The 143,833-nt window shown below is 45.7% G+C and overlaps 1 protein-coding gene across 1 annotated transcript; it reads left to right on the top strand.

Moving 5' to 3' along the window:
• Nucleotides 1-22,905: 22,905 nt before the first annotated feature.
• TSPAN7 (tetraspanin 7) lies at nt 22,906-127,104 on the top strand. Its single transcript, XM_075774418.1, has 8 exons — nt 22,906-23,174; nt 107,655-107,843; nt 110,033-110,107; nt 111,566-111,661; nt 113,507-113,662; nt 118,198-118,281; nt 125,586-125,658; nt 125,986-127,104. Exons 1-7 carry the CDS (start codon nt 23,094-23,096, stop codon nt 125,652-125,654), a joined length of 750 nt encoding a protein of 249 aa, XP_075630533.1. The 5' UTR covers nt 22,906-23,093; the 3' UTR covers nt 125,655-125,658; nt 125,986-127,104.
• The last annotated feature ends 16,729 nt before the right edge of the window (nt 127,105-143,833 follow it).

Below are 143,833 nucleotides of genomic sequence, written 5' to 3'. Positions count from 1 at the left end.
TAGGCCAGAAGAACCGGTTGATGGCTTCATAACTTACTACATTAGTGTTTTCTTCCTACTGCTCCTCTGGAAAAAGATGCTGCCTGAGGCAATGAAGGCTTTATAACATCCTGAATCATGCTTTAAATGAGGTAGGATGATCTCAAGGGCAACAGTTAGGTTAGGAGACAGTCTGAAAAGTCTCCTGGTGCTCTCTCCACTGCAGTATAAACATACTGGTCTCCTTTTCCCTAGGTTCATTTGCAGCAGAAGTTGGTCACTGACTCTTTTAGATTTTATCGGGTACTCCCTGAACAGTTACTGGCAGTGCACAGATTTGAGAATTTGAGAAACTGTGGGCATTTCTTGAGTTAGTCTCTGTAGACTCACCAAAACTGTCTGTAGAAGAGAAATATCCAGTAGAGAAACTTATTATAACCTTTTGTTGCCTGAACATTGATCCTATCTAGTCATAAAGATGAGCAGCTGAGCATGCAACTCCCATCCATTTCCTTAAATCCTCACTATGGCTTTTGGAGTATGAGTTTTTTTCTTTTAGCTGGCTACAAATATGAGGACCCTGTTCTCCCTGATTGCTGTAGACACGGGGAAGGAGGTCCTTCTGAATTCTCTACAGAGCAGGAGTCACTCTTCTCGAGAGTGTGAAAACAAGCCAGCATACATCAGACAGAAGAGGCATAATAATGACAATGATCTACTCAATGAGCAAATACAATTTCCTTAGTGGTGGTCCCCACAGACCCCATAGCACAGGCACTGCTTTTTCTCAGTGTTCCTGGGGGGGGACAGGTCAGCACCGAGTGAGTGAAGTGCAGCTCTCTGCCTGTTTCCACCAGCGCACACGCACATGCACACACACACACACACACGGTCCATGTCACGAGTCGGTGAAGACAGCCAGAGTCCAAGCAACATCCATTGAGCCGAACCATGACTGACTCATATCTGACGACACAGAAACTCTATCTATCTATCTGAGCCATGCACGCACAGTTCAGCCAAACCCTCAATGAGTCTCAGTCATAAATCATTACAAAAACAGAATTTATTTTCCTTAGTCTAAAACCTGAAAAGATATGAACAAATTAGCATGAGATCAGAAGACAGAAATGAAATGAGTTTTGAAAATAAGATTTGAGACAGATTAATCTTAAGACCAAACTGTTTCCAGATGGGCAGAACCTCCAGGTAGGTTTAATGTAGCAAGTGGTGGGAAAACCACACCATGCAATGCTAAGGAAAGAAGAGAGGTAACAGGGAAGAAAGAAGGTGCACCAGTGGGTACACAAGATGGTGCAAATATTTATCGGGTTTCTAGGCATCTAGAGAGTCTCATATTTCTGTAGCAGCCAGCTTCAAGACATATATACCTTTTGCCGTTAACAGAGCCTTCTGTAGAGTGAAAGAAATAGGTATGTTTTCTGTACAGACTAAGAAACAAGAGCTAAAAATAGCCCTTAGATTCAAATAATTCTGAATATTCAATAATTAAATTACACTTAGTACTTGCGCAATACATTAATTTCCAGGAACAGTAATTAATAGTCATCATAACAGTTGAAAGTGTGTATAAATATTATCCTTGGTATATAAATGTGAGAAAAAGGGGAGGGACAATAAATGAATGAGTTCTTAGGAGAGGCAAGATGAGAAAGTGGGTATCTGTTAACCTCGTCCTCCACTGGTCAGCAAAATGGGTTGTTCTTCACAGCACTGAAAGGTGATCGCAGACAATCACTGGTGGAGAATGGGGGAGCATTACACAGACGGCTGCAGGGGTGGTAGGCAGCGACACATCGGGTTCTTTGTCTCCTGGTCCCAGGTTCAGATAATAATGTCCCCATACATTGCCCTTCTGCAAAGGAAGTATGGTTCAGTTACCAGAAACTCAGGGCAGAACTGGAATCGGTTAACTCTACATTAAAACTGGAAAAAAAAAAATCCATGTTAAACATTAATACTGGGAAATATTTTAACTATTACACAACAGCAGAACACAGTAGGAAAGGACTTTATACACATGGGCAAGTTTGTGGACATTAAGTAAAATCCATGCCCCACTGAAGTCAGTAGGATCAAGATTTTACCTGCTTGGCTTTAATGAATTTAGCAATTTCCCCACAGGTTCTTGGTCTGAAGACTGTAGAGGACACCATACAGTTCACCACTCTCATTATTAAACAACAGGGAGAAAGAAAAGGATGGAGGACTTCCATTTCCTAGGATAGGTTAGTAATAATAAAATATTTCCGTCACCCTGCAAAGAAGTGACATGAGTGCTTCACTAGCCATCCCTGCTAATCCACATGTTTCTCCTTCCACGCTGTTCTCAGAACTGTTATGGCAATATTTATACTCTGCCAGAATCGCTTCTCTATAAGTAAAAAATGGTTATACAAGCGGACAGCACAGCAGCTAGATGTAACTGTGAGCTCCTCTCCTTCATGTGCACTCCCAACATTTTGTTTTCAGAGGCTGGCTGCGGGGCATCTCTGGCAGATTTCTGCTCTCATGTGAACACGCTGGTGGCTCCGACCACCAAAGCTGAGACCTGTGCAGACAGAGCCCGGCCATAATTAGGCTTTCTAATTTTACAGCCGCACTACATTACCACTAGTCGAATTCTGCAGGGCACTGAAATTGATCTCAGCAGTAAAACTGCGCCCACGGATGCTGCCTGTATGACCCTGTTTAAATTGGAGCACTGCAGAAAAGACAAACTATTGTGATTGCTTTTATTCCGGTCTCTACAGCAGATATTTTCCAGCCTGGTGTGTCGATAGGAGGGAGAAGAAGAAGAATCCTTGACTGTCTTAGCTGTGTCAGCAGAAGCCCCTGGTGCAGATCCAGCTATACTGGCAAGAGTTCATGTTTGCTGGGATAGTTCGGCTTGCTCATAAAATACAGCTTTGCTTTCTTTAGAAGCGCAAAGAACAGAAATGGTGATACAGCTACACACACCCAAGCATGAACCATTTTGTTCAAATCTGTGTACCTATATTACTATAAAGTCCTCCTAGGACCAGCGCAGCTTACGACTGCCACACATGAGCTTTGAGAAACTTGAGCTCCTGCTTTAATGCGTGACCAGCTCCAGCTGTCACTCGCTCCCAGTTGCACAGGTTATCACCCCCTTAGTAATGTGAGGAGAAGGAAATGTCACCCTTTCCTTGGTTGCTCCAAATTATGGTCCACAGCATTAGCTGAAGGTCTCAGTGCACGGGATTGTGAGTGGGAGCAGATGCAGTTGGGTGCACATCCCCTTCTGCTGACTCTTACAAGGTCATGACTTTGAACAGAGGGACAGAGCGGGCAGCTGGAGACAATAACATCTTAAACTGCTACAGCAAGGGTTACCATCTGGCAAAGCTGTTTGTAATGAAAAGGTATAAACTGAATTGAGAAATATAAACTAAAATATAAATATAAACTAAACTAATAAATATAAATATAAATAAGATATCAGCTGCTAAAGCCCCAAGAAATAGGGGGAATATGTGGGAAAACTCCTTTGTGTGCTAGCATTGTCCCAGGATTTCTGTCTGTGAAACCAGGATCCAACCCTGGTGCTTTCCCTTTTGACTCAGTCTCTAGCAAGAGAGGGGTGATGGCTTTCAAGCTTTCATGTGCTTGCTGGTAAGGAAAGCTGCAGACTGGAAGGTTTCTGGTGCCCACGCATGTGGGCAGGGTACAGTACACCCCTGGGACCTGTGCTGGTAGACACCTAAACATGCAAAGACCCTCACTGCTGACCCTGACCCCTCTCTGGGTGGAAGGTGAAGGTGATGGAGCCAGAAGCAGAAGAGGCAAGAGAAAAATGGCTCCAGTTAGCCTTCAAGAAGGTGCAGTTGGTGTCTTGTCCCAAAACACCCTGGATCCTACTCGGTGACCACTTGTATTATTACTGACGTATTGCAAGGAGCAGAGCCTCCTGCCATTTCCCAGATGGGACTCAGACTCCCTCTGGCTAGCTTTCCTGCTGAGCCCCATGCGGTTTTGGGAGCTAAGCCCCATTAATGATTGCAGAGGGGTCCCCTGTCAACAGGAGAGACAGAGGGTTCCTCACGCTCCCTCCCTGGCTCCCCTCCATGCTGAGGTTGGCATATTCTCATATCAGACAAAACCAGATCTTCTTAGGCTGAGGAAAGCACGGAGCCAAGGCTGCTCAAGGCACATTTTACACCCCCTAGTCCTATTACATGGTGAGATGGCAGGGAGAGATAGATGCAGAAAAAGATCTGCTACTGCCATTGCCTTTTCTTTAAAAAGCTGCTGATCCTCCTCAGAAAAGCAGTACCCCTGGTGGAATGAGTCATCCAGCATTTCCTACTCATTTCTTAAATGATCAATGGGGAGAGAGAGAGAGAGAGAGATGCTCAAAGATGCTGAATTTGTATCTGGAAGTTTCCAGGGGTATGTCTTTCCGTCTCTTAATGATACAGAGAATTTGCTTTAGGAAGGCTGGAATAAACATTTCTACACCATGGGCTAGAGGCCTAAAAAGTAAACTTGTGCTGACCTAAATTAAATATCTTTGGGTGCTTGTTTGTGCTTGGACAACACTAACTCAGGAGACACATCACAGGAGTACATCTATGGTACTCCAGCCACTGAAGGAACCTCAGGTCATGGGACAAGTGCAGAGCTGAACAAAATCCCTGAAATTCATGCAATAAGGATGATGGATCCTTGGTGTCAGGAGACCACCCCTCATTCTCCAAGGTCTGCCTCTGCTGCTCCTCCTCCTTGGCTGATGTGGACACAGCCTAAGTCAGCAGTGCTGCAGCTGCAGCAGCATTTATCAGGCAGCACGCTCCTTCCCTTGTGGCTCATCCTGCTGCTTTTCTCCCTCTTTTACCACTGTCCTCCTGCTCGCTCTTGTCTCTTGCTCCCACTCAGCAAGCGGCTTGTCTTCCAAGGATAGATTTGCCCTCCAGGTCAGAGCTGCTGCTAGTAACTACTTTATTTCTTATTAGTGTTTGAGGAGTTCCCTCCTTGCCTCCTAGGTCTGCCTGCAATGGCTGTAATGACAAATCTATAAAATATCTGCACCTCCAGTCTAATGACACAAACTAGATTTCAAGGCTATTGAACTAACAGGGTATCTTAGCAACAAATATTTATTTTAATAATAGTATTCCCAGCCATGTTAAACAAGCACCTACTGCAACAGTCAGAATGCCCTAGAGCATTTTATTTTGTCCCAGAACCCATTTTCTGTTAGCTTACCCTCACTTAAAAGAGTTACTGAAGTCAATGCCATCATCCCAGAGAGGTTATCTTCAGTGTCCTCCCAACTTTTTAGAACAATATCAGAAGAGAAGCAGACCACTGTGCTCCTGCTAGCCACCCACACAGACTTGCTGCGGGGCCTTTCCCTCACCACCTGTTAGAAATTTCTGGTTGTTGCTTGTGGGGATCTGCTCAGAGGAGTGACGTTGAACTGCTTTCTTGCATTGTGTGTTTACTGCATATCCAAAGATCGCAACGCGCCAGCTACTTCCCCAGCAATGACAGCCAGGCTCATGCCTGCTCTCTTCAGAGTCAATCCTTGACTGATATCCTCTTCCTGAAGTTGTCAGGAAGCAACAACTGACATATCAGCTAACTTCCCTGCTATCTATCGGTCATGCTGCTTACCCAACTCACCACGAGGTTCCCCATCCATTTCCTCTGGCCCTTATTAGAATTCTGGGAAGGATTTGTCTTTAAAAGAAATTTTCTTCTTGAAAATTAGATATAGTGGCAACATTCACACATCAGGAATAATTGCTAACATAACCACCTAGCTTTGCTTTTTTATTGTCGTTGTACATTTTGCAATTACCTTTTTCTCTCCCCTGCTAGCTAAACCATGAGACTGCCTGTGACATCAAGCCATAATTTGTATGGTCACCATTATACATTTTTGAAAGCAAGTAATAGTTTGTCTTATGGAATAAAATAACACAGCGTGAAATTATAGTAGCTTATCTTTATATTCCTTGGGCAGCACATTGTTGCTCTCTGATGGGTTGAAAGCTCTTTCTTTCAATAAAGCCCACTACTATCTGCCTTTGAACTCTCCTAGTGAGATATTTTAGTGAGAGAAATACCCAGAGACTTTTTTCTCAGCATATCTCTACGCAGGATAAATCCAGCCCTTCTTATCCCCAGCACTCACTGGGGTTCAGCTTTGTTTCAGGAAGGGAATACTACAGTCATCAGAGAGCACAGCCTCTCCCAGCACGTATTGTCCTGGGGATTGTCGAGCAGTACATTTTCCACCCCTCCTTATTTTTCCCCACATTGCCTCCCATTAATCTGCGTGTCAGCAGCAGTGGATCAAGTGGCGCCTGAGCAGCTCTGCTCCAGGGACTCAGCTTGGGCCAGCCCGGGCCAGCGGGCACTCGCCTGGCTCGCAGGCACAACCGCTGGCTCCTCGCTCAATCGCTCTTCTGTCAGGCTGACTTCAGTCTAATTATTTTCTCTCTTCCTCCCGCCACCACCCTCCTCCTCCACAAATGAGCATTTGTGTACAGCTCAGGGAGAAACACCTTTCACAGTTTCATAAAAATATATGTCAGCCTGCCACTGAGTTAGTCAGGAAGTTCTGATGAGGTCGAAAGCTGTTCAAAAGCTGCCATCATGCATTTATTTAGCAATCCCATCTGTGGTAGGCAGGTAGATCTGCTGTCCTACAAAGCGTGTGCATGGGTAGGGGAATTGATAATGACCAAAAAAGCCACAAGACTGTAAGAAATGTTATGTGAAGAGTTACTGTTTGCACCTGGATAGCTGCACATAACTTAGGTTGACAGAGGAGTATCACTCACCTCAGTCGTTCTTGCTTGGTAAGGGTCTAAGCCCAAACCAAACACGTGATGTGACCTGTGCTGCTCCCCAGCCAAGCGAAAGGAGTGTTTTGGGTCGGATGCCGGATACTTTCAATGTGAAAGCAAGCAACTCTTCCTCTGACTCACTCAGCACAACTTCATTAGTGACAAGGACTGAGAGGGAAAGTGACAGCCTCATCATTTGATTTGATTGCTTATTGTGTTAGTTTGGTACGGAAGCACTTTGAAGCTATTAATCTGTTGATTCATTCTTACTTGAGAACATAATTTGATTACTGTATTTTTTGCATTTTTATTAGTTTTGTAAATAAACTAAGTAGCATGCTCGCTTCAGTTTATGTTTATTCTATTATTCATTTTGATAAATTCTATAAAAAAGGCCGCTGAGCTGGTTTACTCCTTTAGACCACACCAAAGACCACCTGCCTAATACAGCAAAGGCAAGCCTAGCCATGTGGGTCTTCTACACCATCTATATACAGTATACGCAGCTGTACTCAGTGTCCAGCAGCACTACTCACTCCCCCAGAATACCCTACTCATAAAGCACAACTGGCTACTCCAAATGCATCACGGTCCTCCTTTTTTCTGATGTATGAGCCACATTTTTTTGCAGTTGCATTAACCAACCTTTGCCAGTGTCCCTCTAAGCCTGTAAGAGCCCCAAAAGACATGACAGTTTTTCTAGGCAGAGCTCTTCTTTCCATTCACCCAGAGTAACTGCGCATACATACGCACACGCACGTACATCCATATAAACTAGGGCAACCTGAATTCATAAAAGCAGGCAAGCTGTTGGTGGTTTTGTCTGTTTTTAGCACCGCTGCACAGCTGAAGCAGGAAAAATTGATGCAGGCTAGCCATTTAACTTCCTGCTCTCCAAACACAAAGCAGTTTTCACCATTGCCGAGATGTTCATTTCTACAAGAATCTGACACCCGTTGTAAGACAACACCTCTTGGTATAAACATGCTTTTTATGAGTCTCAAAAGAGGAGATGCCATGTAAGCTATAGTGTTGAGTGCTGCTTCATAAACTGGCCTAAATTTAAGTTTCTTTACAGCCGGAGCAGCAATGCACTTCAAAGCACTGGTCAGATTGTACCTAGGAAATGAAAGATGAAAGATCTGACCTTTAAAAATGTGACCTCTTTGTCTAATGAAAATACAGCCACCTCTTCCTCTCCTCCCTCCTACGAAGGCACACCTTCACCCTCCAGGCTTTGCAGCATTGGCACCTTCAGTTTCACCCAGGAGAACAAAACATTCTTCTCTCTGGAGACTGTTGGTATTCTTTGATCATAAATACTGACAGTGGGTGATCAATTAGGTAAGCACTTAAGTAAGCTGGAAATTAGCTGAGAAAATGATGGATAAAGGTCCCTTCAAGTATTTGTGCCTAAGCAGACAGATGATCCTGCTCAGCCAGTCGTGGATCCCTCTCCTTTGCTTTTCAGCAAACATTTGCATTGCTGCTGCTGCTTGTTCACAGGGATATTTGAAGAGGGACTATAGTGCATCAGAGCTTGTACATAGGCAAACAAAGGCTGTAGAAATTGGTACCAGTTAGGTTTAATCCTCGCCATGCAGGCAAGGGGGTGTTTGGGAGAACGTAAGGAAGCACGAGAAGACCAGGGACCAAAGCAGCCAACACTTTGAGCCCAGACCTACAGGACTGATGGCTGGCAGCAGTGAAGAAAAGGAGGAATTCTTGAAATGTGGTGATGTCCTTGACCAGAGATGAGGTGTTTGTGGTCCAGCCATGGTGCACAGAGTGAGGTGTCTGAGCAGGAGCTGGGCAGAAGGGTGCAGCTACAGACAAACTCCTCATGTGAACAGCCCTGCTCTAGCTCTGACCTTAAAGATAACTGAAATGGGCTTGTTTGGGTGGAAGAGGGAGAAACTGATAACTATTTAGTACATGGTTCAAAATCTGACTATTCACTGAGCGAAACGGACAGCGACCAGATCTGCTGTCCAGAGGTAAGCGAGGAAGGAGAATTGGGCATCTTGGCAAGATTTCTGCTGGAGCTGAATTCAAACTGCAGTCATTCACAACCTCTTCAATCCTTATTACCCTCTTTGCTATGTTGAATCAAGGTCTTCTGTCTTCCTGGAGTTCAGTTCTTTTAACTGAGACATTTTATCTGAAGAACATCTCTCCAAATTAGGGGCAGGTAATAAATTAATAAAATATTGGTATAAATCATCACTCGTGATTTGGAATAGCTCTGCAATCATTTGAGTCTGTAATGTAATGTTCTGCCATGAGATTTAATTTACCTTGTACAAGCCATTTAGTAATCTAAGCACAGATGTAGAGCCAACTAACATCTATTAAATCAGTATGTCCACATCCAATGGGGTGGATTTGTCTGTCGCTAGATATTATGGCAATACTATACAGATGATTTTGGATAGATAGCCTCAGCTCTAAACTCCATTTAATTACATTTGCTGTTCTCTTATTGTATTTGTTTTCTGTTGAGCCATGTGCACTGTGAACTCTCACGAGTTTTCTGTTTACAAACAACTAATTTACATTAAGTGGTTTTCTTAGTCATCTGTCTGTTTTGTTGTTATCTGGACAGAGTGCCACACCAAGGACTGGCCATTTTTCCATGGATTTGGACTGGGTAGTCATCACTCCAAGAGCTTATGACTGATCTATAAGAAAGGATACCACTGAGGTCCCAACAATCATAGTAGGATGCAGCCACAATTACCATATATTCAGTTATTTTAATTAAATTGTCCATGACATTTCCAACATACCTTCATGCACTGTCCTTTGTGTGTGTTAGAAATGATATTGCACTTCTCATAAGTTAATAGCAATTAGCAGTATCATGGTTGGCAGTTACTTGAGGCAGTATTATCTCTTAGGTAAGCTCTTCGTTCTCTTCTCAGCAGTCATCATGGTGGACTTGAATTACTGCGAATTACTTGAATTACTTCTCTCCTGGTTACATTGGTCTTTGACTACAAAACTGGTTAAAACTGGCTTGAGCCCGAAGTAACTTGCCATAAAAAAGTTCTTTCAGTCAAAAGCAATGGGAAAGCACCCACTGGTTAAAGAGAAGAATGGAAATGGAATTGAAAAGCGAACACTAAGAGGGGAGGGTATTCAGCCAAGACCTGACACCTCCTGCACCTGATCTGTGTTTTTCTTTGCCATCTTTCTCCATACAGATAGGAAAAAGTGATGTGCTTCTTGCTGTATCACCTGCATGTTACCCAGGGAGATAAAATTCTTCAGTAAAAAAAAAAAAAAGAAATGCAAGGCTGTATGCTTTCAGAACTAAGCCTCATTATTTAAATTCAAACTCCTCTCATCTTCAGGAAAAATAGCATGCAGTATTTCATCCACAGACTTATTCCCATGTTTTGAATTAATATTAAACATGAACAACTATATTCCTGGAATAAAAGAGTGAACACCAATGTTGCAGAAACAACTCCTGGATGTGTACATGTTCCAGAAGAGATCATCAGCATTTCCCTTCCTTGTTTTACCGTGCCTAACTAGAGGAAACTCCCAAATGCTCAGATAAGCCTGGCACTGTATGGCCCTAAACTTGCCTTGTCATCTACCTTCCAGATTTAATTCCTCTCTGCCCTCCCTCTACTGCACTTTAGAATAAAACAGAGCTAAATAACTTATTTTTAATAAGTGGTGATTACAAAATCACCTGCTCCCATCCTGCTTAGGTTGTGTGAATAGCCTACTGCTAGACTGTTCTGAACTTGACCCTCATTCCGCATCCAAATTCAATGATACAGCCATTCATCAGCTTGATTTTGGCAGTGTTATACATGCCCTCTGAAACATTATTTTTGGCAGGCTCTCAAAGCACGAGTGACTTTCAGCATACAAATCTCACTGACTTGCTGCACAGTCTCCTTCATGATCCTTGATCAGCACGAGCTCAAGACCTCGGCTGACTAGCCTAAAACCAAAAATAGTGTGTTTGACAATGCAAGTCCGAGTAGCAATTAATATGCAACCGCAGTGATAACCGTCGGTGTGTGCATCGGCTGCTCTGTGACCGCTTGTCTCAACCTCTGTTCAGCTGAGCTGGTCGGCAGGGAGAAGGTGCCCAAGAGGGACCTGCAGCTGATCCCTAAGTGAAGCAAATGTTGCTGTAAGTTGACTTGTCCCACCAAGAACAGTCTGGAGATGGTAACTGCAAAGAGCAGGCCCCTGAATCAGCGTCTTTTTGGTTAGAGAAGAACTAGTAATGACTCTGCATATTTCTGTAAGCTTTGGAAAATTTTAGAAGCATTTCTATTCTTTTTGGCTGCCTCTAGTTGAATGTTAGTTAGCCCTGGGCTACCAACAGGGAAATGGCAGCACAGAACAGGGCAGGGGCTGTCCCTGCCACTCAAATTTAGTACCTGAGGACCAGTTCCCAGTCTTTTTCTAAATTCACTGGATCTCATCTCTTTAAGTTTTCAAAGCCTCCGGAGAAAAGTACGAGGTGCCCTGGGATCCTGGTATGCAATGTGTGAGTGTCCCTGCAGCAGTTCTTTGGAAAAGCAGCAGGAAGTATTTGATTGCTGCAGTGCTTTATATAACCCAGCAGCTAAATTCCCATATGCAAAGGCACCTGACCCACCCATAACTGAAGAAGTGTTGTTGGGACCTGCTCAAGTCCACAAAGGCATAATTGACACCACTGCACCCCAACCACCCTTCTTCAGAAACCCCTGCAGGAAAAAAACTGGAGGAGCTACCTGGACCCTGGCACCATCCTCCACTCCCTCAGGGGGAAACCTCAGGACCAGAAGTGATTCAGCAGAAGATGATGCAGCACAGAACTGATTTGCTTGGCAGCCACCCCACTGCAGGTCCACTAACGCTGTTGTACAACACCTTTCACTGATAATGAGTAAAGCCAAACCCGTTGCCTTTCATGGAAGGGAGAAACTAAACGTGATGCAGTTTAGCGTTGTCTTCTGAGGATGACATCCTCACCTAGCAAGTAGGAGCCATCCTTCATAACAGCAACCCACACCTCCGTTCTTTCAGCCACACCAACCAGAGTCTTTGTATTTCTCATGGTCTGGGAGCTGGATCCATCCTTGGCCAGAGCAGGTCTTCCTGCCCCTTTAACCAAAGAGGAGACGTGCGCTCAGACTACAAGCCTGATCCTTCAGTCGGTTGTGCGTATTTCATGCCACTAAATAACTGCAGTGAAATCTGTGTTGTAAGCCAGATGTGATGATGAGGGATCAGGCTCTGTAAAATGTATTCAGAAATTAAACAAGTAAAACAGAGCAAACAGCTCTGGCCTATCAAGGTAATTTATATCCTGTTAACCAGAAAAAAAAAAGAAAAAAACAGGCACGAGAGACATCTGGAAGTGAAAATTAACTAAAACCAGACTAATGACATAAACAAGAGAGAAATACAGCCTCCAGATCTGTGTAGCTGAGCCTGATGGATATCACAAGCTAGATCGCTAGGGTTTTTTATTTTTAAAAGAACACAACAAATCAGGGAGGAAATTTTCCATTTAAGGCCATAACTATTCGATTCAGAGATTTGTGGGGGCATAAAAGACACAAGCACAGAGGAAAAAACTGGCTGCCAACAGCTCTAGATGCGTGTTGGGCCCAGAACTAATTGAATAACAACAACCATTATTTAAGAATCATTTTTGTTGCCAAAATTCATAACTAATATTATTTACAATCTGCTGTATGACCACCTGGAGATCTAACTGAATTAAAAAAACCCCACATACTCACATATACACACATAAAGAGTCACAAACAAGTATTTGAAAAAAATTAGCGTAGCATATGCATGTAAAAAAATGCCAGTTAAGCAAGCAAATTCTCCTCCTGTTGCAATACTGTCTTGTACCAAGGGCATTTGCTCCTGGTAGTGAAGGAATTTCTGGGTTGGTGCATTTCCTTTAAATGTGTGAGAAAGGCTGCACACGCCCCTAGCTGAAGAAAATCTGGCCACAGTTCTTACCTCATCACTGACCTTGAAACCACTTTCCTGTTCTCTTGCATACCTAGCTATGAAATCTTCATCCAAACTGCAGTGGGCTCTGCCATCTGTTTGATTCCCCTGCAGATCTGGGCAGAGTCATTTTATGATCTGCTTTCATGTCTATATAATAGACAGTATTTTTATAAGGGTGACAAATGCTGCTACTTAAAAAAAATGGGGGGAGTTGTTTTATTTTTTCTTTTCGATCTTGGCAACAATATCTTTATGAGCTTTTATTTGCTCATATTACCCCAAAAACCCACCAAAGTAATCATTTGCTAAAATAATGGTAAGCTAAGCAAAGCAGAAATGACCAGGTTTTGGATTATATACTGTTATATCTTATGCATCAACAAAACTGCTTGCCAAATTCAGAGTCCACAACATTTCTAAGCAGAAAAGTAATTTTCAAATCCCAGGCTAGGTTTGCAGTGCTGACAGATTAAAATACTCTCTTTCTTTACTTAGAAGTTGACCCAATTTGACAGAAAAATCTTCAGGAGAAAGTAAATGTAGAACTCTGTGCTTTATTTGATACTACTTTACCCACTACAGCAATGCTCTGAATGTCAGCGGTGTTATCCAGGCGCTAAAAGCCGAATCCAGCATCAAAACATGTCCCTGAAACGCGTACCCGGTTCTCTCATTCCTGTGTGGAAATGATGAAGTTCTTTCCCTGTGGTATCACCTCTGTGGTGCATCCACCGTGAATCTTTTTTGTCCTGCTCCTGCGCAGGAATAATACCCTGTCAGTGATTCATAAGTGTTAGAGAGGCCCTTGCTGTGCTTCTGAAGTCACCAAAACCTTGTAAAAAACCCAGTATATAATTTAGTTTGGCTTCATGTGACTTGTGCAGTCCATGTGGCTCCTTCACTCACGTACATTGTGCAACTGCCATGTGACAACCTCCCCAAAGGTGGCCTGTGGGAGACAAGATCCTGCGCATATCTGCAGGCTGGGCTGCCACTCGGAGAGGACTGTAAAATGCAAGCTGGAAGGAAAACAAGCAAATTGCCTCCCTGAAAAGGAAAAAGGGGAGAGACAGAGGGACCTACTTCATTTTCTAAAGCCTCTAGGTTCTCAGACACCAAAGTGATGAATAAAAGACTTGCTGAGTTCTTCTTCCCCACGGGGGACATTCACACGAGTGTCACTGGGATGCCTGCAGTGACTCCCATGGACTGATGGCACACTATGCTTCCCTCATCCATGAAGCCAGCATGATGGCAGGAAGACACGGGATGTTCTGGTGCTGATCTGCAACTCTTGCGCACCAGGTCAGAAGCCCCAGGAGAAGCTGGACAGCATAGGGAGGTCTTCAGGGATCGTTTCCACAGTGTGTTGTCATGCTGATGTTTATGCAGCCCCTTTTTTATGTTTCCTTTTGTCATGTGAGATTGAGTACTATAGAATCATAGAACAGTTTGGATTGGAAGGGACCTCAAAGCCCATCTAGTTCCAACCCCCCTGCCACGGGCAGGGACACCCTCCACTAGACCAGGTTGCCCAAAGCCCCATCCAACCTGGCCTTGAACACTTCCAGGGATGGGGCAAACACTTCCAGGGGAGGGACAGGGAGTCACTTATGTTGAATATAAGTAACTTTTACATCATTAAAAATTCTTTCAAATGAGTCAATAAACCCTTTATCTCAGTTCCTAACAGAGGTATATTTCTGTTGGTTGCCAGTAAAAAAAAACCTGAAACATTAACAAATATATACAATTCAGGACAAACATGGAAAAGAACCATACATGTCAAAGGCAATCAGCCGTTACAAAACATTGTCAGTCTCAGCTATACATGTTAAAAAAGGAAAGCCCTAGTTGATTCTGTGTTAATTAAAAATCTGCATATCTACAGTCTAAGTCTGGTTCCAGCAGACCCAGCGTGTCGGCCACCTTTGTGCCTCGTGCGTCAGTGACAGCGGCACCGGGGCTTGCCTGCCGTGCTCTGAGCTGGGGACAATGGCACACGTACAGGACCTGACCTCTTTGCCCCAGCGCTTGCTGCTGATACTGCTGTTGGTTTCAGCTGCACGGTGGGCTGAGCAGGCAGCTAACAGAGCAAGGGCTCAGGAGAGACTGTAAGGCAAAGACAGGCAGGGGTGACGGGGGCCAAAAGCGCTAAGAGAGAGGGGAAGATGCCTATAAGCAGTAGCCGCCCCGGGGGAGGATGTCAGAAAGTGCAGTGGAAGAGGCACCCCCTCGGAGCTGCAGGGAGAGGAGGTAGCTGTGCGTTACCCACCAGTGCCCCATAAGGAGGAATGGGGGAGCATGAAGCAAGATGTCCCAGTGACTTTCCTGTGCACCTCCCTTTCCCTTGAGCTCGTCCTTTTGCTCCTGCTGCTTGAGCATATGGTGCTTTGTTTCCAGTGCCAGGGAGACTTTGCAAACAGGCTGCGTGTGCTTCTTGCATTCCTTGACCTGAGCCCACCTACAGTGGGTGGCCAGCTTGGAGCACAGGCATGGGCATGGGCACGGCTGCCACATCGCTGCAGCGTAGCTTAGGCAGAGAGCACGGGTAGAGTGCCCAGCTTAGAAGCACCTCCTGAAAGAAGGGCAGCCATTCCCACCGAGGCTCCTCTGTTTGGAGGAACGGAGCTCCTCACACAATGGCTTAGGAAATTGTTGTCCGGTTGTGGAGGAAACGAGGCTGTGCACTGAAGGAACCTGAGAAGGATAAGCAAAGGGTGTCTCCAGGAAGCAGTGCTGAGATTGCTCTTCCAGAAGGAAGGGATGTGGGTGCAAAGCAAAGAGTCCTCCGCAAGGGAAGAAGAGCTGCTCTCATTCCCCTCTCAGCTCATCCAAGAAACAAGTAGTGTCTGAGTGAGCAGTTCACATCCGCTCCGTTCCCCAGCATCACAGGGAAGGAGCCTGCTCCAGAAACAACAGCTGGGCCTCTAAGCTGGAGCTGCATCTTTTGCACGTTCACGTAACAGACACCTGTACGCAACATGCTACAGCCTGTCCTTAAAAATCAAGATCTCTGCCGAGAAGGGCACAGAGGTGGGTGCAAGGTATGCTCTAGGTACCACTTTTGGTTCTTTCAAGATTTGTTGTCACTATACTTTATCTGTAATGAATTGGTTTTTAAATGTTATTGCTTTATACATCTTAATTCTATCTGCCAAAACATGCCGACGATTAATTTGTTGTATTTTTTCTCTATTTGTCACTAGATAAATGGCGACTTTAAAAATCAATCTTCTTGTTTTCTGAAGGCATGAAGAGGAGTCATTTTTTTAGAGGAGGAGAAGGAAACCTAGGCACCACACCAAGAGAAAACACATTGGCTCAAAATTCACGCAGCGTACCTCAAAGTTCCTTCCGCTGTGTGCGTGGTGCCATTTTGCCACCTCGAACGTGGCTATTTATGGAAGAGCTCTTGGGCTGACCATGGCCTCTGTGACTCTCTTCACACTGTCTCTTGTCCTCCTCCACACTGTATAAAGTAGGGATTCCTCTGGGTCTCCCAGGGTATCTTCTTTCCCACTGGCAATCAGGTTCTGCCAGTGGTTCCCTGAAGTTAACGACAGAATTAGCAGGTCCCTGATGTGACCCTCTTCCTACGGTGCTTCACCTCATCCTACGCTATTGTGTCACACTAACGTAACATCACTTTCCATTGCAGTAGAAGTTCCACATCCTGACCTCCTTTGGCAGCATCCATGTTGTCCATAGTCCATCAGCTGCCTCACACCTGAGCTTTCCCAATCCCTCTATCCATAAGCTGAGGGTATTCAGGATTCCCTTTCTGCTTAAAGAGCTGTGCAAGGCTTAGGTTATGGTTTCGCTTCCTCTGGAACTAGGCCTGAGGTGGACATAAGGAAAGGCAAGCCTCAGGGAAAACGAGGCTTTTCCAAAACTGGGGGATAAACACTGCAAATCCAAGCAGTTGTAACTGTTTGGAGTGGTCCCTGCCAAAAGCATGCAAACACTGTTGCTGCAGGGCTTTTACGGCTGGCACAAATAATCCACTATCTGCAGCTGGGGCAACAGACTAGGAGCCCCCCAGGCTAGCGTGTTGTTAGGGTCCCCCCCATACACCTCCCGGTGGCTGCTGTCACAGACAAGGGACGGGGATGGGCAGATCCTTGCAGGTGGCCAGGCTGACCGGTCTCTCACCCTGGTGTTTTGCCGGGCAGAAAATACCGCACGATATGCAGACACTGAGATGTCACCCCGGCGTCTCCACCTGTCACATAAGGGGACAGCTGCACCCACGTAACAGAAAAGCTGGGATTTGCTTGCTTCCCTCTACTTCTTATATGAACACTTACAAACCCACGATGACAAGAGGTAACTTCTGCCAGTGCTGGAGAATAGGCCAGATCCTCAGCGCTGCCTGCACTTGCTTCAGGGCAGACTTAGGAGAAATCTAGCGAAAACAAATCATGGCACAGTCAAGCAAGGAAAAGGAGGAAAATGGAGACAGTATTGAACACTGGGGCGTTCAAATTTTAAGGTGCAGCTCTACCACGCTTCTTGACAGAAGCTAAATAACTGAAAGCCATGGACAAGGAGGACCTCACAGATACTTGTTAACCTCTCACATTGATCTTTCCAGAAGAATAAATGATCTAATTCCTCCCAAGGTAATTGTAAATTACCTACTGACCTTAAGAAAATGTCCAGGTATTCCAGGGACACCAGGACAGAATTTGGTGCCGGTATTCAGAACTACAGAGAAAGAAAAAAATTTTAAAAAGAGAAACCACAGAGTGTGACAAACCAATCTGAGTGACTTGGCAAATGTGCAGGGTTAATTGTCACTTTATTGCTAAAGATGAAGATTATAAAATTGTATGGCTCCAATTTTCTTGCTGTGTGTCAAAACTCATATCATCTGAAGATGTAATAATGCTTCTCCTGAAATAATATAGATATGTTCTTTGTGTATTTTTCTGCTTTCTGACCTCTTTATCTTTTCCAAGTCCTCCACCCTGTCTCTGTAAATGCTGGTGATCTTCATTTATCCTGTTATGGTAGTTACACTTAGTCACAAACGTCTTTCTATTCCACTCCCTTCAGAGAGGGCTCTTTGCATAGCTTTGGAGTAATCAGGAAAGTCATCACAAACCATCAGAAGTGCCTGCCTACAAAACAGCTAGAAACTCCCCTTTTAAATCAAAGTATTTGCTGATAAATAGGAAAAATGATGAAAAGCATATTCGTATTGACGTTACTGATAAAAGCCAGATATGACATGCCTGGGAAGGGCATAAATGGGACAAAGGACATCCCTCCACCAGACACACTCTCCTGCCTCCACACAGTTGGCTGGCTTTTGGGACAAAGCTGCTCAAGCTTCAGAAGTAAAGCTGCAAAAAAATCAAGAATTTCATTGTCGCCGTAGCAAGGAACAATCTGGAGCCAAAGGAAGATCACAGCACTGCAGAGCCTTTACTTTATCATCTAATAATTATTATAAAACAACACTAAACCAAACATGTCAAGTGGATATATTTAGTTGTCAACTGGCTTCCAGGAGGACAAGAGTGTAACCTTTACCTCAGTTTTGTTAATCCCTGTACCAGTTTCGATCTTGTAACTGATTAGTTTGTGTTGTTAGAGGTATAAAATTCACTTCTTTTACCACTTTTCTCTCCTAAAACTACTTCTTTTGATTCTTATTCCCCTGACACCTCTTTTTGGCTTAACACAAGACAAAAGCCTTAATTTACTGGCCATAATTGATAAAGCGTGATGTGCATTCCTACAAAGCATCCTAAGACATTCTCAAAAGGTCTAAGAAAGTTTCTTAGTATTACTATTTCTTCCTCTGTAAACACGTACCACTTGCTCATCCGTTTGAGGTGGCACTATGTTCTCAATACTGCAGATCCATCCCACAAGCCTTTTTTACTGAATTGGAGCTGAACCTGCGTTTCATCCTAACTCATACTTGTTGCTAAACTACTAAAGCCGATGTCTGCATTTGCTCCCTTATGTCTGTGCTGCAGGAGACTGAATCTTCTTCACCCGTGGTTGTAAATGGGCAGACCTTAGTTGACATCGTCACCACCCCACGTGCCTCCTTACAGGGTCTTTTCTGACAAACCATTCTCTGAGATCGGCTGTGTACCCCCCATGGCTTCCCTGGGCACATATAAAGCCTGAGGCTTCCTTAGAAAACACATTTTGGGACTTGGGCCTGACAGCTTGGTCCCGTTGATGCACCTGCCAAAAGCACGCAGCTGCCAGCCATGCAAGGAATTGGCTGCCATGCAAGAGCTCTGCTTTCTTAGAGCCAAATTACCACGTGGAGGTGTTGGTGGGACCTGCACGGAGCCACCTGAACTCACCTGAGCGCAGCAAAACGATCAGATTTTCATTTTTCCTTCTGATTTCTGCCTTTTGCCAAAAAGATTGTCTTTGCTCTGGAAGAGACTGACGCAGGGTGCAGGTACTGCCAGCTGAGGACAGCCGCTGGCAGGCAACATGGAGAGAGAAGGAAGGAGAGGAGGCCAAAAACCCCTCAAACCTCTGCTCTCCAGCAAGGCTGAAGCGAGTGTGGATTATAAACCTGAACGCCCAGTAAAGGAGAGCAGAGGTTGCAGTCTTTACCTTCAACAGCACCACAGGGAATCTGGGGAAGGCCAGAACAGGCATGAAGAGAAGAAAGCACTGCGTTTCGTTACACCTGCTATAACTGCAGAAGAGTGCAAGCCTTATCACACTCGATACAATGGCTGTTTACATCTTTCCATCACTTTCCCCAGACAGTTTCTATTTAAGCACCAAATAACCAATGTCAGCTCCAGGCAAGGACAGAAGTGCTCGTTTTCACTTTCTACAGTGAGATGCTCTCCTGTTGTGGGATGATGGAGCTCCTTCTAGATCGATGTGCTGCAGGTAGACCTATTAAGAAAGAGGATATTCCCTGTGCATTTTAAAGAAAAAGGAGCTCATGGGCACCAATTGTCAGAAGAATGCCTGCAAAATGCTAGCGTTTTAAAGAAATATTTTTCAAATGACACAGCTAGGCAAAAATGTCCTGTTTTGAATAACTACAACAATGTTCTCTCTGCGGGGAGATGTGAAGAGCAATTATATTCTCAACTTTGCAAACTGAAAATGTATTTTGCTTTAGAAAGACTTGCTTTGATTTTGCTCAAGAAACACGTGAAAATCTGCACTCCCAAATCTGCAAAAATATGATAAAGTAATTTTGAAAGGTAAACGTGTTTCCAACACACATACGAAGGCTAGCTATTGTTTGGTAATTCCATTTAAGCCTAAAATGTTTGATGGCTTGGCGCTATGGTCATATTTTAATGGTATTTGCTGTAACCAGGCAGATTTATATCCAGATCCATTCAGACATTCTCATTTTTAATCCAAATTTTGCATCTACATCCAATAAAGTATATGCTACTTGACTGAATGTCAAAAAGCAACTCACTGTTCCTCCACATACAGTCTCGGCAGGAGGCTGTAGGTTCAGGTGGAGATAACATGGAGTCTCTGTTTCTTGTTTCTCAGCACCCTGTAGGGACTGACATTTGTAGAGGAAGGAACCATATTTCCTAATGTGGACTTCTCTTCTTGCACCTCTGTTTTCTCTCTGGTTCCCTGGTGCAAACCCCTTTGCATTTTAGTGAAATTGTAAAAGGAGGCTCTGTAGGCATTTATGGAGTTTAAATCCCCAACACATCCTTGTGAGAAGACTCAGCGGCTGTATCTCAAATTAGGTGCTACAAAATTCAATGACCTAAAATCACGTGCTATTGGCAAAAAAAATGTGTGAATCTTTGTCAAAATCAGCGTCTATCAAAATAGCCATACATGCTTTCTGTTGGCTGGATACTTAAATTATGGTTGATACTATATTTTGCCTCACAGTTTCTTAAAAACACGTGAAGGGGAGGGGAGGTACAACCACAGCTACTGAAATAAATGGGTACTGTCCCCTGGCCTGTGACAGCAGCATTTATCTTTTCTACAACCCATGTGTGAGGGGCAGGAAGGTAAATCTCTCCTGTTCTTGCTTAGCTATTTTCTGTCAAAAATCTTACTGTAATTTTTGTACAGTGAATATTTATAACTGTTGTTAGTGTCAACATAATTTTTTGCAGTTACTGCACTTATTTACATTTTAATGGCCAAGTCAATAAAGATTTATGCACCTGTCATTTGAATTTTCCACAAAAATAGTGAATGCTTCAAAAAAACCAGTCTCTCCTGCAGAATACTCCCCCTCCAAGCATCCTTTAAATGCCTTTATTGTTTTGGGAAACAGTAGGCTATCCATTAAAATAACCAACTCTTAAAGTCATAAGTCAAACCCAGCAAAATCTTGCTAGAGTCTTCATGGCAAAATTTCTGCATATTACAAAAGCGCTTGCTCAGGGACCATTTTTTCTCTCTCTGTTTTTAAACAGTGTCCTGTGAATGGCAAAGTCTGGTTTATCACTTTGATTATGTCTCAGCTGCACAAACTACATTGTTTTTGTAGCTTGAGGAGATACGCTGCTTAGCATTGACCTTGTATCAATTTTAATGCAGTAAAAGGTACAGCTTGGAGCACTGCTTTGGGGGGTGCGCAGGCACACCGCTTAGGAGGGGCATGTTGTGCATACCCTCCTCCAAAACATGAGCTACAGAAAGGAAAACTTGAAAGCGTTCCCTCCACACCTGCTCGTGGGCTTCGCGCAGCAGTTCAGGCTACCGAGGGACACGCGCACGCTCATTCTGCCGAGCTCTTCTTGAAGGCAGACACACCACAAGCCTCTTTTATCCCTACCCGGGGGAGGCTGGCAAGACCCACACCATTGCTCCGCTGCCAGGGCTCTGCAGGATCAGCTCCTTTTCCATTCCTGGACTAATATGGTTATTTCTCTGCTGTCCATCCCTTGCTGGATTTCGCGGTGGGCTGGTAGCTGCAGTGTCAATAGCAAGAAGCAGGCTCTCTCCAGGGCTCTGTTCTCTCCCCAGGGTGTGTTGCCGCTCGAGGCCCGTCCTAGCCCGGCAGAGATGAGCCAGGTCTGTTCCAGTTGAAGCTCAGGGTCTCAAAGACATACAGAAGTACAAGGTTTCTCACCAGTTTAGGCTGGGGTTCAATGTTCAGATTAGTTTTAGGAGAGAGTTAAAATACGAGGCTGAGGTGAAGCCAAGGTTAGGGACCAGGCTCCAGCAGCATCCCAGCTTCATGACCTGCTCTTGAAAGACAACACTGATAAACCCCGCTGCCTCAACGCAATCACGTGCACGAGAGCTGCCCACGAGAGGTAGGTCAGAGGCGCAGAGCTGGAGGAGCCCTGGCCCCTCAAACGGCTTCGGTGCGGAGCTCTTGCTCTTAGACACAGCCTGGCTCACCCCTATTATACGGCTGTAAGCAAAGTGCTGCTCGACCTGTGGTACTTGCTATGGTCTCCGGATCCTTGCGGCTCGAACATGAACATAAATTTTCAACATGACACTGAAAGACATTTTCTCCCACACGGTCAATTCCCTCTCCAGCTCCGACTTTCCAGCCCCACCTGCCCAAGGAACTGAGCAGGCCAAGTCATGCCTGTGAGCATCTTCACAAGGAAAGGGGGCTGCCGGGGGGGTTGGGGGGGGGGGGGGGGGGAGACGGGACGATGGGGAAATGTGTCTTTCACTTAATCTTTCAAAACCAGGCTCTTTCTCTCCCGGAGATATTCCAGCAAATTTCACCCTGGGGGCACAGCCCGGTGCCTTGCCGTCACCCCCCGGCAGATGAAGTTTCAGCCGTTACGCGGTGCTGACAACAGCTCGCAGCGGCAGCGCAGGTCCGTGTGCCCCCCCCGCCCCCGCCGGGTCCGTGTGCCCCCCCCCCCCCGGCCGGGTCCGTGTGCCCTCCCCCGCCGGGTCCGTGTGCCCTCCCCCCGCCCCCGCCGGGTCCGTGTGCCCCCCTCCCCCCCCGCCGGGTCCGTGTCCCCCCCCGCCCCCGCCGGGTCCGTGTGCCCCCCCCCGCCCCGCGGCCCTCAGAGCTCCCGCTCCCCTCGGCGGCGCCCCGCGGGCAGCGCCCCCTGGCGGCGGGGCGGGCGGCTCTGGGGCGTGCTCCCCGCGGCGGGGGCGGCCGGGGCGCTGCGGGCGGCGGCAGGCGGCGCGGTGAGCCGGGCCCAGGCGAGCGGCGCGGCGGGGTGAGCCCAGCGCTGAGCTCACCTCCCTCCGCCCGCCCCCCCCCCCCACCCCGCGCCAGCCCGCCTCCCTCCCTCCCTCCCTCCCTCCCTCCTCCTCCTCCTCCTCCCGCGCCCAGCCTGCAGCCGGGATCTCAGTATTATGGCATCGAGGAGAATGGAGACCAAACCCGTGATAACGTGTCTGAAAACCCTCCTCATCATCTACTCCTTCGTCTTCTGGGTGAGTGCGGCGCGGCGCGGACACCGACCGACCGACCGACCGACGGGTAGGGCCCGGCACCCCCGAGGCGATCGCGGCCCCCACCTGCCCGGGGCGGGCGGCGGGGTCGGTAGCGGCCGCCTGCGGGGGCTCCGCAGCGCCGCTCCGCCGGGATGTCACCCGTGTGCCGCGCGGGGACGTAGCTCTGTTGGTGCCGGGAATATATATGTGCATACTCATACATATACATATATATATATGCGCACGCACACACACACACATATATATTTGCACGCACACACACTATAATTTTTTTTTTTTTTTTTTTTTTTTGCCTCTCCTTGCGGCGAGCAAATACCCCCGAGCCCCCCGCGGGGGAAAGTTGCAGGGGTCTCCCCGGCTGCCGCGATGGCCGCCCCCCTCCCCGCCGCCTCCCCGGCCGGCTGCACCGGGGTGAGGGCTCTCCCCGCTGCCTGCCGCATCCCCGTCCCGCCGCGGGGCCCGGCGGGGTGCCCCCTCCCCGAACCCCCCTTGCCCGGTGCTCTGCCCGGCTCTTTACCTAGGGGCAGCGGGTGCTGACCTCCGCCGCCGCCCGGTATATCCGCCGCGTTGCGTTTCGTAACCCGACTCAGGCTCCCGTAAACCATTTTTATGACCCAGATACATTAATTGAGTTGCAGTGATTGAGTGACGGGGAGCCGGGTTTTTCAGGCGACCCCGGAGGCTGGAGGTTTCCGCAGCGTCCTGGCCTGTTACTCGGCAGATCCCTGGCATGAGCAGCGTACTGTGGCGGCAATCTTGCAGATGAAAGACCTTTTAATGGTACACGGTGACAACATATGATAATGGCCCCGCTGTGTACTGTTCGAGACCGTAATCTGCACATCATTGATACGATATGCTGAAGCGAATTTGTCACTCCCTAGCAAGGGAGGCTGATTGTGTGTTACCGTTTTAATAGCTTTATGCTGTGAAAAGTGTCTGTGAAACAAAGTAACTCAAATTTTCATCAGTCTGCTTAAAAATGCATTCTAAACAAAGAATTGCTTATTCATGGCAATAATGTTTTACATCTTTATAGTGAACGTAGGACTTTTCCTGTTCCAACTTTTAACTTTATAGGCTTTTTTAATTAAAAAAACCCACCCAAAACCCAAAACATAACCAAAAGTCATTTTGCTACTCCATACTTATGGCAGTACCTCTGTGTTATTGAACCCCCCACCCCCCAGCATTTAACATACACACACCCCCCCTTTCTTTTTTAACGATTTAACAATTTTGGCGGTAACCACAGCAGATGTGTCTGATGACCGGAATGGATAGGAAGCCGGAATCATCTGTTGTTTTTTTGTTGGCAAGTAGATCCTTCATGCTAGTCTCGAGGAGGTAGGTTGCTAAGTTTTTACACTTGCCACAATTTAAAGATTCATCCTTTCCACTGCTCTGTTCTCAATGGATCTGCAAGAAACCCCTCTTCCTGTGATTAATGAGCAACTGCAGGAGCTCTGGTGAATTCATGGTATCTATTCAAATTACCTCTTTTTAAAAGTGACCGCTGTATCTGCTGTAGCCTGAATAAACAGAGGACTTAAATCGGCATGCCCATCGAGCTAGCACATTTCATGAACGCTAATCTCATTAAAAAAGAGAGAACTGTACATTAAGCCAAGCAGCTGGCCAAGGGCATTTGCACTGTAGGCTGCCGTGATGCCAGGCCAGGTTGACAGCTGGGACCTCCCAGGGTAAATAACACAGCTGAGCTCTGGTTTGGGCTACAGCAATGCGTCTGTGCTGGTGCGATGCTCTAGTGCAAATTCTGTTCCTCCGAACTGTCTCTCAGGTTCCCCTGTGTCCCAGTCTTCACCAAGGCCATGGCCCTCTAATGTGGCTCTTCCAGTTACTTAACACCTGACAGCCGTCAGGGTGTTTGTTTGTCCTCTTCCTCGAGTCTGGTAAAGGAGGAAGAAAATAAATGGTTGGAGACAGAATCCTGCAACCATGAGCAGAAGAGAACGAATTTCTTTTCCATCATGCTTGCTGTTGCATCTGGTTTTCCGAGGCACCAACCTAGGGGAGTCTAGGCAGATCTCAATAGGAGAAGACAACAAAGGGCTTGGTAAAGGTCCAGAGTAGTTGACAGCAGACCCTAAGTCTTCATCAGTTGTCCTTCCTTTTAGCACAGAAGAACAAAAAACTAATTCACATTTTTGGCCCCTTCTGGGCTTTGAATCAACCCATTTAGTATAAATTGGAGCAATGCTGCACCTATTGCCATGAGTAGAGCAGAAACATGACATGCTCTGGCCATATCCTCATTTTCTTTTTACAGGCAAGTTTGAGAGCTGAGGGATGCACAGAGTTGTCTCAGCACCCCTCCATTATTTTCTGGGGTGCTCTTTGTAGTCTCACAAGCTGCTGGCTCCAGAGTCAGCATAATTCAAATTTGGTCCCTGTGAATCCTCAGAGCTGAAAATATGGGAAGGATTCAATAGGAGGAACTATTTTAAAAATTTATTTCTTGGACTGTCTAAATGCCAGAAGGAAAAACATGCCAGTGCCACAAATGGCTGGTTTGTAGAGTTTTATTCTGATGGCTTACCCACAGTTTTTTGAGAGGTTGTAAGCTAATTTCTAAAGGAGAAAGCCCTGCGTTGCTTAGCTGCAGTTTGTATGGGTTTTTTCTCACTGTGGGGATGGAGTTGCAGTATGACACATGGAGGAAAGTGGTCCTGTGACAGGGAGATATGTGGTGGAAATCCTTCGGATATCTGTCCAGGCAGTTATGGATTGTGGTGTGAGGGGATGGGGAGAGAAGATGCTTCTTTGAATCCAGTGAGCTCTTTTGAAACATCCAGAAGGACTTCTCTGTGTTTACGTTGTTTATAAAAGAAGAAAATCTCTGTACGCAGAATGTTCCTATCATGAGTGATTATTTGTCAGGGTTAAATATGAATTGCATTTGTATCAATGGGTGAGATGTATGTAGATGAAGGCTTTTAGTATAAGCATTAAATGAGGCTCCACTGACTACATGAGAGCTGCAGGGCGGTAATGAAGAGACATGGTTCGTTCAAATTTTGTACTGCGCAGCTTGTTCCTTTCCAAATAGGTTTTATTTAATGGTATTTGTTATTTTGCTAGGTTCTTCCCCTCCCCCTCCTCGTACTTCCCAACTTCTTTCCATAAATGTATCAACGTGCTAAAAAAAATCCATAAACAGAGATAACAAGCTTTTTATGTGCTCATATGTATTGTTATTCATAGTACACATTAAATGCCTAGGGTTACCGCTTTTGGTCCTTAAGGGACATAGTTATAAAAATTCAACAGCCATTTTTTTCCTAATCAGAATTCTGTACTGAATGCATGTGGTTTGGAACTAGTAGATTAAAAAAAGGCAGTAAAAGCAGTGCTTGGCTGTTAGCTATTTTTATTTTTTGTTCTTTTGGGTATCATAAATTGCTTGCATAGAATTCCGAGATATAACCTGTCTTGTTTTTAAGGGAAGATAAATTTTAGATTAGAATTCAAAATGAATTTTTTATAGAGGACTGAAACCTTTAAGCACCCCTCAGTACCTTATATTTATCTACTTCTTAAGTGTTCTTATGTCTTAAAATGTATGCATACTTAATATTTCATTGTAGGCTTTGAAATGTATTTTGTTATCAAATTAACAGCCTGCCTCAATGTGTTTTGGGAGGGAGCTTTAAGGGTGCCTGCACTGGTCCTTAAAGTTACAGGGCTGCACAAAATGGGTTTCATCTTCCCTGCAAAGCTTGTTGTTGCCCCAGCTAGGCACCGTAGCAAGGTGATTAGCTTCCGATTTTAGGCCCTGTGAGACACTTGGCACTCGAATGAGTGCTTTGTGTGTGCTGTCCTGCTGGTATGGGGGTTTCTTGCTGTTAATTAATGTAATAAAAGTGTGTAAGTGGAGTTTCCATTCAGGTACTTTTCCAAGGTGGGTCACTGATCTGAAGAGCATCTTCTGACCGAGATCGATGTTTTGGATACTAAATTAGGTTCTTAGAACTTGGCTTGTCTTTTGCCATGTAATGAAATCAGAATGAAGATACCTATTTGCAATAGTAGTAGTTTAGTTTTCCAAGTTTTTATCACTTGGAAAATGGACCTGTGCATCCTGGTACGACCCCTCAGAGGTTAGCAGGTGGCACCGGAGTGTGGCGGGACAGGTGAGTGTCTCTTGGCTGCGAAGCCACGGCCAGTGCTGTGATTTTAAAACAGCTTGAAATTGCATGTTTCCATATCGTTCATCTTCTTTTAGCCAGTTCTTCTGGCAGCCGCAGGAATGCAGTGTCATCGGCGTGGAGGGCTCAGGTGGTCAGAAGATGGCTCCGTGAAGGATGAGGAGCTTGGGCATGGGGGGGCATGGGGAGACCTGATGTCTGCTTCAGAGAAGTGGCCCCTCCATCTCCCTCTTCTCTCAAGCTTCCCTGAAAAGGAGGTCCGTGTTGGGGGGCTGGGAGCAGCTGCGGCATCAGGGCGGGCATCCCAGTCCTCACACCACAGTGGCGTGGCAGAGGTGGCACTCACCCACTGTTTCGGGAGCTCGCAAAGCTGTTTTCTGGGAAATGCCTGAGACAAAGAGCCAGCGGCGATGGCCTGCTCTGTAACACAAATTTATGGCTGAACTGCTGACCCATCTTCAGATGCAGCCGTTCAAGCTGTGCATTATAATACAGGATTAAATTTGCGTGCCCCTTTGAGTTACTGCTGGCATTAGTCATCTTTGCTATGAATGTCCAGCTGGGTTGCTGAAATTACTCGTTTTCACCCCAGAACTTCTTTCCAGTGCTTCTGCATTGGTTTTTGCATATGTCTGATGTTTTTAATATCTCTTACTTGCCATGCCTATGGTTTTTTTCTTTTAAATTTTGTTAGTATCTGTTAGAAGACAGTTTTAAAGGAAATACTTTGAGAAATGTTTCAGCTTTCCCATGTGGCTTAGATTGCTCTATCTTTTGATGCAGAAGTCTTTTTTTTTTTTTTTTTGACTGCAAAGTCATCATTGCTATAGTTTTGCAAAGAAATGTTATTGTTCGTACTTAAGCTACCTGAAATCCAGAAAAATTACACTCTCAAAAATGCACAATATCCCTGTCATGATGGATTCAATGTGCGCCATTGCCTGGGCAGAAACCTCTGCAGTTGCCTCCTTAAGTCAGTTGTTTCCCATTCTGTTCTCATAATGACAAACATGAAAGATTAAAGATAATGGTGTTTTCTTGTGAGTGTAGCCCAAGGTGAATTCTGTTGGCTAAATAAATAACCGAATTAAAAAAGAAAAAAAAAAGAAACTGGATGGTGTTTAAAAACATAGCTCCAGAGTCAGCTTTCTAAATTTTCTGTTGAGGTACTTCCCCAATTTGGCTTACTTTTGCAGGCCTTTTTTGTGATCTTTTTTTTTGTTTTTGTCACAGCTGTGGTATAAAACCCCCTTAATGACAGTCCTAATGGAGGAGAGCCATGCCAGCATGACAGCTCCAGAAAGTGGAAGTAAACAGAGAAGATAAAGCCATGACATCTGTGTGCGCTCCGTCGCGAGTGCTGGGGCTGTTTCTCGCAGGAGTGCTGGGAGGACGTGGGGGAGCGGTCCACACCTGTCCCTGGGGTCACCGGGGGGAAAGGTGCCATGGGGCATCGGTGTGCCTTCAGACATTGCGAGGATCTCACGCAGTTCTCCTCGTTGGCAGGGAATTGGTTTTACGAGTGTAGTCGACTTGCATATTTTGGAGCAGGGGAGTTGGCAAGTCGATGTAGTTTTTGCATTGCTGATGCCCATTGACGTTCTGAAAATTGTGTGCATGTGGTAGAAATTAGCATTGTACACATCGTTTAAGGGACTAATTGACTTTGCCGTTGGTTAAATGCACCTTCTTTTCTTGCTGTGTGTGTAACTATGCCTACATCTTGATGAGGTACCTGGTACACCTTGACCTTGGAGTTTGTATCTGGACAGTTCTCTAGTTTGGGGATGGCAACTTTTTCACATTAACAGGTCAGTTTGGAGTGGTGAAGGGGGATAGTGGGGGACTCGAGGTGTTTCAGTTGTATTTGGGAAGACATAGGATGCATTCATGAACAAGCAGTGGCAGACATCCTTGCCCTTTCACAGGTCATGGGACAGGGGTGTGTTGGAGTACTGGTGCGTGTGTAGCACCCAGTTTGGCTGTTTTGCATTCACTCCTGCTCTAAGCAACCTGCTGTGTGGCTTAAACAGAGTAAATACAAATTCTAGGGAAGGGTTCTGTGGAGCCCTTGTTAGCACTTTTCCGTCCAGAAGGCAGTAGAGTCTTTTTTCTTGGATGCTGGTTGATACTAGCCTTGCTCATCAAGGAAACGGAGGCAATTATTGTAGGTAAACCAAGGGAATTTAAAATGGATCCAAGAATCTGATCTTATCTCTGATTATGTGACTATTTATCAATTCTCTGTGCTGTCAGGGAGGTAAATTAGGTTACCTGGTACCATTAGTTGTCTCTATCTCTGGATTTTTATCATTGTTTCTTTGGTTTTTGCAACTGTCCTACAAATTTGTGTGCCAATGAGTTAATAGATGAATATCTAGAAAGACTCTGTGGGCATGTGAGCTTGCAGACACATCTCCTTTAATCTTTCATGTGCTTTTTAAGTCCAATGATTTTTGTTACGGAGATACTAGCTTTACTGTAGTACCGAGTCTGTTCTGCATCCACCAAATTTGTGGGTGAAAATTCTGTTGACCCCAGTGCCTTGCAAACCTAGATGTCTGAATCTTTAGAATAAAATACAAGACTCCAGAGGCGATTATAGGGAGCAGAAGACAGTTACTGTAAGGCCCTTTTTATTTGCATAATGCTATTTCTTTAGTCTCATCACTATTAATTAGCATTTAATCATCTCTCAGAGAATAGATCCTTCACATCAGTAGAGCAGGCCTCTTTCCACCTTAGCTCTATTTCACCATGCTGGGCAGATGGGTTATACGTTCTGTCTTTATAACAGTTGTGGGTTATGAGAAGGAAGCATTTAAATGTCTCTTGTACTAAAGGGACTCCGAAGCATGGCACGCTTGTGTCTTACTGGATTTTCGTTAGTTTGTAGCTGAGCTGGTTCTTTGAGCTCTGGGAATAAGCCACAGGATTTTTAGGAGCTGTAGTAAAAGAATGGAAGCGACGCTGTTAATATGAATTTTGCTGTAATTTCCATGTAGTGTTTTGCAAGATATTTTCCAGATGTTCTTTTTTTCATCTATATGATTCTGGGGACGGTGCTAAAATCCTTAAAAGAAGCAAGAAGCCCCCCTCCTCACTTTCCCCATCTCGCTGAACTGCCGAGCCACACTGAGGTGGTGGCTGGTCACCGCCCGGTGCCCGCCATCACCCCTTGTGCAGGCGGGGCTGGAGGCACCACCGGGCAGCAGCGGCCGGGCTGGGCAGGAGGCTGGAACTGCATCTTGTTGTCGTGTCCTTCTGGGAGTGATTCGCTGTGAGCTTTGAGAAAAGGTTGGGTTTGGTTTGTGTCCCAGTTTTGGCTAGGACAGAGTTAATTTTCTCCGTAGTAGCTGGTATGGGGCTGTGTTTTGGATTTGTGCAGAGAACAGTGTTGGTAGCACAGGGATGTTTTTGTTATCCCTGAGCAGTGCTCACACAGAGCCAAGGCCTTTGCTGCCTCTCACCCCACCCCACCAGCGAGCAGGCTGGGGGTGCACAAGGTGTTGGGAGGGGACACAGCCGGGACAGCTGACCCCAACTGACCCAAGGGATATTCCATACCATATGATGTCATGCTCAGCATGTAAAGCTGAGGGAATAAGGAGGAAGGGGGGGACGTTCAGAGTGATGGCATTTGTCTTCCCAAGTCTCCGTTAGGCGTGATGGGGCCCTGCTTTCCTGGGGATGGCTGAACACCTGCCTGCCCATGGGAAGTGGGGAATGAATTCCTTGCTTTGCTTTGCTGGTGTGCGCGGCTTTTGCTTTACCTATTAAACTGTCTGTATCTCAACCCATGAGTTCTCTCACTTTCACTCTTCTGATTCTCTCCTGCATCCACTGTGGGGGCAGTGAGCGAGTGGCTGTGTGGGGCTGAGCTGCTGGCTGGGGTAAAACCATGACAGTTTGGGTTGTATGTGGATTTAGATGGATCATGTTGAAATGTTCTTCCTTGTTTGTTTTTTTTTTTTTTTATATTCAAGCAGGTTTTTTAAGACTTTATTTGCTAGGAGAATGTGATGGTATGAATAATGAGGTGATGAACTTAATCTGCAAAAGTCTGTGGATCTTGGGAGCAGACGCAAGGAAAAGGTAGGAGTGCTTATATGGTGCAGCAGAGAAGAGAGGAGAGGAGAGGAGAGGAGAGGAGAGGAGAGGAGAGGAGAGGAGAGGAGAGGAGAGGAGAGGAGAGGAGAGGAGAGGAGAGGAGAGGAGAGGAGAGGATGGAACCCTGTGAGCATCATAGGAAGAGGAGCACTTACATTTCCCTAAAACGGGGAAGTGAAGGAAGCCCCTGCTGTATGACAATTATAACCAGTCAGTGCCGTAATGATTTTGAATAGAAATTAGCACCTCAGACCTCGTGATACCACAGGATTAAAGTTATCAGTGAAGTTAACAAGTTCTTCAGGATCTTTTTCCTGGCTAGATTACAGGTGCTGCTTCAGAGAATATAGTACATGGGAGCAGAAAATTGAGCTGAACGCCAACAGCAACGTATGTTTACAACTCACCCCCAGCACACGAGAAATTATTCTTATTGCAAGGACCTAAGTGCATTCCCTGCAACTGAAGTTTCAGCTAGACCATGCTGATTTAATCCTTTGGTAAGTTTTAAAACCATTTATCATTTGGACGGAGTTTCTGATGGGTTGGCCTCCATCTGGCAACAACTTCGAAGCGTTTAGAATATTCCTTTCAGCATTTTTTTGGCAACAGAATATGAAAAAGTGCTCATTTTCTGTGTTTCTAAAAATAAATGGGAAGTATATCAAAACCTGAAATTCTTGATGGAGGTAGTCCTAAAAAATCCTAAAAAATGCATTTTTCAAAGAAACAAGAATTTCCTGAATATGCCAGGTAATGTCAATGTTCTTTTTTTACAGCTGGACTTGCAACTTAGGCCAGTTTATGGTATCATAGGTTGTGTCATGACATACATCAAATCAGTCCAATTAGGCAAAACCAAGACTTGCCTTTTTCAAGATCTATTTGTTGGCTTCAAAGCCGTGTCTGGGGCTTGGGGCCCAACCAGAGTTGAAAGTCTGTGGCAGAGATGGGGAACCTAGTGTTTGCGGACCCACGCAGTCTGCAAGGGTGTACGCCTGGGTTGGGGTTTCTGTCCATGTTAGAAGGTAACACAAAAGTGCGTGACAGCATGCAGCTTGCCTGGGGCTGTCCAGATGTTTTACTCTGACCTCACCAAAGAAAATATGAAGGACATTGTATACAGTTTATGGAAACACGCGCAGATCAATTCCAAAAGCTATTTGAGGTGGAGGATTGCTGCATATTTTCTGTGGTGAAGGGGAGGGGGGGAAGATCCCATGATTTTCTGTTGTCTCCTGGCCAAAGCATTTTCATTATAACTTGCTGTTGCCACCACTGCATCAAAAGACAATCAAAACACCAGAAATCTGTCAGGAAAGTTGTGGCTTTTATTTTTGCAAGAATAGGTTAAGATAAAAGAGCGGACACTTTCCAGGTGTGTATTAACAGAAGAAAAGATGGAAACTCAATCCTCCTGTATGTGGTTCGCTTCAATAGTACTTAACATCTAACTCACTCTAATTAGGCTTGAAATGATAACAAAGAGGAAACAGAAATACAGATAGGTTATCCTCAGTACCTCAGCGCTCTCCCTGATGACAGCATCTCATCGCTGGGATCATTGTTACTGGTGCAGCTGCCCTGTGCTGGATGTAGGACTTAATGCTCTGTGGCGTGCACTGATTGTAGACAGAGCATGATTCAATTTACCTGTGAAATACTGTCTTGTAGGAAACCAGCAGCTGATATTACTGCATCTGTAGAGATATTTTTTTAACTTCCTCTTGGTTTACAGGTCATTGATATTATGTTACAGCTGCTTTTTTGTATAGTTCATGGAATCATAGAATGGTTTGGGTTGGAAGGGACCTTAAAGATTACCTAGTTCCAACCCCCCTGCCATGGGCAGGGACACCCTCCACTAGTTGCATCTCTGAGTCAGTTGAAGGAGACCCAGTTTGCAGTTGCTAGCTAATGTTGAGATCAGCTTGCGTAATATCTGGGAACGAGTTTCTCTTTCCAGTATACTTCAGGAAAATCTGCTGAGTTAAATTATGCTGGTCAAATGACCTACAGGCTTAAATTGATCTCTCTTGCCCCAGAACAACTTACAGACCATCTACGCATCACCTGCAGACTTTAGGGTTTTTTTCTCATGCAAGTGCAGTTTAAAAACTCCTGAAGAAAGAACCAGGACTTCAAGATGTCAGGGAGCTAGCTGTCAGGAGTATTTCTGTATTATTTCCTGGAACACACAAGCCAAGCCCCAGTGTATTCCTTGCTGCCTGTTCTCATAAAACAGGGGATGATGCAAAGGGATTGGATCAGGATTTACTAATGGAAGGTCACACCTTTCAAAAAGAAAAAAAAATGTAGTTCGTGGGGGTGGCATTATGGGTTTATTTTTGTCATGGCAGGTAAGAGTGGGGATGCATACAGCCTTTCTAGGAGGCAGCGAGACCTTGCTGTATTTACTGAGTATACGCAGGATCTTTGTGCAGCTTTCAGAGTGCTTGTGATGTGCGGAAAATCGGACTCCACAACTGGGAAAGTTGTAAAGTAGGTATGTTTATTCAGCGCTGGGCAGCACGGGGGGTCATCCCACCAAAATCGTGCGCACCTTGCGGCAATTCCCTTTGAATTTTATACAACAAAATGTTACATATTCAAAAAGCGCCTATACATATTCATGATCTTTCCGTGGAAAGGCGGTCTTATTACAATGAGTTCATTTCCATTGTCTCCGCCTTTAACTCCTCTCAGCTGCGCATGCGCAGTGCCTCTTGGTGGTCGTGGGCCGGGGTCTTAGGGATGAAGGCCGTATGTCTTCCTCACTGTGCACTTTTCACCTTCACCACAAAACTTACTCAGACCGGTTCCTAATTAGCAGAGAATCCTCCGTGTTCATTCCATTCTGATTTACTACCTCCTTATCTTGTGATTGGTTACAAAAATGCAAGCAGAATGAAGGGTCATCTTGACCCTTCCTTACGCTAGTTCTTGTTAAAACATCTTACGTAAGGGTTAAGATTACTAGATATGTGGCTTAAGCTAGTTAGTGGTCCTGCTATTTCCCTTAAGTGTTAGTTCCCTCTATCACTTGTGCAAAACTCTTGCTGGCAGGATGGGGCAACTGTTGTCTTTGCCCACGGCCTTATAGGCACATACGTCCTTATGGAAAAATACGCCTTTTTAAAATCCTTCCCCTTTGGTGTCCCTACTTCAAAGTGATGCTTTCACTGAGCATCCTCCCAGCATGGAAAGGGCAGCTCAGTGCCCTCCATCCCCCTGCGCGGTGCTGAGCTCACCCGCCCTCAGCCGTGTTTACCGGCACGCTCGCCAGAGAGGCGTGCAAGGCAGGACCACTGGTCCTTGCCCCATGCGAGGTGGTCCCTGCTGCAGCCGGGGATCAGCCAGCAGCCACCTGGCCGGAGCGAGAGCACGGCCGGGGTCTGCCCTGGGGCGGGCAGGCGTGGGGTGGGCTGTCCTGCTGTGCTTGCCGGCCTGTGAAATTACAAGCTGCAGGAGATGTGCTGGACCAACCAGCGTGGTAATAAACCAAGTATTTCATCCAGCAGTTGTGTTATTTTCAACTGAAACCAGCAACAAAAATAAAACCTCCCACTTCCAGGAGTTTTGTGTTTTGTAAGCAACAGCTCGTTGCTTTCTGACGTGAAAGATGGTTGTACTTAAAATAGGTACATCTGTGGGAGAGAGCATTTTCAGCTAGTGAAATTGTTCAAAGTGATATGGAAAAGTTGCCTCAGTTTCTGTGAGCTGGCATGATATGCATGTAATACTTATGCAGAGAAACGGGTGCTCTTTAACACAAAACAAACCCAGTCCCTGTCGTAGGGAAACCTGAGCATGCTGCATCATAGCTATTTTTTAACAGAAGTATCGGATTTAAAGTGTTCCCTCCCCCCTCCCTTGCTGACCTCAGATCACCAGGGGACGAGACAGGTTTAATCCCTGTACCCTGAAGAATATCCAGTATTAAAGCAAGGAACTGGGCTCTTTCCTAGAGCAGTGCAATCCTCAAATGATCAAGAATATAATCGAGTCACAACCACTTATTTGATTTATTCTTTTAATTTCATTAAGTGCTTGGCTTTGCAGTTTCATGCCAGGTGTTAGACCAAAATGACTTCCTATTTTTTCCAGCACCATCGCATATGTAAAATACATAAGATGGCAGACCTCTAAATCTGAAGGATATCGAGAAGAATTTCATGCTGAGTCTTTGCTCTTAGACAATCAATCAAGCTATTAACGATATAAAAATAAGAGCCACCTCATCAGTGAGAGAGAGACAGTTAGCCAGTTTTTCTTGTAGTACTATTCATCAGCTGATCAGTTGTGCACCCAAGCCCGAGTCTGTGTGGCAGTAACATTTGCCTTCTGAAAGTGTATTTGCTCTATATCATATGTTAGCGCAATACTGGTAAGCAAAAGGATATGATATAAAAAGACATTTTAAGAAGAATTAAATCAGCTGAGGTTGATGAGTACACATGGGTGGGCTGAGCTTTGTCCATTTGAAATGTATAAAATATCTTGCAAAGTCATCTTGTTCTGCTTAAAATCAGTGGGAACCATATATGACCAGACTGTCTTGTGCAGTCAGCTGATTGTTTTTGAAACTCACCCGTGCTTAATATTCAGGTTCAGTGAAACAGAAGGTTATTCTGGCTTGGATCCCACGGAACTCCCATAGAGTTGGGTTTGGGAGGGTTTATCACTCGTGCTAGATGTTTCAGCAGGATAAACCTTTTTTCCCTTCCCCTGACAAGACAGAAGACCTGTTAAGTTCTGCCTCCTGCCTTTAGACTTGCTTTGGTTGCCCTTCGATTTTGCAGCACAACATCATTTCACAAGAAGATGTGCGCTCCTCCAGCGCAGTGGTTCAACTGAAGCTTAGATGGACCCCAAAAGAGGTACAATTGTGTCTAAAATTTTGCAGCTTCTATAAAAACAAAGCCTAAACTAAAGAATGTGAGAGCAAAAGACTCGATCTGTAGATGTGTTGATGAGATAGTGTACTGTGATATCACATGTGAGTCAGCTGGTGGATAAATAAATGCTGAGTATTATGGCCAGCATCAGAGAGCATGGCAGAGTGCACGTTGTTTGGATTAAATTCAGAAAAAAATGGAGCCCGGCTACTCCCTGTATGTTGATAAGGTGGGGTTTTTTACAATATTGACAGTTGTGTGTTATGTTTTCCCTGTTCTTCAAATACTGTTGTTCTTAAGAACATTGTGTAATTATTTAGGACAAAACTAAATCTTTAGATTTAGTTACCAGTAGTAGTCCTTAAAAACTAATAGTTGGCATGCCCATTTTATAGATGGAGACACTGATGCAAGTCGAGCAATATATCTAAGGAACAGTTTGGTCAAATTTGGCACAGCTGTGATTTGGTTATTTTAAGTCCCTGACTATAATAATTATTACATTGTAGCACTCACTTTTACATCTTATTTCAGTTGCAGGAATAGCAAGCTGAAATAAAAATTGCATTCTACCTGCTGTTAAGGTAGCTTGTGGAGTATGGGAATATTTCTGAGAAGCCTCATGAATACTGCTGGTGGAAAGAGATTATTGGATGGAGCAGCTGGCTGTATCTGAACTATGAAATTGGTAGACCATAATGCTTTTTATTCTGAAGTTGCCTACACAATGCACTAGAAAAAGCATCTCAGTTTGCCCAATATCTTGGGAGAAGGACAGAGCTGTCGGTGCATGACAGCAGGCCCCCAAGTGAGTGGGCTTCCACAGCTGTGAATGATGCAGGCAACTTTCCTGACTTCATAGATCAGGCAAGCCCTTTTGTGGGGGAAAAAAAAAAAAAAATTCCCCTCATGCAGGGCATAGGGGGAATAGTTTTCCTTCAAGGAAATGAGTGCACATTTGTGTAGATGGGTGTCCACCTCTATTTTGAAAGATCATTTGGCTGGTGAGCAAGCATGTTGACACGCTTACCCCAAAGGAAGGAAACTCAGTGTGCCTGCTTAAGAATGTCCTCATCCTCTTTGTGCTAAGTGCCAGTGATCTCTTACCCCCATGGTATGTACCAAGTGTGGCAAGCAGGATCAAGTTTAAATGTTGACCTCCAGAAGAAGCTAGTTTGCTTGCTTTTATCCTGCTGTGGACATGAAGATACAGAGAAGGATTTTGCTAACATGGAGCTCTGGCTAATGACCAGTTTGCAGAATTTTGTGATTTGTGGATTCTGCCACAATTTCTGAGAGAGATTGTCAAGTGCTTCTAAAGAAGTGGACTGACTTCTTGGCTAAAGGATTTCTCTCTAATTTACTCATGTAGTGGATGCTATGGCAGCTGTGAAGTAATTTTCTTTGCTGAATTTTATTCTGACAGCTACAAAGTAGAGTCCGCCTGGGGATGGCAGCTCTCAGGAGTCCGTTTTAGTGCAGGAAAAGTGCACTAGCACCATTGGACTGAGGCTGCGTTGTGCTGGGAAGGACAGAGTGAGCTTCCCAAGCTGCCATTTAGGGCTAGAACAGGTTGGGAGGATAAGGGTTTCAGGTAACTTATTGCTCGGAGGAAGCATTTACTTCGAGTGCTTCTTCAAGAAGAGGAGAGCTTGTACGTGCTGAGAGCCTATTCTTAGCCTGCAGTGTAGGTCTCTGCGTTCTCCCACACGCCCAGTGAGGTGCTTCTGGAAGAAGTTAATGCTGGCTGCCCTTAGTTTTGTGTCAGGGTTAAATGAAGGGTCTTCACCAGCCGTAGGTTAAGGTGTATTTTGTTGTTTGGTGGGTGTAGGCAGGGACAGCTCATGGCAAGAAGCGACCATTCATCCTAGTGTGCATCTTGATGCTGGTTTGGGTGAGTGGCAGGCTGGTTTTCTTCTCGTGGTCCCTGTGCGGTTTTATCCTACTGTCTCTAGAAATGGCCATTGCTCAGCTGGTCAGGCTGAGAGCAGAGCAGAATAGTTTTGAGCAGCCGCTGTTTTCTTCTTATCCTCTTGTATGGTCTGGTGAACAGGAAGGAAAAGGGTTCAGCAGGGACTCAGCAAAAGGTCATTAATTTCTCTGGCATTCCTGGACCTTGCTACCTAAAAAAGGAGAATTTTCAGGTAAGCTAGAGCATGATTTCTGTTTCCTACTTCTTCATCAGTGGTATCATGTAGAGACAGAGATTGGCCTGTGGCTTAGTTCATGCTTCGGTATCTTTTATCACCTTATTTGGTGCAGTTTAAATTACAGTTTTCCAATGGTAAATTATGAGTTGGTTAGGAAAGACTTCTTAATGCCATTTTTCCTGGCCATTTATCTCATCTTTTTCATGTAAGTAGTACCAATCTAATATCTAGCGAGACTGCCTGCTAAGCAGTAACAGATGGCCCATGCTAGGCAGGACAGGAAGGATCATAGGGGTAGGAGCCAGTGTTATCTACATATTTGTTTTGGATATCAACACGAATGTTTCCCAGGAGGGAGTGCAGCTGGCACTAGAATTGTGGAAATTTGATTTTTGCTATTCTTTATTCCAAGTCTTGGCATACTTTAAAATTAACGTATGTGGTTCATGTTGGGCTATATCAATAACATTAGAATTATACCCTTCTTGGATAAAATCGCTGTGCTTGCTGTTTTTCTCCTTTTTTTTGATTTATGGCTTATCCTGTAACCAAAAGTACTGAATGAGAAAGTATAGAGAAGAGAGCAGCCAGTTCCATTATGTAACCTTGCTTCCATGTATGCTGTGCCACTGAGTGGCCTTAAAATGTAGTAACTAATGCAACGCTGAAGGAGGAAAAACCGGATCAGTCATAGACATTTCGGACCAGCTTTTCCCCTGCTAGCCTTGCTCCTGCACTAAAATGCTTCAGTACCATGATGGGCAAAAGGCCGAAGAAGAGATGGGGATGTGTCAGAAAGTGGCTGCCTTGCAGAGCTCCTCTTCTGGGGCTGTCTCTTCTTAATGCTGGGCTGGCAGCATCCTCCATGCTCCAGCTTGGCTTTCATCTGTAGTAGTAGGCACATCTCCCAAGGGGGCAGGGGAAAAACATGGATGAAGAAAGCTGTGGTGTTAAACACAGTGTTGAGGTGAATCTTTGATTCGGCTAAGGTGGCTAAGGCTTAGTCACAACCACTGAAATTACAGCTTGCTTTGTGTACTGTATGCTGTTGGATGTTTGTGAAGGGCTAGCAGGCAAAGGCCAAGAGATCCTAGACGTGGCCATGTGAGTGTGATTTGGTAGATCAGGCCTTTCAGAGTGCTCTTACAGTATGTGGTGGTATCTGTCTCCTCTTGACACTGAGAAAACACATATCTGGGAGGTGGAAAACTGTCCTTTTTCACACAAGGAAAAATGGCAGAAACTTCTTATTGAAGAATTCCCTGTCAGATATAGGAAAATCTTCACTTTGTGGGTTTTTTCTTCTTTTTTTTGTTGTCCTGGGAGTTTCCCATGCCATCCAGAGGGACCTTGGCAGGCTTAAGAGGCTGTGCAAACCTTACGTAGTTCAACAAGGCCAAGTGCAAGGCACATGGGTCGGCGCAATCCCAAGCACAAATACAGGCTGGAGAATGGATTGAGACCAGCCCTGAGGAGAAGGACTTGAGGGTGTTGGTGAATGAGAAGCTCAGCATGAGCCAGCAACGTGCACTGGCAGTCCACAAAGCCAACCGTGTCCTGGGCTGCATCAAAAGAAGCATGACCAGCAGGTCAAGGGAGATGATTCTCCCCCTCTACTCTGCTCTTGTGAGACCCCACCTGGAGTACTGTGTCCAGCTCTGGGGGCCCCACTACAAGACAGACATAGACCTGTTGGATTGAGTCCAGAGGAGGGTTACGAGGATGATCAGAGGGTTGGAGCACCTCTGCTATGAGGACAGGCTGCGATAGTTGGCGTTGTTCAGCCTGGAGAAGAGAAGGCTCCAGGGAGACCTTCTAGCAGCCTTCCAGTACCTGAAGGGGCCTACAGGAAAGCTGGAGAGGGACAAGGGCATGGAGTGATAGGACAAAGGGTAATGACATTAAGCTGAAGGAGGGTAGATTTAGATTCGATATTAGGAAGAAATTCTTCACTGTGAGGGTGGCGAGGCACTAGAACAGGTTGCCCAGAGAAGCTGTGGATGCCCCATCCCTGGAAGTGTTCAAGGCCAGGTTGGATGGGGCTTTGGGCAACGTGGTCTAGTGGAGGATGTCCCTGCCCATGGCAGGGGGGTTGGAACTAGATGGGCTTTGAGGTACCTTCCAACCCAAACCGTTCTATGATTCTATGAAATCCAATTTAGAAGATAACATTTAATTCAGTTCTTCCCCTGCCACAGTTCTGAATTTAAATCCTTTTCCTTCCCCCTGGCCAGACAGAGGCTAAGCATTCATTGCTTCATGTAATGTAACTAGAGCTTATGTCAACCATGGGATGATGTAACATTCTGACTTCTTTTCTCTACAGTAGGATGATAACCAATACTAGATAAAGCACATTAGAAGTGCCCAGAGAATGATGCTGAACATGACCTAAGGTGATCTTTTCAGGCTGTGACCTAATTTTTGGGCAGCTGAGCAAAGGGAAGTCACTTCGCCTCAGCCTGGCCTGGAAGCAGTTCTGTCTCACAACTTGGTTTATGAAAGTTGTACTTTCATAGTGCTGCATCACTGGGATGGCAACAGTTTTTGCTGTCTTGACGTCTGCCTTTTGAGCATAAGCAGAAAAGGTTGGCAATGTGTTAGGAAAAGACCCATAAGGTCCGCCTCTGAATTGTCCTGGGAGAGAAGGCCAAGGAAGACAGTGGAAACTCCTCCTCTCCCCCCACCCCATGTACACACACTTGCTTGAGTCTAGGGTAAAGCCAAATTCTGTGTGGGCTCACTTAGAAACTTTTCTGGTCTTTCAAGAAATAGAGAGATACAAGTGGTACATCTGGAGCCTCTTTCCAAATTAATGCAAGACTTCTTATTTTAGAAACTGCCTTCCCTCCATTTAAAGCATCTTTTGCTTCATTTGGTATTAAAGTAATCTCAAAGGCAATTAAAGCCGCCTTTGTGCCATTCTGTGTTTGTGAACTCATTTTCTTCCACAGAAGGTCATTTTCCTTGAGGCAGTTGCCTCACCTTATAAAAGTGAATAGCTTTCAGGACTCCAGTGACCCTATTACCTCCTGCTGAGTTTTCAAGGAAGGGCTGAGATATTTTAGAAATTTCTCTTCGAGGTGGTTACAGGATTCCACCACAAAGATCTGTCGTTCTGTCAGCTCTCTTCCCACAGCTGCCTGCTTGCATTAAGCAAGACTCTTCTCCACATATTTGGCATTAGAAAGTCAGGGGGGCTCTGCCCATGGTAGACTAAAAGCATTTCTTTGATATGACGTGAGTCTCCTTATAAACTGACCAGGTTAAGAACTCAGATGAGTTTGCCTCTCCTGAGAGAGCTGGGATTGCTGCAGGGTATTTTCAGAACAGTGGACATAAATGGTTGCCCCAGTCCCGTGCCCTGCTTTTTCACTGATGGTCTCCTTTGTGGAGATAGGACTGGAATTACACTGTTGGTCTTTCAGGGGAAGAAAAGATGAGTTTATCCCCACTTGCTCCAGGAGCCACAGAATACCTGATTGTGCAAAATGGTCCTATGCACTTACCCTTGGTGGAGGTGACAGCTGTTTTTTCTGGCTCTTTTACTCTCTGTTAGCTCTGTGATGGAGTGCCGTGGCATACCTTCTGGAGAACAGCAAAGGAGGGAGCACTTGCTTTTGTACCTAAGCTGCTGAAGGGGTCAAAGTATTTAATGCTACCTCTCCCTTGCACTTGCCTCCTTAAGCTCTCCTCTTGAGAAATAGCTCATTAATTTGTTAGCGGCCTGGTAGGGAAGGAAGGGGCAGAAGGCCACTAACAAATTAATTTGGTCCAGGTCCGGTCTCCCCATAGCAGTCAGGAGTCTGCTCTTTCCCTCCTGGTTCCGGCGGGAAGGCCAGGAGCTGGATGGCAAGGAAGGTGCTTCCCTGTTGTGCTGTACACTTGTTTGGTTGCTGCTCACATGCTAGCTGCTATATATAAAATGTATTCTTGATGGACATGAGAAGTTACATTAAAATTATGGTAAAGGCTGTATAGCTTACACAGATTCCTGATTTAACCACTACCTTTCCTCCCAAAACTGCACATCAGAGTTTAAATGTAGTACCTTTCTTTCCTTTTCAAATATTTCTGTGTATATCACAAGTCGACAGGCAAAAAGATCTTTGTAATAATACTTTGACCTCATAAGTCATTCTTGCAGCTAGATAGAAATTGGCAGGTTCCTTTTGTGTGGGCTTGGCAAGCACTGCTAGAGGAAAAGACAGCTCATTACCTGCTTAGGAGGGAGAGTATCAGTCCTAACACTATCCATTCCTCTCCTGTTCTCTGCCTCACTGGTGAGGTCTGTGACAATGAACCACGAACTTTTTACGTGACTGTGAAACCAGCAAGATAACCACAGATAACTGTTATGTGTAGAGATTTGCACTTGGTTCCCGTTTGTAGGAAGACATTGTGGATTTTCACATTTCTAATGCATATTTCAAATTCTCACTGAGTTTGGGCAGAGGAAGTGAGGATGCCTGTAAAGACAGAAGATTTTACTACGCTTTTTATTCCAGCAAACAATATATGAAAGATGATTTATCTAGGAAAATGGGAAGATTTTCGGTAACTTGATCTCTGATGACATAGAAGTTTGAAGGAAAAACTCTAGCATCACTTATTTTGAAACCGTCTATAACGCTTCATAGTGCTATAGTCACTACTGAAGTTTTAGATGTCTTCGTTCCTGACAAACCTGCTAGTGTTTCTACAGCACACCTGGGTTGCACCTTCAAGGCTGCCAGTTTCAGGAATGAAAAGACAAACGGTGAACAGTTTATCCTGAAACACCTGATAATAAAATAGTATTCTTATGTATATCTAACCTGGATAATAATAATAACAAAACCAGCATTAATATTGTACATCCTGGAAGTGATCTTGAAGTTCAAAATTCACTCTGCATCCGATACCTGTAGCTTACATTCTGGTGGAATAAAGCAGCAAGACATTTATCCTGTTCGTAATACTTTTCTTAGGCTAACCAGCAGGCTCCCTCTGTCCCATCAGGTGGTCCCTTCCCAGAGAGCTGCCGTGAAGCTTGCCCGGGACGCAGCCCTGGTGTCAGTGGGGCGTGAGTGATGGATGGACTGCAGCACTTGTCTTTTGATGTAAGGGTAGCCACAAAGGTTCATCAGCGGTCGCCAGACCACTGTTTCATGGCAGCAGCTTGCTTTGGGTCTTTCTGATGCCTCCTCTGGCAGGCATTATTTGCCCTGTACTTCCAGGTGGATATGTCTAAGCAATCTTCCCACATCCCTCAAATGTATCATGTTTAGGGCCGCTTGTTCTCTTTAATTTCATTTCAGAAAGGCTCCCATGCTTTGGGAGCATTCTTTTAGAGAAGGGCAGCGGATTTCTTTGGCTTTTGTGATGGCCACTGCTACCTGTGGTCATCATATTGCTAAGGCAGTGCTATTCCCCCACCAATATGATCCAGTTTCTCTTTCCTAGGTAATAATTAGCTTGTTTTTAAAGAATCCCCGTTACTATCTCCCTTTCATCAGATTCCTGATGTTGCTAGCATGTTGGCATCCTCATTTAAAACCAAACACTTTGGTCCCCCCTACCTTAGTCTGCGTCGTGTGTTTTAGACTTCTACCACATTGTGTACAAGTATATACGTTTGTCCTGGTTCCATATTTTCCCATGTCCTTTTTAAATGGGACAATTTATTCAGACTTCTCTTTTTTTTTTCCCCTCTGCATTTTGACAGCTCCTGTCCTGTCCCCAGCTTGAGGCTGCGCAGATTTTATGACCTGGTCCGCAGAGAATGCATCATTCTAAACACTGTGTGCTTTTGCACTTCCCTGTTGCCTTTGGTTTAAAAACTCCTGGTGACATCATCTCTCTCTCTTTTTATTTCAGTTTTTTCCCTGCTCAGTTTAAAGGTTTAACATCTGGTTTTGGTTTGGTCTAGATGAACCTGCCTTCCCCTCTGTGGGCTCCCTCTATCTGAAACTCTACCCACCTGGTCAGGAGTCCAAATGCTGCTGGGGCTTTTAGCCTGTGGTACAGTCTGTGGGTCCAGGTGCTCACTGTAGGCTGTTTTCCCTGTGATTTTACCCTTGTTCAGCTTTTTTTTGAGAGTTACGTGTTGCAGCAGATCTGCCTCTTGGGCGCTGCTAACACAGGGAGGGGACAGCTGCGCTGCGGTGGCAGGGGGTCCGGCCGCAGGGCAAGGGGGGGCTTTATGCCAATGCTGAATACCACAACCACGCTAAACCTGTCCTGTGCCAGCTGTGTCTTGGATTTGTAATGCTTTCCTAATGAGGCCACGGTTATTTACTGTGCACGCTCAGTACAGCCGCCTGCCCTGTCCTCCTCAGCACCTGGGGCTGGGGGGCAGCTGCCTGCCCGGCTGGGCACCCAGGCGGAGCTGCTCTGCCGTCGCTCCCCGGCGCCCTGGGCAGCATTGCTCGCCCTCCCACCCGAGTCCCCCCTCTGCCCTTGAGATGCATTAGTCTTTTTTTTTATTTTCCCTACATTCAGCAGCGTGCAGGGCGAAAAAAAAAAAAAGGCTGCATTGCATTAAAAAAAGGGAGGGGGAAGAGTGAGGAGAGGTGAAAAAATGGAAAATGAAAGTGCGAAGGGGAATGCAAAAGCATCAACTTTGGTGCAGTGCGTGCTGACGCAGGAAGGAATCAGACCGAGCGATGTCACGCACAGAGATGTCGGGAGTGCAAACTGGGCTGCACGCCCTAAAAAGCTTTCTCACCATTCCCAGGTAACCCCCTCGGACAGTGTGGTCTGTCTGTGAATAGATGAACCATCACTTGCTGCGTGAATGTCTGCAGCACCACCCAGGTATTCCCCAGAGGTGTTGCGGGCAGGCTGCCTGCGGTGGTACCTGTGAGCAAATGTCTCCCCCCGTGCCCAGGCAAGGCTAAGCTCGTTTTGAAAACAAGTCAAGCCCAGGGTTGCATCATGCTGTGCTCATGCATTATCCTCCAGCGGCAGGCAGCAGTGCTGCGGGTCTGGGGATGCCAGGCAGCTGTGGTGGGGCAGCAGCCCTTTGCTTACCCCTTGGTGTGGGGCAGGAGCCAGGAGACTGGCTGCATTGGGGGTCCCTGCCCTTCACCCCCTGAGGCCATTTTAGGACTTTCTTTAAGGCCATGATAACCTTTGGTGTGAGGGTTTGTCCTTTCTTTTCTTTGGACTTTTCTTCCTTCAGATGCCTTCACCTGCCAGGAGCGAGTGTGGGTGTTAGTGCTGTCGGCTGGCTGTTTCTAGCTGTCTGAAATGTGGACACCAACAACTGATGGAATTTGGTTGTGCAGGCAAAGATGTAAAAGCAGAAAGGCTAGGTAAATGGAAAGAGAGGAAGGGAACGTATGGAGGAAGAAGGTAAAAGTTAATGAAGAAGAGGAGGGCAAAGGGAAATAGATGCTTGAGGTGACCAACCAGTCATTTGATGGCCAGTAAAATAAATAAGTGGCTAGACAGAATAAATCAGGCAGATGGAAAAGGAGATGGGGCTGGCAGGGCATGCAGTTTCATTGCCCTGTGCCCTTGCTTTTTGGGACATTTCACTTTTCCTAAGGTTGCCTCCCTTAGTAGCGGCGTGCCTATATACATGCAATGCTGGGCAATGTATCGGTACTATGGGAGTACTGCTGTTCTGCGTGTGCGTGATACAGGGTAACTCTAAAATGCTGTAGCGCTCAGTATGTAGCCTTCGCTGTGGGGCCGATTCATGCCACTATCTACTTCCCCTTCAGTTCCCCGTCCCTTGGGGTGGGGAGCTGCTGCCCCGCTGACCCCACTCTTTGGAGGGGGGGACACAGGGGAAAGTGGGGTGGGAGCAGGCTGGTCTGTGGGATCAGCAGGTCTCAGAGGGGGTTGTGTTGGGATAGAAGAACCCCTGGGAATGGGTAGGGGAAGACATCTCTGTGCTGCCTTGCAACACGGCATCATGGTATAAAACCCCTATATCTGCAGGTCGGTCCCTGCTGCAGGATCGGAGGGGTTGACGGGAGGGAGGGCAGGCAGTGTGGTCATGAGAATGGGGAGGGAAACCTCTGGTTGGGTGGCTGCGAAACTCCTGTCAGCCCCTTTCCCAAACAGCTTCGTAATGTCATGGCTCTTGGTGGCATCAAGATTCACTGAAATATTGCATGGCACCGCGTGCTTCCACCGAAAAAGAAAGGTGCCAATGGCGTTGGCCGTTGGCACTGTAAATGTGCAGGCAGAGCCCGCTGCCAGGGCACCTGTGCCTTGAGTCAAGCCCCGCGCCTTTGGGTATGCCCGTGCGACTGTATTTGGAAGCTGCATTTTATATCCTGGCTGCGTAGGGAAGGGGAGTGCGTATCAAGGATACTTAGAAAACATCTCTGGCTGCAAGGACTTATGTCACCTTCTGGGGAACTTGTCACAAAGCCATCTACAGCGACATCTTTGTCCGTCAGTCATGTTGCTATTAGTAAGTGTAAACGCTGAAACCCCAAACATGCCCAGCAGCTCGCTAGCTGCATTGCACGTGGCTCTAACACGCTGCTGCTGAAGGTGTTTGTGCTGTGGGAGTGGGGCCGTTAGTGTAATCCTAAAGCCAAAGGACCCCACATGTCCAGTTAGCTGTACAGCTGAGCAGGCTCCAAGGGTCTCACTTTCACCCCATGCCCATTACAATGCCATTTCCTCCCACTTCATTGTCTTCTGTTGCATTACACTAAAAATCCTGGTTTTAAAAATAAGTTTCAGTAATTCATGAGCTGCCTGAGGGGGACAGAGCATCTCTTTTGGTTACAGGAGCAAATCATTAGATCTTTGCCAGACCGTGCCCGTTGCGAAGTAGCTTAAAGAGACCTTTCTGGTGACAGTAAGGGTCAGAATATGTTGAGATGCCCAATAATAGTGAAGCTGCGCTTATGGTGGGCAAGCCTGTGCTGACAGCAGAGGACTGTTTCAGAACATTTGTACTAATAAACTTTCTTTGTGCTCCGCTTGTTTATCTGCTTTGTTCCCTTAAATGATGGTGCATTTGTGGATAATTTCCTCCGCTGGTAAGCTACCCCCATCAAGTTGAAAGTTGTCTATTTTTAAAATGCCAGCTGCCTCTCACATAAAAAAGCCACTGCTTGATGTACCGTTGCTTGCGATGCATTATTCAAAGTCCTTTTTAGACTCTCTCAAATAAAGAGCTTCATTAATATTTCAGCACTCACTGTGATTCTCTCCAAGGGGACTCCGTTCCTTTTCTCACTTGACACCCCTATATTTTTGTGTGCAGCGAAGATGCTTGGACTTTGAGTTACCTTTGGTAGAGCGAGCTCATCATTTTCTGGAGGAAGCAGATCTTAAAAGAAACTTTGACCTTGAGATTGGTGCCAGGCAGACACCTGGTATACCCAGCGTCTTACCACAGCCTTCGGAAACAGGAGTGGTTTGGGGGTGGAGGGGCTGCTTTCGTAGACCAAACGCCGGCTGTTGTGCTCCATCACATGAGCTGGTCTTTCTAGCTGGCTTTGCTAGCTTAGAGGGGAAATAGGAAAAGGGATTGGAGAAGGAGAATCAGAACAGACTGGATTTCTTTACGTAAAGATTTACTTAGTAAGGTTTTCTTCTTTAAATATTAACTGCATTTGCACTGATTTCAAAACCGCACTGAGGGCTATTGTCTTCCTTCTCTACATTAGGTCCAAAACCTGTGGTAAGGCTGGGCTGTTGAGAATGAGCACAGTGATTTCCTCACCTGAGGTACTGGTGGAAAATCAGTACTGGGCAGGTCTGGAAAAAATGCTTTTGGCTTTAAAAAAGAAAGGTTGAGACATAAAGTACCAACCATTCAGAGCCACTGCGTGAGCCCGTTTTCTTGATCCATAGGAATCTTGCTTCTTTCCTTCTGATGCCATGATAAAAGATTCCTTTGGCTTGATTGTGCATGACGGGTTTTGATGCTGGGAGATAGAGGTCTGGTGATACAGAGCTGCATAATAGGTTTTAAAGGTAGTTTCTCAATACATCAAGCAATTAAGTGTTTGAAGGGAAGACAAGCGTTCAAAGCTGTTGCTCACCCATGAAACGAGAGCGGTAACGCTTGCTAAAAATCAGCACTGCAGTCCCCTGGGTACGTGAGAGCCACGGGCTGGAGTCTCCTCTGCAAATGGAGGCCGCGGGGGAACGGATGCTGGAGAGGTTGATCTAAGTAGGGTGGGGACTGTCAGTTAGCAGAGAAATAAAGCAACTGCAAGTGGCAAGGGGATTCAGAGAGCAGGTAGCCGGGCGCTGTATTGACTGCCTACAGTGTGCCGCAGTTGCACCTCAGGCAGTTCCTGCAGTGCAAGGCCTCCCGTCGGGACAGCGTGCAAGTGGAAGTCTGGGGCTTTGCTTGGCAAAGACTAGAAATGCTGTGAGCTGCAGTGGTTGAGCATCCAGAAACTTGAATGCTGGCTTGCTCTTGAAGAAAATGAGTCTTAACAGGCTTGTTGTGCATACCTTAATATTTCTCTCCCAAATCAGCAGTGAAATGAAATTACAGGCAAGAAATAAGTTTTGGGTTTGTTTTTTCTCTTTTTTCTGTTGATGCTGCTATCCTTTAAACTACAGTTCATGTTTAGTTACCTTATTCAGTGTGAAATTAAATTACACCTTTAGTTTCATGAGGTAAATAGTTTTAAAAAGTCCCAATCCTGCTCTCCCAAAATGTACAGAGGGGTTGTTTATTCCTTCAGGAGGGAAATAACAGCTGTTGCTCTCAGAAAATAAAGATTTTTTCTCCCACTTCACTGGAATCATTCATGACTTTTCTAGTGTAACTTGGTTAACATTTAAAAAAGGAGCTTGGCTTACAAGCTGTTCAGAAGGTACAGGAGAGCATATTGCGTGGTGCTGGGAAGATGGAGGGGGGTGCCAAAGCAACGCTGGTATATTTTGACTGAAATACCGTGTGTCTAGTTTCTACCGGTGGGGAAGGTGGGGGGGTTGGACAGCAGATGAGTCCAGCAGCCCGTGGAGGTCACGTGGACCCCGTGGGCTTGTGCTGTGTGGTCGAGCGGCTGAGCTGCAGGACTCCGGGTGGAGGTTGCAAGCTTCGGCATGGCCATGTTGTTCACGGGAGGTGAATGGTGGGGTACACCCCGGCCGGCAGCACCCGAGGAGCGACCTGAGCGCGCGGGAGCTGCGCGGGGGCTGGCTGGCAGGGCGGCTATCTGCGGGTGCGGAGCCGGGGAAGGATGTGTGCCGTGTCTCTGTCACAGCCCCTTTGGCACCGGCAGGAGATTATGGTGTCACGCGCTTACTGGCTGACCTTAATCTTCTAATACGGGATCGCCCTCCCTGAGAGGGACAATAAACAACCCAGATTTCCCCGCTGATGGCAATGCGGTGAGCAAATCCAAAGAGTGCCCTGGGGAAAAGAGAGGAGAGATGGGATTTCTTCCTACTCCTACTTTCCCTGCTGCGTGTCCATCAGGGCTTTTGGTATTAGCGTTGTTTGATGGGAAGTTCCTCCTTCTCAGGTTGCTTTTCCTGGCCAAGAAACCTTTTCCCCATTATACTAGGACTCCTCGAGGTGCTTTGGCTGCCCACCGCTTGCTCTTTCAAATGAGTGGAGACCTCAGCTTCTTGTTCCCTGTCCCGGGAGAAAGGGGAATCATCTCTTTCCTTTGTGTTCTGGCCCTGCTACTGCTGCCTTTCCTTCAGCAAACTGTTAATTACAATTAAATGTCTGTTACCGGTTCCTGCTGTAAGTGTATAATAGGTGGCTTGCTTCTGCAAGGGTTACAGAAGGGTCCTGGCCCAAGGGACCTGTCTGAATGGTGTTTGGAGCCGTTGCTCCCATCTGCTTGTTAAGCGCTTGACACTCATTATTTTACCGGAATGCTGGCTGCTGGAGAAATCGGGGCCATTGTGTCTGAGGACTGGCCGGTGTAAGAGCAGATGCTCAAAAAGAAAGATGGGTGCTCAGGTCCGCCTGAATTTGCAAATGGCTTAGCTTGGGAAACATGAGCCAAATTTGTTTGAAAAGCTCTTACAATTTGCTAACGGTAAATCTTTTTTCCGACATAGGAAGGAAGAGCTTTGTGCGGGAGGGAGGAAAAGACAGGGACCAAAAAGCAGAGCAGGAGTTCAAATCTTCCAGGCAGATATTTGATCCAGTGTCTTAATGGATCGGGTTAGCACATGAAGATGCCTTTTTGTAGCTTTAGCCACTTCTTTTCAAAGTTGTGTGTTTTCTGGAAATGGCCTTCGGCAGTCAGTATTGGCACTGGTTAACTTTTTCCCCCAAAATTTGGAAGGTTAAGATTTTTTGTAAAGGGACAAAGATGAGATACATGGATCTCTCTTATTCCTGTCCATTTTCCTTTCCTTCTTCCAAGTCAGTTCTGAAAAAGATCTCCAAGATTTTATTGCTGAGTGCCTCTCCCAGTGGGCAGAAGACTTTCTGCAAGCCTCCTGACTCTTATTTGCTCAGAAAGGGACCAGGAGATTCAGTTAGAAAAGCTGGTTTGCTTGGAGGACAACCAAGCAAACAGGCAGTCGCACAAATCGGTGCTACTGATAGAGTGAGACACTGCTAGAAGTGACTCAGAGGAATCGGCTAATAGGCCCTGCGGCTACAAAGAAGTGTACAGAGCAAAATGTTGTTGTCAGCAGAACATCTGATGATGCAGTAGGTAAACTTGTTTTTAATGGAAACTGGGAAGTGAGGCTTGGAAAAATGTCAGGCGTAGCCTTCTAGGTGGAAATCGAATGCTATATTCTTGGATGTTTGCAAGACTGTAATGCTTATTTAAGAGAGTAGAAAGTTAATTTGTTAATTAAATGTTCTGTCAGCTTGCTCCTTGGTGCCAGCCTGTCTGAGTCACCACTTATCAGCCCAGCCTTCCTTCACAAGCTTAAATTTTTACTGCAGCTTGATCTACATGTGCTGGAAACTGAACTCGCGTTTAAACCCGTGCAAATATAAATGTTGCCTGTAGCATACCCAGTGTGGTTAAAATTACCTCTTTTGTGGGAAACATGTCAGAATTGTTGAGCTGGCTCGGGTTTTCTTCTGGGAACAACCGTCATACTGCTGATGGTACTGCAGAAATGCTGTTGGGTTGTACCAATGGGCAGGTAGAAAAGGACAGTGTCGGCACGGTTTGGCATGGCTGTAGGATCACTAGAGAACTGAACTGCTGCTGTGCGAAGCAGAGAGATGGCACGTTGCAAGTCTCGGTAGTGCGGTGTCTACATTTCCTTCTGGTTTTTGCGTCCTTGCCCTGCAGTTGGGAGTTTTGCCGGACATCAGTGCAGTCCCGCGCAGCTGCAGCCATTCACAGCCAAGTTTTTTGGTGGGGGTCCCAGCAGGGGAGGCTTATCGGACACTTGAAAATATAACTTGGAGAAAAGAGAAAATCCACAAAGCACCTGTCGTGCTGCCATTTGCATGGACAAACACCTGGTTTTAGATCTCTTTAGGAGGGTGCCACTTCGTAGCTGACTTCTCCCATCTTCGAGGTATTTGGAGGAGGGAGCTCTGGCTCAAGGTGCTGCGATCGTTCCTTGCTGGCGCAGGGGACAAGAAGGGAGGCCCTTTGCTTCTGCGGCTGCCCAAGGCTAGAGGCTATTGCAGAAGGATGGTGAGGAAAGCTTCCCCTTCGGCTGGCCATCCTGGTGGGAGCTGGGTGGCTCGGTGCCATGCAGAGGTGTCAGTGCTGCTGTAGGCAGGACCTTGCTCCGCTCTTCTTGCCGGCTCGTGTCCTCTTGCAGAAGCAAAGCCCTGCTTTTTTGCCTTTGTGGTAGTAGGTGAGGTGTTAGGCAAGTATGTGCGCTACTGATTTACAGCCCTTACAAGAGCATCAGCAAAAGAGCACACGTAATTTCCCTAAGCTTGTGCGTAGCTACCTCAATAAAAGGTTCAACATCTGAAAGTTTCTTCAAAACAAGACAGTGAGGCCTTCCTGCAGGCTTTTCAGTAACGCCTTAAAGGGCATATTTCACCGGTACAACACGAAATGGCTCTTTCTGCCAAGTACAGTGACAGTGCTATTACTACATAGTAAATTAGGTCTTGGGCCTGAAATTGTGCTATTGGGGCTCTTTAACACTATTAATAGGAGAGATTCAAAGGCTCATTTCCCCTTTTCTTTTTCTGCTTTTTTTCCCCCTCACTTTCCCCTTCTTGCTTTTTTACATCTGAAATGATGTCAGATTGCCCCAGATGGACCTTCTGGGCAGAAATATCCAAAACTGCCTAAACCTGGGCAGCATAGATATTATCTCCTTGCACTTGTGCCCATTATTCTAATGGGAGCGAGGAGTGAAACTCTTGGCCAGATGTTGCAAACGTACCTCTGTGCTTGTTTGTTTTGTGACCTGTAGAGTCTTCACCTGCCATGAATGCCTCCTGCCTGTGAAGGGACAGCTCACTGACCAGGCCGAGCAGAGGTCTCACGTGCTCAGACTTGGGCTGGGAAAGCCAATTTGCCTTGCAAAGTCACTAAACCAAGTACTCTGCAAGTCCGTCGGCCGTACAAACCGAATGAGCTGTGTTTCACCTTCTCTCAGAAGCACCTCTTAGCCCAAGATGTCCAGAGTGAGCCAGCCATGATACTGTGCAAGGGAAGGCTAATTTTCTATGGCTGAATCAGAGTTTTGGTTTTATTTTTTTTTTTTTTCCCTCCTGCCCTCCTCTGGATGTGCAACTGCTGCTGATTCCTAACGTGCACAGGTCCTTTCTTCTTTCTGTGCACAGGCCATTCTCTGTAGCTTTATTGCCCTCAGTTTATGGAAACACTTGTTGAAATGTAGCTTGTGATGAGCTTTGCTTAAATACTAGTCCCTGAAGCACCAAAATATTAAATTATTTTTAAAATTATTTTTGAATCATTAAAGAAAAACAGAGAAAATAACTTTTCTAGAACACCTATTGGTTAAAAAGGTAGGAAACACAATAGTACGGCTAAAGAGAAGGAAAAAATAGTTACTCCTTGTTCTGTTGGGTTTTTTTCTTTTTAATTTTATGTCCTTTGTGTAGTTGTCATATGTTCAGATACAGAAGAGGCTAATTTAGGAATGCAAGGTGTTTTACCTCTTTCCCAGTCTGTTTGGCTATGCAGCATCCTTCCCGTACCTCTGTTTTCTTCCCTGGACGTGGGGGAAGAGGCTGTGGCAGGTGAGGTGGGGCAGTGCTGCTGGATGGGGCTGGCTCTGGGGCAGGCTCCTGTGCTGGTTGCTGTGCCAGGAGCGGGAGAGCTGCCCGAGGGTGGACTGGTTATCACAACCAGGCAGCAAGCAGGGTTCTTCAAAGAGGACTCAAAAACTGGGTGTCCCTTTGCCATTGCCTCCATCTCCCTCTCTTATTTCCCCCTCTCTCATGCCCCTGCTTTTTTTGCTCTTTTTGCTTTTTTTTTTTTTTTTTTTTAGGGGGGGGAAATGTTTGCTTGGGGAGATTTTCTATCACCTTCTTCTGTAAGAATTTCCATCCTTTTACAAAAGATGTGGTGCTTCCTAGCAATTCTTGTTGACCTAGAGAGCCTAGGACACCGATTGTGCAACTGCTGATGTCTCTGTGTTTTGCTGGTTCTCCAGAGGACCACTAATGTGGTAGATGGCATCTCAAGACATTGAGCTCATATATCGAGAGTATAGCAGTGCTGCTGCATGGGCTCTGGCACACAGCATCTTGCATCACATGTTTTTTGGAAAATGTGGTTCCTTGATTGTGCTAGAGAGAGGACTGACTGCCTTAGAAAGCTGCACGAATGTCTAGCTGGAAAGTACAATTTATCCTCAGTGCACTTTTCTGCAAAACCATACTCCCTGGCATAATTTGTCCTCGTATGACTAGTGCCATTAACTTCAATGGCTTGCATAATCAAGTTCTCACATTATCCTACCCTTCACCATATTTTACTTTGCTTCTTGTTCTCATCCAAGCCTCTGAGGAACAGTGTGTACTGCTGTGGCTGGGACAGACCCATGCCAGTTGATGCTGAAGTGCACAGGCTCCACTTCTCGTGGCCGCTCGGCCACCTAAGAAGCAAGGATAGCGAGTTTATTAATTTGCCCTAAACAACCTCTGGAAGCATGTTTTACATTGTAGTGTAATTTCAGGGTTCATATTTCTGTTTTCAGGCACTGTCAGCATCAATAAGAAATAATGATTGAGACCAGTAAAGGATTTGTGCAATATGTGCACCCAGCACTGGGGAATAATGGGAGCGCTGGCCTTAGTCCAGGAGAAATGTGACCCAGTAAACTTCTTAAAAGACTGTTCAGTCGCTCTCTTTATTATGCAGGACCATGCAGGCTGTATACAGGATGAATAGCATTTTCTTAACTGCTGCCAAAGGAAACATTTTCTACGCTGCGTATAGTAATTTTCTCCACTTCAGTGTCTCAGCTGGCAGCAGAAGAGAGCTGCTTCACACCTTTTCACAGGGGCGATTTGTAATGGTGCAGCTTGACGTGAGGCATAAGGGGACCCTTCATAAGTGTTTTACGTCCTTCAAGTTTAAGCACAACTCAATTGGTCAGTATCTTTGCAGAGGAATCCGCTGCCTTTCTGGAGTCGTATACATCAGGAGTGAAATAAAAGAGGAAAAAAATATTTTTGAAGAAAAACACCATAGACAATGGATAGGTGGTTGGGAACTCAAGACACCTGTGAGGTATATTTTACCCCTACTTGCCGCTTCCCCACCCTTGCCATCCCCGTTTCAGCACGTGGCAGGAGGAGGGGGAGACCTGCCTCTGTTTCCCCAAGCACCCAGGCTGCTTAAAGTAGGATGTGAGGATGGGAGGCTCATTCATCCCTTTTCGGCAACGCTGCCGGTGAGCAAGCCCTGGCTACGAGAGGCTGGCTGCAAGCAGCCTGCAGCGGGCAAGTCCTTGCGCTGGGCTGTAGGACGTGTGGGTGGTGTTGCCCGCTCCGCCGCTGATCCGTGGCTGGTGAGGGCAATTCCTTTCACCCTTGTTGCAGTTTCTCTGCAACAGATGATCCAGCTTTCGCTGCTCTGTGTGAAAAGTACAATCTTTGAGAGTCATCGTTACCATTTGACACCTGCAGTGATGATGCAACCAAGCAAAAATCCTCAATAATGTCAGAAATAGTGCAGTGTCTCCAGGTGGTTTTTTTAACGCCTCTAGCCTTTTCTGTAGCCTTTGCCCTTCCCGGTGGTTTATTACTTTCCCAAAATAGGTTTCCTCGGAAAAAAATTTTCCACTAGATTCATTCTGAAGTCAGAGTGACAAGCTGTTTATTTATTTAATTGGTTTTATGTTCCAACCAACAAATTAATCTTCTCTGTGTTTGATTTTTGAACAAACAAAGCTAAGAGAAGGGGGAATGCATACCGGAGATGTGGGGTTTTCTTTTTCGTGTTTTATCAGTGCTTTCTTTAAATAAAAAGCTTAATTAAGCATACCTTTCTCATTACAGGCTGTATAAATGTGGCGCCTAAAGAACATGAACTGGGTTTGAGAGTAGTTTACTGTTCCTCTGTAGACCATCATTTTCTTCACAAAACCAATTCCTGCATATAATTATTTGGTTATCCAAATATATTTATCTTTTGCAACTTCATACATGACTCTCAGAGATTTTCCTGGCATTCTGACAGCCTGAGCTTCCCCAGCACTCAGGCTATATTTTTCTCCCAAGCTTCTAAAATTGCATTAGAGTGGAGGGTTTTTTTCTTACTTTTTAAATCTAAATTTGTTTTTTATGCTTCATAGGCCACAATGCTCACACTTGTGTGTACAACCCATCTGCACACAAAACGAGAATGAAATATGCAGGGTTCATTAGTCAGATGTGGGCAATGGCTTGACATGTTTAATTAAAGAAAAAACACAAGAGGCCCAGTGAATCAGATGTTCACAGAGTAATAGAGGTGAGGAAAAACTTTGTAAATAATACGCTGTTTGAAATGTAGGCTCCCTCATTTGCCCACAGTTAGTTCCCACCCGTGTCTTTCTGCAAGGAGAACCAGCCAATAAAATATATGACATGCTCAACTTTTTATTTCTCATGGAAATAACTGCTGTGTTAATTCTTTTGCCTTGATGGTAGACTTTTTGTCCTCGATCTGGTTTAGAGCTAGGCATTTCTTCAGTTGACAATGTACCTTTGTTTAAGAATGAAATGCCGAAATCTTTCCCAGCAATGGCACTGCCCTTTTCTCTTAGAACTGAAGCTTTGGAAAAGTCTGTTCCCGCTTAATTTTTACAAACTAGCTTGCATAGTCAAACTTGTGACATCTTTGCTAATCAGCACTCGCAAGATTAAAAAAAAAGCACACAAAAAAGTAAAAGTGCTTTATTTCTCTTGCTGTTGCTGTAAAATTTTGGTGTATTTTTAAACCTTTCCTGATGATGCATGCTTCTTGTGAGCTTCTCATCAGTAGAGAAGCTGAACAGAATAGAGGTTATTTCAGTTAATTACAGGGTGACTTTATAGCTCGAAATGGAGGATAAGGCATGAACAAGCACTTTTGAGTGCTCTGCCCATATTATGTTTTGCGCAGGCATGTTAATAGCTGTATCTGTTAGTATATTTTTAAGGCTGTGTTCAGTCTCAACAGGGTGATGTTTGTCTGTGGGCCTCCCTCCTATTCTGTTTGCAGCCAGCGTGTTTCTGACAATGCCTGCGCTGTCTCTGTGCCGTGAGCCGAATGGATGGCTTGTGAAGGGGGCCGAGATGTTACGCTGGCTCGTCGGTGATGCTCTTCATTTGTATTCCACTCAGGGGGCCAAGCCACTGAGGAAGAGACGTGCCAAAACGCTCTCCTTAGGAGAGCCTCTGCCCTCTTTCATGTTCCCTTGCGCTACTTTACCTCGGTGAACCCTTTCTCTTGCAAGTTGTAGCTGTTTCTGCAGCACGGAGCTTGGCTTTAGACGATGAAACAGAGAGGATGTGCAGTACCTATAAACCTGTGCGTTGTTTTGGGCTGGTTTATTTTTGGCTGTGAAACACAGCATTAGGAAACAGAAAGCTGGGCTGAGAGCATCTGGTGCCTGCCATCTTCCTGGCTGCGCGGGGGGAGTTCGCCTGGGCAGAGAAAAACAAAGTATATTGTGGGACCGTGACCTGTGCAGAGCTACTTCTGACGCAATAGCCAGTTCACCTTTTTACGGAACGGCACATGCCCTTGGAAACTCGTCAATGGGGAGCTCCCTAACTGCTGTTGTTTTAAATTGAAAGAGCTGGGTTTGCTGTTAATCCAAAAGGCTGCATGTTTGAGACTTGACTTGCTAATACAGTACATTTTTCCTAAAATGATGCGGTGATGCATCCTTGGTGGTGAGGTAATGTGTAGACAAAGTGTCCTTGCTTCCTCTGCTGCTTGAGGTAGTGGCAGCCTTCAGGGAAAAGGAAAGACGTTTTAACAATACGAGGTAATTTTACTCCCGAAGTCTTGAGTACCTTCTTATTAAAAGCCTTCTAGTTTTGTTCTATGGTTTTCTGGAAAGCGAAGGGTGCTGGCTTACATGCTGTCATCCTTTCTTGCTTTAACTGCAGCAGTTTCCAAGTCTGTTACGCCATGGTCCCATTTTCAGGACTGCTGATGCAGCATCCCGCCGTCGCAGGAGAGACCAGCCGCCCTTGAGTGATATCCCTGCGCACCGCGCTGACAGGGGCCAGGCAAATGCTGCTCGTCTCCCGGCAGCCCGCGACTAATGTAAAGTTCAACGGCACCAACTTTCACCTTCTGCTGTGCAAGTCATCCCCACCAACGAAAGAAAGGTCTGACTGTTTTGGCATTAGCTCCTGCCTGTGCTGTTGTCCACAGGCTGGTGTGATTTTTCTCTCCTCCATCCTTTCTGAAGCTCCCTTTTGCCCTCTGCCCTTGAAGACTCCTGTGTAAAGGCCAGATCAAACAGTCACTCTGGGAGGAAAATGCAGAACAGAGAAAAGGCAATTTTGGTTAGGATTACAGGTCATACGTCAGGTCAAATCAGTCCCCAATAGAGACAGCAAAGAAAATGTAACATTGGAACAGCAAATGCAGTTTGCTGAGGCAAGGTCCGTGGCTGGTTTTGATTGCTTCAGGCTCATCTGCACGGCTACCTACAAACTCTCTCTGCACTTAAATTCACACAGTGCCAAACTCTTTCAAATGAGGAAAATGAAGATCAGGAGGAGGTTGCTGGACAATGGCCAGGACGAGTGCCCGATCATTCGTGTGAGCCACATTAGGAACAGGACAGAGCTGTTACTATCTCAGAGGGTGTCAGGACATGAATGAAAATGCCCATTTCTTGTGCTGTTCTATTAATTTCCTCTGAGGCTTTCATTGTCTGCCTGCCTGTCCTGGAAGACAAAGATCTAATTCTAGATTTAGACAATCACAGGTCGAGTCAAGGTCAGTAAAAACTCCTGGATATATTCCTAAAGGAAACATTTTTCTCAGTCTCACTTCCCTGGTCCTTTCACTGTGTACTGGAAACAAAGGTCTTGCTTTTTTCCTGAGTTTCGTGAGCTTTTGATATGGTAGGTGCTTCAGGATACCTGTTATGTTGCTGCTGATATTAGAGAGGGAAATTTCTTCTTCTTGAAGAACGTGTTGATTGAAAGCCTGGTAACCAAAAGAAAGTTCAAACAAATTCAGCAAATAACGTATCCTGGACCCATGCTAAACAAACACATGTGATAGCAGAGAAAGCCCTTATCTTCCTAGGCTGTAAATGCATAAAATTGTCTCCTAATTTTGAAACAAAAGTGGTTGAAAAGAGAAAAATAAGTGCTGTTACAGTCAGAAAACTGGTTATTTATTGTGTCCTACCAGGGATATGGATCCTATATAAAGAGCTAGAACAACAATGCAATATTCTCACCAACCCCTACCCAAAAACTTTCATTACTCCTTTGCATCGTCGTAGACTGACGGAACGTGAAGTCCTGTTACCTCTTTTCCTTCATCAGTGATGGCTGCAGGGAAGCAGACTTAAAGGAAGCCACATCACAGCATGTGAGGGAAGAACAGTTCTTTGCTGGGTAGAAATACTGGAGGGGCCTGTTTGGTCCCTGATTCATTGGGAACCGGGTATCAGAAAGAGAGGTCACAGCATCCTCTGAACCAAGTAGAGTGATCTCTTGAGGTCCCAAAGCACTGTTGTTTCTGCGCATTGCAGGTATGTTCTTGTTGTGACAACTGCTGTGTCAGTGGACTTTTCTTACATAATTAGGAGGAACATGATCGCCTTCAACCCTGAAAGCAAATGAACTTAGAATCATAGAATCATAAAACGGTTTGGGTTGGAAGGGACCTTAAAGATCATCTAGTTCCAACCCCCTGCCATGGGCAGGGACACCCTCCATTAGACCAGGTTGCCGAAAGCCCCATCCAACCTGGCCTTGAACACTGCCAGGGATGGGGCATCCACAGCTTCTCTGGGCAACCTGTTCCAGTGCCTCACCACCCTCACAGCATAGAATTTCATTCTAATATCTGATCTAAATCAACCCTCCTTCAGCTTAAACCCATTACTCCTTGTCCTGTCACTACACTCCCTGATAAAGAGTCCCTGACCATCTTTCCTGTAGGCCCACTTTAGGTACTGAAAGGCTGCTGTAAGGTCTCCCCGGAGCCTTCTTTCCTCCAGGCTGAACAATCCCAACTCTCTCAGCCTGTCCTCACAGGAGAGGTGCTCCAGCCCTCTGATCATCTTCACAGCCCTCCTCTGGACTCGCTCCAACAGCTCCATGTCTCTCCTGTACTGTGGCCCCCAGAGCTGGACGCAGTACTCCAGGTGGGGTCTCACAAGAGCAGGGTAGAGGGGCAGGATCACCTCCCTCGACCTGCTGGTCAGGCCTCTTTTGATACAGCCTAAGATGCAGTTGGCTTTCTGGGCTGCAAGCACACACTGCCAGCTCATGTTGAGCTTCTCATCAATCAATACCCCCAAGTCCTTCTCCTCGGGGCTGCTTTCAATCCATTCCTTGCCCAGCCTATAGTCGTGCTTGGGATTGCGCTGACCCATGTGCAGGACCTTGCACTTGGCCTTGCTGAACTTCATGCGGTGTGCACGGGCCCACCTCTCCAGCCTGTCAAGGTCCCTCTGCATGGCATCCCTTCCCTCCAGCATGTCAACCACACCACACAGCTTGGTGTCGTCGGCAAACTTGCTGAGGGTGCACTCGATCCCATTGTCCATGTCACCGACAAAGATGTTGAACAGTGCCGGTCCCAGTACCGACCCCTGAGGAACACCACTCGTCACCGTTCTCCACTTGGACATTGAGCCGTTGACCACAACTCTTTGAGTGCGACCATCAAGCCAATGAACTTCAGCAGCAGCAGTTCCCAACACCATGCAAATTGATGGCAAGAAAAGAGCGTGACTCAAATTGTTATTTGACAGGCCTTCTGGTTTTCTCTCATATAGGAATTTTGCTATTTCAAAGCTAATCTTTCAACCACAACTAGGAATGTGCAAAATTGATAAACAGGTAAAGCAGTCACCCTGCTTATAAGTCCCAGCAATAGGCCAACAGATGTAGTCTGTGGTACTGGCTAAGCAAATTCTGTGAATTAACTACATTTTAATCAAGTGAAGCATAGCCTGGGGTTGCTCTCAGACAAGTGTTTGAGTAAAGGATCAAGTCTCTGTTCTGCAACATTTTCAGCAGACTTGGGAAGACATCTTGGAATTAAATAGGCAACCTTGCCCAAAACGCTCTCCTGACTGCAAGTTTTCAAGAGTCTTAATGGTGGTCTCACCACCTCTTTCTAACACTTTGACTTCTGACTAGACTGAGCCTCTAATGCAGATGTCAGCATGTTCCCAATTTTTATGGCAACGTCCTTGAGTGCAGCCATCTCCAGTCAGACAAATCTGTACAGCTGAATATAGCAAAGTGCTGTTTCAACCCCTGTAAGTGTTTCTTCCAGCTGACATAGCGTTTGTTCCCAAAGTCAATTCCAGTACAATTCCTTTTTTTTTTTCTTCTGTCTTTTTTCTCCTTTCTCTATTCCTTTTTCCCGAAGCCATTTCGGGGAAGAGAAGTCACATATCTTGTATTGGCATTTGAAAGACACTGCTGAATATGAATTCACGGTTGTTTTTCAGTTGATGTTCTGTGCCATTTTGGCAGAAATCTTTTCCACAGGCTCATCTATGGGAGGAGAGGGGATATATGAAGGTGCTTTGTTTGAGATGTTCACATTTAAAAGTTTGCCTTTCTTCCCCTTTAGAGCTAGCTGAGCTGCCTGCCTGGCTGTAGAAATCCTGCTATAATACATCTCTAGACATTATTACACTGGAAGACAGGAAAGTGTGTCTGTGCTTGCCTGGTAATGTTCTTTCCTTATGAAGAAATTTTGCCAGAATCAACCCATCTTCTATTGCCATATGAAGTTTCCAGAATAATAATGGATGCTGACTTCCAAATATTTAGAGTTCTCTAATTAGAAGAAGTTATCTCTGTGCTCCGCAGTAGGGGAATTATGTGTGCCTTCCTTGCCCTCCCAGCCCCAAGGGGGCTGGAACGAATGCTGCGGTGTAAGAAAGCAACTGCTGATCTCCTGTACCACGCAAAAGGCCCACGAGCTGTGGGATGGCACTGCCCCAGCTTTGTAATGTTTTCCAGAGAGGCCGTGCCCCGCCAGGACAAAATCCAGTGAACGTGGGCAGACCCCAAACCTGAAACATCATCTGAAAGGTTATGCTTTTTTTACTTGCAAGAAGTTAGTCCTGATGGTTTAGTGAGGATATAACATGAACTGTTCCTCTCCGGTAGCGTCCTAAGTTGTGTTTTGGGAAAAAAAAAAAAAAAAGGCTCTAGAGCCAGGGCTAATGATGCAGTTTTCAAAGAAGTGTTACTCTAAAAATATGCTGACGTCCCATATGGACTAACACCAGTGAGAACCCTGAAGCACGTTGGGATGCTGTGCTCCCTTATGCAGTAAAGGATGTAGCCAAAATCTTTTAAGAAAAGAAGCCTGAAATCTATCTGAGACCTCATGTACCAGTGCTGTAGAGCATCTTCTCTTTGTGGCCGGCTGCATTGATCAGGAAATAGCTGGAAGTGTAAGCATGGGTTTCTGGGTGAGGTGCAGTGTACACAGGTAAATATTACAGTGTACAGGTACAAATCTTACTGTGTTATCTGTACAATAAATCTCGTGATTCCAGCCGAGCCCTGAGCTTGCCTCAAGGCTGCCTGCCCAGCCGGCAAAGAGCGCGCCCCGACAGCCTCACAGCCTGCTTCGTCCCAAAGCAGGCCCCGACCACGGGTGTTTCTCTCCCTTGACTCTGCTGGGGGATGAGAGTGATACGTGGCTGAAATTTCTCTTGTCCTGCTGAACTTCTGTCAGTTGAATCCTGTCTTTAGTAAAAGGGACTTCCCTGCCATCACATTGACCAGATAGCACAGACCGTTTGTGGGTTAATTTTCAGTGTTAATGAGGTACTTCACTGGGGTTTGTTTTAGCTGCAATGGTTATAATACTGTTGTAGCTCTTAGTGCTTACAGTTGTAAAGCAGAGATTCATGGAAAACTGGGAAAAAATGGGTTGGAGGGGGAATGCCAGGAGGTTATCAAGTTCCTCTCCCTGCTCCTGGGTATAATCAGCAATACTTCAGTCATTCATTACTGGCATTAATCTACCTTGTGTTTGATGAACTCTTCATAAAATCTATTCCTGTGCTTTTTTATCATTATATGTAGTTTTTATGGTGTTTGGTGTGAGTCATTCTTGCTCCAATTTCAGCCCATTATTCCTTATCTGCCGTGGCTATGGAGAACAGATCGTTCTATTGACTTTTGTAGCACGTTTCTATGTACACAGAAGTCCATTACCACCCTGCCCATAGCGTTCTCCTCTCTAGATGAAAATCGTGAAAACACAATTTTCTTTAACGTCTCCTCACAAGTCATATTTTCTAGATATCTTTCTTGCTCTTTGACTTCTCTTCCTTTGGTGTCTCCCCTCCTTTTTTTTTTTTTAAAGTATTCAGTGCAGGAGATAATACTTCATCAGGGGCCTTATGAAGCCAAGCAAAGCAGAAGGATGACCTATATTGTAGGAGATGTGCAATCCTGTTTATACATCCCAGTACGTTCAGTTTTCATAACAGTATGACTTCACTGGGTCATGTTCACCTTACAGTCTGCTCCACCCCAAATCCTTCTCTGAAGAGCTGTTGTCTGAACAGTTTTCCCCAACCTCTATTTGTAAAGTTGGTTGTTCTGGGTACGTGTAATAACTGTACTTCTAGCCATGTTGAATTTCAAAGCATGTCTTCAAATGATGAAATAATCTCATCTAATCTTGTCCTCCGGTATAATTGCATTCCCTCCAGACTTGTGCGCTGCAAATTTTAATAAGCCTGTCCTCTACTTCCTCCTCTCCTTTACTAATGTCAGTGTGGAATAGAACCAAGAAGAAGAAGAAAAGGGGGAAACCTACTTGACATCTCTTTTTGCTTTTACAGTGATCCATTAATGACACTTGTATGGGTCCTCCATTCATTGCTGGCTTCATCAAGACTGTGCTTCCTTGATTGCTTACAGGAACATCTGTAGATGCAGCATCCAAAGAGGTGTGGCTGTACGGGTAGAAAAAAACTATAAAAATATTTTTATACAGAGGGATGTGGAGTTTTCCTACAGAAGTGAAAACTTAGGGGAGGCTAATATACTAACTTTCTCTTCAATTTGACTATAGTCAAGTTGCAACAGGGAATGACTGTCCAAAACAATGTTGGTATGAGTGCAGGTTCCTCACTTGAAATCTTCATTTCAGATAAAAATCATGCAGGGAAACATAAATCAGTCATAAACATAAGGATTTTGGAAGCTGGTAAGTAGCAATTATTGGTATGGCCACATTCTTGGCTTAAAATGTTCAAGAACATGTAACTAGATGCCAGCATTCAGGAATGTTGGCATTGAAAGCCCCCATGTTAAATGGCCCCATAGACTTGAAAGCTAATATAGTTCATAGACTGAAGGCAAATGTAGATTCAAGTACTATATATATATCCCCAAATCTCTTGCCAACATGTGGGTTTTACAGTAGGTACTTTTCATAGTACTTTTGCACTTCTTTATGCGTGTCTTAGATGCAACAGCTGGGGAGAATGGAGATAGCATGTATGGCACTGACAAATGCTCAAACTGAAATAATCCAGAAAAAGAGAGTCTTCGTGCCACTTTGTCTTAGGGTTTCTGATGATAATAGCAGATGTCTGCAGTGATGGAAGATGCAGACTCCCGCTGTGAAAGACTGTAATAATGAGAAGCATTTGATGAGATGACTCTGTTTCATTCTTACTGATGAGTTGATACTTTAAGGATACAAGTAATTACAGCAAATTTGATCAGATTTAGTTTAGGTGCAACTGGAACTGATTCCAAGAGAGGCAGCTTGCGTGGACTGAAAAGTAACTAAGATGTGATATGGCTGGGTGCACTATCTCCCTGGCTGTATTTTTCATTCCTTCTCCATCTCTGTTTCCCCATCTGCTTAGCACTGATTTTATGTTAAATATCTCCCTAGACGTGACTTGTGCAGTCTTTAAGGTTGTGTGGCATCATTTTGGTTGCATGATTATCAGAAGTATAGAGAAAACAGTCGTCTTGTTATATATTACAGTGATGCACGAGCAGAGTCAAACTGAAAAACTACCCGCCTATTGCTGCAAATCGTGTGTGCCTCATCGCCTGCTTCTGACTGTGCTGGAAGAAACCTGAGGGACCCGCACAGGATAAGAAATGCAGTGGCTGGGGCTGACGCTGCCCTTCACAGCAGTCGTTTGGGGCTGGTGGACTGGAACACTTCCAGGGCAAGGGTACTGATACCAAAGTATCTTCACACATCGCTGCTAATCATGGGAAGGAAAGTGCCTGAGGGAAGGACAAAACTCGATAAACAACTCTGAGATGGAAATATGTGCAGCAGCCCTTTCGGTTGTTTTGACCGAGGGTAGGCCAGCAGGAGGTCTGCAGCAAGCCGTTGCTTTCTCCAGGTCAAGGAAAACATTTTAGGAGTTATCTCCCCCTGCTTTGTTTTGCTTTTCATTCTTGTGAAACATTGAGGGTTGAAGAATGAATGGGCAGCAGTTACTGTATCATGGCTAGCACCCCAGGGAAGCGGGTGCAACCTGGTAGCTGTGCTGCTCACTGGTCACCTGCCTTCCTATGGAAAGTGCAGGCAGGGACTGCTGCAGGCAGCAGGTGCCCTGCCTGTTCCCACAGCTCTGTCTCCACTTTCTCTGAAAGATCCCTCAGATCTGTAGCGAATTGAACTAAATATCCCTTTCCCCTGCTGTAAGATCTTGCCCTGAGTTTGCTTAATGTCAAGAAGGACCAGGTATCACCTGTGCTACCTGTGCTGTCAGCCGAGCGCAACTACTGGGACGTGGGGCTGGAGGAGCGGAGATGGGCCACCGCTCTGGGAGGGCGGACCGCTCCTGCCTCGTCTCTCCATGCGTGGTGGTCGGCAATTAAATGGTGGCTGTGAAATGGAAGCGGGTGGGAGCGGGTCATTTTTGGCATGCTGCTGGTGAATGTGTCATGGAGCTGCCTGCCTTCACACCGCCCCGGCAGCGGCAGCCCCGTCGCGAGAACGGCGCTATAATTAGCTGGTGGCAATCAGCAGCCGCTTGCTTCTGTCGCGGGGATCCAGACTGTCTGAAACAGTAAATGCGCAGAGGTTTGGGGTTTTTTTTGCTTTAATGACTGTAAGTGTCTTCCCCGTGCCAAAACCAACTGGCTCCCTTAACCTGGATTTCAGACTGATTTGTGGTTTTATTTTTGTAGTTCAACAGTAGAGTGGTCTTTGCTTTCCCCAAGTAAATTGTAGGAGATGTGTTGAAGCATTAAGAGGCCTTATTGACGTTTCTGTGCAACCCCTTCAATTTATAGTAAGCTTTCATCTAATTAAAAGACCTCACTGAATGGAATATGTGCAGATCCCTTTCTGGAGATGGTCTCAGTGCATCCCTTTAACCCTGTCCTTACCCTGTTAGTCTGCTCTGCCTGAACCATTTGGGAACCCTTAACAAGGTTGGAAGCTCCCTTTTCACTGAAGGCATTTTCTTTACTCAGTGTGGCAAAATCCGGGGTCATTTTTAGCTAAGATTGCTTTCACCACTGATGGATGGGCAAAATTATGTACCCCCCAGTCTCTAACTTGCACCATTTACCTGTGCCTATCTCATAGAGAAGAGATTGTGACAGTGTACGCTGACAAATGTTGCTTTTGCTGGAGCTAAAGCTAGGGGAGGAGGATACTGCGTCCTGTTCACTCTATTTTTCTTTTTATTAACAACATGATAGGTCAGTACATCAGGATTTGTTCTGTTAACTTAAAAGGTTTGGTACCTGCTTCATCTGGCAAGTTACCCATTTCCATTATTTTTTTCCTGTGGTAGCGGGAAATGTGCTTCAGGGTGGATCTCAAGCTGGTGCAAGTTGGTGGCTTCACTGAAAGTTCTTAGTATTAAATCTTTCTTTCACTTTGTTCTTGCATTGAAAGCTTTCGGTCTTTAAAAGTAAAAGCAAGCCATGGAAAACTCCGTCAATTGGGAAAGGATAGGTTCAATTTTAAAACTACAGTGTGCTCATGAAGATTTCTTTTCCCAGATGAATGAATGTATCCTCTATGAGATTCATTGTAGTGTTTCTGTATTTTTTAAAGTATTTCTTTAATTTATGATACAGCTGCTGAAAATATTTTCATCTATATGTCAAATATGTGAATACTGATTTCTATACATATTCAATTTTGTATTGCTTGTTTTAAGAACAGAAGAACAGCTCTTCTTTGAAAGTGGAAGGCAAAAGTTTGGATATAGTGTTGAATAAGATGCCTTAAATCACACCCTCTCGGTCTTACCATCTGGTTTAATGACTCCAACTGTTGTGTTTATCTTCTTGGTGAAAGCTAGGAGGTGTTTCTTTTATTTGCAATGCAGAGGCCAAGAACTGGCCTAGACTCCCTTCCCCTCTCTGAAAATACTCACTGTACTTCAGGGTTGGATTTTTTTTTTTTTTTTTTTTTTTTTTTTTTTTTGTTGCTGCCATGTCATCCTACGGCACTAGCACTTCTCTGGCAGTTTTTAACTACATGACTCTGGGAAAGAAGAATGAGGTCTCACCTCTTCTCGGAGAGCCGGGTAGGATCCAGAAGTCTGCATCGTATCAGACTGAGCAAGACTGATTTTGACCTGATTCTATCAAACTCAAATGCTGGCAGTAGGAGCTTGAAACATGAACTCCTTTTGGTGTCTGCAGTCGCAGGGCACAATCGACCTGCCCTGCATTTGGTTAGAGCAGGACAAACAGCGGCTGGAAGTATACTGGGTACTAATGACCTCTGGGGGGTTTGCTTCAGGGTGGTTTTTTTCAATCTATCGTATGAAGTGTTCAGGTTTGCTTATCATGGAATTTGGGTTGTGCCCTGACAACCTTTTTTGCAGCTGTGATCAGCCCTTGGAGCACAGCTCTCCAGGCTTTGCCTTTAATTCCAGTTACTGGCCTGCCTGCAGTCTCATCTCATGCCTGCGCGCCTCGTACAGCCTCCCGCTCTCTTACGCAAGGGTAAGGCCATTTATATGAAAAAGCACACAGCGAACTCAGCGGGTCTGTGCCTGCATCTCTGTGGTGCGGCTCTGAACCATTAATCTCTCCTGTGGTTGCTGATGCACATTTGGAAGCATGAAATGACATCACAAGGCTTTAAAGCCAATGCTGTCAGATAACTTTGCAGTCTTATCTTTCGAAGTCAAATATTTTTTCTTCAAATCCGTACATATGTTATAATCCTGAGCACCTTGTTTGTCCCCTTCTCTTCCCTTTGTCTGCCCTCTTTCATAAATTATTCACTGTTTCATAAATAAATAAGGACGCAAGTACATTTTGGGAGATTTTGCAAATGCTGTTTATAGAATAAATTTGTTCAGTACAAAAGATAGCTCTAAAAAGCATTTGGCATCAGATAACAACACCGTAATCCTAAGCACCTGTTTCAGACCCAGGTTGCCGTAACTGTAAGGACCAGATCAGGAATATTTAGGAGGAAGTACTGCTTGCAGTGTAGGATACTGTAAGTGTCTGCTGCCTGACATACGGTGGAACTAATGCACAGCCTTAGCGGCTGTATTTATAGCATGCAACAGCCAGATACACCACAACAAGCAGAACTGCTCTTCAGTGTCATGGGAATTCCCTAGTGTTATGGCTTAACAGAAGGATGGGGCCATCTCCTTGCTGATACATTCAGTACTCAAACCCTCCGAAGCAATTTTCATCAGACTGTACCATGTGCCTCACGTACTGAGTGTTTTATGCCGAGGCTGGCACAAACCAATTTGTTGACGCTCTGTTTACTTTGTACCGCGCCGTGTTCCAGATAGCAAAGGGAAGCATTGCGTCTGCTGCCCTCATCGCCTGGGAGAGGGATTAGGACGGGAAGCAGAGCATCCACTGTAGCAGGAGCTGTTGCCCATATATCTGCTGCTCACATAACCGATAATCTCCTACGTTCAGCACGAAGCATCCGGAACAAAGTGCTACCCGCGCTGTTACCCTGCTGACATCCATCGTTCCAGTTTCCATCTGCTCACAGGTTTCCAGGGCATCAGCTGTGTTCCCAGCTGCTGGTCCTCTAACGTATAGCTCAGGTCCTGGGACAGGCTTCTTGAGGAGTTGCCCAGTAAATCTGTCGTAAGGGCTGGCAAATTACCCTGCCAAAACGCGGCTCCTTAGATTTTTCATACTTGGATGTAGATGTGTATGTATATTCATCTAATGCAATGCATAAAATCATATATGTGGAATTTTTAGAAAAATAATTAAGTTGCCATATGCTATTGGCTGCTTTGCCAGGCTTCTCTCTCCCCACCTGATGTGCACCCTCAGCCCTGTTTCTGTCCTTGCATGTCTTCAAGTATTAGACATGTTTTTCAGTCACTCAATCTGCCATAGAAATATTTTTCTCCTCTGGACCTCCAAATTTCTCTGCCTGAAGCCAGTCAAAGGTGGAATTTAAACAGCTGTAGCTTTAATCACATTCGTGGACTCCTCCTGAACAAGATTTGCACTGCAAGAGAAGTGGGAATTTTTCCTTTCCCTTGGGACTCGTAGCACTTCCATCTTACCTTGGAAAGTACCCAAGATACCAATTTTTAACATTCTTACTCTCTTTACAAGAACGTGTAAGTATTTTACATCATGTAAGAGGCTTCAGCATCCTCCAAGCCTTGTATCCGTCATATTGAAAGGGTACAAAAAATAGTTGTAGTAGGATTTGAAAAGCCGGCTGATGTGTTTCCAGAAAGGTGACATATGGAGGATGCAGGGCAGTGGAGTGTAAGGGTAGCTTTTTTTTAACATTTCTATCTCACCATCCAAATCCGATTGTGGCTTTACCACCTGTGTACAATCCATGATTTCAAACTCATGCTGCAGTCACCTTGTATGCCCTCCTTCCCTTCACATATTCCAATTCATACCCTCAGATTCTGCTACAGACTGACTTAAAAGGACTCCAAATTTGGCAGGAAGAGTGTGGCTGCTGTAGAGTCTCTAATGCATCCATCTATATTTTATTCATCACTGACAGCGGATTTGGAGAGGGTGGGGATCTGGATAAAGTGTGTAAAATTTACTGCCAACAGCATGATAATTAAAGAGATAAGCTAACAGTATATGTAATAATATTGTTACACATGCACAAAGCAGGGCTGATCTTAATGTTGGAAGCTGGGTATTTCTGAGCTATGTGCCTTTAAGACCTACATAATGCTGCTGCATTACCCGAGGGTTTTTCTTTTGAATTTCCATCTTTAGAAAACCAAGCTTACTTTTTTTTTTTGTCCCCCTCCATCCTTCCCCTGACAGCACTTCCAAAATCTAGGGATGTTTATTTGAAAGAAGACTCACTGCATATAAGATATTATGGGGTAATAAGACCTGTTGCAGTAAATAGGAGTAGAATCATGTGGACATCACTGTCATAGAGATGGTATGGTTGAGCTGACTTTGTTACCTCTCATTTATAATACCAGCTTTTTGATTTAGGATAGCTACAACTAATTTTTCTCTATTGCTCTCTGACATCTGGTGGCAGCAGCAGGTAATGCACTTAATTTGCATAAAATCTTGCCAAGGGGGTAGCTCGATTAGATTTTGAAGCTTCAGTAGCTTTGCTGGAAAAGAAACTAACTTGGCTCTTAGTATTGTATTTTGGAGTGGATTTCCTCCCCCTGGGTAGGAACACTTCTAGAAGGATGGGATTTGAGCAGGCCAGACCCTTCAATAAATTGTCTTTATATATATACATACGTCACATTAGAAATTAAATGGTGAACGTGCATTAATATGGTGCATCTTGATTTAAAATGTTGCCAGTGAAATTTCACTAAGAACTGCTTCGATGCTTAGAGAGCATAAGGTTGACGACAGCAACACTGCAGAGGAGGCGAGGGCTGTTAGCTGGTTAGCTCTGAGAAAATGGCCAAGTCTGGAAATAAAATTACGCTGTCATTCTCAGCTGGAAAGAGACTTCTTTTTGCTTTTGCTAAAAATGGCTGAGTCCTTTCTGTTCCTTTCCTCCCCTTCTTAAGTGCTGAGGAGAGACAGAAATGAGGCTAAAACAAGCAAAATGGGCAGCGGATGCGCATAGGCGTGTGGCAGGCGCAGCAGTGCCTGAGCTCGCTGCAGTTCCAGCACAGGGGCTTGAGGCTGGTGTGTGGCTGCCAGTGAAGCTCCCCCTGATGCTCAGGTGCTGTGCCACTAACAAACAACGTGGTTTCTCTGTGAGGGCCAGTAGCAGGAATAGATGGATAAAGTGCTGTTAATAGGAAGGGCAGCTTGCCTTCTAATGGTTTTCTGTTCACGGGTTCCCCTTGTAATACCTGTTTCTGCCTTCTCGCTGGGTAAGAGTAGCGAGACCTCAGTGGGGATGTAAAGTGATAGTGATTAATTTTGCGCGGCATACTGCAGATTGCACTCCCGTTCCAATTTTAGGCAGTGTGCTTGAAAATCTATGTTTCTTTTCCTCCCCAATTTCCAGTCACGAGCTAAGAAACTAGCCAGCTAATAGTGGGAAGCGTAATCCCCACAGCTTTTTAGCTGCACAGTGAGAAGCGCTGTATTCAAGAAGGGGCTTTCTCTGCCATGACTCCTGGTTTTGCACTGAGTGCCATCTTGCCAGTTCTTGTACATCAATGGCACGGCATTATCAGCAGCTTGTCCCATGTTTCTCTGGCAATCAAATGAGCCGATAACTACAAGTATCTTCTTTTTATTTTCTTCCTTGTTTTTTTTTTGTTTGCTTGTTCCAAAGGCCCCTCCATACTGGATTTTGTCTAAGAGATTACCCAGCTTTACTTCGCAGGAACAGTTGCCATATATTCATCACTGACTTTTCTGGCAGAGTAGATGGCTGCTTATCCTGGTTCCTGGTGTTTGGTGCTAGACACCCTGGAGGCAGGGCGGAGCAGGAACAGGGATGACTCTTCAAACAGCCCTGCTGGCTGCCCCCCAAAAAAACGTGAGGCAAGTGCCAAGGTTTATGTCCATTGGCGTTGCAGGGCTGAACTTTGCGTAGAAGAGGCTTTAGGAAAGACTGGCCATGTTCAGCAGATGGGACAGTTTTGTGGCAGCCTGAATTTCACTGGAGTCCTGATGCCGATGTATGTCCTACTGAAATACCCGTGGAGCCTTGGTCCAGCTCATAGGAAACGCAAAGCAGAGCGGCTGTGGTGGAGTTCAGGCTGCCTTGAACGTGCTCCTTGGCAACTGGCAGACAATGCTAAAGCCTGCTTCGAACTTCACAGCACAGGACACTGTTGGATGTCTTATGGTAGAAGAAACCTGTTGGGAAGCTACTGTCCTGGTGGAAGTGGGTTTCACCAAGGTGCTCAAGGGCTTGAGCTCTACATGAACTGACGCTGATGAACTCTTGCCACAGCCTTCTGCCTTCTCCTGAACAGGTAAAGTCCCGGCCCTGTGAGCCATAACATGCTCCAGCCGTGCAGTACAGATGGGATCACAGAGGGTGATTTGGGGAGAACAAAAATGCTCCAGCACAGTAGGAGTTACGGTGCCTCTGGACCAAGCTTCTTATCTTGAAGGGCAGCTGCATGTTGTTGCTCCTGCTCTGGCTGATGGAGCCAGGCTGTGAGCTGGGCTGAGAGCTCCAGAGAAAGGTGTCACGGCAAAAAAAGAAAGGAAAGTCAGGATACCTTTAGCCTGTCATCCCCATCCTTTGTGGTTTGCTTTGCAAAGTTTCAACAGAAATCACACCATAGGAAGGTGCCCAAATTAGTACTTCCCTTCCCGCTTTGTCCTGTCATTGGTAAGACTGTGAGTATAATCCATTATTTTGGAAGTACTTTACGCAGGGACTTTGGTGATAATACCTGCAGAGGCTTTCACTAGTTAGACTGTTAGAGACGTTTCATCCTCGTTCATAGTGTCAGTGTGTCATCCCATGTCATAGAAAAGAAGCCCCTAAAGATTAAAACCTGCATTCTACAAGGATGTTTAGTAGTCTGAATTATACCCAAGTCCATTATAGCTTATGTGGTAGAATATTTACCATATGTGTTTTCCCACAGTGAAAGACAACTAGACTTGATTACAAGTTTAAATGCACAGATATTTTGAATGAGGAATCGAGATGAAGGTCTTGGTTGGTAGCAGAGGCAGCAGGAAGGACAATATGAGCCCGTGAACTGCCGCAAGATCTCCCAGGTAACAAAGCTGCACTCTGCAATCTTTTGTGTTCAAGATGACTTCATCTTAACCTACACAGGAATAATGTCCTGCTCACCAGCGAATAAGTGATCAGCATATGAAAGTCTGCTCAATCCTTTTGTGGGTAAAGAGCAAGTGCATAGATCTTGGGATTTCAGTGAACCCCGGGGGAGTCTTGGTCTACCTCCTGCCATGGAGAATGGTGTGCCCTTCATATCAACTACCATCTCCTCCGTGTGGCAAAGAGTAGTTTCTGCTCTCCTTCCTGTCAGCTGGGGGTTGTGTGGATGGGAAATAAACTTGGTGAAGTTGAAATGTTGGGTTTCATGTAGTGCGGTGGCTCCAAACTCTTCTGCAGTGTAGCCCACACCTTAGCAGAGGGGTTGTTTCCCAGAACTTCAGTATCATGTAGCACCCCCACAATAGTTACACCAGTCACTTCTGTGTGAAAGTACTGATTTCATGTATTTTAGCTGCATTTACTGCAATTTAGCAATTGGGTCTAAGTAGTAGCAGAACAGCTCTCTGCTTGCTGTCGTACATGGCAGATGACTTGAGAGCCAGTAACACAGCTTGTTTGTAAGAACATCCCAGCATCGCTTGCTTTTAGCATCACTCTGGGGAAAATGAGCTCAAGAACCTGCCACCACAGATCCAGGAGGGGTTTGCAGTTACTTCCATTTGTACAGAAAATGCCTCTGCATTGGAATGGAAGATTTTGATTTAAAACCTTCATTTAACATTTGGGAGAGATTTCTTTCCTGTCCAGTTATAATTGTTAAAATAGGTCAAGGTTGAGATCCAGATCATCATAAATCATTCTCCCTTTAAAGGCAAATGTTTTCCTATGTGGCCCAAGGGACCGAAATCAAGTCTGACAAGGCGCACAGACCTGTATTTTATTGTTGGCTTTTCCACACTGCCTTGGTCGTATTTTTCTCCCATCTGGAGAGCAGTGCTTACCTTGCACTGCTGTTGTGGGGATTAATTAATCCCTCTATTTGCACAGTGCTTTGAACATGCCCAAACGAAATGCTGTTACTTTGATTGCCTTGTGGCTCTGCGCAGCCAGCTCCCGTGGCACCAGGCTCTGAGAGCCAAGCGGACGGGCAGAGCAAGGCCCCTCTACCCGGCCAGCAGCCACGGCCACCCAGCGTTCTGAGGTCTGCCTGTCCCACCTCCCAGCCAGCCCAAACGGAGGGGGACACCGTCCCTGCCGTGGGGTGCACCCATCCTCTGGGCTGGGCGCAGGTTTACCAAGGCTCATGCAGGCTCCTGGGCTGTTTTCTGTGCCCCGTGGCTGGAGCAGCCTCTGGAGGAGGAGCTGCCTGCGCTGGTGATGAGGCTGCCATGGGAAAGTCTTCTTCAGCAAGACTAGCTTTCAGGTTGCAGGTTACCATGCATCTAGCACTGACTGCTAGAAATTTGGACCTAAATATAACAGCCAAATGGTTATATTATCTATTGGTGCTTGGAACGAAAGAGGAGATTTGGCCTTTGCTTAAAAGATGCCAGACCACCACAGGATGACGTCCTACATCATATACAAATTTCTGAGGACAAAATGGTCCCTTAGCCATCTCAAAGGGATTATCAACTTTATCTGTAATCTTCCAGGCATTTAAGGCCATAAAAGAGATAACTGGTGCTGTCTTTAGAGGGCAACAGGGTTTGTGCATTTTTTTTGGCAGAGGGCTGTCTTTCTTACCTACTTGTGGTCTCACCTACTTGAATGTTCTTTGTTAAATGGCTGACCATATTGTTTTGGAGGGCAGGGTTGGTTCACAGTACAACAGGGGCAGGTTAAAGGCATAACAACTTATTAACAAGTTGTAGTTACAGCAATAAGCTTTTGCATGCCAGTGATTCATTTTCTTTACATCTCCTCTTACAAAAGAGATGCAGTAGTAAAGCATATAGGGCTTCACAGATGGGCTGTAAAATATCAATAGAAACATTGTGGTGGTGTTTGCTGTTTCATTTCCTTCTGTCTCTTCATTTGCTGTCTTACTTTATCATTCTTCATTTTTTGTCTTGTCAGTCTCTATTTCCGCTGTTCCTTCTTGGCAAAGTTATTTCCAAGTGGAACTGGCTGCCAGCACAGTGATGCTCATGCAGTAGTGCCCCCACCTGCCAGCGGCCCATAGTCTTGGCAAGGTTGGCTATATGGGAGCTGCAGAAAATGCAGTCCACAAATGGACAAGGGATGGTAAGACAGAAGACAGAATATACTTTGCTGTCATTATGACAGTTGATCCTTTTCCAGTGATATATTCAGGACACGTGGATGCCAGTAGGAAGAAGTGGAGTATAAGAGAACACAGAGAGGGAAAGGCCTCCAGAAAAACATTTGAGATACTAATCGTGTGTCATGAAACAAATTTAGAATGACAGTGCTGCATGGACTGTGGTGGCTGTGGTCAGCCTGTGGTGACCTGCTGGAGCAGCAGTGTGGGCTTTCCCTTGCAAGGAGGAGAATGAAAAGGACATCTTTACTGAAGAACTGCTGCATAGGTGCAGCCTTCAGACAATTCAGCTCAGACATGAGAGAGGAGCTGCGGGGAAGGCTTGAATTATTCCACTTCTCTGAAGAAGAAAAACAAAACACGATTGTAGCTACAAAAATCCACCCAGGAACACCACTGTGTGTCAGTATGTTTCTTGGTGTGAATGCTAGTCTGGCCATGAACATGCTTACTACACGTTGCCTGAAAAGATACATTTTGGTCCCATAAGAAAGAACTGAATTCCACCCATCTTTATTTTGTCAAGTCTATGCTGCATTAAGCATTCCTGTTAAATGGAAGATTTCTTGGTGACTCACAGCAATGGGAACTGTGGTGCGAGACCTGTATGTTTACTGGAAAATCAGAGTTTGGAGCTGACAGACTCAGCCCGAATCTCATGTTGGAGTGATACCAGTGTGTCGTGAGGTAAGGATTACTGTCATTTCCATCCTTCTCCATGTGCTTTGCCACAACAGAAAGGGCTTATAGATGGCATTTGATACAAAGCAGCATCTGTAAGAGGGTGAAGGATAATGATTGATTAGCAGCACAGCTGACTGCCCGTGTATGTGTCACTTCAACATACACTGATCTGCCTTCTTCAGTTAAAGCTGTATGCCTTTTGCTTTCCTCCTGCCGCAGAATGACCCAAAGCCTTCTCCAGGGCACTCCCTTAGTCATCAGGTTCCTCTTGGCCATCCCTGGAGCTATTTTATAACTTCTTGACAGTGTCCACCATGCTAGCTACGCTGATGCGAGCTCCTCCTCAAAAAAAAAAAAAAAAAAACCCAAACAAAAAAACCCCAGTTGCCTTGGGTAATGTTCATTCTGCTAATGTGCTTTGCTGCGATAAGAGGAATGACTGTCACTTGAGATAGCTGGAAAAGGAAACGAGGAATTTATTCAGCAGAGTACAAATCATATTGCTTTCTCTTTCAGGGAGCCAGCAGGTACCAGTGGTCGATGTGAGGGGGAGGATTGCATGGTATGGAGACATGATTGTAATCCACACCATACGCGTGCTGCGCCTTCGTCATTCATTGCTTGCTCCTGTCTCCCATTTTCCCCCAAAAGCGAGAGGATAGAGGCTGTTGTCTCTTCTTCCCTGGCCGATGGAAGAACAGTCTTAACACTCCTCTTTCTACACGTTGTGTCCTCACTGTCGAAACCCCACGTAGGGGCCTTTCTTCTGCCCTTACTGCTCAGCCCAAGAGGGGACCAAGGCTCCTTTCCATCGTCTCTGCCCGGGCTGGGTGCCATGTCCCCACTGTGCCAGGGCCTTGTGCTCTGGGCAGTGGGAGGCTCAGCCCCACATTCGGGTTCTGCTGCCTCCACCTGAGGGAAACCAGTACGTGTGGGCAGCTGGGGCCTCTGGAGTGGGGAGGCAGGGTGTACATCTTGGCTTTCAGCAGAAATGCTCAGGCACTCCTACACGGCTTTGGCTGCTGGCTCAGCGCTCGCTGTCCTGATTTTGTTTTGGTTTGGCTAGGGGTGGGAGGAGTCATCCTCTGTGGCTGGAGGAGTACCCTTCCTCTGGCATTACTCTTTGATGTGCTGTTTCTCCTTGGCTTCTTCAGCATCTTCTGCCCACGCAGTTGGTGGTGTGGGAGCTGCGCGAACAACGCTCGGCTGGGCAGTCGTGGCACTGCAGCCTTGCCGTGTTACCCAGTGCCCCCCGGGACCCAAGCAAGGCTGCAGCCTGACTTCCTCACCTTCAGCCACCTGGTGTAGCTCCATACCTGCGGGGGTCCATCGTGCACTCGTTCAACCCACCAGAGCCCGATTTAAGTCCCCAGTTCCCAGGATGCAGAGCCTTGGTCAGATCTGTTTGGCCCGGGGACCATGTGTGACCTGAAGAAGGCAACTGGTGACACCTGAAAGTCATGGGTGGGCAGTCTGGGAACTTCCTCTGACAAGGTACTATTTTCACCTTGAACAGGGTAGGGGACAAGGCACAGTCTGCTCGAGGCTCCTCCTCACCAAAGGCGACACTAAATGTTGTCACCCCAAGGGTCTGGCCACTCTTGTGAAGAATGGGACAGGGCAGAGTGAGGGGCGGCTGGGGGGAGGCTGGCTGCTGCTGCCAGAGGAAGGGGTCAGAGCCATCATTACCCTTTCCAGCATGAGCAGCCCAAACTGCGGCTCTGCAGGGTTTGGCTTGGTGGCCCTGGTGGTTTTGACCTTCACCTGGGTCTCATCTCTCCGCTGCCCTGGGCAACTCTATGCTTTGTTTTGCTGTCCACTTGGTGGCCATTGATGTTGGAGATGATGAGATGTGCTGGTGTTGCCTGGTACAGTTGCAGCCTCTCTCCTGCTGCCCCATTTCTGCCTGCCTCCTCATTGTCAAATGAGATGCAGACTGTCAAGAAACTAGGCTTGTGCTACTTTTCCCTTGCTTTCTTCTTCCCAGGAGTCATGAGGGAGAGGAGACAAAAGAGGCAGAGAGTGGTGAAAGCAGACTGGTGGGCTACCCATGACACTGCTGGGAGGATGGGCAATTTTTGGTGGGGAGCCTTTTCTCCCGCTTCCCCCGTGCTGCCCGGAGGTGCTGGTGCAACAAATGCAATCCCCTTGGGAGCTGGCCTGGGGACAGAGGATGGGAAGCACCCTCTTGTTTTTCAGAGCTGGATCCAGAACCGAGGCAGGAGCTTACGCCACTTGAATATACTCATCTGGGGTTTCGCAGGAGAAAACCATTTGAGCAAAACGTATGAGGTTTAGTTGTGAGTTTGTATGGGGTGTATGGCTTCGTGTTTAGTTTTGATCAAAGTATTTTTAGGAGCAGGTCAATTGATGTAGAATATTCCTGGGTTTTCATTGCCCTGGTAAATGATGCCAGTCAGTCATTAGAAATGTTGCATTTTTGTTGTCTTTCACCTCTAAATTGAAATAAAGGAAATATAGTTTTCATCAGAACTTCTGCTCAAACGCTTACTGCGCTCTCTCACTACTTCTTCAACACTTATAATTGGCTCAGAACAGAGTACTAATAATGGCATTGTATTCATGTATTTTTAACTTGACTCTAAGCCTGAAAGCAACCAAGCAGAAAAAGTATTTAAAAACCAAGAAACTTAGAGGAATGGTACACATAGCCCAGTGCTGTTAACATCCTTCAGCAAAAAGGATTAAGTGCTGCTGTCGTCATTTAAGCTTTGGGGGTGGGAGGGAGTGGGGGAAGGGAGAAGGGAGATGTCTGATCCACTTAATGCAAAGTATAAATTGATGTCGTTTTAATTTTCTTCTTATAAGATTTACCACTTTACATGTAAATACCAGGGAGCGATGTGGCTATGTTGGATTTCCTATTCATATGGAGAATGTGTTCATCTACTGGAACTTAACTGATCACACTGAGTTAAGGGGAGGATAATAAAAAGCTATGGAGTGAATAATGGAAGGATTTAAAAATGAGGCATGGGGGGCAGAAGATAGAATACAGCGCAATTTTGGAGGTAAAACTACAGTGGAGATTAACTGTATATTTCTGGACATCTGGCTGATCTAAAGTCTGTCTGACGATTGTCTTGTAATTGTTAAACCTGCCGCCTTTATGTAGCCGATTAGGTCTGTTTAAATATGTATGCAAAAAGCAGAATGGTTATTGATTCTGTGCAGCCTAATTTCTGTGGATCTTAGTTTGGAGTCGGTTTTATTTCTACTTCAGTTCATGTGTGTTTGGTTCTTGTTTTGCTTTTTCTCAAAAGTCATGTCAAAACAAGAGCATTTGTGAGAAGCTTAGCGATAGGGAAGAGTTGAAGATAAAAAACTTACAATTTTTAGAGGAACTGATTTAGGAAGGGAAATGGGCATCTTACTAGTTACTAAAAATGCATCTTCTGAACAATTGGATGAAAATTAGCAGCTAATAATGCTGCATCTGTGCTTAATCCCTTTTACTGTTACAGATTTTTAATTAAAGACTCTCTTTGTCTTTACGCCAATTAGTTTGAGATCTTAGCCTTTGTGCTTAACAAAAATGGTTGCAGGAGCTCTGCTGACATCCTCAGCGCTATTTGTAAAGAAAACTACTAGGAAAAACACATTAATATCAGCTCCCATAGAAACACTCAAGCATTTCATTAGCAGTTGTAAGCTGGAGAGACAATAGGGAAGGCTTTATTAGGCGAGAGGTGGTAACTGGAAAATTGGCAGTAGAAAATCAAAGTTTGATCATGAATAACCCCTCACAACTGCAACATCATCTTATTGTTCATGTGTTTGCATTTCCATCATGCCCTGATCACAAGTGTCTAAAGGCCAAGTAATAAATAAATAAATAACCCAACCTTCCCGAGCAAGAAAAACCAATATGATGGCTCAGCGCCAGCAAAAACTGGTCTGCAGCTATCTGCTCAGCATCAGCCCAGCACCAGCCAGCGTGCTGTGAGCGGGAAGTACAGATCACACCTCAAGGCCTGATGGTCAAAATGTCACTGGTTTTATATTCTTTGCAGAGTATATTTAATTTGACCTTTTACTTAAAGGAACCGTCTTCACTGGTGCTTCTAGTTACACATCTATATTAAAAATCCACTGTAAATATGTTGTGTCTATATGAAAAGGCTATGGGTAGGGAGTTGAAATATTGAATATTTTGGTATGTTATTCTAAGATGGCTTAAATGGAAAAAAATGAACACATGCCAAGGGATGTGGGAGAAGGGACAGATTAATGCAGGCACAAGAGTGGCCAGAAAAGACAGTGTTTATGTAGAGACAGGTTTGTCAGGATGTTTAGGTACCTAAAGGTGCAGATAGGTGTCCTGGTTTCAGCTGAGAGGGTTCATTTTTTTTTATTCTTTTTCACAGTAGCTAGTATGGGGCTATGATTTGGATTTGTGCTGGAAACAACGTTGATAATATAGACGTGTTTTTGTTATGTGGACCTGTTGTTGAGCAGTGCTTCCACAGAGCCAAGGCCTTTTCTGCTTCTCGCACCGCCCTGCCAGTGGGACGGCTGGGGGTGCACAAGGAGTTGGGAGGGGACATAGGCAGTACAGGTGGCCCAAACTAGCCAAAGGGGGTATTCCATACCATGTGACATCATGCTCAGCATAAAAGGGGGCTAGCCGGGGAGGGGCGGTAGCAGCTCCAGGACGCGTGGCTCGGGGACAGTCCAGTTTTGGGACAGGTCTGAGCGTGCGGTCTGAGTTGTAGGGTCCTCGGGTGAGAAACTGCATTCTGTATCACCAGTTTCGTATACTCTGTTAAGTACTGTTTTGTTTTGTTTTGTCTTCCCCTCTCCCTTTGCTATCCAAGTAAACTGTCCTTATACCAACCCACCAGGTCTTGTCTTTTCCTTCCCATTCTCCTCCCCATCCCACTGGAGGGGGGGGGGGGCGGGGGGGAGTGAACGAGCGGCTGCGTGGTGCTCAGCTGCCGGCTGGGGTAAAACCACGACAGTCCTTTTTGATTTTCTCATGCCCTATGTTGGGCGCCAAAAATGACTGTGGTGGGTTGACCCTGGCTGAGGGCCAGGTGCCCACCAGAGCCGCTCTATCACTCCCCTTCTTCATTAGACAGGGGAGAAAAAGTACAATGAAAAAAAACTTATGGGTCGAGATAAGGTCAGGGAGAGATCATTCACTAATTATCATCACGAGCAAAACAGACTGAACTTAGAGAGGGAATTCATCTTATTTATTACTAAGCAAAACAGAGTAGAGGAATGAGAAATAAAATCAAACCTTAAAACACCTCCCCCCACCCCTCCCATCTTCCCGGGCTCAACTTCACTCCCGGCTTCAGCCTCCTCCCCCCCCAGCGGCACAGGGGGACGGGGAGTGGGGGTTACGGTCAGTTCATCACATGTTGTTTCTGCCGCTTCTTCATCCTCAGGGGGAGGACTCATCATTCCCCTGCTCCAGTGTGGGGTCCCTCTCACGGGAGACAGTCCTTCATGACCTTCTCCAACGTGAGTCCTTCCCACAGGCTACAGTCCTTCACGAACTGCTCCAGCGTGGGTCTCTCCCATGGGGTGCAGACCTTCAGGAGCAGACTGCTCCAGCGTGGGGTCCCCCACAGGGTCACAAGTCCTGCCAGCAAACCTGCTCTGACGTGGGCTCCTCTCTCCACGGATCCACAGGTCCTGCCAGGAGCTTGCTCCAGTGCGGGCTTCCCACGGGGTCACAGCCTCCTTCAGGAGCCTCCACCTGCTCCGGCGTGGGGTCCTCCATGGGCTGCAGGTGGAATCTCTACACCCCCTCATCCTTCCTCCATGGGCTGCAGGGGGACAGCCTGCTTCACCATGGTCTTCACCACGGGCTGCAGGGGGATCTCTGCTCCAGTGCCTGGAGCACCTCCTGCCCCTCCTTCTGCACTGACCTGGGTGTCTGCAGAGTTTCTTACATCTTCTCATTCCTCTCTCCGGCTGCAAAAGCTCTCTCTAACTGTTTTCTCTTTCTTAAATATGTTACCAAGAGGCGCTGATGGGCTCGGCCTTGGCCAGCGGCGGGTCCATCTTGCAGCCGGCTGGCATTGGCTCTGTCAGACACAGGGGAAGCTTCTAGCAGCTTCTCACAGAAGCCATCCCTGTAGCCCCCCGTGCTACCAAAACCTTGCCACGCAAAACCAACACAATGGGTCCTGGGGTTTTCAGATGGTCTGGTTGCTGGACCTCTGTGCGATGAAAGACAGTCTTTGGAAGTTGGGTGTCCACTTTCTCCTGCATTATCCCTTCTGAATATCTTGGTGCTTTTTAAATTTTTCCTATATACATGCCGGGCTTCTTACAACCTCTGTTAATCTCATTTATAGTAGTTATGAAAGCTGCTGCCTCTCTATTTTATCCTCTGCCCTGTGATGCCCATTCTTGGGTGCAATCTTCATGGTTTAGGAGTGTTGACAGCCAAGTGTCAACTTTGGGTTTTTGGACTGAGAGACTGACAAAGGGAATAGAGCACATGGGAGCCCGCAGCTCTGGCTTAGTGTTTAGATACCTAAAATCTGTTAAAATAAGCAACCTGTAGTCTACCAAGTGCCTCTGTGGATGGAGACTTCTGAGCCTTTATTTCAGGGTTTCTGCAGAGTCAGGCAGGCATTATTATGTGTGTGTGGGTGCTCTTTGTACTTGGGGGAGCTAAACACTCACTCACATGTTAAAAAAAGCAACAGAGAGATCTGTAAATTTTTCAAGTAACACTGGATGGATTTCCTTAGGAGCCATTTGCTTGCTGCTTGAGAGCAGGGTGTTGAAAGTTCAGAAGGCATTGTCAAGTTGGAATATAAAACCTGTAAACCAGAAGGACATCTTCCCCACAAAAATACCTATGCTCTTTTTTCCAGCCAGCTCTAATTTAAACTGGCTGTTTAGCCAGTTTTATGCATGACCCAGTCAGTCAGATGGGTCATGTGTGCTTGTGGAAAAGGGTTAAGAGCATGACTGGAAACTACCCTTAGACCTTGCACTTGCACAGTCATGAGTGTGACTCGTGCTGCTGCTGGAGGAAGACGAGGAGCCCACTGGGCAGTTTGGGAAACTGTGGTTTCTGCAGCAGTCACGGTGTTGGTGGAGGCTTCCTGTAGGCACCGGTGACCCTGCCGTGGAGTCACACACTGGAGCTTGAGAAGCTTCAGTCTTCTGATGAAGATTTTAAAGAAAAAAAGATAAGAGCTTGCTTTCTCATGCTGCCTTTGATCCCTTTCTAGGTTTCACTGCCAAGAAATACATATGTTAGACTTGGCGTCCAAACAGCCTTGTGGGCATTCACTCCTGTGCATCTTGAACGCAGGGTTACCAGCGCTCCTAGGCAGCACGGACCTCTTCAAGCTTTAGTCCTCTTCAGGGCTCAGGTTCTTCTCTGTCCTGAGTGCAGGTTAGGGAGAACAGAAATCTCTTGCCGAGAGCTAGGATTTGGGGACAGCCAGCCAGCCAGGTTAAAACACTGATATTGGTATGTTTTAACACTGAATAAGACCTAATGTGAATATGGATTTTGTGGTGTGTAGATACTAATAGAACTGTAGAAATGTAGGATGGAAAGCACCTCCTGGAGGAAAGAACCTGACTCCCTACTACCACTGGTAGCTACATCGTCTGATGCCTTCATGTATTGACCAGACTCTGTCTGAAAGCTAACTGGCTGTTGCCTTCAACAGTCCTGTTGAAAGGCTATTCAGAAATTCATTTGTATGAGGGGTTAAACACCTAATTTTATCCTGAGATAATCCACGTGCCTCCTGGAAATAATCATTTGCACAAGCATTTTTCACACCTGCATGACATTGGTAGCTAATACTCACCTTCTGAGCAGCTGATACAAGTCTTTCATCTATAATTCCTGATGACTGAGACCAGCGTATGGCAGAGATCTGTATTCATATGCTGAGGACATCACACAATTAATCGTATTCCTTGTGTTTTGGTGTGAAACACCTCCATTTCCTCCAGTGTCCTCTGTGTGACAGTGTTGGCCAGTTTCATCACCAATATACTTTCCGTAGGATATTCTAATTTTTTGTGATGCTCATAAAAATGTCAGCTCCAATGCTTGCAGAATTTCTCTAATAACTTCTATCGGCAAAGGCTATTGCAGCTTCATGTTGCCAGCTCCTATATCACAGCATCACAGCGTCACAGAACGGTAGGGGTTGGAAGGGACCTCTGGAGATCATCTAATCCAACCCCCCCTGCTAAAGCATCATCGGACTGTTTCTGTACAGTTTTTTTTGTGTTTTCCACATGATGCTCAGTCAGCAGGTTTACTGAAGGGAACTCAGATGGTTCCAGAGGTATTTCTGTTGTATATAAAGTGAGTCAGCTTTTCAGAAAGAGTTGTTTGGGTTAATTTGCAATAGCTAAGCTTCAGTAAGCCATGTTGCATGGCTTTATACCATTTCCTACTTACTCCATGCCTTCGTCTAATAAAGCTATTAAAAAAGGACATCTGTTTAAATTAATAAAACAATTTTTTGGCTCCATTTAGCAGCAGTAATGCAGGCAATGCTGCTAAAGATGTACATTGGTTATCTTGATTTGAAAATTAATGCTGGTTTTAAGTTTTGAAAGGACCATTTTCATAATATTGTTGCATTTTAATGGGACATTACCAGTTTAAGAAATAGCAGTGAAGATAATACCTTGCTGATGGCTTGCTGCCAGGTACCAGCCATTCCAAAAGGAGGAGGCAATGGTTCATACCCAGTGGTATGCCTGATTGTAACTGCTGCAAGAAATATTTCCAATAGTTGGGGCTTGGTTTTCCATTTCTGTTGGCACTTTATCAGCTTGAACAAGGAAAATGCTATCAACAATTTCCAATAGGTTTGAGTTTCTTCTTATATTAGCTTTCTTAAACAGTGTAATCCTGTAATGATGCAGCAGGGGAGTATTTACTTGTGCTGACTTTAAATTACCATTTGAACAAGAAAGTTTTTTTGTTCAACACATGTAATGTGTTTCAGAAATCCTTTCAGATCTGTATTTTTCAGCCAATTTGATCAAAGTAAGTTCAACTTACTTTGTCAGGTTAGAACAAAGGGGAACTTGGCTGTGTTTGAGCAGTCATGTTGGGGGGGGAGAGCAAAGTATGTAGAGAGGACATTTTTTCATTATCATTTAAGCATGGCTTTGCTTTGAAAGATACTCTTAAGTATTCTTTATACAATCTAAGAAAGTAAGTAATACAGCATAGTGGACAGCCATAGTTGCTCTATCCTTCTGTACCCAACAGATCACAAGTGGCTTTTGAATGGACCTCCATGGAGGGAGGAGATCTAGAGCCATGGAAACGTTTGACAGCTTCCCCATGGTTTCTGTGGGCTTCCCTTTGTGCTGGGCTGGCATTTAGAACAGAGCAAAGCTACCTCTGGGCTGCAGACCCCCAGTGCCTGGCAGGTGTGCCTAGGAGGGGACATTCAGGCACCTGTGAGGAGTATAAAACACAGAGATGGAGCAAAATAGCAGCCAAAGATGAAAAAGGATGAGAGAAAGATGGCAGAGCTTCCTTAGAAGAATTTTGTTTATTTTTCATTGGTGAAGAGAAAACTGTTCCTGGTAGCAAACTTCAGCTCATTTTCTTCAGAACACATTTTTGTTTTTGAAGATTTGCTTTGTTTGCACTAATTTATGCTTTTTTTCTCTATTTATGTTTTCCTGTATTCTTTCTTTCTTTCTTTCTTTATCTTCTTTCCATTCTTGCTCTCTCAGTAACAGGGTGTTCTGCTGTGCTGTCAACTGTAGCACAAAATAGCTAAGGTGAAACTTCTCCCAAGAGTTAAGTATTGTAGAGCCAGGCCTTGAATTGTTCTGGCAATAATATTCATGTATAATGGGGACATCATACTTGTATTGTGGGAACATTATCACTTTCTGACTTCCCAATCTAAATGGGTCATTTTAGTGAAAGGAAAATTAACTTTTCAGAACTTGACATCCTTTTATTGTATGTTTGGTGTACTCAGTGAGCAGGTAGCAAGAACAGACCAAATACATCATAACTATTCCAGACTTACCAGGCTTCCTTCAGGTTTGTTTTCAGCCTTGTCTAGGATGTGCTGATGAGTTTTTCCCAGTGAGTGTGAAGGGGATGCCCACGCTAGCCGCATCCAACTCCCCAGTGCTGCCCTGTGTGCAGTAATGCAACACGTATTGCGTGGTGCTTGCTTGTTCTGGCTCCCATGAGTAGTCTCTCTAGTTTTGCAGAGCTGTGACCCTTGCAGTCAGTCAGAGAAAATAATTTTCTGACCAAAGGGGAGGCATCTTTTGGGGCGTGCACTTGCCTAAGCTTTGTTGTGTAGGCAGCTTCATCTCGCAGCAGCATCATTTATTCAATGTGAGGTATTCTTGTGATGTGTTCTTATCTGGAGACTCATTTATCCATTTGTGCCTCAGCATCCAGCCATAGGTTTTTTGCCTTTATGAATGGCACACATCTTAATGTTTAAATAAGTCTGGGTTGTTTTACTTCTAACCAAAGTGTGCTCCTCTCTCCAAGCCAGAGGGAGCATCCAGAGCTCCCAACCCTCTGTCTTCTGTTGCTGACTACTGAACAATACCACACTGCTCTAGAAGAGATGCATCGAGTCTCTTCCCAGTGTCTTGGGCATGGAAATGGTTACACTGCAAGATGCATCAAGTCTTTGCAGTGTAGAAACTTGTAACTGAAGTACCAAGATCAATGTAAGTGAAGCATGAATGGAAATGTCTATGTGTGAAACCTCCATAAGAAGCAGCAGAACAAGGGTTAAGGGAACAGCATGTTTTGCTGTGGAGCACCCTTTGTATGAGTTCAATCAAGGAACCAAATGGCAAGAAGAGGAAGAAAAAACTGACCTAAAGGCAGGGTAAGACAAAGAACAAGTCTGGAGCCGTAAGATGCCCAGATAAAGAAAGCAAAAGAACTGTGAAATTCAGGAATTTTTATCTAAGACTTCTGAGAGGAGTAAAACAAAATGAGGGAGAAGTTTCTGAGCAATATTCACTCCTAAATGATATGGAAGATGAGCCTCAAATCAGTTTTTTATGTCCCATTGAGAAGAACTCAGGAGATGTTGTGAGGACTATGCAGCCAGCATCTCCTGACCTCTGTGGTGTGTGTGTGCAGGTGGTCCTGGCCAGGCTACTTGGTTGGACATGTGCGTCTTGGTGCTTACGAGTATTTGAATATGACTGTGTCACTAAGTAAAATCTGCTTTGGAGTTTCATAACATAAAATCACCTTCCACTTCCATGAAGTCTTACACTGAGTTTTGTTACACTGATCTCCTACACCTGTAGGCAGAGTTTTGAAGTCCAAGAGAGACTTATAGGCTGAGGAAGCCAAGGATGATGTAAACTGTCTCAGAGAAGGTCCTGTTAGTTGTTGGGCTGTGTCTTCTTCTCCAGACGTTGATCTTGGAGCACTCCTTGTTGGTAACGCTTAGATGGGAACAACATGTTTTTGAAGAAGCAGAACATACTGGAGCTGTTTGTCAGGGCTTTCACAGCTGGAAGCAGCCTTTGTTGTGTATTTTCTCCCTGTGAATCCTAGGAAAGTACGCAATTCCCTAGCTTTGTCCTCAGCAATGTTCAGGCAGGAGAGCTCCACAAGAGCCTGGCATGCTTCGAAGACGTGAGGTCCACCTGTTAATATAATCCATATTAAAATGCAGGTCTTTATATTTTTATGTGTTAATTAAGTAGGAGGATGTGCTCCTTTTGTACATGCCTGGAGTTTGGAAGTGAAAGCACTGTAATGTGCATTAACAACATGGTTGGCAACATGAAATGGAAAAGGTATGTCTGGTCTTTTCCCATAGTGTTTTGTGCCAGGGCTTTTATTTTATTTTATTTTTCCCTACCTGGAGCCAGTCACAGTAAAGTCTTAGTGACAGCTGCTGGCAGTGTGTAGTAAGAGCTGGTGAAGTAAAATAGGAAAGCTTGGTAAATGCGTGTGAGAGAGTAGTCAACTAGGAATTTGTATGGCTCATGCTCAACCTTTTAACGCCTTCTATTTTATCTCGTTAGTAGGTTGCTCCCCAAACTGGAGCCTTTAGAGATCATAGATGAGGCTTGAACAAGACTGACTGGCAACAGCACAAATACGAATTTTACAACAACCAGTCACATGAAATAAAACAGAATGATGTGTATAATGACGGTAACATTAACTTGCCTTACTGCTAATATGAATGCTAGTAAGATAAATATTGAATATCTGTAAATAAACTATCATTATACTAGCATGAAACCTCCCTTCAAACTGTAATTCTTCTTGAGAAAGAGACGATGGTTTTCTTTAATCTTTTCAACAGGCGCTCTACACTGAATCATTTCCTTTAATTGCTGTTCTAAAACATATAACAGGTTTTTTAATGCCTACTTTTTATATTTATCTTTTGGCTTTCCATTAATTGCAGTACTTCCATTCAAGCTTGAAAATTAAATTGCTTCCTCAATATATTTCTTCTCTGCTGTATGTAAACATGGGCTTTTTTTATTAGCCCTATTTCCCGTGAAGCTGAGAGTGCACTAGCACCGAAGGCACGGAGAGGCTTTTGCCAGTTGTCTTAGTTACAAGCGCTTTAAAGGAAACTCGGAAGAGCTGCCACGCAGAACAAACCTCATCTCTTTCTCTTACTGTGGGGAATTTATCTCGTGTTTGGGGGACTGAAGAGCAGAACCAAGAGCCAGAGGGATGGCTGCTCACCTCTGCCTTTCCAGTGGCTGCTCTGGGCAGGTCAGCAAGGCTTTGCAGGTTAAGTCTGAAACTGTGTGTGCCAGAGCTAGGGATCGTGATAAAGTCCCCCTCTCTCCCTTCGTTTCAACAATCCACCTACTTCATATATTTGCTTTGATTGTGGATTTGGTTAGTATGTTAATGGTGTATCAAAACCTGATTAGAGCTGAGATGAATAGGAATAAAGTCTTAAAGTATTTAAAAATGAATCATCTTTCATATGCAAAGTCCCGTACAATTTGGTCCGGCTGTCATTTAGGACATCACTGTAGCTGTTTCAAGAAAAGAACACTTGAAGGAGGGAGAAGCAAGTGAGTCACCTTCTGAAATCTTTCACTGCATCTCAAATAGCAGGAGCATTCCTGCTCAGAAATTTTTAGGTATTTCATTGGTTTTGACAAAGGACATTTTAGAGGCCAGATGGAGGTATGTCAGCAGGGATGAGCGGTCCGCAGATGAAAGCGGCAGCTGTTGCCTCCTGAGATTCTTCTGAAGGGACTCGCAGGAACTCAGCTACGAACAACGAGGGCATTAGTCCCCGTGCTCCCAAGGAGTTGTGGCAAAGCTTCAGGGTGGGATGAGGGAATCCTGCATGTGTCCCACAGCTTCCGGACCCACACCAAAACATAAGCTCAGTTTAAGTGGTGGGACCCCTATGGTTACAAGGCTTTTCTGGTGGCCTGACCATCCTGATGGAGAATAGAGTTGCAGGTTGGTTCGTGTCTCAAACGAGCACTAAAGTACAAGCAGTAACATGTGTGTTATCAGCAAGCTGGTAGTGTCACCTGGTATTATGATTATCTGATATTTTCTACTGTCTGTTTTGGTTTTTTTTTTTTTTCAATAGCACCACACAACTTCACAACTGGGGTGAAATTTTTAAGGTTTTGCTCCTGCTCTGGCTGACTTCTTTTGGTTTTTTTTCAGCTGGAATTTAGCAGTTGGAGTGCAGGACTAGATAAAAAAGTGCAGGGGTTTTTTTGACATGAGAACACACACAGTCACACATACACTCAGAAATGTCAGTATTTTCATTAAGTAACTAACATGCAGGAAAACACAACTTATATGTGAGGGTGTGTTGGGTTGGTGTGGCAAGGTTTTGGTAGCACGGGGGGCTACAGGGGTGGCTTCTGTGAGAAGCTGCTAGAAGCTTCCCCTGTGTCTGACAGAGCCAATGCCAGCCGGCTCCAAGATGGACCCGCCGCTGGCCAAGGCCAAGCCCATCAGCGCCTCTGTGATAACGTATTTAAGAAGGAAAAAAACAGTTAGAGCTTTTGCAGCCGGAGAGAGGAGTGAGAAGATGTAAGAAACTCCGCAGACACCAAGGTCAGTGCAGAAGGAGGGGCAGGAGGTGCTCCAGGCACTGGAGCAGAGATCCCCCTGCAGCCCATGGTGAAGACCATGGTGAAGCAGGCTGTCCCCCTGCAGCCCATGGAGGGAGGATGAGGGGGTGTAGAGATTCCACCTGCAGCCCATGGAGGGGGGATGAGGGGGTGTAGTGATTCCACCTGCAGCCCATGGAGGGAGGATGAGGGGGTGTAGAGATTCCACCTGCAGCCTGTGGAGGACCCCACGCTGGAGCAGGTGGAGGCACCTGAAGGAGGCTGTGACCCCATGGGAAGCCCACACTGGAGCAAGCTCCTGGCAGGACCTGTGGATCCGTGGAGAGAGGAGCCCACGCCAGAGCAGGTTTGCTGACAGGACTTGTGACCCTGTGGGGGACCCACGCTGGAGCAGTCTGTTCCTGAATGTCTGCACCCCATGGGAGAGACCCACGCTGGAGCAGTTTGTGAAGGACTGTAGCCCATGGGAAGGACTCACATTGGAGAAGTTCATGAAGGACTGTCTCCCGTGAGAGGGACTCCATGCTGGAGCAGGGGATCGATGAGAGGAGTCCTCCCCCTGAGGATGAAGAAGTGGCAGAAACAACGTGTGATGAACTGACCGTAACCCCCACTCCCCGTCCCCCTGTGCCGCTGAGGGGGGAGGAGGTTTGAAGCCGGGAGTGAAGTTGAGCCCGGGAAGATGGGAGGGGTGGGGGGAGGTGTTTTAAGGTTTGATTTTATTTCTCATTCCTCTACTCTGTTTTGCTTAGTAATAAATTAGATGAATTCCCTCTCTAAGTTCAGTCTGTTTTGCTCATGACGATAATTAGTGAGTGATCTCTCCCTGTCCTTATCTCAACCCAGAAGCTTTTTGTTACACTTTTTCTCCCCTGTCTAGAGAAGGAGGGGAGTGATAGAGAGGCTCTGGTGGGCACCTGGCCCTCAGCCAGGGTCAACCCACCACAGAGGGATATGCCTTTATTTTCAGACCCATACAGATGTGCAATACCCACAAACACAGGCACTCCTACATCTCAACTATTTAAGCAACAGTATGTGTATATGTATAGAAATGCAAAACACGATTCAGTTGTTTCTTTTAATGTAATCCAGGGACTTTTGGTGAATGATTACAGGTCACAAACTATTTTGAAATAATATTTGTAAACTATAGTGTGTCGGCTGTGGGGGGGCAATCATTTTGAATTTTGATTCTTGGAAATATTTTTCTATTAATAAGATGCTGTACTATAGTACAGTAGTACTACAGCAGTTGTCGGCCAGTTCACTGCAGTCTTGTTCTAAATGCTAGGAGCATGCTGAGGAACCGTAGCTTCTCTTCTGCAGTCCTTCAAAGCTGCCTTGTTGTCACTTGCTCCTTTCTACCAGTCTGGCTTGTGGAGCAGTCGTCTTTTTTTCTGCTGAGGAGAAGGATATTCTGATGGCATAGCTTCACACGCACAGCTGAGCATCACCTCACTGAATGTCTGACTTGCTTGCGGATAAAGAGATTGTATCCCAGATAAACCTGCAAAGAAGAAACTCGATGGTCACTCTCACTGGCAGCTGGTCTCGCCCAGAGGGCCACTGACATGCACAGAATTGTTTCAGGGGGCTGTGTGTCTGATATATCTGTAGGCAGTTGCTGATTTTAAGGATTGTGCATTGTAAAAAGGCACACCTGCACATTTCACAAAACTTTTAGGAGTTAGGAAATGGCTGCACATGGTGTCTGTTTACCGTGTGGGCTCTGGAGGAACTGACAAATTTTAATTTCTTCCTCCTTCTTTTAGCTGTTAGGAAGATAAGAGTTCAGAGAACAACTGTAGTTATTAAATCCATCTCGCAGCAGTGCAGGAGAGCACACAGAGCATCTGCACACCACGGTCCATGGGAATGCCTTCCTGTTGGGGTCTGGGGCAGATATTTCCTTCCTCTCGCTAAAAAAACATTTGAGTATTAAAAGTGACTTCTGGCATTGACTTTGGCTTCTTTAGTAGGAGCAGCACATGAAAAACAGCCGCACGCAAATGAAAAACAGAGCAGCATGAAAACCCGTTGCATAGATGCAGAGCCAGAGGGCTGGACCTTGACTGGGACAAAACTGGGTTATTTTAGAGTGGAACAAACCATACTTTGGCCCTTGTTGGCCTCGTTTTGTTACTTTTTTCGCTTCTTTGGCAGCGTTGCTACTTGTGTTTGGGATGAGGGGCAGTAGCCAAAGATGTAGGTAAGAGCAAATACAGATGGTTATAGAGAACATCATTGGTTTTGAAGGACTGACTTGGGTACACTGAAACGAGAATGCTTGCTTTCTCATGATGGCCCACATGTGCCGTACAGCAACATAGTGGGGAGCCGCCATATGTACACTGCCTGCCGAAAGCAGACCTGCATCCACTGGAGGATTCAGTGCAGCATGCTGCCTGAAAGAGCTGGAGAGGAAAACGTGGCTCACATGAAGCAGAAAAGGAAAGAACCAGAAGTTTCAATTACGAAAGAACCATATTATTTCTAGAAAAAAGCAGTGGGAATGGCAGCTCTCAGCTCCTTCTGAGTATGATTAGGAGAATGTAGATAACTGATGATTTTCCATAAAATGAGATCAGTACATTAGGGGTTTAGTTGCAATAATAAAATCCTTTTTAAACTTTAAACAAAACCCTTTAGCAGATGATTTCACGTGCTCCCGAGCTGATTTTTGCATGGATTGAACGGATATGAATGCTGCAGCTGACGATCTTCTTGGCAGAGGTGGCCTGGCACTGCACGGGTGGAGGCTACGAGCCTCCCCGGCCCCCTGCTTCCTCTTCACAGGCTCCAACCAATTAGTGGTTTTAGTGGAGCCCTGCTGCTCTCCACTTGTGCCGCTGCCCAGCAGTCCCTTCCCGTGGGTGAAGGGATGAAAGCTGCCCAGCTGTCATCTTTTGCAGGCAGCGGTCATGTTTGCGGCTTCACCTCCTTCCCTCTCACCTCACTGTTCCGCGAGGAGGGGGCTGCTCCTAACCTCATTACTCTCATTTCCACCCTAAATGCACTCGTGGCCAGCGTGTGCCCTGCTTTGCTCCCAGTGCAGTTGTCCTTTGCCTTAAACAGCTCTGTCTCGTCCTTGGTGTGTAATCCCCTCACAGGCAGGTTCACATCCCCTTACCCCTCTTTATTCCACTCCACGCGAGGCTTTGAAAGCCACGTGTCTTGCCTCCTGCTAGAGAGACTCTCCATTGCCTCACCATCCTGGGAGCTTTTCTTCATACCTGTTGCAGTACCACCTCACCTTTCTTGAATGGGGATAACCGGACTTAGGCCCGTTGCAGATTGCGTTACAGCATTGCGAATGGGGCTCACCGGTGCCTTGTGCAGCGGCAGCCTGTGCGCAGCCTCGTCTGGAAACACCTTGCCTGTGGAAATGCAACGCTGGGTTGTACCTGCCTTTTTCTCTACATGTCTGCCATGAGCGGTTCCTCCTAAACACCGTGGTCAGCATTGAGAAATCCTTTTCCTCCACTATTATTTGAAAATTTAGGAGCTTGAAATTTCTGGCATTGGTCCTAGCAGCATGATCTTGAATTTGGTACTATTGAATTTCATTGCATATCTGTTATCGCACATTTCAATGCCATATTCTGCTATTTCTGAAGGTTATTAGGAGCATAGACGCTTGAATATGGTGTGGTTCAGAGAGAGTTTCACACAACTGCTGTTGTGTGCAGTGACTAATGAGCTTGTAAATCACTTTTTAATTCTTTTCAAGTTTTCTTACTGCTAAATCCTACAAAGACCAGCACATAAACAGTCTGATAGCTCTGTTTCTCCTCCAGTTCCCACAGCCAGCAAAGTGAGAAATCACTCTGGGTCTCATGCTGCTGTGGATATCATTACTGCCTCTCATTATATTCAGAAGGAAGCTGTGAAAGATCAGCGAAATCATAATTACAGAACTATAATAGCCACATGGACGGTAGCAGACTAGTGCCTAGTTAAGGATGGAATTGGACTGATACTGCTCTGCATCTGCCCAAGAGTTTTTGTCCACCCAACAGGCCTGGTTGCTACCTTTGCCCTGCCCGCACATGGCTGGTGATGGTGCAATGGAGAATCCTTTTTCCACACGCTGACTACGCGCGTGTGTTAGATGGGGGCAACAATTCCTCTCCCAAACTGCATCACAGGAACTCCCGTTTAGAGTTGTTTTGCAGAGTCTTTGCTGATTGTACCTATTCTGACAATTTTTATGGTGTCTGCTGTCATCCAGGACATGTGCTAGTGCAAAAGAATACATTTTTTTCTGTACATTTGACTCAAGATGCACACATTATATTTTCTTCCTCTCCAGAGCTGGATGAACTGCACCATAAGGTCACTGTACGCTCACTACATGTTCTGGTTTTTGTTTTATTCCTGTTGAGAGATGAAGAAGTTTTGTTGATTCGTTTGGGTTTAAGATGGTGTAGTATGATGCTGTAGTTTGTTGCTACATGTCTGAAGACTGTTACATGTGCAGGGAGGAATTCCTGTGCTGGCTCATCTGCTGAGACTACCAAAACTCCATCATCAGAGACTCTCTCAAAGTCTCTTCCCTACCCTCGTCAGTCCTGAGGTACAAGAGAGTCTTTCTACTGAAGTCTAGATCATTCTTGTGCCAGCATGGGCTTTGAACGTACTGCTAGCCTGATGGCCATGGATAGCTCTAGAGGCTGTTCTTGAGGGTGTTTCATTTTCTTGTTTTACTTTCTTCACATAGGGATTATAGCAGTTTAGATTTTGCATGGATTTATTAGGAGGCAAGCAATCAACAAGATCATTTAAGAAACAATAAGGGATTTAAATAGGGGATATTCCTGGTTCAAAACATCTAGTCTTGATTATCATACATCTTTTATCTTTTGAAGTCTTGTATCTCAGTAAAATTGGAGAACTGTTTTAAAGTTTGAGGTCAAACTATATTATGCTGTGCAAACCACGTTTCTGTCATCTTTGTGTATTACTACTGCAGGGATTTGAAAGTGTGAATATGAGGGACAGCTGCTGCATTTAAGCTTCCAAAAACTTTCAGGTCCCACAGGTAAATATTCTCTGGGTATATCAGTTTGCTGATGATCGGTTAGTTCCTTCTATTGCGCTATATATAGTACTAGACCTTCAAAACAACCACTGTTTCTTTGGTTGGGAGTGTGCTTTCTCATTGATAGCGAACAGAGTACACGTGTTGTGTTTAAAGTTATACTTGTTGAAGACTTGGCAATTTTCAGTACCATGTTAATCACTCCAAAATAGGTTTTGACATTTTTAAAAGCAGGGAAGTTCAGCAAAGAGGGAAGGACATCTCTAAAAGAGATGGACATCTGGAAGAAAGTAAGCCTAGCCTGCCCTAAATATTTGTTGAACAAGCAAGTAAACAGAAAAAAAGGCCACGTGGTGGCCACAAATTTCAGATGTGCAAGGAAACTCATAACTTTGAGGAGGACGTGCTGGTTTGTTTAGCCAAGCAAACGTGGAGGTTTAAATCATCTGAAAGGGTATGGGTTGGTCTGTGTCCACCTTGACAAGCTGTTGACTTGCAGTGCTGCACCACCAGTGCCATCCTGTCTGCTCACAGGCAGGGCAGGGCAGGCAGGGCAGGGCAGGGCAGGGCAGGGCAGGGCAGGGCAGGGAGGGCAGGGCAGGGAGGGCAGGGCAGGGCAGGCAGGGCAGGGCAGGGAGGGCAGGGCAGGGCAGGGCAGCCAGGGCAGGGCAGGGCAGGCAGGGCAGGGCAGTGCTGCCCGTGCAGCCCATCAGCTCAGGTGTCGAGAGCAGCGGTGTGGCAGGGCAGTGCCAGGCTGCAGGCGATGCTGCGCTCTGCTCTCCAGGCTGTTGTCGGAGGAGAGCTGTGCTAGCAGCTCTGAGGTCATCAGTGGACAAAATGATCGACTCATTTTAAAGGACAGGCTGTTACAGGGCTGCTTTGTCTGGCTATCAAAGTCTTCAAAGGGGCAGGTTCCCATTTGTCACTGGGGACCAGAAGGGAGAGCCTGGAAATCCCGTGCTGAGACTGAGAGGCCACCACAGGAAATGGCTCCACCTCTTGAAGCTTGTCAATGAACAGCAGAAAGGCAGAGTTTGTAGAGGGCCACAGGTCTCCTGGGGTGTGGCTCCTGTGGAAGAGACTCCTCCTGTAATCTAGGATGGTAGTTTGCTGGACATCAGGCCTGGCAGTGACTCTCAAGCTCTGCAGCAATGTTCTCATCCAGCAGTCACTGCATTGCCCAAGAGGAGCAGCAAGAGAGGTGGGCACTGTCGTCTTTGAGAGCAGCAGTTCTAGACAGAAGTCTTCTCTAGTGAAACACACACAAACTCGGAGTGACTGATGAGGTGGGATCCTCTCCTTTCTGTGTTCATCCATACCTAGGATGCTAGGGCTGTATTCCTTTGTGTGCACTCTGCCAGCTCTCAAATCTAGACAGTGACTTCATTGCTTCTCATTGACTCCTCCCATCCCAAAACCTGCCTGAACCATTAAGACTGGTTTTAATTAGGTTTAATCCGAGTGACAGAAAGTTCACTTTTCTTTTTGTCATGTACAGGAACACCATCTCTGTTTTGCCATCTGTTAGCCTTTCACTGTGCTGAAATTCAGTTGCAGTGTGGTGAACACTCCTTGAACACTGAGTTTGGATGACATTCATGGATAAGCCATATCCAGACTTTGGTAGCAAGACTAGATCTCTAGCCAAATACCAGACTAGTCCCTCTCCAGAGCAAGTACGTGATAGAGGAAGAAGGATATTGAGAAGAAAAACATAGGAAAGAGCAGCTTTAGCTGCAGATGTGGTTTCAGCAGCGCAGATGCAGCATTTGCAGCGTGTCCTGGGGGTGTGTTGACCAGGTGCATGCTGCAAAGATGCTGCCTCACTGCTGCATCAGGTCTCCATGGCTGGCCTCTGCTGTCATCGTGTACATCCTGGAAGGGGATGGAGACAGGGAATGTGAAACACCCATCAGTGCAATGTCAAGCTCGAGCAGCATTCTTGGTCCTGGCTTTGTGCCTTAGCCTTTGCCCAGCTGCTGGCCCTTGAAAACTGAGCTCCGTGAGCCTGATTCATGACAACGGAGGTTATGGCTGTCTGCTGTCTCTAACCACAGCTCAATAGAGGAGGTGCGAGTGAGGGGAGGTGAGGTCCGGTCCCGCTTCCTTCATGGCTTGGACAAACAGGTGACCTGCCAGCCACCTGAGGTGCCTGATCCTGCCTGGTGTAGGCTGCAGCTCTGCAGAGGCTCTGGCTGCTGAGCAGTTTGAAGCTGAAGTCGTCCGGCTGCTCTCCAGAAACAACCCGTGCCCCCACATGCTCCGTCCGAAGCAGTCTGGTCCCCCACCAGCCTGGTTTTTGTTCTCGTGGCCACGGACCACCGTGCAACTTCTTCACAAGTGACCACAACTGACATGTAGGAGCCGCGGCAAGCGCGATGAATCAGTATTCGGGAGGCGCGAATGGCCACAGGGCTCTAAGCTGTGCTCCACAAGCTAACTGTGGGTGCTGAAGGCACCTCTTTTCCCTAATTACGCACTTAGCTTGCAGAGTGGGATGCTGCTTTTGATGTCTCCAAACTGTAAGTTCTTTTTCCTTAGACGTTCAGTCATGCATATTTAAAGCTACGTTTCAAGAAATTAGGTCTGAAAATTCCCAGCAGAAATGTATTTTTGCATTTTATTTTTATCCAGAGATGACCACATTTTTGTCTGCAGCCAACTTAAAAGATACATCAATTAATAGAGCCACTGGTGACTAAGCTGTAAAGCAGAATATTTTCTCTCACTTAATGAAGTGTCTTACATAAAAATAAGCATAAGCCTCATGATGAAGAACTTAATTTTACTAAGATTTCCAAGTATTTTTCTGTAAGTGCGAAGTGTAATAAAGCTGAGTTTTCACCATAAGAATATGACTGTTTATTATAACCACTCATTATGTGCATGGTCTTAGTATGGAGATCAGGTCCCAGATCTTATTATTCTTCCTGAATCTTCCTACAAGTGGCATGTAATTCTTTCCTTATAGGAAAATTCTCTAAGAATAGGTATTTGCTCCTGTTTTAGCAAGGAACACGCTGCAAGGTGTTGTGTGTACTCCCCTCCCTCCCCTGCACTCTTTGTTAGTGCTTTTAGGACTTCTTGGGCCATATCCAATTCTTCATCCTACAGCAAACAAAATGACTCTGATGTTTTCTCCCCTGCTGATTATTAAACGATCATTGGCCTCTTCTCCTGGTTGCAAGGGGAAGGTTGCAATCACCTCTCTGTGATTTTTAACCTGTTTTCCCTACAGAATAAGTGACACGGCCCTGGTTGCCATTTCTGCCCTAGCCTGTGTGAAAAGTGTTATTTAACCTTGGTGTATGGATAGTGTATGGATGGGTGGGGGTGCTGGGAAACAGCTGGGTTGTATGTAAAATCTTCACTTCCTATCAGAGGTCATTTAACTCTACCTCCTTGTTGTCAATAGTGGCACTGTTGAAGTTAGGGATAAGTGCATGCTCTTGTCTGTGGAGTCAGTGGCGAGTAGCCAGATCAACTGCATTCTCTCTGACAATTTAGTATTCACTTAGATGTCTATATGAGAGTCAGTATTTCATTTCTTTTCATAATTTTTTTTAACCAGCACTGCAGTTTGACCTTTGAGGACATTAACCTAGTGGCAGCTCGCTCATGGCTAGAACTCATTCACTTGTGATAGCATCACACCAAGAAAAAGCACTGAACCTTAAAAATATTTTTAAAAAAGAAATAGGATACTAGTTCACTTACAGAAGGTAGCTGTGGAAGAACCGTTTGTTAAGCTTGACATCAGTGTGCCTAATAAAAATCTCCTCCACTGTATTTCAGGGCCAATCTGGTGGCTGTCTCCTGACGTGGGTGCACTAGATACTCAGCTCTGACCTGGTGGAGACCTGAGAGCAGAGGCAGTGTCCCCGCTGCGGTAGTTTGCACATTGACAGTTTCTGCAGGGAGTGCATAGGCCAGTAGTTTTAATACATTGGAATCACAGTTTTGGATGGAACCAGCAAGAGCTGTGGTGGATAATCAGTTTTGTGACGGCAACTAGTACTAGATGGATGCTGAGCAGCAGGGATCATAACTCACATAGATTGCTGGGGCAAAGGGATGAAACAAGATCCATTGTGCTGGACATCCTACATGTGCAACAGGAAGATGCAGCCCTCAGCCCAAATTTTTGCAGTGTACCCAGCTGAGACAGGCAATGGATCACAGAGAGGAATGTAATCTAACAAGTTCATCTTATGGCATTTTTTCTTTAAATCCTTTTGGCTGGATTTTCTTAGGAAGGGATTATTTAGATGGGAAACCCTGGCAGGAAAGGGCAGGAAGAGGAGGGACAGACAAGTTAGAAGAGCAGGGAGACAGAAAAATTATTGTGTCAGGTACTGGGGGATGTATTAGGAAACAGTGAAGTCAGGGACTGGAAGGCACTAGAGCAGTTATGTACCAGAATGGCCACTGAAGGTGTTTTCTCCTAACCCAGTGACCTTTACAGACTGTCTCTCGGTTTGCAAATGTTCCAGAAATGGTTATTAATTGGCTTGCAACTTTTTCTTGAGTAGAGTATAATTATAGTGGATTTGAAAAAAAAGACAAGGAAGTTTTACCAGAAACATTTGTTTCTGTCTATCACCAGATTTTTATTTTTTTTTTAAAGCATCTTCATTTTTAGTGGAAATACTTGGCAACACCATTGATGACTACACCTTTGGTGGTGGTTTTGTGTTTTACTTTTTTCTGTCAATGGGCATCATTTTTTATTTTTTTCCAAAGGGGAGGTAAGGATATGAAAGAGTTGCCTTCTTCCAAAGATACAGCTCATGACATCATCTTCATTTCTCGTTAGCTCCAGCAGAGGTCAATCCTGTGCAAAAGGTAACCCGAGCTGGCTTTGTAAGCTTGGTCAAGTTCACCACTTGTGAGAATAGAGAGTTCAGCTGTGTTGCTGCCTTACATGCATCACGGTATTGCATCGTATCTTTTCTTATTGCTTTGCTCCTGCCTGTGAAGAGCTGACATTGAAGCTCAAAGGAAGATTTAGGTTTGTTTTAGTCACCTGCCTACCAGAGGCCTAGGCAGGAGAAGATTCAAAGCCAGCCACTTCCATTGCTTGGCAGGCTGTAAAGCAAGAACATTTTGAATGTGATCCCTTGCCTATTTTGGGAAAGTTATAAAATTTTCAGAGGTAGGCCAGTTATTTTTAAGCCGCTCTGGACATGCTTTTAATGCAGGATTTGTTCTGGATGCTGTCAAGGTTGACTGTTTTCTTCATGAAAAGTTTCCCTCCTTTGGGGAAATGTCTGGTAGATCTAATTAGCTGTGTGCCTTGGTCCTCTCTTATTTCCTCACAGCCTGCTAAACCTATCACTAGACCCTTCAGCTTCAGCCAAGATGGATTGCATTAGTTCTTGTCCGCCTTCCCGTGGTTTCATCCATTTTATGTACGGACTTTCTCTAGCCCGTTTGAGGAGAAGATTGCAGTGGAGCTGTGCAGAGACGGTGTACCTCCACCTAAATGCAGGGAGGCTGGTGTTTGGAAAAGGAACTATCGGAATCGAGGAGCTGAAAATATCAGCAACATGGATATTTTCCTTGCATCTGATTCTTTGCCATCGCTTTGGATCTCCTTTTAAGTTGCACACATTTTACGTTCATTTAGCAAGGTTGCAAATATGAAATGAAATAGATAAGTGATACCTATAAATGATTCATTCCTGATTAATGAAGCTGCCCTCCTGCATCTCAGTTCTGTGAATTAACGAACCAGTCCAGGGAAATACTGAGCTCTTCCCACTGCTTTTGGAAGCGGGAGGGATTGCGGTGCGCTCTGTATCTGTCAGGATTGGGTTCCAAGTTATATTTTGCCAGAGCTTAGGAATCAAAATAGCTAACATCTGTAATGAACAGGAGGACATGAATTATGTAGACAAATAAACTAGTGATTACTGCTGCACATTTATCTTCACCTCTCTAAATGATAAACTTTAAATGTTCCATATGGAAGCCCTGCGTATAAATTAGTTCCTCTGCATTTGGGCCTCTTGAATGTCTGTGGATGCGAGATGCGGTAGGTCTCCTATCTCCTATCTCAATTTAAGGCAGCAGTTCCCTTTATACCATGCTACCAATGCTCTGTGAGATTTTGAGTACGATGACAACAGACTCAATTAGGTTGTAGCGTGCATTCAGTTTAAAGGAGTACATAGTGTTTTCCTGCCTAATTCTGACAGGATTAAAGATAGTGCACTTTCAAAAGTTATTTTCTGAATCATCTTCTCTTATTTACATATTTTGTCGCTGTTACCCAGAAGGAGGGGATTGATAGTTTCATCTTTGTCCTGGCACTATTAAAAGAAGTAATTCTTAGACATTTTTCTGTTGCCCTTTATTGAGAAATGTATTTAGCATTAGTTCTGATTTCAGCAATGCCCAGTGTTACCAGAATATCACCCTCCCTGCCTCCTGTAAAGCTGCAGCACATACCCTTGCATTAACGCTGTTGGCCATATCTTTGTCTGTGTGTCTCTTAAAAGCAGGTGGTTTATTAGACAAGTGCAGTTAGACTTAACATTCAGTTCAGTCATATTTCTGCCTGCCTGTAGCACGTTAACTTTTTCACCACACCCAGTCATCTCCAGAACTGGCAGTACTGCAAATAGCATTGGAAACATCTGTACTAATGCTGAAAGAAGGCAAAAGAGCTAGAAAGCCTGCCTTTGACCAAAATCAGCAACTGGTGGGATATGGCTGTGATACCATGCTTGAGGAGAGGCAGGACAAGGCAAGGAGAGATGCTTTGGTGGTCCATGCGCTATTTTGCTGTCAGGGGTAGAGCTGGTTGGTTGTTGGGGTTTTTTTCCCAGATTTTTTTTTTTTTAAGCCAGAACATGCCAATTCATCTAGATTAAAACACTCTATAGGAACATCTTGATTTCAGTGGAGTTTTTCTTAAAAAACGACCAGGTGGCCTACCTGCTTCATTTTCTGCCATCTCATATCGGGCGAGGGTTTCTGGGGTGTGTTTGCTGAGCCTGCGTTCAGACGCAGTGAAACGTGAGAGCTGCTCGTGCTAAACAATGCCATTTTGAGCTAAGTGTAGTCTCTACAGTCCTTGCCCCACTTGGATGTCTCTTATGTTGGGGGGTTTTTTTAACCTTTAAAATGTTTGACCTAAATGGAGGGCAGGCCTAATAACGTTTTATTGAATGCTACATCTCGGGTTTCCTGGCTGAGGAAACATGAGTCTAGGGGCTTCCACCGCAGTGAATTTTTGTAAGGAAGACACGATCTACCTTTGATGAAATCTGGGATGAAATAGCTTTCTAATAATGTTGAAGGCTGGAGAAAGAGCACAGAAAAGAACAGGGTTGGGTCTTAGGGAAACCTAATGATTCAAGGTTCCTGGTCTTGAAAGGTCAGTGCAGCAATGGTGTATCAAAGGGTGTCTTAATTTTCTCAGCTTCCCGCAGTTTGGCATGTCTCAGGCCATGAGCCTGGAGCAGGTATCAGTGACTTGCAAACCTTTGGTCTGCTGAGACCGGCAGCCACTTCTCCCACCCAGGGGCAAGCAGGAGAAGAGCCAGGCTGCCCACGCTGGCGGGGCTGCTTCGGTGGCGGCTGCTGGTAGGAGGTGCTGTGGGTGCTGTCGGGGACAGGGAGGGGGGTGCTTCAGGCAGGGCACAGGACTTTCATGGCTGGGACCTTTCCTCGCTGGGTGGACTCTGAGGCTGGAAGGAGAGCACCATACATCAGGAGGAGAAATTAAGCGATTTGGCCTGGAAACACACACAGAAAGGGAGCTTCCATCAAAACAGTGTGAAATGCTGACAAAAACCAGCACTAACAAACAGCTTGCAAGCCCCTTTCGTAGACACGAAACCTGTCCTGGTTTCTGGAGGCTCGTTATGGCAGCTGGACTGGCCCTGAGCACGAATCAACCAGGCCTGCCCTGGCTCCTGGCACAAATCTCTCTCTAATGATGTCGTCTGTTTGGGGATGAATGCATGCTATGACCGCTTTTATCCAGGTGTGCAGTATTACTGTTTGAACTGGGGTTCTTACAAAGAAAAGGAAAAATTCAGAGCTCTTTTCTTAATCAAAGCAGTGGATATGTTTATGACAAGCCTTGAAACCTGATATTTTGGGGTTTCACCTGCCTGGCTCTGGCTGAGCACACTGTAGGCAGGTTCACCTCAGCCCCCCCATCATCTGTGGGGCCCAGCGCCCCAGGGGATGGTCAGAGATCTGCTTCAGGAGGGCAGGGTCTCCATGTTGGGGCTCCCAGCCACCGCGGTGAGTGAGCAAACCCTCCCAACGCAGCTGCAAGCTCAGGCGCTGCCAGCCCAGGCCTGGGAGTTGCTCCATGGGGGCTTTTGCACTGCGACATGGAGGCAGGCCCGTCATTAGCTGCTGGGCAAGGACATGGTGTGGTACGTAATGGCTGGTAAATATTGAAAATGGCTGAGCTATCCAGGCAGCCCTTCCCTATGCATCCTTCCTCCAATTGGCTGCCTCTCTGGATATTCAGACTCTGAGCTTGAAACCATTAAAAAAAAAACCCCAACAACAAACAACCCACAGAGTCAGAGATGCTTGAGAGAGGTGACAAAAGCCAGGGTTGCCTTCATCACATCGTGCTTGTCACAGCTGGTGTTGTGTAAAATGGGGCCGAGGCTCAGAGAAACCACTCTGACCCTTCTGCCCCCCAGGGCTGTGGGGGGAATGGGGTCCCAGCCCTCCGGAGAGCAGCTACTGAAGGTTCTCCCACAGCTCCTTGCATTTGGGCAGGATCTCTCCTGTAGTCACTTTCTAGAAGCAAACCTTATTATTTTTTGCTTTTGCTGATGCTTGTTTTTCTGTACCACTCCAGAAGTTTCATTTGGGGCATCACAGGCTCCACAGCTGCCAGTTCCTTTCTCCTGTGTCTGCTGAGGAGCGGGGGTGGGGTAGTGCCCCCCTTTTAGTACAGGCTGTAGTTGTCATACCATTTCCAGGACAAATCTTAATTCTTGGAGGGGCCAGGCTTTGCTGTAGAAGTCCGATGATGGAGAAGGACTGCTGCAGTGTTGCTCCATGTGTGCTGGCTGTTGCAGGTATTTACAAATAAAGCTGCTCTGGATGGTGAATCTTGGCTCAGGGAAGCTCTGAAAGTCAAAAGGCTTGTGGTTGCTCTCCTCTGCCTGCCAGGATATCTGAAATATTTTGTACGTCTCCAGAAGATGTGTTGATCATCTATCTATCTGCCACCATTTTGTAATCATTTTCCATTTTGCCACTGAACTGTATGATCATGGTCTGAATGGAAACATTACAGTGGGAAGGGAGCAGAGAGACTGTGCATTGCAGGAGGGCCTCTGAGTTTCCTTTTAGACCTTTCAAATGTGAATGGACCCACATCACCTATTGGGCCTGACCCACAGGGCATGCTGGACACAGTATTAGGCTGGTGTGGTGGTTTCAAGTCAAATGAAGGAATTGCTTCGTTAATCAGGTACAACCATACAGGGCTCATTTCCACAGCCTGTTAGGGCGAGAGGTAGAGTGGGAGAAGATGCACGTAGTGATGGTGAGTAGCAGGAGCAGTGTGTATTCCTGCTGCCTGGTTTTCAGGCCAGCACTATCCTGGTCTTCCGTCTGCCCTTGTCCCTCCTGCTTTTAAAGAAAACAAACCTAAAAGCCAAACCAAACAAGAAGTCAGTACATTGATTGTTCCCTTGATTGTGTGATGGAGCAGAGAGATAGGGATAAAAAGCTTATCGTGAAAATAAGGAAACAAGGTTTGCCTTCGGGTGGAGGTGGGCATTAGTCATACTACTACTTGTGCTCTGTTAAATAAAGGTCATGAAAAGATTTGCAGAGAAGTCTTCTGGTTTTTCCTCTTCACGAGTGAAATTTCAGCCGGCACTGCTGCAACCCACAGTGCATCTGCAGCATGTCTTTGTGGAAACGTCCCATCCCCTCTGCACAGTGCCAGGCTTTCTGGGGGCTTAGACCTCCCCACAAGCTGTGGGATTTCCTTAGACCCATGTAAGTCAGGGCTCTTCTATGAAAGAGAAGGGAAATGAGCCACCGAGAGGCTTTGCTCCTTTTTTCCAAAGTCTGTGTGTACCATAAATTGGATAGGCCCCCCTGAGGCACGGGGAAACCAAGCTCTTAAAATGCATAGTAAAGGCTTAGTAATTGTTTCAAATAGCCGACTAAAAATGCTTTTTTATTACAAGGCTTGAGTTCTCTTTCAAATGTGAAGCTGCTTGTTCGTTTTGGCAGTGAAGGCTGCTTTTACATCTCCCTGGGGACAGTGGTAAAACTTTCAGCAGCTCAGGCACAGACACCAGCCCTGTGTCGAACTGGAGGCGAGAAACCAAAAGTTGTTCTGCGGATTTCTGAGTCCCCCACAGCTCGCTTTCGGATTTTGCTGATTAATCTGCACCCTCTGAAAAAGAAAGAAGAGCGAGAGGGGTGAAGATAGTGTTGTGTGGGGATGGGACCAGACTCAGTGGAGACGTTTCATGCCTGTGGGTAGGTAAGCTACTTGGTGATGTTTTTGATGTTCAGCTATTAGTCGGTGGGGTACAAGAGCAAGGAATCAGCACTCTTCAGGCAGTTGCACTGAAAGATGGACAGAGGCTGGATTTATTCCCATTGCTACCGCGGGCAGGAGAGCAGAAATCCCTGTTAATCCTATCCCGAAGATGAGACAGAAATGCCGACGCCTGACGTGGCTGGTCGGGGGGAGCAGGGGAAACTTAGGGAGACAGTGGGACGTGATGGGTTCCCCTGGCAGTGCTGCACTCCGGTGTGCTCAGAGTGACATGTCTGCCCTACAGCTCTGGGAGGTGTGGGGGGAGGAAGGGGATGAGCTGGGAAGTGCCAAAAATGCCAGGTGAGGTTATTTTCTCACTGATACAGAAAGGATCTCCTCTTTCTCTGAGGACACGTTAATTTGCTTTCGTCTGCCTGGTCCCCTTTCCTTCAGTTTCTCTCTTTATTCTCTCTTTTTTTGGTTTCTTCTTTTTCCCTGCATCCCTTCCCCCCATATCTTTCTTCAGAGCACCTATTGTGTATCCTCCCTCCTCCTGGTATTTTCCTTAGGTGGCTCTGATTATTCAGCAGCTCTGCTGAAGGTAGTTCCCTCTCCGGAGAGGGAGAAGTGTTGCACCAGTGCAGCGCTTGCTGCCACTGCCACAGACACAGGTCGAGCAGAGGACGGGCTCCTTTGCCTACTGCTAGTGCCAAGCAGCAGGACGGTGGAAAGGCACCGCGGGGAGGCAGTGACGGGGGTGCACCCTGCATAGTCCTTTTTGAGCCAGCCTAGGTAAAAAAACCAAAAAAGCTGCTTTCCTTTTTTCCTTCGAGAAGGCTTTCCCTGAATTAATTCACATCGAGAACGTGAAAGATCTTATAAGGTAGCTCAGCTGGGATTTTTTTAGGTGCAACATAACTGTGAACAAGGATCCCCTCCACGAACAACTGCAGGTTATAATAGTGTTGAATTTCAAGATTTCACAGCAGTATAAAGATGTTCACAAGAGAAAACTTGGAAAGTGAACAAAAGAATACTGTCAGGACTTTTTTTTTCTTCTCCTGCCCCTTGGCAGTGACCTGGAGGAGCTAGTAAGTTTTGGTGGAATTCAGGAAGCGTTTGCAGAGCTGGCATGCATGGGCCCTTCATGTCCCACCTTTGGTCGCGCCGTGGAAATGAGTTACGTGTGTACAGTCTTGAAGCAAGTGTGTCAGCATCGGGTGACGATCAGCACATGGTGCAGGCATCACCCCTGTTGTGGCCACTGCTCCATGTCAGCAACACCATGGGCTTCCCCCACGTCCCTGCTGGTGCTGGGAGCTTGTGTGCCCCAGCTGCCCTGCGGCATGGCAGCCTCTGCTTGCGCATCTCGGGCAAGAGGCTGCGTGCTCCCAGGGCCCACTAGTGTCCTCCCACTCCATGTCGAGGGGGAAGCTTCTGCACAGTCAGGGGGGTCGCTTGCTATGTAGCCTGGGGAAGGCTCACTTGCCCGAGTAACACACTGCAAGGGATGCTTGTGTTCCTGAACCTGTGGTATTAAGAAGGACGGGACATCAAGCAGCAGGTTTTTGTGGTTCAGGCAGTTTTTGTGGCAAAACTCCGGAGGTGTGAGGTGGCAGCAGTTATTGTTGGCTTTTGGTGAGAGTGATAGAGTTGGCCACTTCTCTTAGTGTGCTGTAGGAGCAGAGAGCCTGTTCCTGCAGGCGGTACACTGCATCCTCCCTTGGCAATTGTCAGCTTTGCGGTGGTTAGTCCTAGATGTTTGTCCTCCAATAACATCTCCAGATGCTGGAAATTAATTTTCTCTGTCCATCCCTCTGGAGTTAATAAAAGTCTTGAAGCTTCCTCCTGCCAGCACAACAGCACCAATGAATCTCTTCAGGGTCACTGTGTATTGAAATTGGATGCCTTCCCTGGTAGCTCCTGAAGGCTTTCTCCTCTTGCTTTGCAGATCACAGGTGTTATCCTTCTCGCAGTCGGGGTCTGGGGCAAGCTCACCCTTGGCACGTACATCTCTCTCATTGCTGAGAACTCCACCAATGCCCCCTACGTGCTCATCGGGACGGGTACCACAATCATTGTCTTCGGGCTTTTCGGCTGCTTTGCCACTTGTCGTGGCAGCCCATGGATGCTGAAACTGGTAAGCATGCCAAAGTGCCTTAAGCAAGAAGGGAAGAGGTTTTGTTGATGTATTGGGATCCACGCCCCCTGCCAAGCTTCACCAGATGTTATCATGGGTTTTTAGCTAGATTTTATTGATCTTAATGTTCAACACATGTGTCTTTTGGACAAAGAAGGGGAAAAAATTCTTTGGCAAAACCAGTTGTTGATTGAGTATGAATGAATTTTGCTACCACACAGCATACAGGCCCATGTGTGGTTGGGAGCAGGGTGAAATGCTGCTGATGAATTACTCTGTGAGTAATTCTACAGTCGTTCTGTTTTTCTGTGAGCCAGATAGATAGGTATATTTACAATCTTAAAAATGTCCAAAGCATCATAAATGTGAAATTAATTCAAAGTATATTTTAAAGGGGTCGTTTTAAAACTCTGATGTGAAATCTATGGAAAAAATAGTTCTAAATGCTTTTAAAAGCACACCAGCCTTTCTTTCTCTCCTAACATTCACTAAAATAAAACTAGTCAGCCCCAGAAAACAAAGCTCTGTATGGTATGTTTGTCCTCATCTCAAAAGCAGCATGGACTCGAGGTGCACTAAGCAGAGGTACGACAGCTATCTCTCAGTCCAGTTTCACTTCTCTCCCTATAAGTTTCTCTGTTCTGAGTTTTCCGGCCCACTTTAAAATGCAAACTATAGGTTAAGCAAACCTGTATGATAAGCTGTGTTTCTAGGAATATTCAGGAGCAAAATCCTACATGTGTAGTCATATGAAAGGTGCAATAGGACTTGTGAAGCACTGAGATAGTGGAAAAGGACTTGATAGTACAATGCATCTCCTGCTATAATATTTTGGGGCTGATTTTCTAAGGAGGTGGGAGGATTCTACTCCAGTTTGAACCAGATTTTTAAAAAAGATGTCTTAAAGAGACTTAATTCCCTCAACTGATGGCACAGTAGGGGAGAGGTAGCTGCAGATCGGTCAGCAGGTCGATGCTGGTGCCCAGACGGCAGGTACCTAATGCTGTCCTAGGCGCGTGGCTCCTGTGTCTTGCTGGTGATGTGCTGTCAGGGCACATGTAGAGGCTTGTCGGAGTTACTGCAGTCCAGATGGGAAAGGGATAAAGGTGAATGAAGATATAAATCCATAGAAGATTGGGCTCTGCTCGTTGCTCCATAAGCCATATAACTTTTTTAAAGGTATGGCGTGTGCTGTTCCAAGCACATGGCTTTATTTTCATTGTACACATAAGACATATTTCAAAACTTTCTTTCTGTCCTGAACAGAGTACAGGCAGTGATTTGACAGCTGCATTACTTGTAGAGAATTATTTTTCTACTTCTGCCTTCACTGTTGTCCTCCCTTCACCAACAATCTTCCATTAAAAAATAAATTTCCCTCTTTCCACTAAATCTTCTTAGAACTGAATTTAATTTAAAATGTTTCCTTTTCAATTAACTCTTATTTAGTACATGGAGAAAAAAATTAATTTTCCCTCCAGAAGATTAATCCCCAACTTAAAATTTTATCATCCCCCTTTGCATTTTTTTCTTTACCTTCTTTATTTCTGCTTAGATGTATTTTTAATAGTTTGCGAGTGTCTACACTGAAAAGCTCTGTTTTCCAGGTTTATTTAGCTCTGGATCCAAATACTGCTCCTAAAGCCAAACACAGGCCTTGGGTCAGCAAAGTATTTGGTGCATCTGTCTAGTATTACCATGAGAGTGTTTCCAGTGAAGTAGGTGGTTCAGTTCATTCATTGGAGAAACTGCAGGAATCGGGCAGCAAATCACAGTCTAGCAGTGAGATAGATAAACACAAACCAAAACACCTGGAGAAGCCTATTTACTTTAGCAGAGTGCCATGCAAACATAAAGGGTCTCTTTGTATTCCTTATTGCAAGATCAAAACTTGAGTGACTTGGATCTATCTCTGGCATGTGAGTGTGTTTTTATTTATATGGGAATGCTAAGAAATGTCAGAAAAGCCAGTAATTAGACAATACGTGTAATTTGTGAGTTGTATAAACATATATATAAAATATATTCAGGCAATAACCTGTGTATAGCCTCCAAAAACCCTTTGGTTTATTAACATCTTTAAAGTGTGTCTAGAGCGGAAAGTTAAATTTTATGTGATAACTGAGCTGTATCTCTGCTGAGACAAAAGTCTGTCATGTTCTGACTTCTCTTGCCTCCTTCCTTTTCAGTATGCCATGTTCTTGTCCCTGGTGTTCCTGGCTGAGCTAGTGGCTGGCATTTCAGGGTTTGTGTTTCGCCACGAGGTAGGTGGAAATGTGCTGAGTTTGCATATGGCAGTGCCTCCCTGGGCAGGAGCTGCTGAGAAGTTCTCTGGAGCGTGGAGAATGTGTAGGTTGCTGAGCTCGGCGGCTCCATGCACATCTCCAGGGGTGCGGCTGAGGTGCAACAATAACATGCACAGCTCTTAAAAACTGATACAATTCCAAATGAAAGGATTTAGCCAAAGCTCTTGGCCTCAGCTGCCTGATAATTTACTCTGGAGCTATCATTTTTTATGTGTCCATCATGTAAGATCTTCTTTACTCTTTTACATATGCTGAGGGCTGCAAAATAGATTAAATACTTTTCTTAAACACAGTTTCTTCAGCCAGGCAAGTGCTTGTTTATATAAGGCAGAGAGCACTTCTGCAGCAGACCAGACTCAATGTTTTGTAAATCTTTTTCTCTTTTTTGAGGGGGAGAAGGGAGTGGGATGGGATTTTGTTTCTATCCTGAGAGTGAGAGATTAGAAATAGAGTGAGGTGGGAAACTGGGACAGGAAGAAGCTTTAAAAAAACTAGATTTGTAGTAGTACTTCTGCTTTATCCACTGTAATCAGGTCTATCTCTGGCTTTAAGTCTGTGGACCTAGATGCCACTAGTGCTGAACCAGGACAACCCCAGAGTCCCTCCTTGTCTCTTCCATTTGTATTAACTGGTTTTCTAGTCTCCTCTTTTGACATGAGATTTCCCTTGCTATAGGCTTTTCTGGTGTTTACCCTTGCAAGTGGTGGATAGTTTTTAATTTGATCCTGAAATACCGGTCCATCCACTGAGGATTGCCATTTCTTCTGGCCTCACCTGCAGCAGCCTCAGCATCAGAGGCTCCCAAAAGGGAGCAACAGCCTCTTGTGAAGGTCATAGCCATGTGGGTTGCCCAAATCATTTGCTACCCAATCCCTTTACCACCCAAAGTGCCTTTCCCAGTGATGTACCTGACCTTCTCCAGCTGAGAAACCTCTTGTTCCTTACCCAAATACCTTCAGTGCTGGGAACAAAGGCTGCAGCCTGGTCAGGGGATTCATGTCGTCTTTCGATGCCACTGGCTTCTGTCACCAAGGAGTTTGCAAAAGCTCCAGCTCCCAGCAGGCATCCATGAGCAGAGAGAAGCACAAAACTTCCTTCAGACATAGTGCTGGAACAAAGTGTTTGGGGAAAAAGCATCAAAGGATATCTTTCTTACAGGTTAAGTCATTTTATGTTTTTAAAAATGTAGCAGTTTGTTGGAGTAGTTTTCTTTCTTTCCATTGAGAAATGGCATGAGTGACTCCTGACAGTTAAGAAGGAGTTCTGCCTGTTCTGAAAATACACTTAAAAATAAGTGGGAAGGGCTAGTTTGGGTGCCCTGTTAGGTTTGGAAATGCATTTGCTTCCTGCGAAAACTGCTTCAGATGTTCTGCTTTTCGTTGCTCACGTGGGCTGGTTTTTTCCTCGCCCTCACAGATCAAGGATACTTTCCTTAGGACATATACTGAAGCAATCCAGAATTACAACAAGAACGATGAGCGGAGCCATGCAGTGGACAACGTACAGGAAAGTGTAAGTCTAAAACTGGATATTGAAAATTAATAAATAGAGACAAAGCACACATTCAGATTTGATCACAGAACATGAAGAGTGGATGGCTCGATCTGCAAGCTGTATATTGCAAGCAAAATTAGAGGCTGGCAAAACTGATCTAAAGAAAAAGTATTATTTCAGCTGATATGCTTGTCCAAGATGCCTCAGTTTTAATGAACAAGCTATGTAATAGAGACAGGGCCTGTCCCACTTGCTTGTTATAGGTCCCAGATCTTGAATTAGGTTTAGAAGCCAGTTTTATCCCTTAAGAACAAGGTGTTCATATGGGAATCTGTCAATAGGATTATGAAATGTTGTAAATTTGAGCTGGATAAGGCAGGATTTTATAATCTAGCATCCTGTATCGCTGATAAACTGCAGCAGTTCTCTTCACCAGTACAATGTGAGGCTTGCAGAAGAGACCTACTGAGTTAAGGGGAAAAATGGAGTGTATTTTCTCCACAGAAAAAGGAAGTGTACAAATATGCTGCTGAGATGGGCAATTAAAGCTGTTCTCTGGCTGTGCTGGAGAGATGGATTAGGTGCTGGAGAGATGGAAGAGCCTTTCTGAGCCGCAAGGAGCGGTGGCAGGGCAATGGGAGGTGGCCTTGCCATCGGCAAGGCACAGGGCACGAGCAAATGGCTAAAATAGTCACAGGTGTCAACCATGAGGGGCCAAGTCCGCCAACCACAACACAGAGCAATGGCACACACGTTTAAATTCCCACAGGAAGCTATGCCATAGCAAGAAGCTATCCTCATAGCTCACAATACATTCTACGAGCCAATTGGCTTTTCATATGATTGCAACTTGCTGAATGGCTGAAATTTTAATCTAATTGTATTGATGACTTCTAGATCTTCTTCAGAAATTACAACTGTTATGTAGGGCCCCTCAGCATGTTTGAAACTGTGCCTCTAACGTGGCTTCTCCTGGTTAGCAGATTACTGGGCTGACCTAAACTGAGTCTATTCTGATGTCAAATTGCCTGTTTGTGTAATGTTAACCCTTAGTTTGAGTTTCTGATTCCTTGGAGTTGGCTGAGCTAAAGAGTTTTGAGTAACTGTCTGGTATTTCTGTCGTAGCAAAATGTTAATTTAATTTGTAGCTCTGTTTTTACAGGAACTGCATTTAAAAACCCTTTTCATGCAAAGAATTCAGCACATACTCCATATCTTTGAGTGACTGTCTTCTCGCTTAGCATCTAGAGCAGGACATCCTTCCAAACTTAGGGTTTTTACAGCTGATTTCATAGACACACGCTATGAACATATGGTCTTCTTTTACTCATGGCTCAGTGAATTTTCCTAGAAATTATTTTGGTGAGTTAGAGAGGCTTGCCTAACCTTAGCAATTTGTACTAGTTTGACCCCGTATGTGTTACATGTAATTCTATGTAATGCTTTGGGGTTTTTAAGGTCATTTTTTTTGACTGCATTGTGAGATTCTGCCTTGAATTTCCAGGATCATTTTTAATTGCATAAATAGATAAGCAAAGGAAACAAAAAATGGAAAAAAAACCCCAACCCAGCAACAGACCTTCAACTAGAAAAGATGGCTTTATGGCTGGACCTTTGTCAGATGTTGCAAGCAATAACTCTGCTCATAAAATACCTTTTTCTTAGTAGGTCTTCTGCTCCTGTCTTGTGCAAATGACATTCCTGATACTTTTGTGATAAATGGGGTGAGGGGCGGTATCTACTTTTCAAAACTGGAGATTTTGCTTTTATTTTGATCATGAATTTATGAAGTGGGCAGTGATGATGCTGTACTAATTTTAATTCTCGTTCGTTTGTTTTAAATCTGCATCTTATTCCTCGTAGCTGAGCTGCTGTGGCATTCAAAGCTACACCAACTGGAGCACCAGCCCTTACTTCTTCAAACATGGCATCCCTACAAGCTGTTGCATGAACTCCAGTGACTGTAATACTCAGGATCTGCGCAACATGACTGTGGCTGCCACTAAAGTAAACCAGAAGGTACCAGTAATGTTGTGCCAGAGGCAGTTGTTATGAAACCATCCAGTACATCAGTGGAGAATATGGTTGCTTACAATTGCGTTTTGTTTCAAATGCTTGGTCGATAATGTGTGTATTGGGCTGGAGTTAGGGTAAGGTTGGGCTTTGACCCCTGCTTGCTTTCAAATTCTTTAAGCTGGCCTTTCTCAAATGAGGAGGGGTAGCAACATTTCTGATGAGGAAGGGATTTGTTCCCCGTCTTCACATCAGAGATTGAGGTATGGCACTGCACGCAGAGGCAGCGCTGGCACAAGTGGCATGTGCCCTCAGCTCCCCTTGTGGGTTTGGTCAGTCAGAGCTTCTCTGCCTCTCTGCTCGCTCCTGCTGGATGCGATGGGTTTTTGTGGAGACCTAGACGTTGCTAGGTGAAGGGAAGCATACCCTTGCTTATGTTCAAACACTAATTTCAGTGCCAGAGCCTAACTGTCATCCCAAACAGAGAAAACACGGGTGGTGGACAACAAGCGTTGTGCTTTGCTGGTACAGTTACAGTGACTCTTAAGAAGATCTTCGAACATGGGCTGCTGCAAGGATAGTGCAGCCAAAGTGACCCTTCCTCTGGGGTCACTGGGAGGAGTTTTTGGAAAAACAAAATAGGGCTGGGAAAGCAGGTTGGGAAAACAGGAAGAAAAGGAATAATTGGAGAATAAAAATATAGAAAACATGAAGAAAGGGAGGAATAAAGAGAAAATAATGCAGCATACATAGCAGACACTGCACTGCAGATATACAACTGAAGTTATTGCTTTAAGTGTTAGTGCATCATCAGTTCTTTCTTTCCCACTTGAGATTTGCAAGAGAGGCAACAGACTGTTTGTTGGTAAAAGGAATATTGTGGCCAAATCGTAAGTTGCAGCACAGCTTAGACTTAAAGATTATTTTCTTTTCTGTTTTCATTTTCAGAGTTGAATTTAAAAAAATAAATAAAAGTCCTGAGTAGGTAACAGGGGAAATGTGGAAATGCCTTTCTGACTTCTGGTTTTGTCTTTTTCACCTCAGTCACCTGTGAATCAGGAGGTTGGAGTGGTGGCTGAGCACAGCCTGAAACATCTTTCTCTGAAAACCAGTCAAGTGGACAACATTTTCTAGCATGTGTTACAGAAAAAGATACTAGAGGATTGTTTTCCACTAAGCCTTTCTTTTCTGTAATAGTTTAATGAGAGCCACTCATTGCGGCCCTATGTGGAACATTAGTGACATCCATCTGTTACAAAACTCTCAGTCACCACCAGCAAAGTAATCTTGCTGGGCTGCACGAGTATGAAGGATGAGCCACTCCATTCAGTTGCACTTCGTGAACTTGTAGTAACTTTCTGGTTTTGCAGAAGTGGAAAGAAGGTGAGGGGCAGGACAGGGTGGATTTAGGCAATGTGCCGTACGGCCAGCATCCCCTGCAGGCAGAGTGCCTCCTGGGCAGCCCATCCTGAGGCCCTGCTTCTGCCCACCTTCCCAGCAGGAAAGCTTTCTGGTGTGACTGGTATTCTACCAGCAGGTCCCACCTTTCAAGTTCGGGATGGCCATGTACTCTGAATCTTTCCTGGCTGCATAACTGAGTGGGTGCCATTTGCATTCCCACCATCGGTCTGATGTTTCCCCAAAGTGCCGGGCTTGCTCTGCATGCTCTGCCTGCACAGAGCAATTTCCTGTCCACTTGCTAGTTCCTCTTGGCAAAGGATGCCTGCAAAATTGTAGGAGGCAGCTGAGGGGCGAACGAGCTTGTGCTAGTCCAGGGCTAGTAACTCACTTCCAGCCGTGCTTGCTCCTAGGCGTCTCTCCTGCAGATGCACAACTTGCCTGACAGAAGAGGAAGGCTGGTTCCACAGGAAGCAGTTGACTTAATTACTTGATTTAATTAACTAGGGGAAATTTGATATGTCCTGTGACATCAGAAAAATTGTGTCCCGTTTTCTGAGATAGCCATTTGTAATCAAAGGTTGTGAAGATTTCTGTTTAGTAGTTGTGAGATCTCAGAGTTGTCCCAAACATTTGCACAAGGTGGGATGTTTCTGAAAGGGGCATGAGAATAAAAAGCAAGCAGGAGGAAATGTTGCATGGCCCTGTGCTTTTACTTCACATAGGAAGCAAATGTTATTGCCTCTGACCCAAGCCCCTTGCTCGTCTTGGAAATAGGCACTTTGCTCTCTGTGTATGGGAGAAAAAAGAAAATACGTATTTTCTGTGCTGTGGAAGACCCTTGTTACCGTTCCTGTAGATAAGTATATTTGGAATACATCTTTTGGGTGGATCTTGCAAAACTATCAGTAAGACAAGTTCTTGAGCTAATCAAATTACTAGCAGTTTATGAGGACTAATGATGAATTATCCAAAAAGGATTAAATTAAAGATGTAATTACAGGACTAAAAGACAGCATTCCTGGATTTTCTTTGCCAACTCCGCCACTAACTTGCTTAGTGACCTTGGGTAAATCATTTAGTCTCCCTATTTCTTTCATCTCAGATGGGACTAATACCTAACTTTAAGAGCTGTCATTAGGATTAGCTAATTAATGTTCATATAGTGCTTTTAATCTTCAGAGCTCATTACCAACAAATCTCAAGAACTACTTCTCTCTAAAATCTTATTAAAGGAACAGATGCATGGGCTGCAGAATGATCGGATGCTTGCTAAATTGTCACTTCTGTCCTCTGAATCAGCACCCAGATGTGCGCACACAGTGCCTCACATACTTCTGTACTGTCTGTGCAACTCTTGGGTGCTTCTTGCACGGTAAGGAGTGAGCAATTAAGCTGTATTTATGCAACGCTCTTCGGGAAACAGATGATTGTGATTTGGGAAAACACAGTCTTCAAATGAGGAGAGCGATCAAAACTATCCCCCTTTCATGTTTTTTTAACGAGATCTTCTGTCTCCCTCAAATTACTGTTGCTGTTGGATGTTGCATCTCTTGAAGGCTGTTGAACAGAACAGATAGCAGAAGAGCTGGGAGAACATTAAGCCATGTCAGGCAGAATGAAAGCACTGCTTGAGAAATCTAATCTCATTTCATAACATGTAAGATACACACAACTATAGTTGCTTGATGTGTTAAATAAGCAAGCTTGAATCTGACATAATCTGCACTGTTGTAAGACATAATTAAGGATTAATATGTACACTTAAACATTTCAGAACTGAATTACAGCTGTGCTGGTCCTCAGCTACTATTAGGTTTACCACTTCATTACTCTCAGGATTAAATAAAATGTCTTCTGATATGATAAAAGAGGTTAAAGAAATGATACAATGTAGTTCATGAATGGCCTGTCTCTAACAAAGGACATCATCCTTTCCTTCTAGCTGTTATATTTTTACAAGTATCTAATGCTCTGAAGTCATGTAAAGAGTTCCTAAAGTGTTTGCAGAAGTGAGGGGGGCGTGGATGGAGGGGAATGCGGACACGATTCTCTCTTATGGGACAGGAGTCCAAACTGGGAAAGGGAACTCACTGTTATTTCTGGTTTTTCCAACTTCTGATAAAGTGGATAAAGTTATAACATTCAATAAAATGCCTTGGGACTGGCTTTACACTGAGAGTGGTGTTGGTCATTTGAGGAAGCGTGGCCAAAGGGGCCAAGAAGTGGCTTTGGATTGTGTGAGCAGATAGGTTAGTAATGAAAGAAAAAATAGACGTTATCCTTTTTTCTCTTCAAGTTTTGTGTCACTTGTTTAGATTCATTTAGACACTACAAACTAGGAAAGGTAATTTTAAACAGTGTTTTGAGGGGTAGAGTAGGTGAGGGGAGAGACTTGGCAAAAATTATCATACTGAGGGGGACATCTCAAAAAAGCCTATCCAAGAGAAGGGCAGAAATGTGTATGAATCTTCTGGCACCGGTGTGGGCTATGAATTGAGGCAGGAGGAAGCAAGTCAGCTGGTGGAGTCAGGGTCTGAGCTAGAGAGACAAAATTTGGTTCAAGGAGCAGGACAGAGAATTTTATGTCCAAGAGCCAACGAACCAAGAAACTTGATACGAAACCCTTGATAATTTTGTTACATGGTTTAAAGTTATATACTACTCAGTACCTGCCTGGTGCCCTTTGACAGGCAAAAGCAAGCAGAATGTCTCACTGGATGCCTGAAGCATGCTTGTATTAAATATCTGGGGTATTAGGAGATCAGCAGCATTTATTCATTTTTGACACCTGTATTGCATTATAACATTACATTGTTACTGGTTCGGTTTCAGGTCAAAGCTATATTAATGTTTTTTAAAACAATGATGTGAACTGACTTTCTTTAATAAGACCTGTAAAAATGAGTGCAAAATCACGTTTAGCCTTTAAAAGTACTGAAATACATTTGTTTCTAAAAAGAACTGGTTTTGCCAGCACTGTGCATCATTCACTCAGTATTGCTATTAAATGAAAAGGTGACATCGTAGGAAATTACAGCAAAAATATTGTCTAGCCCAAGTCCATTTTAAATGAGAAATTTGTATGTATACATTCGTGGCAGGGAAGGTCGATACAAGGAATGATTATGTTTGTTTTCCAGGGCTGTTACGACTTGGTGACCAGTTTTATGGAGACAAATATGGGAATCATAGCTGGAGTGGCTTTTGGGATTGCATTCTCACAGGTAAGTGCATAAACACTTCCCTTCCCCCCCTGTTTTCCCCTCTCTTTCTTTACCTGGACTTCAGGGAAGGAGGAATTATGGAAAGGGACTGAACTCAGCATGCTCATTAGTCCTGAGGTCATCTGCTCATTGATTTTCTTTTTTTCAACTTAAATGAAGTTTCTCCTTGGGAATATCAGTTACGGTTGAGCTAATGACTAGCTCAAGGAAAACAACTTGTCCCTCCACTGGGTCAAATAGAGGTTAACCCAATAAAACATTGGCTTAAATGGAGCATAAACAGCTAAGAAGACAAATAGCTTATCCATTGTCTGGATAGGCTTCTATCTTCTAAGCACTCTTCTTTTTTCTTAAAGGAGTCTAGAATTCAAATAAGAGTGTACCCTCAGGCCTCCCCATCCTGGACCTGGAGCCTGGAGGGGGCAACTGGTTTTGGTGACCGATTTTATTTCTTCTTTTTTTTTCCTTTTATCACTGAACACTGAGCAGAGATCTGCCAAAATCAGATTATTAAACCAACTCCTTGCGTGCACCAAAAGGAGTTCAGCATGGGAGGGACCAGAGGAGAGCTGCTCCCTGATATTCAAACTGCCTTTACCTAGACAGGAGTTGGGGAAACTAAAGGACTGGTCAGAATCTTCTGATCAAGAAGGGGCAGGAAAACACTCACCGGCGTATTTCAACAAGATAGACACTTCTTTAATCTCACTTTGTGTGTGATGGCAAGGCCTGTCCTGGAAATGTGCAAAAACGAGAGAAAGGGAAACACGGGCAATGCAAAAGTGCTTGCAGAATGGCTCAGCAAAAATGCACAGCAATGTGTATGATGCCTGAACCATTTCTACCTGAGCAGCTATCTGCCTTCTCTCTGCAGAGAGTACATAGTATAACTGCAAATGTCTTATTCTAAAACGATTGTGCAACTTCCGTTTGTTTCATTCACACAGTATTAAAAATCCAGGTCCTGAGGCAACACTGAAAATACGAATATATCTGTTGAACGACTTATGTTTATCCAGTGGTTGGAAAAAATGAGGTGCTAGGAAAAATTATTTGGCTTTTTAAAACTCATGAATTCAGTTAGCAAGCTGCACTGGAAACAAATGATTCGCCAGTGCTGTTGCCAGTGATGGGCAAGTGAATTAATGGGAGGGCTGTGGCTGCCCTCTTGCCTTTGCTGCCCCATGTGGTGAGCCCGTACTCAGTTGCACAGTGTTTTAGTCATCTCTCTGAAGTTTAATTTGCTCAGCAGTTACAATGACCTCCAGGTTCTTCAGAGTAACTGCCCCCAAGTTGTGTGGAAAACGGCCACCACGGCCTCTCAGTCAACGTACGTGCAACCCGAGGGAGCCCTAAAACTGTTTCGGTGTAGACCAGGTGACTGCCCTGCCTTGGGCATATCTGGAAACCTGATGCCTTCTAGCCTAGGTGTTCGGTGTGAGAAGGCCGTGATTTGGCCTGTCAGCCTGTTTCATGTGGGTGCAAACCTTGGTTCATCATACTGGCAAGCCACCCAAAGCATGTGCGTGGGTGTCAGGTCTTCAGGATCCAGAAGCGGTGAAACCACCAGCCTGGAGCTGTTGGTACATGGAGCAGGGAGAGTTTTGGGGTGTTTTCTTTTCTAATAGGCTATTCTGGTTCTTGTTGAATGGTCACAGTTGTCTTGATACTCTTCTCCAACCTTGATTATGACTTGCTTACTGCTATAGGACTGTGAGCTCTCATTTCAGTTTGGTTTCTAGACAGCCAGAAGGCTATCAAGCATCTTTTAAAATGCTTCATGTAAAACTATCCAAAAGAAGAATGGGATGAGTAGAATTTTACAGTTCATATGCTGCTGGGGCAAATGCCTCGGTCAGGACCAATGCTACCTGAAAGGCTTTGATGGCACGTGCCGGGATGTTTACTCTAGGTCATCAGTTTGTGAGCCCGACACAGGAAGGCGGGCGGGCAGCGTGAGCAGCATGGTCCCTGCACCGAAGCCCTTTGGCGCAAGGCGAGATTAGCGTGACGGGCCGCAGGCAGCACAGGGGCGGGGGGGGGGTGGGCAGGCACTTTGCCACTGTGGCTCCAAGACAAGACCAAAGTTTGTTTTGATGTGGCGCTGGCAGCTCCTGCTGCCCGATGGCAGTGTGTGCCCCGCTGCCAGCTGGGGATGTCGCTCCCCTGCGTAAGCGCGAGGCTCTGGCACTCTGAGGAGATACTCAGCTGCTTGGGGCATTTGCCGATGTGTAAAAAGGAGAAGAGAAGGGATGCCGGGGAGAAAAATGCATCTCTCCTGGGGTGTAAAGAATAGAAGGTGGCCAGTTATCATTTACTGCCTAATCTGTTTTGCTGGACCCAATTAGGGGCGGTGTTTACAAGTTGATTTCAGGTTAACCGTGGCTGGCAGTAATGCCAGGCAGTCCTCCAGCTGTAGGCGAGGTTTCACTGTTCCTACTGAAAATAGGTTTAATCTAAATAAAAGACAAATTAGATCATGTTGCTCTTTTACAGTAAAGTGTGCTCAAGGGCCTTTCCTTCACATGATTTGTTAGGTGTTGACTAGCATGGGGAACGTGCTGATTCCCAGAAATAGGGAAAGCTGATGTAATGGCATTGCACATCTTAACAGGCCTGGCACAGACCTCCCAATCAGAGTCAGAGTTTAAAAAGAACTGCTGTGTTGCTGACATTGTCTGCACTGCTCCTCAGGTTTGAAATAATAATAATATAATACAATTTGATTGATTTTGGAATCAGATGCCAATGCTGACTGCCAGCTAGAATAATTTCAGTTTAGCAGGTGCTCTTTGGAGCAGAAAAAAGATTGCTGTGTTGTGCCCAACAGAGAATAAAATTATGCAAGCAGCGTAGATGAAGAGTTTGATAAAACTACAGCACAGGCATTAGCTTGGGGGGCACAAGAGGCAGGGTTTGGGAGGGTGGTGTGTAGATTCTGGTTGCAGTAGAGTCCCTGAGTAGGGGAGTCTCAGTGCAGTGTTAAGGCCAAATTATTCCTCTTGTAGGGAAGGACTGGAAGCCATGTGCGCAAAACCAATTCCTGAGCACGCACAGTTCCCATCATTTGAAGATACGTTCTCATCCAGCTACAGTCCCTCTCGATGTAGTGCAGCATCCACACGCCCTCTTTACTGCTGACGCTAATGCGAGTAGCTCTGCCTGACTGTGGACGCAGTTCAGATGCAGACATCATCCACCTCGTCTGCTGCAACTCCTGTCTGAGTACAGGGAGGCTGAGACTTGGCCCTGGCAAGGGTTAGGGAGTGGGATCCATATCAGCATCCAATATGTGACTTGAAATCTAATATAAGACTAATTTGGTGGCTTCTGAACACTAATCACTGTGGATTTAGCATGGAGATAGGACCTGTGCCAGAGGCATACCACGGCACAGGAGGCTGATTCAGGTAAGCGAATTCTGACATGTCTTCCAAAATAGAGGCAGGGAACCTGGATGCTTGAAGATCTGCATATTGAGAATATGGCAAGGTAAATCATTCAACTAAACAATTATTCCTGGTGGATAAAAAAATCCAATTTTAGCTTACCTCACCTACTGATGATTTCCCAGTTAGTTCAACACATTTCTATTTATAGAAATTCTCTCAAAGAATGAGAAATGGTGAAGATATCAAGACCCAAAATAAAATGGAAATTCAAATTGCACTTCAGTTTCTCTTCAGTATAGTAAGATGCAATAAATATGTCATGCAGGACAGCTTCCAGTCAAGGTTAACTCCTGCAAAATAACTACATTAAAGTTATCACGTTTGTGATGGGAGATAAGATTTCTAGGAAGTTGCTCTGGATGGATTGCAGCGGTCAGATCTGAGGTATGCATGAGATGACTGCTAGAAACCATGGAGAGATGAACAACACATGCACTGCATTCTGCTCTCTGGAATGAGGTTTGGCCAACAGGACGGTAGTAAAGAAGACACACCAGAGGGATATGGGGTTCCCAGTGCTCTAAGCCAAAGAATTTGTCAGCATTTTCAAGGTTCCTGTGGCAAGACCAGAGTTACCGAGACAAACTCTCAGTTTTCTGTGTAATAGTTCAGAGGACCAAAATAATCTTAGAAAAAAAAGAGAAGAAAGGGGAAAAATGAGAGAGAATACAAATGCAGAACCAAATCTGGCATCGTAGCACTCAAAAAACTGGGACTATTGAAAAAAATAATAAGTGGATAAAAGTTGAGATGGGGCACTTGAGAGTGAAGGGAAATGAATGCAACTTCTAGCAGCTAGTTTCTTTGTGGGAATCCTTTTATGCCGGTTCCTCTGGTTTTTCAAAGGAGCTGCAGGGACCTGCTGCGCAATAGGATAAGGGGCTTCCTCCCATCTGAAGAGCAGAGGTTGCAAGTGATCAAGCAAATGCAGAGAGCGAGGGGGGGTGGAGAGCGCTCATTTGTGGTTCACAGACTGGGAGCCTCTAACCTGATTTAAATGCAGAGGACTGTAGTTATGACTGTAGTGAAAGAGCACCAGCAGGAAAATTCAGCATCTTAATACAGTATCGCCTCTTCTTGGCTACAGGAGGAACAGTAGTCTTGTGGTTAAATGTGGAATTCTACACACCTCAAAAAAACCCCATGTTTTCATATGTGTTCAAAGTACTTCTAAGATATTCATTATAGCTCTGCTACGTCCTGGTAATAGGTAGAAATGCTGTATAAAATGTGTATGCAATGGTTCAATATGCGTGCCATAATAGACAAGTTTAATATTATGGTACTATAACCACTTAAATGTATAAACCAGCATATGGTCAGAGCCAAGAATTAGTAAGCAGGCCAAAGATCAGAAAGATACATTCACGTGTAACCTGCCGTTCATCTTAAGAGTAACTTGAGTAAACCAAAACATTGTCACATACCTGCAAATGCTACAAAGCTTAGACATGCTGATTCTTAGAGTTACAGCCTGTGTAAAACAGAAGAATCCCTAATTAAAGGTAGCTGGGGAGGTCTGCTACAGCTGAAGGGGGAAGAAAAGCCCATGGTTTCCTATTTGTACAGGCTGCAGCATCTTTCCCCTTGTAAACATGATAAGAGCAGCAGATTGTGGCCAGGAACAATGATGGCCGTAATCTGGTGCTCGTGATGGGAAATGGCACAGATACTAAAAAAAAAAAAAAAGTAAACTTGAATGTACGTATCTTGTTGGCCATTGTAGGATGGGAGGAACTGATTTGGGTCTGGGATGGAATTTGCTCAGTGAAAATAAATAGGCTGAAATGCGCTGTGAAGTTCATCTTAATGCGAAATGCAGTAAGGCAGAGAAGTGGCCTCTGAGAGCAGCTGAGGAAGGTGAGAGAAGGCTGAAAGGTACCACAAACACGGAAAAGGGATAGCGAAGCGGGTGGGACGGTGCCACCCAGAAGCACTTACTCTGTTCTGCCTGTCAAAGCACAGAGAAATACACACCAGGGATGTGCTATGGGAAATCTCGTTCTCCAAAACTGAACTGAGCTAAAGAAACATCACACGAGTAAGCAGTGGGAGTGTTAAAGACTCTCTAGTAAACCCGCAGAATGTGATGGGTTTTCAGCTACACTTCCCAAACAGCCAAATTGATAAAATCAACCTCCCAGTGACTGGAATATTTAAGCATGGAAATCCAAAGCCCAGCTGGAATATAGTGGCATCCTCATCGTCACTGGTCCATGGACTCCTGGGTGAGTGCATGAGCATGCCAGCTACCAAATAAGTTTCCTGCTGGAACACCCATCTAGAGAAGTTTAGTAGAAAAGGCAACCAGATGGCTAAAATGTCTTCTTGGTGTCAAGTGAGTTTTTCAAAAGCTGAGGAGGGTCTTCAGCACCCGCACCTCTTTTGGCAACAGCCCCAAAAACCTAGTAGCTTATGTTTTTATTGGAGGTTGGTCAGGAGGTGTTATCTGTGCCCCACGTCTAGTTATAACCAAGGCAGTGTCATCATTGGTATTTGGTGCCAAAATTGGGGGTTGCATGTGTGGGATGGTAGTATTTCATGCTGCTTTTAAAGATGACTCCAAGCCCTTCTGAGATGCCCAAAGCAGTCCTGGTGGACACGGAAACAGGAGAGGGAGCGGTAGTGGCAAATTTCTGGCAAATGAAGCATGTCCTGACCAGAAACATGACATCTTAGGGGCAGAAAACAGTTTATCTGGATTTGTGGTACCCTGGCTTGGTCTTGCTCTGGGCAGATGCCAGCCCAAATCAAGCAATTGGCTGGTAGAGAAGATGTATATTTTGATGATGATCGCATTAACAGGGAGCACTGACGGCCTAAAGGAAAAGGACGCGCAATCCCAAGCGTGAAATAGAAGAAGAGCCAGTTCGGACGAGCAGCCAGCCAGGCGTTATCTACGCGTGCTCTGCGGGGTCTGAGGGAGCCCCGCTGCTGCTGAAAGGTTGTGAAGCCCCTCTTTAAGCACTGCTCCCTTGCGATGCCCTCTGCCCGCAGCAGCAGGGGGTGGGCAGAGGTGGTGAGCCAGCTGTGACAGCCCTCGCTTGGAGCCGGCTCCAAGGAAGGCTGGTCCGGCTGCAGAGACGGCTCTCTCCCCTCACCCTCATAAGCCAGGGAGGAGCTGTAACAATCTGGGTATGCTCATGAGTTAATTAATTGACCAAACCAAATGAGAAAAGTGAGGTTGAGTTATTTATAGTATATTAACGCTGTTGGCATGTGCAGGAAACGCTAACAAACTGCAATAGGCAAAACGTTGAAATGACTGAGCGCTTATTGACCAGTGGAAGCCGGGGATCTGTTTTCAATAATCTGAGTGACAGCCAAGGGAACAGTGAAAGACTTTTTTTTTTTTTAATTATTATTTATTTCCAGATTTATAATGCTCACTTCTCCAATGCTGCATCATTTGTAAAGAAAGCATAACCACTCTGGGGCATTAAGAAGCTTTCCCCCAGCACACTGTTAGCAAAGTTCAGGGGCCGCCAGCTCTCGGTAGTGGTGGGTGGTGGTGAGGGACCCAGGTGGAGCTCACGAGCGAACCCTAGCTGGCAGCATGCCGATACCCCTGCCGGTTTACCCACCCACGCCTGGCTTGGCCAGGCAATGACAATGGGTTTGAAAAGGAGTAAAAAGGCATTCTGTCAATTAAATAAATACACTGTGGTAACAATCAAGAGGAAGATCTGACGAAGAAAGACAGGAGACTTTCTGATTAGAGTGGTCCTTAAAATAGGGCATAAATATGTTGTGCATAATAACTCCAGAGTGGGAAATCTTTGCTTACCATGGCCTCTCCTTTCCTCTGCATTCATTTATCTTCTATTCTACTTCTATTCTTGTCCGGAACAGTTGATCGGGATGCTGCTGGCATGCTGTCTGTCCCGGTTTATTACTGCTAACCAGTACGAGATGGTGTAACAAGGTGAGTTTTCCCTGCTCTCTGCGCGGTATGCTGTATATGCTCCAGTATATTGTCGTGGCTATGCTGTTTCTGCTGAAGATAGCGGGCGAGTTTTAGATGCTCAGTGTGTTCACTGAGAATTAAGTCTTCCCATGGGACTTTTTGTTTTAGGATTTGCATCCCAATATTCTGTCTGGTTGAATAAAAAAGGAGGGGGGGGGGGGAAAGTACCATTGAATGTTTTGTCACTTTGGCTTTCTTCTTGAAAAGGGAGGGCAAAATATCCATCGTGAACGCTGTTGGCCATGAAAGCAACCCACTTCTTTTCTTTTATCCTCCCCAACCCAGTCTTTCAGGAGTGCGAAGTCCAGAGCCTGTCTCAAGATCAGGAGCTGCCGAATTGGAGAAAGACTGAAACGAATGTTATAGCACACACTGTCTCTCGCACGCACGCACACCCACACTCCCCACAAGCAAGCACGTGCGCGTGCACACTCGCACCCCACCTCCCGAACTCTGTCCCATGCGTAGTGTACCATTCTGTGAAATACCATGGTGCCAGCAAGAGCAGCCGGGTCCCCTCGGCCTCTGGACCCCGACCCCATCCGTGCGGCTCGGCGTAGGACGGCACCGTATGTATGTTCTTGGTCACACAGTAGTTGCATCGTAAGTTAACAAAGGTAATTCATTAACAGCATTGATCGGGCTGTGCATGTAGTGACTGGAGGGCATAATTAGCCTTTCACCATGGTTAATAAGTGTTGCACACATTCATATAAACCGGTATATGAAATATATATTCTTTTGATTTTATCTTAATTTCTTGTTTTGTTTATTGCTTTACTAAGGTTTTCATCCTTTCCCCCTTCCCCGCACCTGCCCCCCTTCCCCAGAAACAAAGGAATCAGTAACATAACATGAAGATACTTGAAAATGATGTTAAAATGTTGTGCTTGAAGGGAACCGTTATTCCTGATGTTCTTCTACATCTTTGATTCTTACTTAGTGTTGTATGCCTAGTGCGTATCCCGGTAGGCTTTGTCTAGTGCATTTTGCCTCTGAACCTGATCCTGTGTAATACTGTTATTAAGCTGTGTTGTTGCTTACTGTGAAGGCAGGAATTTTGCTTCCTTTATTTTTATTAGGTAGTTATGAACTAATTGTACTGTGCTGTACTGCGGCCTTCATACTTTTTTCCTGTTCTTTCTTTTTCTTTCTTTTTGCATTGAGGTTGCAGCCACCAAATACACTGTTGAATCAAATTGAAATAAAAACACACACACACAAAAAAAATCACAAAAAAAATAACAGGCATATGAAATATTTTTGGGGGAAAGCAAAAGTTTAAAACCTTTTTAAAAAAAAATAGGACTTTTTTAATAATGCCTCTGTCTAGCATGCCAACGAGAATGCATTGATATTGTGAGTATTTGTGATATAAGTATTAATAAATGGAACCATTACAGATTTCTAGCTGCTTCCTTTTCGTTCTTTAGTTGCAACAAAACTCTTTCGAGGGGGGAAGTGAACATGAAACACAAGCGCACAGCTTGGAGTGACATGTCTTCATATGAGTGACATATTTTAACAACTAACTTGCTTGTGACAGAAAAAACGTTATTGCCCTGGAAAAAAAGAGAAAGAGCTGGAATTGTTTCAAAACTCCTAGAAAAACCTTCCACAGCTGGTTTCACCATGTGACGAATGCATACCCTCTGCTTTGCAACTTTTCTTCTTGTGACTGATTCAACCTGCAGCATTTAATTATCCTGTCCGTAGCACTGCGCACGCTTTTGGCATTAAGCAGTTCTCTCTGATGTTGGTGAGGGTGGGGAGAAGAGGGATTTGGAGTTGGGGGGGGTGGGTAACAGCCACCTTTGGTGCATTCGTGGAATGGCAGGCACTTCTCTCTTTCTCACTTGAATACACGAGGTGTTGAAAATCTGATGGGAAAGTCCATGAAAGTTCAAACCTCGAAGTTTTGGACCGAGGCCTTACAGCAGGCAGAGAAGACGACTTGGGGAGGGAGGAGCTGCACAGCGCCTGTGTCCACACAACCCATACAGCTCCCGGAGTCCCAGCCCATCCTCCATCCGTCTGTCCATCCGTCAATGCCACCCACCCAGTTACTGCGACCCCCTGCCCGGGGAGGGCTGCCCTGGGTGCTGCCTGCAGCGTCAGCTCCCGATGAACCTTTGGGTGGTGCTGGCGCAGTTGGTGCGCTCTCACCCACAAGTAAAAGGGCTCGCAGCTGCACGGGCAAAAACCTGTCAGCATATGCTGAGGCAACATGTCTTACAAACCCTGGTGGCATTGTTGGCTTCATTCAGAGAGCACTTCCAGAGCAGGGAGGGGTGAAAAAGAGATTTATAAACAAGAGAAGAGGAAGCTGGTCCACAATTTTAAATCTGCCCTCAATAAAGCATCTTTTGAAAGGGAGCGGGCCATCTTTAAATGTGGAGAACGCAAATACAGGTCTGCGTAAATGCTGGGCAGCTTGTGTGTGCTTTGCTGGGGACAAAGCTGCTCGGCGCGGGTGGCAGCACTCACATTTGCAGTCCCTTCTGAGGGCTTAAAAACAGTCGCAGCCGCTCGCTCAGTTGCTGGGGCTACACGATGCTGGAGCGATGCCCTTCTCCCACGGGTGCAGGAAGTTCGCAGAGGGATGTTTTTCCACATGAGAAAGAACTGGCCCACCAGCCGCCCCAGTTTCCCTCTGCTATTCATCCCCAGGCAGGTCTCCCCTGCTCCACGGAGGGGAGGGAGGGGGGAGAGGCTGACACCTCCTTCTTCAGGAGCCACCAGCAACCTTCCGGAGTGGAAAAGCACCAGCCTTTTCTCAGTTCTCTTTCCTTTTTTTCTTTTTCCTGAAAGAGAGAGTTGTTTGTGCCAAAAGCTGATTCTTTTTGAAGATGTTGATGTTGGGTGACAGGTCAGCAGGCCCCCAAACTGCTCCGGTTTGCCCGTCCCCATTCAGTAAAGCATGTGCTCAGCTTCAAGGCATGAGCGGTGAATTAAGTCCATTCAGCGAAGCCCTCCAGTGCGTGCTCACGTTGTTCCCCTCAGCCCAGCAGCACTCCTGCTTGTACAGGGTAGGTGTGTTGCTTGTGCTCTCGACAGCTTCCGTGGAGAAGCTCAGGTTAGTGAAGGACCCTCCGAGGGCTTCCCCAGTGAAATTTCCCCCCTTCCTGGTGAAATTCTGCCCCCCTCCCCCCCAGCTCGGTCTGGGGCCACGCAGCAGCAGCTCGGGCGGGGAGGGCTGTGCTAGCTGGCACTGGACATCGTCCCCTGCCCTGGGCACAGCATCCCCCCGCTTCCGTTCCTCCCTCCTGGAGTAAGAAGCGAGGTGGTGGAAGGGAAACAAAGCTGGAGCTGCTGAGTATGGGTTGAGTGTCAGCCGGGCACAGAGGTGTGAAACTTTCCCTCCAGAGGTGAAGCTGCCATGGGGTACCAGGGGGGCTTTGCCTCAGGGGCTGGTGGCCGCTCTCTGGTATGAACTGAATCCTGCCGCGCTGGGCGGGCCCTGGCTGCCTGGCGTGTCCCCAAGGAAATCGCATTCGCTGCCACCACCAGACCAGAGCTGGGCAAAAGAAGGGTTGGGTAGCTCTGAGAGTCAAAGAAGGTGATGGGGTGACTGGATGAATTCCCGGAGGGGCGGGAGGAACGAGGCATGGCTGGGGGATGAGGAGAGTGGAAGATGGAGCGGAACTGTGGGAGGAGGAGGAAGGTGCGTTGAGACCATCTTGTTTTGGCCCTGGTGAGCTGCTAGCTTCCTTTGGCTGCAGTGTGGACCAGCAGCCTTAGCTGGCCTCCCAGAGCTTGCTTCTGCAGAGGAGGACAGCCCTGAGCACTGCTGAGAAGATAGCGTGTTGCTGTGAAAGTGATTCTTCACACTAGCATCAAACTGCGGCTCAGGGAGCAGGCCGCCATGCTGGAGGGCCTTGCTGGCTGCTGCCATCCTTGGGCGAGCATTGCTGCGGAGGAGACTGGCTTTGCAGGACTGCTGACAGGATTTCAGCCTGTCACTCCTCAGAGGACCTAATGCAGAGGCTAAAATGATTTTATCGTCTGTGACTCTTCCCCTTGACTTTAATGGCTCATTACCATTTCAGATAATTTTAAGGTTAGCAAATTAACCTGCTGCCAGCCAAGTCCCATGCACTATTTAGTTAACACTGTATAAAACACCTGACATCCCACTGGAGGGACAGGATTGATTGGGATGTCAGACTTCTACTAGGGCTGAATTAGGGCTGCTTCAGTATGAACATGTATAATAAAAATAGAAAGCTTCATGATTCGACATACAAACGACACTCCTGCTTTTTTGTAAGTAAAAGTGTTTTGCCCCCCCAAATGTGTGAAATCTGGCCAAACTTCTGCAGGCTGCTTTTACCAGCCTGGCCTAATTTTGAAGAAAAAAGCTGTTGCTTTTGCCTTTTGCTTGTCATTGCACCTGTTCCTGTTGAAACCAGGAAGCATTTTATTCAAAGGGGGTTTTATTTTTGCCTGGCGTGACTGGAGATATTTGGTAGGCACGAGCTCATTAAAAGCAAGCCGTGCTGAGGCAGCAGCTCTTCGAGCTCTGGAGCCTGTTCTGCTCCGCAGTAACAGTAGTGTGGCTATTTTTGGTCTCTGCTGAAGCTATCTATAGGTGACACCGAGTACTTATTTTAGATTGCGGTCCTTCTGTGAGTCAATAACTGGCGTGTGTATATACACACACACACGTAACATCCCTGGTGTGCTATACAACAGTATAACTCATAATGTGACGTACATTCCCAATGCAATTACTGAATCACCAGAATGCTATTTTTTTATTCACCATACTCATATAACACAGCATCTTGGCCAACATTTTCAGAAGCATGAGATTTCGGGCAACCCCCTGGAGGTATTTCCCAAATGCTGTAGCTTTCAGAAAGTGCTGAGTGACCTACCTTTTACAAATCCAGCCCTTTCAAAACCTCTCAAGGCACTCAGAAGTGAAAAGTCATTTTTGAAAGCCCTATCTGTTCTTAAAATGGAGATTATTCATCCAAGTAAAAAACATTATTTTTTAAATCACAATTATTTCCAAAGGGAAAGCAAGGACAGCTTTCTGACTTGCATGGAAGCCATGGTTTGTGTGCTTTATCTTCTTGAGTAGAGAATCAGAAATCATGATGCGAGAGGAGAACTGGATGGGTGGAGAAAAAAGAGTGGAAAATATTTAACCATCTGTTTTTTCAGTCAAAAGGGTTTGAAACGGGGAGTATTTTAACCTGATAGTGTGTCCGACACAGCGGTGCAGTGATCTCCAGCTCCAAGCTGGGCAGCTCAGCAGCTCAGGCAGCAGCAGGGGTGTCTGCGGTCCGGTCTGGAGGGGTCCACTGCCTGCCAGGACACCCCTGATGGTGAGAGCAGCCTTTTGTGGGAGCCTACAGGCATGCTAGAAACTGCCCTGGTTCACATGCGATGAAATTGACGGCCAGCATCAATCCGTGGCACTGCCTGAGGCTTTGCAGGAGTGGTTTGACATCAGTAGTTTCCTACTCTGGTTCCCATGGGCTTACTGTACTTCTATGACATTTACCTTTAAAGTCGTGTTTGTAAGTTATTGCTTGCTCAAAAGAATAGTTCTTATGTTTATTATTCGGTATCTTCAAGTTATTTGTAATTAAAAGCAAACAAAAAATGGCCCAGAATTTTCTTCACCCTGGAGTTCACTGTGAACCAAATGTCAGATGAACGGGTACTTCTCCCACGTACAGGAACTGGTACATTGAGCCCATGGGTTATTGCTGTGCGCTACTCCATTTACCTTCATGCAATCCTGGTACTTGCAGGGCTGGGGTCTGCCTCCTCCTGGCAGGAGAGGTGAAGCTCAGCCCTGCGGGGAACCAGCCCGAGCCCTGCGCACTCTGTCTGCTGCGCCGGCACCCACAGCCTACCAAAATTAATGCCGTGCTGTGGAGGAGTACGGAAAACAGGTCTCCACCTGCTGCGTGAAGCAGCGTGAAGCTATGAGACTCGGAAGACCCTGGCCGGCACCACAGCAAGCTCGAGCACTGAACTGAGCGTAGACCAGCGTAGTCCACTGGTCTTTGTAATGGTGGGGTTTCCTCCCGATGCATATCCGGATAACCGAGATGCTCCCTGCTTGTTTCGACTATGCATTTTTAAGTGCTACAATGTGAAAGGGAAATCAAAAAGCAAATCAAAATCATCTCTATGAGACCCATTCAATAAAAAAGTTATTGGCAATTAGCACTTTTTTTATAAAAAAGTAATTAGCCCTCCTGCCCTGAGAATTAATGAATGCTTTTCATTACACCCCAAGGGGTAATCAACCCAATAATAATACACTTCAGATGAATGTTGTTCTAAAATGACATTGTTTGACAACACAGGCGGCAGGATGGTCACAAAGAGGAGGCAATCCTGCTCTGGTAAACACTGGAGCCAGTTGCTTCAAAATGAAAGGCCATTAATAATTTTCTTGGATTAGTGCAATAGACTTGACTTCTTACTCATTAAGGAGATGAAGCAAAGCATACAAAAAGAGCAGTGCCTCATGTGTCCCTGGGTGCAAAGCTTAGGAAGCCAACGGAGATGTACTAGTGCTGCCTGCTACCTTTTGCTGAATGTGTTCGTAGAGCCTGGCAGGGTGGAACAGGATCTGGCTGCGTGGTTGTCTGGACGTGGCAATTTTACTGTCCGAGAGGTGTTTGGCAGCCCAGTGGCAGAGGGTTGTGTGTCCCTGCTGTCTCCCCTCCAGTGCTTAACCCATTGGCACCAGAGGGAACGAGCACCAGGCGACAGCATCCTTTCCCCATTGCTCCCATTTGATTGTTGCCATTTTCAGCCAGAGATGAGTTGGTGCAGATGCAAAAATCGCACTGCCTTCTCAATTCAGTGTCTGTCATGCTCTGACAGCCCATCGGTAGTCATCATGGCCGCCTGGTTCTCCTCAGGGTGAGAAGGCATGGCGCAGGCAGGTGCTCCTTGCCAGAGGGAAGCCCTCAAAGAGTGAACAGAAGAATGATGATTTCCCTTCCCCTGCCCTGGGAGCATCCTTGGGGCCAGCGCTCCCCTCTGACCCACAGGTCCTATGTGGTCCTTGCTCAGCCTGGGTCTGGTGGGGACCCAGACTGCTGCTGCTGCTGAGCGGGGGCTGCTGGCATAGCTTCCTGCAGCCCTGCTTTAAAAGCTTCCCCGTTACATTTAGAAACCTGAGGATTTGAGTGAAGAGCTGAATCCTCCCTTCCAAGCTGGGCTGCCAAATTAGGAAGAAGTGGTCCAGGATGACACCAGGGAGCTTGGCCCCCCCAGGGCTTTCCCCTGTGGAAGCAGGTAATGGGAGGTCTAATTAAGGAGGCCAGCAGTAAATTTACGTGCTGCAGATAAGATCTTCCTTGCCCACTTCTCACCCTGCCGTCTCACACTTACGTGTTACCCCAAGGCAAACAGACGCCTCCAGCCTCTCCTCCTTTCCAGCCCTCCCTGCACTCTCCCGGGGAGCAGGGACCTTCCACCCCACGGAGGGGACAAGGACTGCCCAGAGATGGTGCTGCAGCCCCGGGGGCAACGTGTGAGCACTGGAGGCAAGCGTGGCAGCCGGCTCAGGAGCCAACACAAACTTTAATAGCCAGCTCTACCAAACGCCTCTGTGGGGGCTACATCTCTGCTACGGCTCCATGCTGCGTGGAGCAAGATACAACACCCAGATGAGTAGTAAATGTAATGATTGCTTAACTTGCATTGCGGTGCTGCCGGGAGACGATAGTGCGATAGCGGAGCACCGGCTCACTGGATATGTCAAGGAAATACAGTCATGCCATGGAGCTAAGGAACAAACAGGGGCAGAAAATAAAAAGAGAATTAGGCAGCGTGGAGGCTGCTGGAACCAGTGCAATGAGCACAGGGCTGCATTACAGTTGCTTTAGGCAATCTCAATTTTGGCATTTCGTAGATTATGGGTGCCTAATTTTGCAGCTGTAAGCTTCTTAGAGGACATATTTGTTTCGATGTAATTACCTAACTTCCAAAAAAAAAAAAGTACACGGAGGGGAGGGAATTATTTTTTTTCATGCGGAACCGTAACCATTCTCTGAGGGCCCCTTAGCAGGGCTGCAACCCCTAGACCAGCCCCCCTGCTGCTTGTCACACCAGCTCTTCATGGGATGGTGGAGCAGGACTGCTCAGCTGCCAGCCCACAGGCAAAGCTGTCTGGGCTGCAGAGGGCGGGGATTAAAGGGATGCTCATGCAGAGCAACCAGCCCCCTGGGGAGGCCAATTCCCTCGCTGTGTCATGATTTTAGTATAAAGGGAAAGAAAAGGTCCCTCAGTTTAATACTCACTAGAGTTTTATTCCCCCCCTTTTTGCTGGAAGGGTTGGCAGACTTCTGGGGAAAGTTTTATGAGGGGGAAAAAAATCATTTTTTTCCAATTTAGAAGTTTTCAAAAGTTCAACTAGCTGCAATTAGCTTTGAAACATGAATTAGTAATCACTTCACTGCCACATTTACCACCACATATGGCTCAAGGATTACATTTTTTGGTAATATAATGATATTTTTAATTAGTATGTTTGCAGTTTTCACTTTTTAGAGAGTTGCCCTTTTTTGGTTGATTTTGGGGGTTTTTTTCAACAAACTACATAGATGAAGACTTAGTGTGATCTTACTACACAGAACTGAGGAAGATCAGAGCTAGGTCTCCTATGGATTCATACAGCGCTCCAGAGTCTGTATTTTCCATCATTCATTTTCTTCCTTCCGATACTAGGAAAGGTAATTTTTGTAGGACTGTTTGAAGCTCGGAAAGGAAAGCATCCTTTAATGCCATCACAGCCACAGAGCCAAGAAACACTAGCTGCTAATAGCTGCAGCTAGAACAGGTCAGACTCCAAGGTGTAAAGGCAGCTACAAGCTCAAAACCAGGCTGTGCCGGTGGCCTTTCAATGGCGTTCCAATGGGATGAGTATGTTTTAGCAGGAGCTGTGACCAGTACAGAGGTGCACTGATTGAAGTGGGAGATGCTCACAAACCTTCCCTATAAATTACCTGCTCTGCTAAACTCCCATTAATATAGTACTTAAGGAACCTATCCCAGGTAGCAAACATAAAGCCTGGACGGCTATTACCTATGAGCTGCCCCGCACCGGCCCCGGGGCCAGGTCTGCCAGCCCCCAGCAGCCTGCGGAGCAGTCACCGTCCTTCCAGGGATGCCGCCACCGCCACGGGGTAGCATGTCCTGCACCTCCTCTCCCCCCTGGCTCCCCCTCCGGAGGGCTTTGCCGGGCTTCCTAAGGACAGCTGTGCACGGCAGCGATTCAAGAGCAAAGGGTAACTGAGTAAGGAGATGGACAGCTTTGCTCTTTTTTCACCTTTTATCTCGAGTTTTTGAATAGCTTCCTTCAGGTCCTGAGGTGAGCGCGATGTGCCTACGTTTCCCTGTTAGGAAGGGATGCTGTGACGGTAGGGTGGGAGATGCACAGAGATGCAGGCTGTCCCTGGGCCACTGGAGTAAGGAGCTCGGCTCCTTCCAGCTACAGAGTTGCAGTCTGCCTTAAAAAAGCAAAACAACAAAAAGACAAAAAGATAGTAATTTCTGAACCTGAACTGTTCCTCCGCTGGTTTTGTTTTTTATTATATCCTAGTGGATGAACTGATGCTTGTTTAAATAATGGCAAATGCGGCTCTCTTTGGATGACTGAGATGATTAACAATAGCTCTTTCTGGAGTCAGACTGTGTTTCTGCAAAGGCACTGAAATTCCAGCCCAAACAAGCAGCCACCGACCGGTTCAGACGACGGCAGCGGCTACAGCAGCAGTGCTGCTGGGCCAGCCGTGGGCTCCAGCTCCCCGTGCCCGACGGCCAAACTGTTGCTTTCCCCACAAGCAGCCTACAACCAGATGCTCAAAACCCAGTTATGTTAAAAATGAGTGCTGAACTATTTCTCTTGGTCTGAAGTGGCACAGCAATGTGACAGTCCGTTGTAAAGTTGAAGCTCAACCCGTCCAACGGGTGGCCAGATCATCGCCGATGTTCTTGCTGCATTGCTGCCTGCAATGAACTTGCCTGTGTTGAAGGCAGTTCCACATGGGTACCTACCCCAGCAGGGTTGCAACGCTGGACACCCTGCACAGTTACAATAATCAGGAGGTAATTTTTAGTTGAGGCACAAATGAGCTGTTGCGTTTGCCGTTGGCTCACTCCCAGATGGGGCAAGTTACTGTTCCTCAGCCTCCCGAATTCTCTCTTGCCAGCCAGTGTCTTGTATTTGAGAATAATTGGAGCCCCTTTTCTTTCTAAGTGGGATAAGTTTTCCAAGGCCGTGCAAGTCCTCTGCTTGTGGTCGAAGAAGGCATGCTGTGTGCACAGGTGTCCAAAAACTCGCAGCAAACTCTGTTGTCTCTCTGGGGAAAAAATAAGCTGCTTTTAAGACATGGATTGCAACAAGGGACTGTATGCAGTGCCTTCCTACTGCCCAAAGAAGGTAAGGACAGATTTGGCAGGTGGACAAGGAGGCATTTCCATCTGCAGGACCTCACTCATCTTCTGACAAGGCAACGTTACTCGGCTGTGCCGAAGGGCTGCTGTGCACGGCACAGGGTGCGACGGCCCGACCTCACCCCAGGCTGTGCAGCTCACCCAGGCACCGGCACGCCAGGCAGCTGCCGATAAATGGCCAGGGACCGCTCATGTTCCCCCCCCGGCAGTCTCCATCCCTTCCCCAGCAAATGCACAGGCTGACCGAGAGCAGAGCTTCACCCAGCAGCATTATGGGGTCCCAGCACCCAAAGGTCATTTGGAAATTCAGCTTTTCTGCAGCGAGTCCCCCAAAATGGCATGGGGGCAAACAGCATTTTGCTGTTTTCCACCATGGCTTTTCCACCACGCTGGAGTTAGTCCGGTCCCTCTTTAGCTGACTAAACATGATACACCAGCCCCTCATGTGAACCATATTTTCTCTGTATGTGATGAGCAGAAGAATCCCTAGCCATGAAAAACCCTGTATGGCCTTCCCAATTTATCAATACTCTTTCTTTTTACCAATTACCCCTCAGGGAAGAAATATGATGAGATAAACCATACTTAGGTGACATTTCATATGCTGAGTGTTTTCTGTAAAGTATAAAGTGTGTGCTGGTACTCACATCTGTGTATGTGTGTAAAAGACAGCTATTATGCCATGTATCATCATCATCATCGTCATCATCATTGTATAATATACCTGTATACCTTATGCTCTGCCTGCAACTGAATACATGTTTTGCCTTATGGGAAGAGAGAGTATGTGGCAAAAGAAGGACAAGTTAAAAGTGACTGAGTGCTGTTAAAGCCGATACGTGTTTCTGAGAGGCAGCTTTCCAGGGCAGCAGAGTGGTATTGGGTAGGGCAGCAGAGTGGTCCCAACCATGGATGCACCAGGCACTTTCCTTGAGGTATTCCCAGTCGCAGCACTCCTCTGCTTGTTCTGGACCGCGAGCAAAGGGGTTGCTGAGTTTCACAAGCTCTGTGCCCGAGCACAGGACTGTTGCATCCTTGGATGCCACAGCGAGGCCATCAGGCAGCGCCCCATTGCAATATAACATTGCATCTCCCACACACCCACGCAGGAGATCGGGAGATCTAATTTCAGGTCTGCAAGCTCTGACAGTGTCCCTTTCAGCACTATTGCAATTACACCTGTTACACCACCGCTCTTTATTCCCACTTAACGTATTGTGGCACTCGCGGTGGTGTTGCAACGACAGCTGACAGATCCCCTGCCTTTGCAGATCCGCTCCTGTCGGGTTGCAGGTGCTTGCTAATCGGATAATGCTGTTGTTTTGGTGGCACTCACGATTGTCTCTGCTAAGTGACAAGCGGTATCTTGTACTCTGCTTTCTGGCGCTTCCCTTTCAAGCTTCACACTTGTACTTGCCATTTCACCTCCCGAGCGTATCAAAGTTGTTCTCGCTGCTTTGTGATACGGTGGCAGTTCAGTCACGGGGAAGGATGCGCGGTGGCATTCCCCGGCAGCGCCTGGCACCGGGGAGCCCTCAGTAGCCTGTCACGGAGGCAGCTCTGAGATCGATGGGAAACAAAGGGCAGTCACCTGAAACTGGTCCCAATGTGGTTTCTGCTGATTGATCTGCCAACTCCCCCGGGGGAAAACAAGTTATGCTGGATGCCAAATATTTGTGGGTTCACTCCCTTCATCCCAGAGGTACTTTTAGTTAGGAATCGGGGAGATAAACGCAGGAATAGAGGAGCCCCCTCTCTCCGGCAGTGGTTGTTTCTATAAATCTCACTCTAACTAATGAGCTCAGGTGTAAACGAGGTACTGCTGAAACACACAGTTAGACACTCTGATCATCGGGGGGGACTCAGCCTGAAGATTTCAGCACCAAAACCACAGGCTTTAAAAAAAAAAAAAAGATTTCTCATTATACAGTCATGACCACAGGCACAAAACCAAGGGTTTACATGTTCCTCCTGTTAAAAAAGCTTGTTCTCCAGCGTCTGAAGCCCAGAGCAGCTCCAGCCTCTCCTGGGAAGACCGCTGCCCGTCGCACCACGCAGCCAGGGCTCATCAAGGGCTCTCGCTGCAGGACCTGAACTTGCACGAAGCTCAGGTGCTTGGGAGAAGACTGCCTACTCAAGGAAGGGTACAATTAATAGATTGCCCTGTTGCTTGAGATCAGAGCAACTAATCTTGCTAACAGTACAATTTCCCACTTTGTGACAGATAAAGGATGTCTTGTTTAGTGCAAGTTGGAAGAGCCCGTGTAGCGCAAGGCTCAGTCTCTGCACACGGAGGTAATCTCCAGTGAAGCGTTAAGCCCAGCAGCAAATCTAAAGTGACTGTATTTCCTAGTGGGTTATTGTGTGGCACCAAGTTTCCAGCTGAATTTCACAGCGCCTCAAACAGAGAGCTGGGAAGCAGCTCCAGAATATAGCCAGGCATTGGAGGGCTGCTTGCTCTACAAGTTTACTTTGCTTACTTTAGAAACCTTACTTACTATAGATCAGCTGCCAGGCTTAAAAGATTAAACATAGGGAATATAGAAGGGTACTGTGGAAAAAATTCAGACAAAGGCTTGCCTCTTGGCCTGAGCTAGGTGGAAAATGGGAAACAACACAGCAAGTGGCACTTTCTGTTGTTGTTTTTTAGTGGTGGTTGGAGCTGCAAGGCTGAGAGTGAGGGTAAGAAGGGAAGAACATGACTTCAGAGATGACACATTTACATACGTGATCTATCACAGAACAATGTTCTGTGTAAGAACTCAGAAATAAAATAAAAAAATCCTACGTATTTAAAACAGCCTTATAAGAAATAATTAGCCTTGTTAATCTGGCATATTAAAGAAACTCTGTAACTCAAAACTGATCAGCTCTTGCCACATCTCCATTCAGCACCCCACAACTGTGCAGGATGTCTCCTCACTGGGCTACAGAAAGCAAAGATACATGGCAGGCTCTGCACGGGTGCGAAGATCACACTGGGCAAAGCAGCATGCCTGCATCAGCAATGAACAAACTCAGCTGCAACGTGATGTCTAGAAAGTGTCGAAGAGCATGTGGCTGGAAATGCAAGAGTGAAGAGGACAGAGGACAAGTGCACACAGAATTCAAGGGAAAGGGGGAAACCTTTTCTACAAGGAGTGGTAACAAGACAGATCGGATGCATAAACAGACACGCTTCCAACTAGAAACAATCACAAAAAGTTCAGAGTGGGAAAAGCTGGGAAGTGAAGGTAGAATGTAAAGGGTATTTACGGGAAAGATAAGAGCAAGCACAGGACCAGAAAACACAGGAAATTTAATATGATGATTAAAACCTGCAATGTCAAACTTTCCAACAGGGGACTCTCTCGACTGGGTACCTGTCACTAAATCCAGTAAAGTCAGTGAACTTGACAAAGAAAAGCAGTAGGTCGTGAGACCGCGTGTACCTGAGTTGTTAGGCCCAAGACCAAGAGCGTGCATGCCACCAAAAGCTACAAAAATAACTAGCAAAAAGCCTTCCCAGGAGTGAGGGGACTTACTGTGTCCTTATGAAAGACACAGGGCTGTCACCCAGGGACATAAAGGTATGTCATGGAAAAGATGAGGTCGGTTCTGGTTACCACCTGCAATGTTTCACAAACCTGGAATTAAGGGATTAAAAGCAGCGTTGCAGAAGAAGAGACCAGATAGCGTAGCCTGTAGTGTGTGAAACAAGAGAAGGCTTCATAATAGCGGAGGAAAAGAAGGGGATCAGGAGAGGTACCAGGTCTTGCTTTGGCCCTTAGGCAAGATCACAGGCAGCAGGAAGAGACCACATTCTTCTGCAAACCAGCCGCTTTGGCAGGGTTTTATCAGCCACCGAAGGACCAAGGGCTCCTCCAAACCAGAGCTGCAGTCGGGTGGGGAGGAGAAGACATCAGCCCTGGAGAGCTCACGGTCCTCCTGCGAAGGGACAGGGAGCCCTATAAATTGCTGTAGTTTGATCCATGCCTGCTGGAGGCTCCAGCATGCACAACAGGCACCACAGCTGAGACCTGAGTCTTGAAATAACCTTCCGGAGTGCTTTGAGAGCCAGAAACACTTCACAGCATTATTGCAAGCGCAAGAGAGTCTTGCAGGAATGAAAGCGCCCATTGATGATGTGCCACGCAGGGGCAGGCAGTGATCAGAATCCCAAATAAAGGAGGACACTGAGGCAGCCAAGAAGATACAACCCAAACCTCAGCAGAGCCAGATGTCAATCCCAGACAATTTAATTATGTCTGGAGAAACCAACCACAAAGGGAGTAAAGCCTGCTGATTATAAGCAACAGTGAACAAGCTGAGAATGAAAGGGGTAAACAAGGAAATGTAGAAATTGCAAAGGAGGTTGAAGTAGGTCAGTGTGTTCACACCCAGCAATGCAACTCAAACTACTTGCTAAGGAAACTGCATTGCTCAGATACAGGATAAATATGACAGCTAGAGCAGTGGATGTAGAGAAAGGGGGAGAGCAAGGATTTGAAGCACTGAGCAGCATTGCCAGTCAGTATTTCCTCCTCCTTCTCCTTCAACCACTACAATCAGGCTCATGCTACGGGCCAAAATGCAGCCGTAAATAAATAAAAGGGCTTTGCCAAGCTATGCCAATGACTATAAAATGTTCCATGGTCTCTGGTTCCCACCTTCACAAGTGTCTATTTCATTAGGATGGCCATATTTTCACTCTTAAACTGTAATCCATCAAACAGCGTGACGTTTGTTGATGTGCAGCACAGGCTTAACATGCTTGGTGAAGCTGAGACGATGATCAAGTGTCTCTGCTTTTGGAAAGCTGCTAAACTGGGGGAAAAAAAAAAAAAGTCATTGAAAGAGAGCAAGATGTCCACAGGGAGAGCTAAAGAAAGGAGAGGTGGTGTGTCACCCCAGAAATACAGGCTGTATCTTGTAATGAGCTTTGCAGGAGGCATAACAAGGACAGGGGACACAGTTTGGAAAGACACGACAGGCCATGTAGGTCACCACGCAGTTTGTTGGTGGTCATCGCCCTGCTCTATAGCGTCCTAGTAGAAATTGCTCCTAAACTACGGTATTGCCACAGAAAAGGAAAAGGCAGGGAGTAGCACCCTGACAGGTAACCGTGAGCGCCTCTGGAAGTAGGTTGAAAGTTTGAAAGAAGAATAATGCCAATTTAAAATAGCAGCCAGCGTCCCACCTGGTGTGTGGTGTGTCAGTGTGTTCAGCTTGATGAGGTACAGTCAAATGATATGGAGAAAGCAGAAGCCTCCCATGTGAACGTGATAAAGCCTCACGTGCTGTAACTCCAGCAAAAAGGGGAGAGCAGGGAAAGAAACGTGGCCAAAGAGGAAATACTGTAACCAGCAACAAACCCTCAAAGTAAAGGATGGGGTAATCTATCCCCCTACATATTCCCAACGCGAACATTCAGTCATTTTGGGAGTACTCATGGAAAGCGTGGACACAGTATTTCCCATGATGCTGAAAAGGAAAGCGTGCAAGGGGGACTGCAGGAAAGCGCTTTGCAATGACTCCGCTCACTGATGTTGAAACGGAGAGGAAACAGCCTGAAGTCCTGGGGTGGACAGCGAGAAGGACCTGCCCTGAAAGGCAGTCAAGTGAGGGCTGTTCACCCCGAGGCAGCTGACCGAGGAGCTCAGCTCAGCGGTGCTAAATCCCTGCTGCTCCTCTTGGCATCCCAAGTACCCCAGGATGCTCACGCCAAGTACCCCGGCAATGCTCCCAAGTAAATAACTCATATCGCAAGCACAGGAGACGTGTGGAGTTAACTAGAGTGTTTATGGACTTTTAAAGTTAGGCTGTGACTCCTGGATACCCACGGCTTTTTAAGGTCCGAATCTGCTTTGGGTGTTTGGTAGCTGGGATTTTGTCACAGCCTGTCACTGTCCTTTCTAACTACCGAAGTCTGACTTCTGAGAGGGGCTCCATCTGTCTCCCATCTTACTTTAATTTGCTAAGTTATGCCATATCCTCATCTGGCAACTGGCTAGAGTTTTGTTTTGTTTTGTTTTGTTTTCTCCCCTTGAGTTATTCAAGGAGACACAGAGCTGGCTGAGTACACCAGGTCATTATATGTCTCTTAAAGTAGTTGCTGGATTTATTTGAATAGGGATTAGCAAGATTAAGAATGTTTTCTTTAAATGAATATAGTAGCCTATAATTTTCAAATGGTAATTTTTGTCCATTATATTGATTTGTAGTTAAAGGACTCAGATGTTTTTTACTACAGTATGGAAAAAGCAGTTAAGTATTGCTGCTGTGAAAACCAACAGTTTTAGAATTTTGTTCAAGACTGTGAAACAACAGATGCACAAATCCCATTGAAATTCAATGAAAATTGACCCCTCACCCCTGTTAGTTGCTTTGAAAAGCTCATTTATAGAACTTCCAGAAGTAGCTTTACACACAATTAGTATTTCCTATTAAACATTCTTCATACAACTTCACATCCTGTTATTTGCGGGGGGAGGACGGGGTGGGGGGGAGGGAAACTGGAAGGCCATTCCTGACACAGTGTTACAGACATGGAAAAACCTTTTCTGGTTTTGTCTCTCTGAATTCCTACACCTCAGTTTAGCTATATGTGCTCCTTGCATCAATATGGTACAGAAGGAAACCTCAGTCTAGTTTACCCTTCTTTCATCTCAATTCCACCTCCAGCTGCATCCATTATTTTATCCTATGCCCTTGCAAAAAATAACTGAGCTTCTACAGCTCTAAGGAGCTTTAAAGGAGCTGTCTAAGTTTCCTTTATCAGAGGGGAATATTTGGATGGAGAGCTGGCTACTCAGGATCCCGTGCATGTTGCTTCATCAGCTTCACACTCAGCACATCACAGCTGGCGTAACACCAGCAGCTGACGGAGGCTTGCTGTGCCTGAGGTTGCTCCAGCCTCTCCTAGCTGTCCTTGCGTCCGTCTCGGGGAGATGGGCACGGGTGATGTCATTAACTCGCTTTCATGTGAAAGCTAAAGATGTGCCACTCTTTTCTCCCTCTAATCCGTGTAGAATTCATCCAGATGTTGACCCCTGTACAAGCCCACTACACTTTGCTGTTTGTGCCCATCCGTCGGGCTTTAGCCGTGCTTGGCATCAGCCCTCTGGCGCAGATCAGGTCAGTGAGCAAGCGCTGACGCGTGCAGCCCCCTTCCACACTTGCTGGTATACTCATAAGCTAATGCAGCCGCTAACGCCTCGTTCCTGCAGCGGCATTATCTGCGTGTTTGCAGACAAGGCCTAAGCTGGGCTGTCGGAAAGGAATGCTTAATTATTTGCTGCCTGTCTCCTGCACAAGGTTCTGCATGAAAACCACAGGATTTTATTCTTCACGCTGGAGGGAATGGGACGGGGGAAAATGAAGTGCTTAGAAACCCTTTTCTTTCCCAATCATGCTGTGTCTGTCCAAATTATTTAGTCATTCTCTGCGCACACTCACTGGGAGAAAATAGTAACAATAGCAATAATAATAATAATACCTTAATGAAATACTGTAAAGGGAAACTAATTAGTAAGTGTTACAGTACCCTTTGTGTGTGTTCGCTCAAGTGCAGAGGAAGCACTGAAGTCTGTGTGCTGATGGCAGGTGAGTAACCAGAGCTCAGCCTCGTCTCAATGTATAATTACCACCAACTTTAGAATAAGTAAGGAGTAAAATATAAAGCATTCAGTAATTTTTTTTCTCTCTGTCTCTTTGT

This window comes from Balearica regulorum, chromosome 1 (genome assembly GCF_011004875.1).
Source record: "Balearica regulorum gibbericeps isolate bBalReg1 chromosome 1, bBalReg1.pri, whole genome shotgun sequence".
NCBI lineage: Eukaryota > Metazoa > Chordata > Aves > Gruiformes > Gruidae > Balearica > Balearica regulorum.
This window is presented reverse-complemented; position numbering and strand designations above follow the sequence as displayed.

What these genes read in the sequence shown, in the direction of transcription:
- TSPAN7 (XM_075774418.1), top strand. Translation starts at nt 23,094, where the DNA reads ATGGCATCGAGGAGAATGGAGACCAAACCCGTGATAACGTGTCTGAAA. An exon ending in TCTACTCCTTCGTCTTCTGG is followed by an intron (nt 23,175 to 107,654) that starts GTGAGTGCGGCG and finishes CTTGCTTTGCAG; the next exon opens with ATCACAGGTGTTATCCTTCT. An exon ending in GGTTTGTGTTTCGCCACGAG is followed by an intron (nt 110,108 to 111,565) that starts GTAGGTGGAAAT and finishes TCGCCCTCACAG; the next exon opens with ATCAAGGATACTTTCCTTAG.